At 46.1% G+C, this 144,179-nt stretch overlaps 1 long non-coding RNA gene across 10 annotated transcripts; it reads left to right on the top strand.

Annotated features, from left to right (window-relative positions):
* Positions 1 to 48,769: 48,769 nt before the first annotated feature.
* Positions 48,770 to 119,209, top strand: LOC149857498 (uncharacterized). Of its 10 annotated transcripts, none has more exons than XR_016444267.1 (5): positions 48,879 to 48,903; positions 82,938 to 82,975; positions 100,805 to 100,923; positions 106,878 to 107,105; positions 115,452 to 119,209. It is a non-coding gene; the product is annotated as an uncharacterized LOC149857498 (long non-coding RNA). The 10 variants fall into 10 exon arrangements; XR_016444264.1 differs by having other exon boundaries at positions 106,706 to 107,105; XR_016444269.1 differs by lacking the exons at positions 82,938 to 82,975; positions 100,805 to 100,923 and having other exon boundaries at positions 48,770 to 48,903; positions 115,452 to 116,560; positions 117,065 to 119,206.
* The last annotated feature ends 24,970 nt before the right edge of the window (positions 119,210 to 144,179 follow it).

Raw genomic sequence — 144,179 nt, 5'->3', positions numbered from 1 at the left:
CCATGTAGTATATTCCCAAATAACTACCACTCTAAAGGGGCACTGAACATCCAAGCCACTCCTTGGAAAAAGCAAGAACAGCCTGGGAAAGGGGATGGAAACAATTCTTGGAGGAAGAAGCCAGCAAAGTGATTCTGCCAGCAGGATGCATAAAGGCAGAGAGTGGCAGCAGAGCAGTTTAAGTGCCAGGTTTGTATTATCCTCTTCCTCAAGTCAAGCCATCTATTTGCTCTGTGTTCATGTTGAGCTGCTCAGAGAGGAGGCAGCTGCAGGTATGGCTCTTGTACAATGGCTTTGTGCCTCACCCCAAGCAGCCCTTTATGCTGGAAGGATAAGCCCAGCTAGGCAAGACTGGCATTGCTGTGGCTCCTAAAAAGGTTGCAGTATCAGGAAAGAAAAGGGGGAGGCGGTGGGGAGCCTTAGGCACCAGCATGGGACAGCAGGGTTAAAAATAAGGGGAGGAGGTGGGGACAGGATTAGACGTAGAATGGGAGGAGATTATGTTAGGAGGCAGCAGTTGGGGACAGAGGTAAGTGGGAAGGTTTGGCTGGCAGAAATGGCAGGGTAAGGAAGGTACAGCTCCCTCCTCACTATGGCAGCACTCCAGTCTGAACGGATCCAACCTTCCTTACATGTTAGCAGGAACTAGATAGGGCTGTGTGAAACACCATCATTTCATTTTGACATCCATTTCACCATTTCAAAGGGACAGTGTTTTGTTTCATCATTTCATTTTGAAGCACTGTTCCATTTCATTTTGTCGAAACTGTTTCACTGTTTCAACGCATTTTGACGTGTTTCAATGTTTCACCTATATGCTATAATGGGGAATCATGAAAATGCCTAACACTTTGTCATTTATTGCCTGATTCAGATACAAATTGCAGAGATGGTAGCCCCTTCTGAGGGCATGAAGCCTGCCAAGTTTCAAGGAGATAGGTGCAGAGGTTTTTGGGAAACTGCACCTCTAACTCTTCAAAGCAACACTCATGACAGTTGCCAGCAGCAGCAGCCTGCTGTCATCTGGTGCACAGATCTGGGGGCCTGCACCCCTAGGAGGGATGTGGGGCTGTGCTGGACTCCTCCTTGGGGTGCAGGCCCCAAGATCTGCGCTGGATGACAGAAGGTTGCTGCTGCCACCTGGGACCGGTGCTGGGTGCAGCCCATGCCCAGCACCGGAGAAGACTAATGGTACCGCTGGCCCCAGGCAGCAGTGGAAGCCTCCTGTCATCCGGCATGCAGATCCAGGGGACACCCCCCTGGGAGGAGTCCAGCAGCACTGGGAGGGCAGGTTGAGATCCGGGGGGCTGGCAGAGCTGGTCGGAGCTCAGCCCTGGCTCTCCCCACCTCCCACTGCCAGGTTGCACTCCGAACAGCTCTGCAGTGCAACAGAGCTCAGCTCAGCAGGGGGAGGCAGGCAGAGCCAGGGCTGTGCTTCACCTCCCGCCACTGGGCTGAGCTCCATGGGGCTGTGGGGCTGCCCAGAGTGCAGCCCAGTGGCCAGAGGCAAGGAGAGCCAGGGCTGCGCTCTGACTGGCTCTCCCAACCCCATGGAGCTCAGCCTGGTGGCAGGAGGTGGGCAAAGCCAGGGCTGCACTTTGCTTTCTGCGACCAGGCTGAGCTTCATGGGGTTGAGGAGCCACTCGGAGTGCAGTCCTGGCTGTCCCCTGCCTCCTGCCACTGAGCTGCTTCGGAACTCAAAACGGTAGAAAATGCCCTCATTTTGTTTTGAAGATTTTTGTTTCATTTTGTTTTCACTGTTTCAAGCTCAAAATGCATCAAAACAGCTTTCAAACAAAACACTCAGCGAAATTTTGCACAGCCCTAGAACTAGATACCATGATGGTTTGTGTGTGGTAGAGAGGCAGACAGACAGACTGTTTCAAAATTCTGGAATGCTCTAATATGGGGTTTTGCTTCTCGTTATTCTTTAGATAAGTGTTGAGCCAGACAGATTGGACTAGTGAGGGGTGAATTTCATATTACTCTGAATTTCAGTGCTTAATTCCAGTAATTGCTTTTTGATTCATTAACTAACTTGAAAAATGTTTTGAGGGGGTCAGTGCGAAACAGAATAAATTTGCCTTCCCAACAAAATGAAAAGATAAAGGAGAAAAATTGCTTAAGGTGACCAAAACATTTAATTTATATCTGGGGTCTTTTACTCTAAAATCTAGGTAAATTTTAAAACAAAAAAATCATTTTTAAATGAAAAATCACGATATTTTTGTGGAAAAATATCAAAATAAGACATGTTTTTCAGCTAAATTATTTGCCAGGTTTGGCTTAAATTTTATAACTAGTTGTGGTTGGCTTGAAACCATGCTTGTTGATGAATAAGCAATTTGTCTGAGGAATTTCTCCTTGCTGTAATCCCAGGCCCTTCATATGCAAAGCTTTTATTTGCCTTCTCTGCTCAAAGGTGTTTCTTGTATCTTCAGAGCTGCCCTAGAACTGCATTTTGATGTTCTTTAGGACACTGTTACAGAGATGCATGCCCCTGGCAAGGATAGCCCAGGTCAGTACATTGCATACTTACTTTGCTTGCTGTGTACAAAGGTTGGCTTTCACCTCAAATATGATTTCTCCTAGCACAGACTCCAGTATTCACGTGAAAACCCTGAGAACAGCAGCCCTTGAGCTCTGGCAGGCACCTTTGAGTCCTACGTAGAGATCCCAGTACCAGGGCTGCCTCATTATTGTCAATGAGAGAATGGTAACTTTGCAGTGACCTTGATTCCAATACAGAAGACTTAAAGCCAGCAAAGTATAACAGTACCAGTGAAGGGGTCCCATTGCCAGCTCAGAGGGATGTATGCCAGGTAAAGAAATCAGCATAAAAACCTCAGGGCTACCGCAGTGTACCTAAGCTCACACAAGCAGATGTTTTTAACAGCAACATGAAAAAGGCTGAGTGCTCCAAACAAGAGCTGCTTTACCCAGAACAAATGATCTTTTGCTCTGAACTGACCAGGGCATGTTCCAAGCCAGCCTTTTGGCTAAGGTGAACACTGTGCTCAAAGGCCGGGTTTCCCAGACCAACCAGGCTCATCTCCCAACTCGTTTACTGCAGGAAAGATGCATGTTTAGAAAATGAAAAGTATGATTATCCAGGGGCCCTCCCCTACCATCACTACTTTCCGCCCCTGTAGGATACTGATGCTGCCTGGATAGGAAAGGGGGAGACCTGAGACTACTCAATGAAGAGAGACCTGGATAAAACCATGTCTAGCCAGTGAGTGGGATGATTGGATTTGAACACATTTAGGCCTATCCCAGCTATCAGAATTTCCAGCAGGCATGCCACAGATCACCCAACCTGCCAGACTTTCCAACTAGAGACAACAGCCCACCAGCTGGCAAACAGTTTGTATCTCCCTCTACCTTTTTAAACCAAATCAATTTGATTCCCCTTCTTTCTGATGCCAGTGAGCCCTCCTAGCTCTGCCTCCCCCCAGCATACTATCAATACAGGCTAGTTAACAGAGTAGCATAAACAAGGACACGATGCTTACTGTATTGAACATTAAAATGTAGAGAATGATCAATATCCCATCGATGGGATTATTTTGTTTAGTGAAATCCCTGGCTTGGGGCTTGGTTTTCCCTTTATGTGTTGCAAATACCTTAACTTCCCAAGATGTGCACTGCCTGTCTGTTACCACAGCAGTCAGATATTGTTGGGAATGTAGACCTACCAGTCTACAGAGTGCTGACTGCAAGCTATTGCCTGAGGCCCAGCTGATGGGAGGTATGAAGAGTAGCGCTGTGCAAAATTTCTCCGGCAATTTCAATTCAACACTGTTTCAACCTATTTTGAGATCAAAACAGCAAAATTGAAACAAAACAAAAGCTCTTGAAATAGCTTTGAAACAAAATGAGGCTGGTCGAAACATTTCGAAAGTCTAAATGTTTTGACCATAGGCCGGGAATGGGAAGTCAGTCCAGCTGGGCTGACTTCCCATCCCCAGTGCAAGATCCGGGGAGTCAGGGAAGCAGCCCAGTTGGGTTGCCTCCTGCCCCAGGTGCAATCTAGCATGAGGGTTGGGGAAGCAGCCCAATTGGGCTGCCTCCCACCCCTGGCATGATTTAGAGCTGGGGATGGGAAGTCAGCCCAGCTGGTCTGACTTCCCATGCCCAGCAAAACTTGAAACAGCCTCAAAACAGCCTTTTTGTTTCAATGGAACAGAATGGAACAGCTGTTTTGACTCAAAATGAAATTCGAGATGAAACACTGTTCCACTGAACCATCAAAACTCAAGGCAAAATGGAATGGTGCTATTTTGCACAGCCCTAATGAAGAGGTTTCCTTTTTTACTGTATAAGAACAGGGAAATAACCTTGCAAAAAGGTAAAGTTTTCAAATGTCTGACTTCCATTTAGCCACTTGGGCTCAACTGGGGGCAGGTGTCAGCAAAGAAGATGGCTTTTGTGAGCCAGGCTTTGTGAAGTGTGGGTTCAGCTTTACTCTCCACCTGAGCGTGCTAAGGTGTAGCACTAATAGATTCAGATTTTGGGGATGATGACACTTCTCTTCCTCAACAGAGGGTATCAATGTGTGGATGTGATAGGGCTTATATAAGTATGTAATGAACAGGCATTCTGGTATCCTCTGGTAAAATATCCCAAATTCCCTGATAAAAAATCCCAAATTCTCATTTAAATCTTCCAAATCTACATTTTTCTGTGATTAAAATGAAACACCTCTCTCTCTCTATATATAGGTATCAGTTGAACATAAAGTTTTATTGATATATTTACCATTTTGAAGCAATTTGGAAGCCTACCAGTGCCTCTATCATTATAACAAAATAAATTCTTAATACCTATATATTATAGCATTTGATTATTTTTTTTATCTTGGAAAATCAGAGCTCCCCCTACCCCCTTCATTCACCAGAATGTGGATCCAGTTGCAGCTGTGCCACCCCTCCCACTGCATTGTGGTGCTGAGCAGCCCCGATATGCTGGTGTCCCTGACTCCCAAGCCACAGCCCCACAGCCCTGCTGGTGCCCCTCACTGCTAACCCTCATCCCCTCATCCCCACTGGTGCCTCTCACTCACAATCCACAACCCCGCCACTCCCAATTCTGCTTCTGCCCCTCAATCCTGACCTACTGCTCCTTGCCCCTAGACTCCAGCCCCCTAGTGTGTGGAGCAGGAGGCTGCGTGGGGGGCAGACAGAATGTCTGACCATAGACTATGCCATAGGTGACACTTCAGGGGGGATAGGGGGGCATGTGTCCCCCCAGATTTCTACACTCACAGCAGGCTACGGGGATGCAGCCTGACTGGACTGACACTGGACAGGAGTTGCCTCTGCAGCCTAGCAGGCAGGACCTGGCAAGGGAGGCAGAGTGGGGTGGTGAGACTTGTTGCTGCTGGCACTGCTGCTGCAAGCCCCACCACCATGGTGAGGTGCCTCCTGCCTGCCACCACAGTGCAGGGGCACAAACCACCCCTACTGTGATGGCTGGCAGGAAGCAACTTGTTTTGATGGCCATGGTGGAACAGCTGGCTTGGAGCTTGTGGTGGTGGCGGGAGCAGGAACAAGCCTTGTTGCCCTGCTCTGCCTTCCCACACTGGGTCCCATCTGCTGAAATGTGGGGGTTACATGCCCCTATACCCCCCAACACTTCACGTCTGATGCCCAACCCATCCCCAGGAGTGCATATAGTGGTGTGAAGCTGCCCCCCCCCCCCCCACTGTTCTGGATGAGCCACCTGTGACTCCATACCACTCCCCAGCTGGGCCCTGTGGCTGCACATTCCTACCCCATCCTTGGGTCCCTGGCAATACACGCTGCCCCCCAGCCCCATCTTCTCACAAGTTCTGCTCTCCCTATATTCCATGCATTGGTTATGCCCCCCATACTTACCTGCAGACAGCTGCAGGAGCTGCTTTCCACCATTCATGGGTACACACACATGCACATGGTGCCCTCTGCCTTTGATCGCCCTCCTCCTGCTCCCCTCAGCCCCAAGCAGCCCCTTGCAGACTGGAATTATGCCATTTTTTTCTCCATTAAAGGAGAAAATCTGCATTTTTACACATTTTTTCTGGTACAAACAGAAACCCTGGATCCCTGGTAATGAGAGACAGCCTTTCCTTTTGGGTGGTCAGTGAGGGATGGGTTGTGGAACCCTTGTGATTTTGCAGTCTCAGGACTCCAACTCTTAGTTTCAGGGAAGGCCTCACAACCCTTGCATTTTCCCTGCCCTCAGCTTCTCCATTGCAGCAGTTGCTCAGTGTAGTTTGGGGCTCAGAACACAAAAGCTGCTAGCAATGAAGATATAAACTGAAATAGAGTAAGTGCTAGGGAAAAGACAGCAACAGAAGGCCCTCCCTCTTTGCATAGCTCCTACTAGGGGCAGTCCTGCTCAAGGGCAGACACTTCCAGCCACAGGAAGATGATGCACAAGAAGTTTGTATTGTCCTGCCAGGGGCTGAGCTATGGTTTATTTCTAATGTTTCATCTTTTGCATTCCTTGGGGCTTGGTTGTACCTAGCACAGGTAGAAGCTCTGTCTTAAGGGCTAAATAAGAATGGGCTTTAGCTGGAATGCTCAGTGTTCCTGGAAGTGAATATAGTGCTTTGTACTTGAATTGATCAAGGCAGCTAAGGCCATTTGGAACCCACACAACACACAGGAAGAGATGGATAAGAATCATTCCCTCTGACCATTCTCCCTTTATTATCCAATAGAGCACACAGAGAAGGTTTGTGACTGGATGGAACAGATCAGGCAGAAGGCAGGGAGTATATTGCACCATATAGACTAACTAAATCAGTCCATGCAGTACAGATCTACCTTGCCTTCTGCTTGACTTGAGACTAACACAGCTAACTTCCTCTCTCTGGAACAGGTCAGCAAAATCAGGAATCCTGCCATCTGTTTCCCACACAAGCACCTATGGGGGCCTGGAGCCTTTTCAGAAACATGTCCTGCTTTCCTACTTCTAACCATGACCAGAGAGCATTCATATTATTGCTGCATTCTGCACGGGTGCCCTGAAAACATGGGGCTCAATAAGTTTTGCCATCTCTTATGACAATGTGATATTGTTGTCCAGTGATCAGTCCAGAGGTCTATTCCTAGGATTAGCTGGCAGAATTCTACTTTGCCCAAATGGAAAATGCCTGTCCTCTTCAAAGTGTTGCATCAGTGTCCTAGACCATGAACGAATGTTGCCTTCTGCACATGGAGATGAGCAGGGACCGCCTGCAGTCATTGCTGGCAGTGTCGGGGCAGCAAGCAGCGTGCGGGGACTGCCCCCAGCCACTGGCAGCAGTGTTGGCAGCAGCGAGGGGTGACCGCCCAGAGCTGCCACAGGCACTGCTGGCGGCTGGAGCAGGGAGTGGGGAATGGCGAGCAGCAGGTGGTGACTGGGGACCGCCCACAGCCACTGGCAGCTGCATTAGCAGCAAGCAGGGTGGCAGCAACTGCCCGCAGAAGCGGGTGGCGGCTTTGGCAGCAGCCAATCTCATGGGGGGGCATGTGCCCCCTCTATGCATTTCTTATATTCTAGACAGCTCCCCAAGTTTAAATGTGATGCTTTGTGTAACTGCTCCTTACCTGAGGTGCACATTTTCACTGAAACACCAGAAACCATCTCTCTCTTCACACCAACCTAGCAATCACCATATTGCATGCAAAGCAATGTGGGTCTCCCTTGAAGTCAAAGGTGCACTGCAGTGCCAACTGTATTTATTTTGTCTAAGCCCACAAAAAATAAAAACAAAAAACCACAACAATAAAACCCCCCACCATTATGTCATTTCATACTGGTTTCCATTCCACCCAGGAAAGCAAACAAAGCACAACAGACTCTCCCTGTGCCTAAAGAAGGATGTTTGTACCTGAAAGCTTACAAAGAACAATTTTTCCAACTATTTAGTTGGTCTAATAAAAGATATCACATTTACCCAAAGAACCTTGTCTGCCTATGTCCTTAGACCAACATGACTACAACCAACAACCCTTATGTCACTTCACAAAGATGAGCCACCAATCACACTTGACTCCTGCAACTAAGAGAGTGGCCAACTTTATTAGAAGACAAGCAAAAAATGAACAGTAGCAACAACAAAAGCAAGAATCCCCCCTTCTATGCAGGAGAGAGAGAGACAGATTAGGAAAGTGAGTTTGAACAGGGCTTTACTTTTTACATTAAATCTCAGCAAACTATTGAAATTGTGCCTGAGTGTGTTTATCATTAAGACAATTATTTTAGGCTGACCTACTTTTCTGTCTCTTTAATAACATGGGCCACATCATTAAATTTGTACATGGGCAGCAGAGAATGGGAGCTAATTGGTAGCAGCCTCCTTAAGAAATAAAGCAGCCTAATCGTTTGCCACCTCACGTTCTTTCATTACAGCTGAGGAACTGCAGAAGATGTTCTCTGATTAGTCTGTTGAATTATGAATTAGGCTTCTGGTCCCAGTGCAGCTGTTTTCTCCATGTCATTCCCAGCACTTTATTTCCCCATCTGCTTATAAAACCAGGAGCTTGATCCTGCAATAAACACTTCAAATGCTTTTTTTAGGGGCTAATTAATTGTGTTGCATTTCTTGAACACACATAGCTACCCTGGCTTGCATCAAATTAACAATGCTAATTTCTCCACTGCTCAGTGCCCAAGCAATCCCTCCTACAGCTAAGCTGGAGAATCAAGACAATTGCATGGAACGATTTTTATGTTTCCAGATCCTGCCATTGTGCTAATTTCATTGCTCAATGTAACAAGAGTGTCTGGAGTGTAGTTGTGTTTGCACAACCTGGCTTTCCACAGCTACTTGGATTGATTTGCTCCTGCAGGAGCCAAAATACCTAACTGACATTTGTGATGGGCTAGCACCTAATGTTCAGCTCTAATCTCCGGTTGCTATCATGTGAACTGGAAAATGGGTCTGATTGGCACCTGCAAGCTGAGTAAGCAGCTTCAGGCTAGTGTTGCTAAAAGGGGACACTGATGATTGACTGTGGGACATAAAGGCAGCATAAAGGTAAAAACTGCATGAGAGACTGTTTAAATTAATGAGTCCTTTAAAGGCTACAAACCACTTTGGTCAGTGATAATTAGAAGACAAGCTGTATCTCACTATCCCTGCCAAGCTAATAGTAACGTTACCTCCATATGTTTGTTTGGGTTTATAAAATAGCCTTTTATATGGTATCCTGTGCACTCTGGGGATCCCAAAGCACTTTACACAGCAATGTTTTTTGATGTTGGCTGTATAGCAATTGTTCAGGCAAATGAGCCAACCTTTCTGTGCTCAATTATAGCTCACGCAGAGCAGAGGGCTTTGGAACCTGCTAGTTTTACTGAGACCAGGCTTGGATGTGAGCAGCCTACACAAGGTGGTGGGGGTGATCATGGGTTGAAGACAGTGACTGGTGAGGATGATAAAGGTGATATCAGTCCCTTCATTTGAGGAAGTCCATGCTCCTTTAGTTACTAATGTTTACAGTGAAAGAAGAGATTTAACTCTTTAGTCTGCTGTTGGACAATATTTGTACTGCCATACTATACACACACCATGTAGCTTGTCACCATCGGCATCTTGATAAGCCCGTTTGTTGTATGGGGAACAGTGGGCTTAGGGAGGCCACTAGTTACACAATAATTGATACCTTAGGACAACACAGTAGAAAACAGGGATGAAAGTGACGGTCACAGGTTTATAATGATGTTTCCAAGGAGCAGAGACCACTGCATGCATGTGGATAGGAGGATGCTACTAGAGCTGTGGTGTTTTCAGTTCCATGGCTTGAACCAAATTTAAAAAAAAAACTAAACAAAATAAAAAAGCAAATAAAACATGTTTTGTCAGTTTGATTTCAAACAGAAGGTTTTTGGGTTTTTTTTTTTAAAGGAATAGACCCCTCTCCCACAACTTTCTTTTGGGGTCAACCTGAAACAAACAAACAAGTCTGTGTCCTTTTCAGGTCATGTAACTTGTATTTTCTAACCTCTTCCCCCCCCTGCTTTTTTTTAAAGGTCATTTTGAAGCAAATACTGTTTCATAATTAAAAGTCAAATTGGTTCCTTTCAGCTTCTGGAATTTCCCATGCTTTTTTATGACCAAAAACATTTGCCAAATTCACTTAAAATTTTGCCCAGCTTCAGTAAATGATTTTCTTGTCCAGGACCTTGTTGTAATCCATGTTTTAGTTATTGCAGGATAATATACTTGACATGGGACTGCACCACAGAAGCTTTTGCAGACTGGCTGGTGAAGGTGAACATGGTGGCTTGTGTATTGAACAGTTCTCTTTCTGGGAGCACTTAACCCTGCTGCACTGCTTGCCTACTGGATTCAGTTAGTATTTAAAGGTGTTAAAAGCCTAAAATCCCTAGGATCTGGCTATCTGTTGGGCCATCTCTTTCCCTAGAATGTGCTACCACATTTGCAGTCATCAGAAATCAGGTCATTAGATGTAGTGACCTGAATACAGAGTATTTACTGAAGACACTTGTGTGAAAAGGTTTCTACATAGGCTTATGATGTGGATCCAGAATGACAGAGAGAGAATGGAGATTTTTTGCATCAGGCTGGTTTGCATGATTGTTCCTGTTAGATTTTAAAAAAAAAATATTGCTGTAGGTTTTTGTGTAGCATTTAGTGGCCACCTTTACACACGATGCTGACTGCGCAGTCATTACTGCACAGTCATTTAGTACGTGTATAAACAAGTACTAAATGACTGGACAGTAACCAGAATTACAGGCAGTAACCAGAATTACTGCACAGTTGCACCAGGGAATGGCATTTTTGTGACACTGAATGCATAGTAGCCTGTGACTACTGAGCAGAAGCATTGTGTCACACTTCCTGCCATGAGACACTGTGGTGCAGTAGTTACGGGCTACTGTGCAGTCAGCATCTCATGTAGACATGGCAAATGACAGTCAGAACAAAGAAAGAGCTTGGATGGAGTCATTGCATTAAGAGCTCTTAGATTCTTTTCCCTCCTTTTTAAACTATTTAAATCTCGATCAATCAAGACAAGGGAGAGAGTTGAAACCCCGATCAGCCCAGCAGTCCAGAGGAAGTGTTTCCCCTCCTCTGTTCCCAGCACAAAATACTAATACTGTGAAGACTACTGTCTTGGATTAGTAAATACATCTTTAAACCAAATAACTGAAGGTAACCCCTAGTGAATCACAGGCAATAGAGACTGGACACACCCAGTGCCATGGGCAGGGCTGGTTCAAGTTTGTTCTAGTGTTTGATCCATACTAAAGCTATGGATTGTTAAGTGGTGTTAAAGTTAGAACAAGCTGTGAGCAGTCTCATGTTAAGGGTTAAAACTGTTTCTTGCCTGCACAGCTCTGACTTGCCATTAGAGGGCTGGTGACCAGGATGGGGTGGCTAGTAGCCAGGACACCTGGGCTCTATCCCTGCTCTGGGTGAGGAAAGGGAGCTGGCAGCAGTGCATCCTGGGATGCATGAGGGCTTCAAGTTGCTAGTTTTATTTCCATGGAGCAAAGTAAAGTTACACTAACATGACTTCGGTAGCATGGCTTAGAGTTATCCCTTACCTGAAGTGGCATAACTTTGAAATTCTTAGAGGGCACTTAGAATGAGTTAACAAGCTTGAATGCTTGGACAGTAAAATTTTAATTCCTCTGTATGGTCTAAACATAACGTGTAACTTCAACATGAACTTATAGAAGCTTGCACCTTGTCACTAAGGTTAATTCCTATTTCATTTTATGTGCCCAAATGATGTGCATGTACGTGCACAACATGTATAATTGTAGGTTTGTTGTTTATGCCCAGTATGTGATTCAGCATTACTTCATACAGGCTTACTCAAAAGAGCTCTGCTCCAGCCAGGCAACTACAGGGAAACGGAATCACCCAGGTGAGGGCATAAAGTTATGAAAATTCTGAAATTTTAGTTGGGCATAAAACACAACTGGTGGGTGTTAGATGCCAGAGGAGAAAGAAGACGAAAGGTCTCTCACATTTTAGCCCAATAGCCTAGTTGTTAGGGTACTTGCCTGAGGAGTAGGAGATGCTGTTCCTAGGATCCATGTCCTACTTCACTGAAGAGTTCTCTAAACACCAGGTGACAGGCTCAGCATTACCTTGAACGCTCACTGCCCCTCCTCTTGAAGCTGGACTACTGGAAAGCCAAGAGGAAGAGACATCTAGGGCTGAAGAGCCTACAAGCCAAAGAATGTGTAGGTCACTGAGATGGCTGTTGCCTCAAAATAGAGGGTGCTCTAGGCTCTAGCTCAGGAGTGGGAAATTATTTTGGGTGGAGGGCCACTTAACAAGTTTTGGTGAGCTGTCCAGTGCTGCATGAGTAGTCCCACCCCTTAACAGTTGCCCTGCCCCCTTGTTGCCATCTTGGGACTGGAAGTCCTGCCCCTAACCCCTGACCTTTGCCACCAGAAGTCCCTCCCCTTACCCCCCCCACCCCCAGAAATACTCCTTTTGGGAAAGGGGAGTCTCCATCTTAGAACCAGAAAAAAAATCATACACTAAAATCAAACACCTGCTATAGAATCATAGAATCAATGGACCAGAAGGGACCTGGAAGATCATTAAGTCTGGTGCTTCAGGGAGGTTCATGAGCTCAAACTAGCTCAATGAGGTGCTTCTCCAGCCTCATCTTGAATACCTCCAAAGACGGTGACTGTACCACCTCTGCCGGGAGTGCGTTCCAGGTTCTAGTTACCCTTACAGAGAAGAAATTCTTCCTTATATCCAGTCTAAATCTTCCCTCTGTTAGTTTGTGACCATTGGTTCTCATCTTCCTGAGGGGTGCCTTTCTGAAGAGTTGCTCCCCCAGATCTTGGTGCTCCCCCCGACATACCTGTAGGTGGTTATCAGTCTTCTCTTAGTCAGACTGAACAAGCCTAGTTTCTGAAGTCTCTTCTTATTGGGCCTATCCTCCAGGCCCAATGAGATCATGTGAGTGGCCCATCTCTGCACCCTCTCGAGCTTATCCGCATCCTTCTTGAAGTGTGGTGCCCAAAACTGGACATAGTACTCCAGCTGCAGCCTCACCAACACTGAGTAGAGAAGGAGAAGCACCTCTTTGGATCTGTTGGCAACACATCAGCTGATGCACACCAGAGTTCAGTTTGCCTTGCTGATGACTTCATTGTGCTGTTGGCTCATATTCATCTTTTGGTCGCTTGTGGCCCCCAGGTCCCATTCACATGCTGTGCTAGTCAGTAGGCTACCGCCTATGCTATAGTTATGGTGGAGGTTTTTCTTACCCAGATGAAGGACCTGGTACTTTTCCTTGTTGAACTTCATATGATTTTGATCAGCCCATAGAACCAGTCTGTCTAGGTCATCCTGGATCCTTACGCTATCCTCTGGTGTATCTGCATTTCCCTACAGCTTGTATCATTGGCAAACTTAATCGTAGAGCATTCCACCCCTTCATCCAAGCCATTAATAACTATGTTAAAAAGCACAGGTCCAAGCACTGATCCCTGTGGGACACCACTGGAGACAGCCCTCCAGGATGAGGCCATCCCATCAATTACAACTCTCTGGGACCGCCCTCTAAGCCAGTTACCCATCCACCTCAATGTAGGATGGTCCAGGCCAGTACCCTACACTTTAAATTAGAGTGTTGTATATAGAGGGGAAATGTATAATAACTCAAAAAAATTCTTAGTCTTGTATAGTGTGGGGGGAGGGGTATGTGTAGTGGGGTGTAGGTGTATGGTAGGATGAGGGTATGTGTGGGTGTGTATGGTGGGGTAAGTTTGCATGGGTGTGTGATGATGCATGTGTGTATAGTGGGATGTTCAGTGTGTGTACAGTGTGAGGGTGTGTGGCTTGTGGCTGTGTGTGGGGGGTATAGGGAGTATAGGGTATGTTGGAGGATTGTGTATATGTGGGGGGTTGTGTGGGGTAGGTGTGTGGGGTTTGTGGGGCATGAGGGAGGATGGGGGGGTGTGGGCCTCCCCCTCCCCTCATGGCAGAGTAGCAGCAGGCAGGGCACTCAGGGCTCAGGCACCCGACAGGTTGCAGCTCTGGTCAACACTGCATGTCAGAGGGAGGGGTGCAGCCTCCGCTGGGCTGCCTGTATTGCCGACACTTCCCCACACTCATGTGCAGCCCTTGTACTTGCAAGGCATGAGAGGGAAGTCCCGTGTGCTGGAGCTGGCTGCCTTCCCTGCTGGGGCTGTGTGGCATGGGAAGGAAGCCCCAGCTGCCTTCCCCTTGGGGGTGGGAAAGGCAGCCAGCTCCAGCACCTGAGGCTTCCCTCCCCTGTCCAGTGAGTGCAGAGGCTGCACGTGAGTGGCAGGGAATGCTGGCAATACAGGTGGCCCAGTGGAGGCTGCACTCCTTGCTGCAACGTGCAACACTGGCCAGAGCCACACCCCGCTAGATGCCTACACCCTAAGCACCCTGCCTGCTGCTGCACCATGGGGGATTGCAAGGGGTCCCCACATCCTCCCTCACACCTCACAAACCCCAAACACCCACACCCACTTGCCTGCACCCAGAGTGCCCCTGCTTGTTGCTGCTGCCACCTCATGACAGGGCTGTGCACCATGGAGGGAGTGTGCAGGGGGTCCCAACACCCCCCACCAGCCACATGCTGCCCACCTGAGCTCTGTGCTGCTGCCATCCCCTTGGTTGAAGGCTCTGTGCTGTCACCAGCCCCAGCACCATGCCCCATGCCCCATGCTCCCACCCAGCTACAGCTCTGCCCCTGGCTTTTCCCTAGCTGCTGCCCAGAACCAGAAGGAGACTGGGGAAGCAGAAGCTGTCTGCTGGCTTGGTGAGGCCCTTCTGCCCACAAGGGTGGAAGTGAGGTGCAATTAGGTATGTTTCAGGGTGGGAGGGTGTACACATGGGTGCCTGACTCCCACCCCTGTGGGCGGAACGGTTGGGTGGGGTGAAATTCTTTGCGGGGCGCTGTGGGCTGAATGAAAGTGCTTGGCAAGTGGAAATAGCCCATGGGCTGTACTTTGCCCTCCTCTACTCTAGCTGGGGCCTCATTGCTGCCAATGAGAGAGAAACTCTTTCCAGTGCTGTTCATCTGTGTTATCCAATGAATGCATGGGGCTTCAAGAAGAGGACTCTGGGTAACATCTTGTCTTATGATCTGGTAGTTGGTATGTTTTGCTAGGAAATAAGAAATGCAGGTTCAAACTCCACAGGGAGCTCCCAGAAGTCAGGTCTCCTGCTTTATTGGTGCTGTTAGACTGTTTGACTTAAACATGAGATGGCCTTTCTCCACCATTTTACATTTGGAAAGTATGTATCCAGAGCAGTCCTATTTCACAAGGGAAAACAGAATCTCAGACTGTGTGTAAGTGCCAAAACCAGCAGTTTCATCACTAATACATGCCACTTAAGCATACAAAGTAAAATAGGAGTTAGCCCTTAGAGTCTCTTCCCAATGTGAGGAAGGCTTGGGCTTTCTTTCCTAAAAGATTTTATGTTGGTTAGATTTTGTGCTCTCTATTCATCACTCTGTCTGTTTGTCTGTGTGCCTCTGGTGTATAGAAAAACTCCATCTAGGCAGCAAAAACAACATCCAGGAAAGCAGAGAGTTATTTGTTTGTTTTCTGTATTCACCCGTAGTCTCTTTATAGTTTGATTGTGAACTATTTGCAACAAGGACTGTTCCTTTGTTTGATCCTGGTTGATGACTGGGGCCCCTAGATAGTACTTCGTCAGGAAGAATAAATATTAATATCTGAAATGAACTTTTCACTTGGGATCCTCCCTCCATCTGTACCTGTTAGTGAAGTAGTGTCTGCAGACTGGTTAGACTGCAGCATGTTCCAGCCTATATCACTAGCATCATCAGTAGCAGTGTTGGTCTTGTGCCCATGACTAGTACAGTGGAACAAACATGATGTTTTTCCTGTTTCCTAAAACAGACCATGTTAAAACTTACAGATTAAGACTGGTTTTTGATCCCGAGCCAGGTGCGAACCACTTTAATTACCAACAGCACTGCATAGAGGGGGTTTCATTCACCCAGTCCTGAACTGGTGAGTGTAGGGATCATGGATGACAGACCTTCATATGGCACAAATGGACAGTCCCCACATAACCCATGGCTGGAAAGAGGGTCTCCTGCATCTGTCACTGCCTAGATATTGTGTCTATCAGTAGTCCAAAGCCCCATCCCTATGTGACAGCTGGGGGCAGGTGCTTTCTATAAAGATCAAAATAGGGTTTTGGCCAGCTCCCCAGTTCTTCCTACAAGTGTCACTGCAGTCTTCCCTGCGTTGAACCTCAGCTGACATTTTCATAGTCAGTTGATATCTATTCCAGGCATTATGGAATCCTGAAGTTAGCTGTGAAGAACAAGCTCGTCCGGCTGGCATCAATATATTGCTAATCTTGGAGCCCCTATGACTGTTCAGTCTTTCTCAGAGTCTTCAAGGCAGGGGGAACAGGATTGATCCTGATGGAAATCTGCAGGTTGGAGGCCTTGCGGGAGGGAAGCAGGTGCCAGCTGAGGCTTTCTGGGATGTGTTGGAAAATATAACTGGTTATTTGAAACCAAGGTAATGCCACAGTGCCCACTCCTGCAACGTCTTTTATGCAGGTGAACATTATCTTAATATTATTCATGAAATGTGTATAGGGGTCAAGAATTAAAAAAAAGACTGTGGGAAACAGTATGGAAGTTTTCTGGAAAGTCTTATTTATACCAATGTGATCTGGGTCTGCTGTGGAATTCTGTGACTGTAGGCTGCAAACAGATGTTACCTTTTTGCTTCCATTTTTTTGTCCGTGATGGGGAATCCTTGGGGTATTAGGATCAGGCCAGATCTGGCCTAGGTTCTGCCTTTCGTAGAGGCATGCTGTGGGAAGCCCCATTCCCCCATTTGCAGAGGTTTGGTTTCCCCCATTGACAGAGGCGCACCCAAATCAGGGCTCAGCAGTGTAATACACATGCACTGGGAATCCCCTGTTGCAGGATTGCTAGGGAATGCCTCTGCAAGTGGGGAAATCCAAGTTTCTCCCATTTCGGTTGTCCTGCAGGATGAGGCTTATGAAACCCTTGGAGCGGCATACACAAAACCCTGCGGGACAATAGTGTTTAACTGTGTGGCCCAATGAAGCGGAGCAGCTGTGCCAGGTCTCATTCTGGTGCAGCTGACTCTGCTCCAAGGACAACATCTGTTTATAGCCATGGAGTTTTAAGCCACATGCTGACTGTAAAATTCAATGCAGCTTTCCCTCTGGAGCTACTAGGGCACTTCCAGAACGTGGGGCTATTTCAAAACGGCTTTATGTGCAGAACAACAGAATCCTTCCTTGGTCTAGATGACAGAGGGCATCACCTCATGCTCTGCTATCTCACAACTAAGCTAGAAAATGAAAATATAATTAGGTGAAGGATTTGCATACATAAAGCATTGCTGGACATTTATATGCCACATTCAAGCTGGATGGAGATTACTGTATTATGGATAATGCCATAAGTAGGAGGCGATAGATCCTCAGGTGGTATAACATGGCATGGCTGCACTGGCTGGGCAAGCTGAATCCAGGTATGGGAAGAACACTTATACAATGGCCACTGGAGAGAACCACACTATGGAATGTAGCCCAAACTGGGATGAGGCCAAGTGGCTTTTCCCTGCCACCATGCAGTGTCTCTCTGAATCAAAAATAGCACCATTGTGACAAAATAGTAAAAGCGAGAAGTTATAGGTTTCCTATAATTCCTCTGGAAAAGAGGAAGAATGGATACCTGATACCTGGGGAGTTGTAGTTGCATCCTGACACACTACAACTCATCAGCTGCCCTATCTCACAGCACTCATGCAAAGGAAAGCTCTGGTAACTTAAGTGGAATTATTCCTGATTTATATCAATGCAGGAAAAGCAATATTGGACTCAGTGTCCACAAATCCTTTTGCTATTTCTCAATATATCCTGCTTTTCCTAACCCCATGCTATAGCTCACTCTCCACCTGACAGGCTACAGCCGTCTGGAGCATGAAGCGATGTGACTTGAAGCTGCGATGTGACTTGAAGCTGCCTTTCATCTTAGTATGGAGCAAGAAGGGAGCCAACAAAACTATTACAGATGCATTTGTGATCACATCATTAAGAGGCTGAAATGAAGTTATTCAGCTGTCATCTCACAAGGAATCTACCCTAGGTTTGATGCGATGTTATTCTCCACAGTTGATTGCATGACATCTCACAAACACTTTGTACTGCCAGAAAAGGGAGACTTTCCAGTGATTATTTTATTTATTTAAAATCCTTTACCCTGTAACTCCTTGAGAAGGCATACCTGCTGCATACACTTGGCTTGTTGCTCTGGTATGTCAGAATGTGAACCACCACTCACTGGCTGCCCCATCTCTCTGGCAGATTGGAAGCCAAATATACCTACATTTCTGTGCCATATTCCTGGGACTTCGGATGGAAAACAGCAATCAGTCTTTTTTTAATGAGGTGCATCAAAATTTACCATTGTCTACCCTGCTGTTTTTATGGCTGTATTTGAGATCAGATTGGTTACTAGAAGGATATTTTATCCCCTGCTGGAGTGGTGACTCATCACAGTGGCTCAGATTGGATCTGAGGTCCTGGCTTGGTGGTCTTTTTGTAATATTAACCTTCAAGGGCTTCGTCCCTGCCTGGAATCCTTTCATACTGGAGTCCTTGTAGTCTTGTGCTATAGGATGCCATTGGGTTAAGTGCAATGTTTTAGAAGAGAAGAATCTGTTTCATGGAATACATTTCCTTTTACTTTCACAGTTGTGTTCCTTTGTGGATTCCTGAAATAAATAGATGTTGCCACATGTATTGAAGGCATTAGATATTTATCAAGAGCTGTGATTAAAACTAAGAATGGACAAATAGTAAAACAGATTCACTAATGCTTTCAAAACTAAAAGCACTGAGTTCCATTTGTTGTCCTTTGTGGGGTTATGTTATTCATTGTTTGTGAGTAACTGGTTCTGGATAGCTGCCAGGAGTTCATGAAAATATTCATGAATCCCCAATGTTTTGTGGATTTCAGTAAAAATAACTATTTCTTGAAAAATGTGCATCATGGGTTCATAGATTATAAGGGCTGGAAGGGACCTCACAAGATCATTGGGTCCATCCCCCTGCACTAGGCAGGAAAGACAACTGGGGTCATGTGTCCCCAGCAAGGTGACTGTACAGTCTCCTCTTGAAGATATCTAGGGTAGGTGATTGCTCCACCTCTGGAGGGAGCTTACTCTATAGTCTGGACACTCTAATTGCGAAGAAGTTTTTTCTAGGGTTAAGTCTGAAATGGTCTTCCAGGAGTTTGTGTCCATTACTCCTGGTTTTCCCCAAGGGTGCCCGGTGAACAGTTGTTTGCCGAGTGCTTGATGTACTCCCCTGATGTAGTGGTAAGCTGCTACCAAGTCCCCTCTCAGCCTTCTCTTTTTTAGGCTGAAGAGTCCCAGATCCCTCAGCCTTTCCTCAAATGGCTTGTCTTGCAAGTCTCTGATCATATGCGTGGCTCTTCTCTGGACTCTCTCAAGCTTTACCACGTCTTTGTTGAAGTGTGGCACCTTGAACTGAATGCAGTACTCCAGTTGCGGTCTCACCAGTGCTGAGTAAAGTGGAAGAATCACTTCCTTAGTTTTGCTTGCGATGGATAAATTGATGCATGCAGAGTATGTCCTGCTGGAAACAGCATTGCACTGATGGTTCACATTCATATTATGGTCTATTATTACCCCTAGGTCCCTTTCAGTCGTGGTGCTAGTCAGTTTGGTGCCACTGAGCCTGTAAGCATGTTGGGGATTGTTCATCCCCAGATGGAGCACTTTACATTTCTCAGTGTTGAACTTCATCTGCTTCTGAGCCACCCAACTTGTTAGCCTGTCTAGATCCACCTGTATCTGCAGCCTATCTTCAAGCATGACCATGCTCTCCCATAACTTGGTGTCATCCATGAACTTGGCCAGTGAGCTTTTTACCCCCATATCCAAATAATTGATAAGGATGATGATTTGTATATGTCTAATTTGTTTAATTGATCATGCACATTTCTATGTCAATAGCAGGAGGGTGGTCATTCCCACCATGCCCATTCTGCATCCTATCTAGAATGATTTTCCTTTTGGTGTGGTGAAATACTGAAGCAAAGCAGTCATTCAGGAGTTCAGTTGTCTCCTGTGTGTTGGTAATCAGCTATCCTGAGTTGTTGAGCAGTGGTCCCACACTCCAGTTTGTTTTCCTCCTGTTCTCTACTATAACAGGATGCTGCAGGATCTTCAGCAGCATTTTTAAGCCTATGAAGGTGCCCCAATGTCCTCTGATATCTTTTTCCTCTGGGAACAAACTCCCCTTTGCTCTCCTGCCATGACTTGATGTTCCTTGGTTTTTGAAGAGGAGGCTGCCCCAGGGCTTCCTAGGTGATATCTATTCCCTCACTCACCAGAGGTGAAGCCTTTTGCCTTAGAGGCTAAGTGCATGTTCAACCTCCCCTTAACATGCCTTATACCTTGCAGGTGTTACCTGTACGTCTCTGTTGGGACTTCAGCCTACTTGGCTTCTGCTCCTTTCTCTCTAGCTAGGCCCACCAGCCTAGACCCACTAGATAGGGTCAGGCTCCGAAGCTCTAGCCTCTTAGTATGCTCTGGGCACATGGTCTTATACACTCTTCCCTGACTTTCTTTTGAGACTTCAGCCTATTTAGCCTCATCCCCTTTTATATACAGCTAGGCTATAACAAAATAAAGGCAAAAAGGCAATCTGCCTGCTTACAGTTCCATAGCCCTCTGCATCCCAGCATCTGCTGCTCTCCCTTAAATTGCTGCCACAGCTTCTCTGGGAGTTCCCAGGAGTCTACCCTCTCAGCCGGTTGCCCCCTGGCCAGCTCAGATCAGGGTTTATATAACTCAGGCCTGAGCTTTTTTCTAGTCACCTGACCCACCAGCCAGGCTCTGCTTTCAGTCCTGGCTCTGCCAGCCTTTTGTGCCCTGAAAGTCCTGTTCTTAAAGGAACCATTGTGTTTTCTAGTAACAGGGCTCAGTTTTTCTAAGTGGACTTCTTATTGTACTTGATTTCAGTTGCTAATTAAACTTCAGTCACCACTTCAGCTTTCCTAATCTGCTCCCTACAAGTTGTTGTATAGTCCTCCTTGGGGACTGTCCCAAGCTTCCATTTGTTTGTACGCCTCTTTATTCTTTTTCAAGAGGACCATGATATCCCTATTAAGCCGAGAGGGCTTACCATCCCTTCTGCTAACTTTCCTCTGCATGGGAATGCACTTCTTTTGTGCTTCAAGGATGGTGTCCTTAAGGAATGACCACTCTTCATACACTCCTTTTACCTTTGGTCCCTGGTCCCACAACACTTCCCTTACTGTTGTCCTGAGCTTGTTGAAAGGGTGTTACTCATTATAACTAATGTTAGTGTAGAATGTCTTCAGTGACTATCTAGTTTAATCTGGTCCCTATTCCTTTGATATGTGAGCACCTCACAGTCCTTAATGTCTCTATCTTTACTAATCCTGTTCCTCTTAGGTGCCTTATTCTGCACTGCCAGAAGTATCTTCCCCAGCTCAGGACCTAGAGTTCAGAATCCTGGCCTGAAGGCAGCTGCCTACACTCTTTACATAAAAAAAGAAAAACAAAATGTTACTCTTTTTTTAAAAACAATCACAGGATATAGGGCCTTCCTATTTATACAAACACCTAATAGTCAGAGTATTCACCATGGCTGTGGGAAAACTGGGATGAATTATATCCATTGCCTGATGGGATTCACTTTCACATCTCCCACCTCTATATGAACTGCCCTAACCACTGGGCAAGGGTTGTCCAGCTTCTAAGCCACTAGGGGCCACATACCATGTGGCTGCTCCAGCCCCCACCCTCAGCTCCTTGGCCTCTGGCTCCCATGTGGCACCTAATTGTGTGGGTTCCCTGGGCTGCAAGGCCCCAGTGTTGTGCCATACTGCACTGCCATGCTCCCTGGAATGGGGACAGGAAGTAAAAGCTGGAAGAGGGAGAGGGAGCCCACAGATCCTGATAGCTGCCATGGCTAGAGCAATGTGGAGAGCAGCAGCTGCCAGTTGGATAGCCCTACACTTGGCTATGGAGTAAAGGAGAGTTGTGGAGGTGCACTTTTAATCTGTCCTCTTGAAATTGTTCTACTTTGCCTGATGTATGTGAATATTTACTGGGGGAAGGGGAAAAGAAAGAAGAACAAGCATCAGTAAGCATAAGCATAACTTGAACTTAATTTGGCGGGCACTCACTTGGAGGAATCCTATGTTCCAGTTCCTAGGTTAAGGATCATTTTTTAATTTTTATATGAAATGTTCAGTGAACAAAACACATAACCAAGCCTTAGACTGGGGATTGAAGCCCAGGGCTCCCATTCCCAAGAATTCTCATACCCTAACCTCCAGTGAGCAACAGTCAGGCAGAAAAGCAAAGCAAACCCTGTTTACTGCACACTATATACAGTCTAAACTCTAAATTACTGGATGAAAGGGGCCAATGACTACTGTTCTGGTTGTGTTTAAAAAGAAAGAGAGTGCTACTACTCTATCTTTAATGGAGCCCGGTGCAGGTGTCCCCTAGAAATAGATTCTAACACGAGCCTCTCAGGTGAGATAGGAGGCACACGGGGTTGGTGTATTCTAGCAGCCAATCTAGGGGCTCAGCTGCTCAGTTTGCCAAGACTGAAGTACTTCTAGGCATGCTCAGAATGAGAAATTTAAGTGCTTGAAGAACTTGAACAAAGAATACTAAGCACCTAAAAATATGAAGCACCTCTAAGGCTAGGTAGCAGCTGAGTGAGGACTTTGAGGATCATAAATTTAAGCTAACTTTACTAACACCCCCTAAGTCAGTGAACTCAAACCTTTTTAGCATTTAAAAGCAAACCAAAATCTACTGTGCACTGCTGCTACCACTCACTCCCCACAACCCAGCAGGTAAGTCTGTGGGGAGGTAAGGGGGGCGGGCAGATCGAGCCAGAGGGAGAAAAAATTATTTGGGGACATGCCTCCCCAGCAGGTAAGTCCCAATTGGCCAAGGCCCCACTCAACTTACCCCTGCTCCTGTCTCTGTGGCACTGTCCCACACTGCAGGGACCTTGATCTAGCTTCTGCCCCCTACTTCCCTCACAGACTGACCTGCTGGGCTGGGGAACACGCGTGCATGGACATGGGCACTCAGCCCTCAACCCCGGCCTCGGATCAACTCCAAGAGGCTCTGAGATCTACTGCAAGAGGTTGTGAGATCTACTGGTGGTTCTAGATCCACCGGTTGGTTATCACAGCCCTAAGTGTTAATTTGGTACTTCAGTATTTTTGTTGATATAGGTCTAAATTACCTTTTCAAAGCCACTGGGAGTTTACAGTCAATGGACAACCTACATGCAGATTTGCTGGCTCCTGAGCCAACACCTGAACTACCTGACCATCTCCTTTGCCCTGTACCAAGGAAGTTGTGGCTAATAGAGGCTTATTTCAGTTCATTGGCCTTTAGGTCTTGAGCTTGGCTTGTTCTTGCTGTGTTACTTTGCTGCCATTCTAGGATTGAAAATGGTATAACTAAGAATAAAATCTGACTCTGTACATGTATTGATGACTTCTGGTCTCATGGGATTTTGACAGCTTTGTAGAATTAATAAGCTGCTAAAAACACAAATAGCTTGTAATATTTTGAAAATGGAAACTGTCTGAAAGTTGGCAAGCCACTGATCTTTCCTAAAAGCATTTTGTTGAGTTACAGACGGCATTTCTTGTCAGCCCTCACAGTACTAACTAAAGCTGGTCAATAAAATTTAGAAAAAGCTTGGGGAGATGATAGCTGGAGATTTTATATAGCAGCTTGTGGAACATGTCATTTAGCCATCTGAAATATACAGCAACTCTTCCCTCTGGAGGAACTTCTCAACTGTTCTGGAAGGTAAAGATCTGGGACTGATGCTATGTTGAACAAGAGCACTGTGTCTGTAAGGCTCTTTTAAATTACAGTGGCCTTCCTTCCCCAGCTGCCTCCCTGGACTGACACAGTGCTTGGACCCTATTGACAGAAACATTACAAAAAGGTCAAAACTTGAAAGAAAAGAATAACAAAATCTAGTGTTGAAAGCAAGGTGAATTGATCTCCATTTTGCATAAAGGGAATGGGATTTTCTGTGGGTTCATTCATACAGCTCCTGCCTCAAAGCACTATGTTAGATGCTGGGGCTCAATTTCTATTACCCCTAATAGCCATTTTAATGGCTTACTCAGCAATGCACCTAATTGTGATTCCAATTCCACTTTTTCCTGAACTGAATAACACACAATTTAAATTAGGAAGGTGGCTATGCTGTAGCTGTATGCAGTGGCTGCATGGCCACTGAACAAGTCAGCCTCAAGGGCTATGACTAGCTATAAAGAGGGCATCAGGTGGTCAGGCAGTCACTGCCTAGAAGAAGCATTGAAAGAGGCTCCAGGGGGATTACTTAGAATTAGATTTAGGGCATGCAGGATAGCTATAGGACTGGAGTGATGAGGGGTTACATTAGGAACTAGAACAGACTAGAAGGGTATTTAAGGGGACACAGGGTTTGGCTCATGACAGACCAGGTAGCCAGCCAGGGAGCAGGAATAGGGTACAGTCGGGCAGACAGGAGCCAGAAGCTGTGAGAGAACTCTGAGGAAGTGGGAATAGTAGTAGCATTTATTTGATTATATGCTGAAAATAGCAATTCAAACCACCTTAATTTGAACCTCCTAACATAGATTGAAAGCTGGCCAGTAGCATGTGTATACATCTGCAGTTGACCAGCTGCTGACTGTTTTCTGCTACTGGAGGATCCTCCTTCATGATATGGTGCTGTTTGTTTTGGCAGAGTGCAGTCCTGTGTCAATACACACCTATGAGAGGAGAAACATATCTGTGCCAACATGTGCCCCAACTTCCCAGCTGTGTTCTGATGGAGTACTGTGTCCCACTTTCCTTCCCTGGGACCAACCTCTGGTGGTGCTGGAATGCAGGACAGCCTGATTACAGACAATACTAAGAGCGTGTTTGCCACTTCACCTCGGCCTGTGCGGTCTTCCCCCAGAGCTTTGTGACCCCTCATGCCCTTTCCACTCCATAACACCAGTATGGTAGGCACACAGTGTGGGACTGCTTCTTTCAGGGATGAAGAATGATCCTAGGGTTGTGAGTCCCAGACTGATGGGGACCTGAGAGCACGAAGTGGGAGTGGGGGGAGGAGGGAAACTACCACAGGGCATCAGTGCAGCTGTGGGAGGACAGGGGAGTGTCTCAGACCAGAGAGTGGCTCATGGCAGCTACGTCTAGTTTCCAGGAGTTCTTGGGCAAAGTGTGATCTTTCTAGGAGCAGGTATTGTGCAGGTGTTGCAACCTTTAGCAGGAGAGCAACCATGTCTCTGCCTCTGGAAAGGAGGTGTTCCCTTTCTACTCCCTGAGGTGGTGAACCCCTGTGAACCTCTTGAACAACCTTATGGCATAGACCTGAGGATGGGCATCCACCATAAGGAAAATGTGTCTGATGCCCAATGACGTGAGGATGATCCCCTCCTACATAATTGTTACAGTGAGTAATTTCTGGCAATCACTCTCGCTTGTTCGCTCATCTGCCACACCTTTGATGGGAGAACAAATATAATAAATAACAGATGAAAATAATTGCAGTTCTTATAATCAATCTTTATTAGGTAACTTCTTGTTTCCTCACAGAATGTCTAGCAAGGTGATAACTTCAAAGCTCAAGGTCAGCCAAGTCCAATTTGGTATAGTCTCTATGTCTGGTGAGTGGTTCCCTGCTGGGCTCACCTCACTGATTGATTCTTTCCTTAATTTTTATCAGATTGTACCTTCTGTTACTGGTGTTCCTGTACTCCCCATGTCCCTTGATAAGTCTCACCATTTTCACAATTCAGGTAAGTATCTCTCCAGTGCATGGGCTGCCTTTCACCCCGGCACTGTTATAGAGCTCCTGCGCCTCCGCACAGTGTGTCTCAACCCTCTGGGTTGAATTCACATTCTTCATCCCCTTCTGGGGGGTTGTTTGTTGGGGAAGTGTCCTTTGCAAGGTGTTCCCTTACTTGCTTCTCTGCAGTTTATAATTCTTTGCAGGTATTCAAATGTCCCTTCTCAGGATGCCACTTGATATCATCACCTTCATTCAGCATCTCCTATTCTTGGCAGGTTTGATTTTCCCCTCTTAGTAACAGGGTCCATAGATTCCCTGTCACAATAATGAAGGGGGCAGTGTTCCCCCACCAGTGGCACTGGTCGGCATGGACTGTTGTGCCATGGACCGTGTGGGCTGGGTAGCATCCCAGCAATAGTTTAGCTTAACTTGTAAGCATTGCTGTAATCATGTGGCTTCTGCCCTGTGCTTGGAAGTTCTGAGAATGGCTTGCCTGCTTCAAAGACCTGGTCCAAGTATAAGGATCTCTCCCACATAGGGCAGACAGGTGCCTGGGCATCCTTATGAAGCATGCCCTGCATGGCTAGTGGTGTCCTGGGGTAGCTTTCAACTGCAGCTCCTTGCATACTGAAAAGGGGTACCTGTAAGAGACTGCAGTGTCTAAGGACTGGAAGCCTGCATGTGGGGCAAGACTATCTCCTTTTTAGGGTGTTCCTTTCTCTGCAACTGCTGAGACCAGGTCGGGGCTGAGAGCTGACTGTGCAGTGGTACACAAAGGATCATGCTATCCTCCCCTAGCTACACAGGGGGGAGGATGCATAGTAGATGATTATTTACTCTCCAATACTTATAATGGGGGGGGTGGGGGGATTTGTGTGCCTCCAAGGTAGAGCAGAATCATTCCTACCTGTTAGTTGGCTGACTAGCACTCACACAAACTCTATACTTCATGTGACTAGTGGGTGTAACAGAATTTCTCCCTGGAAGTATGGTGGCTGAATAGATAAACACAGCACATACTGCTTGGACACTATTACGATGAGATGGAATGTTGCCCTGGGAACCTGCATTATCCGTTTTCTTCTTTCCAGTAAACGCTCTAAAATCATTTATATCCACCTGGACCACTTGCCAGAAGCAGAGCAGCTGGGAAAGTTCAGTGTACGACACATGAAGATAACTGCTTCTAATGGCCATCAGTCCAAACCTTGCTATAGGAATGGAGCTTCTGACCTACTGGCAAAGAAACACGGATGGTACCAGCTGATGAATATGCCTTTCCCTGTTTTGTAATGGGCATTAGTACATAGAGCTTTCCAGTTTGTTTACTTCTGCTCATTTTATTTTAGGCTGTTTATTTGAGCTTCTGGTGATAGGACTCATGGAACAGCTAGAGCAGGGAGTTAATGTTGATCAAGATAAGGGGCCAATATATTAGAGTATTGCAGTCTCAGCTGTCATATTCCACTCCATGTGGCCATAGAGTTTTGATGCCAGGATGTAGTCAGATGAGAGAAAAAGGTTGAAGTCTGGGGCTGCACAAAATGTGCTATTTGTTTATAGGAAAATGGTGCCAAACAGTGCTGCATCTGCTTTGAAATTTTTTTCAAAGGTACCATTGCAAGATTTTAAAAACTTTTTTGGGGGGCCCCATGGTTCCCACGGTGTCAGGGCACCAGCATACATTATTTCCACTGTGGTTGCAGCCAGAGGATCCAGTCATGGCCTAGGAACTCACGGTAGTAGGCACTGCACAAACACAAAGCAAAAAAAAAACCAGTCTCTGCCTGGAGAACTTTCAAGGAAGTGCAAGACAAAAAGCAGATACAAAGTTTTTGTAAGGATTTTGTTGAAACTATAAAAACATCTGGAAGTTAATTTGAAGAATGTCACATTGCTCCTTTTTCTAGTTCCTCTGCAGTGCTTTCTCCCTTCTAGGAGAACTTTATGGACCATTAATTGTTATGTTTTCATTTTATTCAGGGTGTCATTCCATGTCAGTGAAGAGCAGGCAGATCTGAGTTATTCTGCTGAACAGCAGCTCTCTTGATATTTAAGGCAAAACTATTACCAATCCATCAGAAGCAAGAGGTTTCCCAGGCACATTCTTACCTCATAATATACAGTTCAGAGCAACAAAAGGGCCAATGAATACCAATAATTCATCAAAAACCCCTAAATAATAATTAGGTAGGGATGATGGAATAAAAATGAGCGAACAAACAGTGTTGGGGAAACTCTCTTTAGAGACTTGGTCCAGAGAGGAAGAGCTTCATGTATGGAAATGATTAAAGCCTCCCTGGTTGATTAGGGTAAGCAAATAACTTATATAGTTAGGTAAAACCAAAAATCCAAGGAAAAATTCTGTTCATATCAAGGCAAAGCAGAAATTCTTTTTTTTTCCACTTTTTCTATTTTGCTAAGAAAAATAAAAACAACTCATTTTTGTTTCATTTTGGGAGATATTTAACATTTTTGTTTTCAAGTGAACACGGCTAACTACATCTCTCTTAATTTAAAAATTTCATTTAAAATCTTTTAAATGACAAAATGAAATATATATTTCCATTTCTGAGATGAAACTTCCTTTAAAAAATTTTAAAATAAAAGGTTTCAATATTTTCAATTTTTCCTCCATTTTATTTCAGCTAAAACATTTGCTGGATATGACATAAGTGTAATCTCCTAAAAGCTCCTCCTTTTCTGCAAATGTATGATATATCAAACATTTGCCTAGCTCTGCCTGTAAGGTATGTGGGTTTTTTTTGACTTAACCCCCCCGACCAAAAAAACCCCAAACAAAAACCAAAAAAACAAACCAACAATAATACCTTGGAGGCAAAGCTGAAAAGTATTAAGATGACTTCAGAACTAAAAGGAACAAAACCAGAAAGGACGTTCTCTATCATTCATACTCTTATTTCAGTATCTACAGAGTCCACCTGTTATAAACCAGAGGTAGGAAATGAGCTCTTCAACATCATATCTGATTAGAAGTGCTGTTTCTTACTCTGGTCTAAGCCTGGCTGCTTAGTGAGTGTTAGCATTGTTATTGCAAAATATCTATGAAGACCTTCTGCTTAAACAAGTAACAAGGGTATGGCATATATCCCAGAGCCTTCTGGGCATATCTACACGTCACCATATGGTGATGTTGCTACAGTATGGGTAGTTGCTGCGCAGTACACACAGTGCATGGTTAGATTTCTTCGCTATCTTGGCAGAGTGGCGCACTATATCAGGGGAGTGTGCCACTATGACGATGTAGCTGGCAATCATGTGCATACCTGTGTAATCAATATGTCCTTGTAGTACACCGTATGGCAACACAGGGTGTCATTACATCGCCGTGGGGTGATATGTAGACATGCCCTCAGTGTACTGAGTATCTTGTGAAGTTTGTGCTCAGTGAGAATAGAACACACATGGGAAACTATGGATATGTCACGGGGAGGAACCGAAGGATAGACCCCGAGGAGCTAGGGGGGAATCCGGGAGTCAGGAACGTGCTGGGGAAGGAGAAAGAAAAAAAAGAAAAAACAGAAAATACCTCACTTGCAGCAGGAGCCGCAGCGAAGCCAGAAATGGTGGCCGGACCCGAGTGGCTCATTAGCTGTGCCTTTATACATCTGTGGCCAGCTGATAAGAGGAGTAGCAGGAGCTGGATGGGGAAGATAAAAAGAGATGCTGACGAGGAAGAGGGGGAGAGGTCTGGAAGGTCACCAGCCAGGAAGTCACTCCCGGAAACCCCGCAGGGGGTAATAGGAGGGAGAACTGCCTCCTGCAGTATAGGAGGACAACGTGAAGTTTTCTGTGGGGAGGACGCCGCCAGCAGCGGCACAAGGAGCAAAGAGGCAGAAGCACCCCACTCAGACTGGGAACACAGACAGGAAGACTAAGAAGAGCAGGAGGAGCGGGACGGCAGGAGTTACCCCCAAAAAGCAGGAAAGGCTCACAGCGGTCAAGATGCCAGACCAGGTGGGGCCATCGTGGGCTCGGATGGGCTCAAGGAGGTGTCCCCGGCAGGTGACGAAGGGCACAAGCAGTGGGTAGGGCTGCGGAAGAGTGTCCCCAGCAGTACAGAGCCACCCAGCAGAAGACGTGGGAAGACGTGGCAAGAGGGACCACCAAGGGTCCAGTGAAGTCACGGCCTGGGCGAAGACTGGAGGAGAGAACATAGTAGCTGGCAGTCCAGCACGGACCCAGTTCAGGGCCAGCTAGGGGCCTTAGGAGCCAGGGCCTGTTGGGGTAGAGCAGGCTGCGGGAGCAGGTGGTAAGGGGGCAGAAGGCCTCCTCTAAGCAGTACATGCATTTTGCTGTTGTTGGTATTTTTTACTTTTGTTTTTCTTTTGGTTTCCCAGTTTTGGAGGGGTTGTGAGGTACTGCATAGATAGCCCGAGCATCGGCTAAACCTAAAGGAGGTGTACAATCTCAAGGGAAGGTAGACGGTGGTGAGACCCTGTAGGGAGAGTGAGGGTTTGGTCCAGCCAACCCGTAACCCGTCTCCACGAGAAGACATGGGGCATCAACAGTTGGGGATTAGGCCGGAGGTCATGAGGCCCCCCTTACCCATCAAGGCAGGGGCAAGGGCGAGATATTGGGGAGGTGGAGCCTCGCAGAAGATCAACATCCAGGGGGGCCTGTAAGTGCAAGAACCCTAGTAGTCGGACCTCCACCACTGAATTAAGATACAAAGTTGTGGCAGGAAAGATTGGGGGAGAGACTATCCAAGGGAGGGACATCTATGCGGTAGGACCCCAGGGACGGATAAACGGACAACCCTAAACATTTGGATCCGGACGGCATGTGACCAGATGTTTGAGGCCAGGTGGGTGCAGGATATTTATAAATAGCCACAATCCATATGGCTTAGCTTGAACCAACCTGTAAGTGTAGTCCTCAGGTGGTCAGTCTCATTTTTCTTCCTCTGTCTTTGTGACATGAAGTTGATTGTTCCTCCAGTTGTTCCTGTAAAGTGACTAGCTGTGCCTACTGGTTGCAAGATCAGTTATTATGTTTGCGTCTGAGATCTTCATGCTGGCAAACAGTACCATCTTCCAATGTAACAATATGATATTTTAAAAAGTCTTGAGTTGAAACTACCCCATTTGTATAACAAAGCATGCCTTGCATCTAACATGGTGGAATTTAACCCAGGACCAAAAATGTATGGTTATCAGTTGTAGTTTTAAAAACTACAGGAAAACTTGAAGTGACTACTTCCCCTATGAAAAGTTCAGAGGACAAGATTCTCCATGAGCAAACATTTTAATTAAGAAAATATCTATCTGCCATAATACTGAAACGTACCCTTCAGATGGTTACCTACCAGCTCTGTTTCTTGGGGAACCCTGGTGCAGTACCTAGCCTGTCTGACTTATGAAGGACTCTCCCTGACCCCACCTCTGCCTGAACCAGAACTGATCAAAAGAAGGACTTACAAAAGGCAATGAAGATGCAGTGGGAGACACACCCAAACCCTTCCAGATAAGGGTTACAGGTTTAAGGTAACTTCCTTAGTCTCATTTGCATCGGAGATGAGACAAGGTGGTGTGGCAGGGCACCAGTGATGCCTGCCACTTTAAGGGCTAGATCAAACACTCATCAGGTGTTTGATTATGATGGCCATTTTAGAACTCTGGCCCCCTACATAAACAAGAGCAGTTGACTGATGGGAACCAGGCAAGCAACATCACCTGGCTGAGCTGCTTCATGGGAATATCTTGCAGGTAGGAGCAGGAGGCTTTGGTCCTGGGTATGACCTAAAACTGCATCCTGTTGGGAGTGGGTGATTTGGTGGGGCTCCCAGTGATGCAGGAACCCCAGGAAAATGCCAGGCCAGTTAACACCATGGTGAAAGGTGGGTAGGGGCGCCTTAGCCCCAACCCTCACCTTCAGGTGGGTTATTTGAACCATCTAATCCAGGAAAGGCCAGATAAGCTTCTTGAAGCACCTGAACCTGCTGGGGTGAGTAACCCCACGGGGCCAGGCATGCTTTGTGAAGCACCTGATCCAGGAATGGTGGACTCTGATCCCTGAGTGCAGGCAGGAGGCTTAGACCTAACCTGAGGAGCCTGACTGCTCATGCTGGGGCCAGGACCCAAACAGGTCAAAAGGGCCAGGGTCCCACCATGAGGGCCAAAGAAATTCAGGGTCCTGACTGGCCTGAGACGGGGTCAGGACCTAAAAGGAAGCTGAAGTTAATGGGCCTACAGCTAATGGGCGAAGGGGACAGTTCAGTTCACTGCCTGAGATGCCATCTGTGAGGCTTGAGCCATGGTGTAGGGTTGGAATGGAGCTGCAGATAGCCCCCCAATATCAGGGTATATAATAGGTAGGCTCCCACCTAATTATTACATCAATATTATTACATCAAGGCATGGCAGGAAAGAGAGGCTGGTGGCTGACCCATGGACAGGGGGCAGGCTGGTGCTTGCACTGGGCATGAAAGTTTGCCTCTGTCACAGGTGGCAACTTCCCAAGTCCCATTTGCATCAGAGATGGGAAAGGGAGGCACCTCCATTAGCATTCAGAATGGAGAACAGCGATTCCAAGGCAATGACCACATTGAATTGTGGGACCAGAGAAACAGGGGAGCACTGCATGATGGAGGATCTGTGCTCCAAATGCTAATCAACTCACATCTGCACACATCCAGCTTAGCATTTATCCGACCAATTCTAGTGATGACTCCTTTATTGTTACTTGGAATACCTTCACCGATCATGCTGGGGGCTCTGCCTCTCTCAAGCACTCTGGACCCTAAGCTGAGCATCTTGTCTACAAGCTCCAACAAACACCTGGGAACCTTGACTGGTTCCAGCTTTGCTGAGTGGTGAGATCCCAACTCTGTTGTGCTCTCTCTTTCTCTTTTTAAACCTCAGACTTGGTTTGATCCCTCTTTCTCTCTTACTCCAGGCAGAGATTTTAGACCTGACTTTTGCTGATCAGACTGGAGCTAGATTTCCCAAAATACTGAATTGAAGCTGTGCAATATTGTAACTGTTTTTTTGTTGTTGTTGTATGGCTATTACTACTAATGTCATTATAAGTTTCATATACTTGGCAATAAAATAACTTTTATGGTCAAGCTGGTTGCCATGCTCTTTCTGAGCCTCATTTACTCTTCAATCTCCTCAACCTCCCCATTTGCTCTGCAGCAATGCTTCTTTTACCTAAGCCAAAGATCTGTGTAAAGCCCCAAAATCCTATGGGGTCTGCTCATCAAGGGAGTTACTACCAGGACAATTGGGAAGTGCTGAGTCCAGGGCATATAAGTGTGTCAGCCTATAAATGCTGAGTTACCCTGCTTGCTCAGACTTGCTCTGTTAACTTGTGTGTCTGCATTGTGTCTGGCTGCATTTTATTGTTGCCCCGCTGAACTAAGCTCTGTGCTGAGTCCAGGGCATATGAGGTGTCTGCTTATAAATGCTGATTGACCCGGCCTGGCTCAGATGTGCTCTGTGCTTGTGCTGAGTCTGTGGCATATAAAGGTGGCAGCCTGGAATTGCTGAGTAACCCTGCCCACTCCGACGTGCCCTGTTAATTTGTGTGTGTGTGTGTGCATGCACGCGTGTGTTCAATTGATTCGGTGGCTTGAGGAACCCAGTCCCATTGAAACTAAACCCTGCAAGGTAGCTCCACTGGGGGTGAGGACTCGCAGCAGAGAGAGATACGCTCCATATAGAAAGACAAGTGACACAAGCAGTACATTGACAGAATTACAGACACCCCAGAAACGTAACCTTAATAAATGAGTATACCCCAACGTGGACTGGCAGATCTGGTAACAAGATGCGTAAGTCCTGTTGTTTCACATTATAAAACAGTCTCTTCAGATTAATTCCTGTCTTATGGCCTTAAAACCTAAACCCCATTCCAGTCATCAGCATGTGTAAAATCTGCTAGGGATTTGTAATTAATGACACGATGTATGGAAGAGCTGAAGTGAGCATCACTCAGGTGATTGATGGGATTAGCCTAGTTGAATTGACAAAAAGTAATTGATGCCTTACAAACAGCTCAGAATCCTATTGAATAAGTAATACTGCACATCCTAGCACCAGGTCCTTCCTCACAATTCCATCTAATCCCCACTACAGTGCTGCTGACTCAGCTTCTCAGGGAACAGTCCTGTGCTGCCCTGTCCAGTGCCCATGATGCTTCCTTTGAAAGCTTCCCTGGCTTTGCCAGTAGCACACGCTGTTTGTCACATAGACACAAACCCTTGTGTATAGTTTTTATGGCCCTAACCATGTTAGATTTCAACAACCTGGATTGCCCTACTGGATCCAATTGGCTTGGGGGTCCAGCAGCACTAGAAACAAGGCTATTCTAGGCTCTCCACCAGCTACACCCTCTTTGCTGCTTCCAACTTGGGGTGAATTCCCTGACTGCTCTGCTGTGTGCCCTTACTTGGGAAGTTGGGAAGTTGTGTTATGGGTCCAGCACTCAGTTTATTTGGGATGAAGAATCACCAGAGATTGAGAAGTCTCATTGAACAGGCCAGAGGAGGGAATCACAGTAACTGGGAAGGAGGGATATTCACAGGCTAGAAAAATGTGTCTAGGAGGTGTGGTGTATCAAATTGTAAAACCAGAATGGATTTATCTGTTACTTTGAGTTTTTGAATTAAGGTCTGTTTCAAAATGAAAGGCATCCAGTGTTGATTTTCTTCACAAAATGCAGTAACGGTTACCAGTTTCTTTTAAATAATGACCAAAGGAAGAGTTGTCCCCTTTTTATATAATAGCCTACTGATTAGTGAGGGAAAATTACTACCATAGGAGATTAAAAGTTACATTTCTCATTTCCCTGGCATGCCCTAAATACCAGGCTATGGACTGTTCTGTAGTTAGGGAATTGGGAGGGGGAAGGTGAGTACTTTCTAGTCATAATGCTGAGGGTATTCCACTGTTCAGAAAAGAATTGACAATTCCTTGGGCCACACAGAGAAAGAATACAAGAGGACTATGAATCTGTTGCCTAATAGTTATGGTAGCCTCCTAGGACACAATAGAGTCCTGCACTCTAGTTTCTGCTCTGAGAACTGTTTATGCATTTATCTAATGGCTAATTTGTGTAAAATTCACAAACAGTTTGGGAAAAGGAGCCCAGGACTACCACACATCAAGTGACTGCTATAAGCACTAGGGAACCAAGTTCTGTTCCCTCTCTCTCCCGGTGAATCTTGAATTATTTTTTGCATTGTGGAACAGCTTCAGCAGGGATGGTAGAGAGTGCCTCCCCACCCATACAGGCCAAAAATAGCTGACAGCTTGCGGTTAGGATACTCTCCAGGGAGCTAGGAAAAGTGGGTCTAAGAACCCTGAGGCAGAAATGGAAATGGATCTGGGTTTCCCACAGCCTAGGTAAGGACACTCAGCCCATATTAATAAAGGATGGTGTTGTTCCTGTCTTCTGTTGTCTTTTAAGACAGGAGTAATTCATAACCTCTTTTTGAAGAAAGAAAGCCAATGCCTCCCTGCAGAAAGCTTTTGGTCTGCAGATCATATTGATGGTACAGCACCTCCCTTTCCCCCACCTCCCCCAGCCCTGAATCAAGCACCGAAGCCAAGGGTATTCAACCCCCAGCCCATGGGCCAAATCCAGACCCTGGCCATGCATGCTGGGTCTGCCATGCAGGACCATGCCTGGGTGATCTTGGTGGATGGGGGCAGTGCAGGGCCCTAAAGAAAAAGTCCTGGCAGGAAGAAGGGGTGGATCCTGGTGCTCAGGGCCTGATCTGGCCTGTGGATGCCCCCCCCCCGCCCAGTTGTCTGGCCTGTGGGACCAGCAGATTGAGCACCATTGACCTAAGCTAGAGAGGGGTGGGATTTGAAACACCATTTCCTATTAGCAAGGCAACTTTGTGCTCTGTGGGCTGACTCTTGGTGGTTTCCACACTATGTGCTGGCTGGTATAGATTGTGCTCTCAGGCATTAATACTCACTGTATACTGAATAGGGAGCTGTGGCATTTTAACACAGGGCTCTGGATTACTCTTGGTCCCCATAGTGTATAAATCCTTTCTGAGATCTGTCCATTACAATCTAAGTATAATGCAAGACGTATGTTCACAGACAGATGTGGGAGCACAAGAAAGCAAATGCACAATTATTTACTGTATTTTTTTTAATCAAAGGCATCAGTTCTCATGCAGACAGACACATATGCTGATAAAATAGGCACAGGCACTGAAACCCCTCTGAGGAAAATCGAATCCAGATCTGAACTATGTGGCTATATCTCCCCTTTTCCATTGCATTGATGAATGAGCTGAGTTTGCAGCCACCTTCAATATAACACAGATATGCAGGTTAATACTTAAAATACCATGCTTCCCTAGCATTTTCCTAACTTCAGAACAACAAAATATAAGATGATGTATAAACTACCTCTCTCATTTGACTTTCTCTATGGTTACTCCTGCAGCATTGCTCTGCGCTTGCTCCTAGTTCCCTTTGCTTTAGAGAGATTCTCTATGTGTTTTGGGAATCCTTCATTGGAGCTAATAGGATTTACTTGTCAGGACGTATCAGCTATAGTTTTTTGTGGAGGGTCCTCGCTTTTGAGTCAAAAGAAATAAGTCATCATCTCTGTGCAGGATCCTAGGTTGCTGTCACAATGAGTTGAATGAAACCCTCAAATCAAAATATTCTTAAGACACTAGGAAAATTTATTTCTGGATTCAAGTTTCCAAATTTGCACCACAGGCTGAAGTATAAAAACAGTTCTTCCTTCAGACAAAGTATCTGACACCTTTTGACAGTGGGAACATTATTTTTCCTTTGCGTTAGATGACTCAAATCCAGCAAAATTGATTCTTTTCTATACTTTCCTAGATGGAAAAAATGCTTGTGGTATGAATGAAGCTATTTCACAAAACAAACTGGGAAAGGAATCAGTGCTTGAAAGCAAGTGTCAGGAATGAACAATTCATGACAGGCTCAATTCCAGTGTCTCTAGTAAAAGCGCTATGCTAGCAACTATAGATTCTAGACCCTATTCCCCCTTGCCTTCTGCTGAACATAGTCACAAACTTATGTAGAATGGGTGAACTCTGATGAAATGGAACTTTACATCTATTTTGATGAAGCTTTTGGCAAAATACTTAATTACCAGCTTAAATTTAAGCAGGAAAGTACTCTCCCTGAGGTGAATTGAAGTATTTGTAAGCTTATAGTTGAATGGAGTTGGTGGAAAATATTCCATGATTGAACCAGTTAGCCTGAAGTCAGTTTAGCAGTAATAAGGCCTCTGCGAAGTGGCTAGTATTTTCTTTGGATTCGGCCAATTCGGGGGACAGTGATTCGATTTGGTGATTCTAATCAGTGTCCCAGATAGATTCAGCTAAATCTGATTCGGAGATTTGGCTGTTGCTGAATCTCTGAATCAGCCAGGCCTATCCCCTGCCCTCTCTCTCAGCCTAGCAATATTAAAAAAAACCCACTTGTTCTGACACTTGTTAAAAAAAAAAGCTCCAGTGCTCACTGGGTGCTGCCAGGTGTGTGGGAAGGCAATCCCAGCTGCCCCCCACTGCCCCATGCTGCATGGGGGGCTCTGCATGAATCCCATGACTTCCCACACTTCCCCACCCTCATGGGTGCCCTGCCCAGGCCCTCTCTGGCCCTTTAAGAAAAACAAAAATAAACCCCAACCCCTTCCCCCCCGAACTCACCACTCCCGCTGGCGAGGGTGGGGTGGAGTTGTGATCCCTGTTGCCCCCTGCTGTCCTGTGCCACGTGTGGGGCTTTGCATGAGCACCTGACGTCTTGAGGCTGATGCAGGAGTGGTGAGTCCTGGGACTTTTCTTGGTTTTTTTTTCTTAAAGGGCTGGAGCTGGCCTGGGTCGGGCACCTGTCGGGGGGTCTGGGGGAGTGCGGGGGGTGTTGGGGGGCTCGTGAAGAGCCCGCCATGCAGCATGGGGCAGTGTGGGGCAGCAGGGATTGCCCCCCCACCCCACCTGGCAGCACCCGGTGAGCACTAAGGCTTTTTTTTAAGTACAGAGCTCAGATGGGTGGGGTAGCCATGGGGGTGCTGGGGGAGTGGGGTGGTGAGGGGGCTGGCAGGGGTCTCCCCATGGTCCTCTGCCCCCTTCCCAAGCCCCCATTCCCAAGTCCCCATTCCCTTAGTACTTACCCTGCTGCAGCCATCAGGGACTACCTGAATCATTAAAGCTCTTCGAATCCTTTCCGAAGATTCGGAGAGCTTTGAATCGATTTGGACTTTTAAATTGGTCCCCTGATTTGATTTGGATTCAGAGATTCGGCTGCCAAATCAGGCCGAATTGAATCACTACCCAAAGCTTTGCACAACCCTAGCAGTAATGCATGCCCAGCTCAGCTGTCACAGTGCCTCACCAAATAAATAAATAAATAAATAAATAAATTCCTCTTATCCCCATTGTCTTCTATGGGCAGACTCCCTGGCTAGATTACAGTTCTGTGTGCATCATGATTTTCCTACTACATGAGTTGTGGACAACTACATACTAACTAAGAGATGCACTTTGGCCAGGGAACCTGGGCTGTAAGGGGAAAAAAAGGACAGGAAGTACCTGAGCACAGCTCCTATTAAAAACTTGGGCAACTTGAGAAGATAGAGCTGAATAGAGCCTCAGGCAGCGGGAGCAGGAGCCAGTGAGGATAAACCAGCAAGGAAGAATTGGCCACTCGATCCACTGGTGCAGAAGCCAGGATAAGGGTAAACTGCTTGGTGTGCAGAGCAGCTGAGAAGCTCCTCTGGGGAAGCTAGTTGGTGGGCCTGATGGGATGACTAAAAGGCACCACTGAGGAGGACTGGTGGTTTTTCTAAGGTCAACAATGTTGAATGTGAAATCAATGAAGCCTGAATAAAGTAGTAATTTATTGAGGGGGCGGGGGGACAAACAAACAAAAAAACGAATCTACCAACGGTCTGGAAGGACCCCATTGCTGCTGGACTTGTGGAGTGTGCTCACCAATAAAAAAGGCATAAATCAGGATCAATTGAACCCCAAAGAAGTTCTGACTTGGGAGGTGGTAATAAGTTTTAGCAACTGGGTGAGTTACTGTTCAAGAGACTTGGCTATACTGAAAAAAAACATAGTATTAGCTCACTTGGTATAGTGAAGACAGAATGTAGGGGAGGTGGAGCTCTGTAAAGAAGATGCACCCCCCATTGAGACAGCTCTGTTTCCCTTTGTTTTTCCAACACTCAGTTTCACCTTTATTTGTTTTTATATCAAGGTGTGGTTGGAAGCACAAGGAAGCAGACAACATCTCTCAGGAAGAGTTATGGGACATGTCACACCTACTGACACTGTCATTACAGGTACTAAGTGTAATTATTGTGCATTCATGAACATGTAGATGCACTCTGCTAGTGAAAAAAACAGGATTAAATCTGATTATAGATAGAGATTTAAACCAAGGATTTCCATAGCTCAGAAGAGATCTCTGACAGACAAGCTGCAGTGTATTCTGAGGTGAGGCCCCCTTACTTTTTCCTGTTTGGAAAGTTTCTTATACTTAGTAAGAAATACCTAAATATCCACTGAGGGAGAGAGTTAGAATGACTCTGTAGGACAGCTCTCCGGCTTTGTATATGTTTATATGTGTTTGCATATGTACAGAGTGGAACAGGATCTGCAGAGAGTTTGACACAGACCCACCCCAGAATATACTATGGACTGAGGGGTAAATTGTGTCTTTTACATGCTGAAGTGGTATTTATGTAGCCATGTACCTGCAACTTTTGGCATTTATGCAAAGTTTAGGATTCTGTTTCTACCTGTGGAAAAAATAGGACTGCCCTGTGCAAGTTTGCTGGAACTCAAGTGGAAGAACGCAGCCTTTTAGACTGTCAAGCTAAATCCTTGACCCTGGGGCATTGGCTTGACCAGCGCAGCCTCTCATCCCAGCCCATCACCTTACTGTTGTTTAGCCAGGTGGGTCAAGGTTCTCCTGAAGCCTTCAGCAGGTTCTAGCTCTCTACCGATTTACTGGCACTGGAATGGCTGCCTGGGCTTGGTTGACCCCCCACTTCCCCTGTAACCCAGAACAGAAAGGGCAACAAGGCTGATCCTGATCTCATACTGCTTTGCTGTTCCTTTGGCACATGCGCTGACTCTGCTCTCTGCCTGACCCCCAGCTTCCTGACCAGGTTTGTCCCTGGATTCTGCTCATTCCTCCAGACCCTGGTCGGCAACTTTATCTTTGGGTGGCCTCAGTCTTGGCCATCTGTGATATAGCATGACAGAGACCAGTAGTCCAGTAGTTAGAGGCATTGTCCCTAGAGCATAAAACCCAGGTTCTAAGCTTCCTTCACTCAGAGAAAGCTTGAATCGGTACTTCTTGGTTCCTAGCAAAAAATTCTGGCTACAGGCTAAGCATTGTCCAGGGGGCTGTTTAGGTGTTTCCCTGGGGCATCCCAGGGCTCTGTCCATTCCAAGGAAGCAACTATTTCACTGAACAACCCTCCTCTGCAAGGGAAGGGCTCCCAAATTTTAGCCTGCCTATTGCTAACAGGCAGACACTATCCCAATGTCAGTCATCCAATGAATATTAAATGTAAGCAACTCATGTTAGTTATGGTTTCTGTGTGACTAAGTCCTTAGGACTTGCCTGGCATTATGCTCATGCCTGGGCAATTCAATTTCCCCTATGAAAACCAGTTACGGGGGCCACTACAGGGTACCAACCTCTAGAGGCCTACTAATGCCTACACACTCTGGTCTCTCCCTTATTCAGTAGCCTCACCCACCATACTTTGATGTTAAGATTAGTAGGGGAGGCTGCACAGAAGGCAAAGCATGCTTTTGAAGAGGCAGGCCCTGTCTGGTCCAAGGCTCCCCTCCCTCCCCTTGCCTCCTAGGGTACATGGGCCTTGTAGACCTTGAGGGTGCTTGACTCACTGTGAGAAGTTGGGGTGCTTCCTTTAGTCAGCCTCCCTTAGTCAGCCGAACCAGGGGGCATAAAGGTGTACCCAATCCCTCTCTCAGCCAATCCACCACACTTGTATAGTAGAGAGCTTTATTGGTTAAAGAGTGTAGGCTTGGGGAAGGGTACAGGGTAGAGAAGTATCACAGAATAACCTTAGAGCAAACAGTGTTAGCTTAGCAGGTGGTTGATACAATTCTACACTACAGTAAGCCGTGTGTCTAGATAAGTTTTAGGTAAGTTACTCACATGTTCATTTGGAGCCCAGATCTTCACAGGGTCTGTGCTTACTCCATGTCCCCCAAGATGGCTCTTCTTCTCCTTCCTCATGAGGGCCCTTTTGTACACCTGTTGTGACCTCATTACTAAGATCCCAGCAGAGGCAGCTGGGAACCGCCCCCCCCACAAAAAACAATTTCATTTCAGTTGGGATCTGATTTTCTGCAGTTTTTTTGATTCAGTGAATAGCTCATAGATGCCTGCATCCCTCTCTCCTGTTTGGGATCCTGGAGTGACTTGCATTCCTTACTAGGTGACCATGTGTTTACAGTGTCCATGCTCATATATGCCAGTGATGCAAATAAGGAGGTGATTTGGCAGAAAGCGCTAATGGGAGCTTAATGGTAGCTCTGATATGTATTTCCATAATTGTTTTATTAATATTATCATAGCATTCTGTGGACAAGGTAATGGGGACCCTTACAAGTGCTGGTAAAATAACTGTGGTTTCTTGATATCACTTCATAATTGCCTCCAGAGGAAAAGATTGCCCCTGAATGTGTGTGCTAATTTCTATGCTGATGTGTTATGCTAAAGAAACCAAACAGAAAAGCAGTGATACATTTTCAAAACAACAGCTAAACTATCAAAAACTGATTACTCAGTGTATGTGAGTAATCAGTTTTTGATGGCTTGGCTGTTTATTTGGATATGTTTGCTGCTATGAAACTAAATATTTTGGCTGGAGGTTCTGGGGATAGAATACACCTGTTGTGTGCCTGGACATTTCAGGTCTGTGCAGACAAGGTGTCCCTTGTGTATTCTAAATATATAGGGAATATCCAACCATCTGTTTCATGCTACTTCACTCCTGACTGTTTCAGTGAGTCTAAGCGGAGCACACCTGTTGCTCTGAGTAGTTTATGGTAGGACACATCTGCCATGCTGCTAACATTTTCTGTATTGCAGCTTTTGCTAGAATGTCAGTGGAGGACAGCAGCACAGCAGGGGTAGTGAAAGGCTTTGTGTAAAGGTTTAAGAGGTTACCCCGTTGAGTAAGTAGGAATGAACAGTTTTGGTTAAGAGAAGCGAACTAATTCATTGCTATGAAAGAAGATTGAAATGGAGCGGGCTGGGTGGAAAGAGGAGGTCTTAAGGAGAATGGGCTTCCTCTATAGGCTTTGCCAGTTTCAGAGACACCTGCTGCCCCTTTGCTGCCTCTTTCTGCTAATCCCATGCCATGATACTAGGCATTTTTAAGTGATTCCCTTGTCACCCTATAGCTAATTTTTGTGGATTCCCTCTCCTCTGGGCTAGGATGCAATCTAGCATCACTTTTGTGTGTAGTATGTGGAAACCAAATTTCTTTGGTTGTGAGTGGGTGTTGATTCTGGTTGGACTGCCCCTGTGTTAAGTGTCTGTGTGTTGAGGGAAGGAGGGGGTGGGAAGAAGGCACTTTGTAGCACTGATCATTAGCATCAAGGCAAGCACTACAGAATGACAGTCAACAGTTTCTTCATTTCAGAGGAGAGGAGGTGGTAGTGAGGATCACTTTTGTTTCCACTCAGCATGAGCTACATGGGACATCTTAACAATGGGAGGTTTCTTCTCCCCCTACCATCTCCTACACTGCTATATGCGGATTAGCAAATGTTTGTCTCCAACTGATTCTTCATTCAGCCTTTCCCTCTCACTGATCAGCACATGTTCTATGCTGAGAGTAGGAACTGCAGAGAAAAATCAAGTTGAGACCACTATCGTTCCCTCCTCCCCAGCCTGGCTCAAGCCTGTCTCTGTAAAGCAGCATAAATCCAGAGTCTCAGGATCAATAGTCTTCATGGATTCATGTGCAGAAGGATGGCCCAGATCTGTCTCTAGCTCAAGGTCAAAAAGCAACTGCACTACTGCACAAGAAGAATTACAGAACCCAGGTGCCTGGGCATCAATGATGTCAGGGGAGCAGGACTGGCATTTTCTGAAACATACTTAGGAGCACAGCCTGCGTAGGTACAGCAGGCAGCACTTGCCTCAGGATGGAAGTGTGTTGGCTAGCAAGCACAATGTTGCTGCATTCTCATCTGCAAACTGGAATTGAAGGGGGAGTCCTGACAGAGTATTGGCTGCTGGAGTACTTCCACCCAAGGCATGTTGAGGAAGAGCTCCCCCTCCCCAATTTCATCTCTCATCACATGGATGAGTTCTAGAGCTGGAATGGCAGCCTAAGGCTTCTGGCTGATATCTCACTGGGGACAACACTGCAGTTTGTCAGTCAATCAGGCTGCCACACACATGCTCTGTCCTCTCTGCTGCACTCCAGCTTGGTGTTGTGTGTATTGATTAGGTACTTTTGAATTCTGAGCAGATCCCAGCCTGTGCTGCAACCTCATGCTTGAACTTGGGCTAATTGCTCTGTGAGTGTCCTTGCTGTCCAAGCTGTTCCGTGAGGAGCTGAGAAAAAATCTATCATGTGCCAATAGCAGGGAAAGCCAGCAGCAAGGTCTAAGGAAGACATAAACCAACCCAGTTAACATGTTCTGGTTCATGTTGGCTTCTTTGATGTCCTCCAGCCTCAGCCCTGCATGACAATTCCTGGGCTTTAACCAAAATGAAACGTCTCACTCAGAAACTTTCATTTCTACCCAGGAGAACTTTTACAATCTTTTATCTAGTGCCTGATGAAGGGTGTTTGTGCCTGAAAGCTTGCAATTAAAGAATTTTTTTTTTTGCAAAAATCTTGTTGGTCTAATAAAAGATATCACCTCTACCATGAGCCCTGATTGCTTTTTCCTCTAGACAAATACAGCTACAACCTGGATACCTCACTCATGAAACAGCATCCAAGAAAAACTGTCAGCAAATAATAAAAATATCAAGGAGCAAGCTCAGACATGTGTTGGCAATGTAAGCTCAGTTCAACATGTTACGTGCAGGGCAAATGTCTGTAGGCTCTTGTAGGGTATTAAAACTGTCCATCTTCGCAATGGATGCTCTGGGCTTCTATCTCAATGGGTCTCTGGGGGCTTCCGTCTTTTTCCATTTTCATTTTACAGCTGCCTGAGGTAGATGCGCAGGTGATAAATCCTGCCTGTGTTATTGCAGCACCAGCAAGGCGAAAATTACCATGTGGCTCAGGTGTCTCAGACTGGTGAAATGACACCAAATTGGAAGGGAATGGTGATGTATTGGAGGCAGAAGACAGGAACGCTTGCCTCTTATTGCACTTTGTCCCTGGTTACTCAAGGTTTTAGTTAATGATATATCATCCCCCAAATTGGATTTTAAAGGTAATCTGCACAAGGAACAATCTACCCCTGGATGGCTGCAGGGGAGTGAATAACATGAGACTGCTGTTCCTACCAGCAAAGCTACTCACTAGGGTAAGACAACAGTTACAGGGGAAAGCAGGGTGATACACCTTGGGTCTTATCCAAGGAGCTTGCACCTAGGTTCTTGGTACTCCTTGTGCACAGAGAAGTGAATATGATTAATCACAGACTTCTGTGGATGTTGATGCAATGATGACAACCTTTCTTACACCCCAGGGCTATACTCTTGCCTCAACATTCTGGTGTGCAGCACCATATGAGCTCCTCTACACCAAAGTTTGTGGATATGAAGGTCACTCTTTTGTTTCTTGGTCTTCTCTTTGATGAGTTCTGGGGGAAGCTATAAAGGAAGAACCCCTTAAGGGTATAGCTCCTTGTGACAGGCCCTCCCCCTGCCACCTAAGCCTATTCACCTGCTATGACTTTGTTGTTCCCAGTACCTCTGCTGTGTTGCTCAGTGGTTCCTACCTGGGCTCAGGAATGCCCACAGGATCTACTGGGCTGCACTCTCCCACCCCCACCTGACCTTTGATTCTCCAGGGGGTCCTACCACTGTGACAGTGGATGAGCCCATCAACATGCCAAGATGTCCATGGATGTTGAGAGGCTTGGTGTTGCCCCAAGGCCCCAGTCCTCTGCCCCAAGGCCCCTGTCCTCTGCAGGCTAATGGTTTCCTTTGGCTTGCTCCAGGTCGCTCACTCCTAGGATGTAAAGCCAGCTAGCTCCTAGCTGGCTGTAGGAGCTGCACCCAGTTTCCCCCCAGCTGCCTCTTGGTTGAGGCATGCATGTGCTCCTTCCCTGGGCTCACTGGCCAGTGGGGGAAGGATTGGGTTGCTTCTGGGGGTAGGCAGCATGCCCCATTCTGTCTCCAGCAACCAGATGTGTCCTACTCTTCTGGCCTCTTGGCCAGTTTTAAGCACTTGGCCTTCGGGCCTCATGCCAATGGGGAGTGAGCTGTCTGTCCACAGAGTGCCAGCTGCACTGATTGCAGGCTGGCCACCTGAGCTGCAGCCCCGAAGTATCCCAGGCAGGGGCCTATTATACTCCTGAAGAAGATGAACCATTCAGAGACCAGCAAGACCTGCAGAAGCTGGTAGCAGAGGGGAGGTTCAGGGCATCTCTGGAAGCCCTTTTCTTCCTGTGGATCTTTCAAGCATGGAGGAAAAGAAGTGACAACTTCTTCCCTGGTGCTGGTGGATAAGATAAGCCCTGGTCCCAATACATGGGTGACTAGTGTTTGGTGGGTTTTCCTTTACACTGGGCGGTTTATAGAGTCTGGATCTGTTCCTAAGACTTCAGCCCAGTGGCCAGGAATAAGTGAATAAAGCTGTGGAGGTTTAGAAAGCCATAGCCACAGCCATGTCACCCTAAAAGCAAATCCTAGAGCAACAGGGCCCATCTATGGCAGAAAGGAAGACTCATTTTGGCTGGGCAATGTGTTGGGATGGGAGGAGGTTATTATGGTGGAGGGCTTGATTATGAAATCAATGGGTATGTGGAGGAGGTATGACTATTCTAAGGTGGAGAAGTCCGTTTGTGGGAATGGTGCATTTATATTTGAGTGAATACTAAAAAGAGGCACAGATGAATGTGTTGGGTTTTTTTCTAATACCTAACAGAAAGCTTCCAGGTTGCAATGTAAGGCCATGATTTCTTGTGTTGTCCCCTGTGAATAAAGATAACAAATTATCAGCATCTTCTTTATAGTTGTGAAAGACCAACTGGGAGGGTGGCCTCAAGGGCCTTGCCTGCAGGTTAGTCCAGCACTTCCCCAGTCCCCTTATGAACTTCTCCCTCTTTATAGTAGCCTTCCATGTTTTGATTGGGAAAAAAGACCCAGGGGAGGTTGCCTGGTGTCTAAAAAGGGGAGTCCAGTGCTACAGTCCACTGACCGGACTAAATATCTGGTGCTCCCTCTACCTTTCTTGCTCTTCATAGTTCATAGTTTCATAGTAGCTAGGGTCAGGATGGACCTAAACAGATCATTTAGCTTGACCCCCTTCCACAGGCAGGAATGAATGCTGGGTTCACAAGACCCCAGACAGGTGATCATCCAACCTCCTGAATTTGCCCAAGGTAGGGGCGAGGACCACTTCCCTGGGAAGTTGGTTCCAGATTTTGGCCACCCTAACTGTAAAATATTGCCTTCTGATCTCTAACTTAAACATATTTTCCATCAGCTTATTACCATTGTTCCTCATCACCCCAGATGGTGCTGGGGAGAACCTATTTGCTGTTGATCTCCCCTGATGAGTTTGTAGGCAGCCACCAGGTCCCCCCTCAGCCTCCTCTTGCTGAGGCTGAGCAGGTTCAGATCCCTCAGTCTTTCCTCGTAGGGCCTGTCCTGCTGCCCTCTCACCAAGCGGGGGGCCCTCCTCTGAACCCTCTCCAGGCTGGCCACATCTCTCTTGAAGTGCGGCGCCCAGTACTGGACACCGTACTCCAACTGCGGCCTGACCAAAGTCTCATAGAGGGGGAGTATCACCTCTCTGGACTGGCTTGAGGTGCATCTTTGGATGCATGACAAGGTATGGCTGACCTTGCTGGCTGTGGTCTGGCATTTGCGGCTCATGTTCATCTTGGAGTCAATAATGACTCCAAGATCCCTTTCTGCCTCTGTGCTTTCAAGAGGGGAACTCCCCAGCCTGTATGTATGCTGTGGATTCCTTCTCCCAAGGTGCAGCACCCTGCATTTGTCTACGTCGAACTCCATCCTATTCTCATCTGCCCACTGTTGTAGTCTGTGTAAATCTAGTTGAAGCCTCTCTCTCCCTTCAAGTGTGTCCACCTCGCCGCACATCTTAGTGTCATCAGCAAACTTGGACAGCGTGCTTTCCACTCCTTGTCCAAGTCTCTGATGAAGATGTTAAACAGTGCGGGCCCGAGGACCAAGCCTTGGGGTTCTAATTGTAGTCCTACAGGCCCTGGACACTTTAAGAGCAAGAATCATGACCTCTAGCTGCCTCCATAACCACACCCATGCTTCACAGATTTTTTCTGAGTCTCTGTTTCCTGGGTCTCCTGACTGTCCTCATTTCTGTCCTCGGGTCCTTGATCCTGTCCTCGGCTTCAGCCACGTCTCCTAAGGACTTCATTCTGCAGCCTCATCTTTCCTGTATCTGGGCTTCAGCCCCTTTGGTCAGGTCTCAGCCCTCAGGCTTCAGCCCCTCTGCCCTCTGTCTCTTTTGTCACAGGAATATCCCAGAAAATGACCCCCTCCACACCCCTCAAAACATAAAAATAAAAAAATCACAGCATGCAGAGCATCCTGCTATGAGGCTTCCTGACCATCCCTCACAGCTGATGCCAGTCCTCAGGTGGTTAGAAACAAATCACTAACGCAAACAGAACCCCACTGGGTACATAAATAGTCTTCAAGAGAAATCTCAAGCCCCCTGAGTGAACATGAGCAGGCCGCAGTTAAATCTTCATGAAGAATCTTGAGTGCATTCACTCTTAGCAGGCAGAAGCTCCTCTGTTCGACTGAAGTTCCTCATACTTTGCCAGAGCATTTCATTTTCCACTACAGTCAAGGACAGAGAGCCCCTCTCCCCTGCAGGTATGTCTGTACACAGGCCAGCTCCTCCTGTTTCCAGTCATCTGACCTGGCTTTCTGCTAACAGGGCCCAGGTGCTGCTAAATCCCCAATCAGCAACCTGGCATTTTGCTACCTGCAGTGTGAGCTTTGCAGCCTATTTAACTACGCTGCTTGTATCTGCTGTTGCAACAGGGCTTTCTGGAAGCAGCATTTGCCCTGTGGGTTAAGTCCTTCTCAGCTCTCTGCATTTTAGTAACAGGGCTAGGGATCCCTTATATATAACCCCCCCCCATATACTATAACAACCCTATATGTATTTCAAGGCTGTTATGAAATCCCCCCTCAGTCATCTCTTCTCCAAATGAAATAAAGCCAGTCCTTCCAAACTTTCCTCATGTGTCATATTTTCTAGACTTCTAATGTTTCTTATTGCTTTGCTCTGGACTCCTTCCAATTTGTCCATGTCTTATATGAAGTGTGGTGCCCAGAACTGGATACAGTACTCCAGGTAATGCCTCACTGGTGCTGAATACAGAGGAAATCATTACCTATGATTTTCACCTTACACTCTTTCGTAAGTGTAGTGCTTTGTGCTTGTCCTTTTTTGTGAGGAATGAATTAAAATGGTATTAAACACTAATTTTTCCACATAATTCATTATAGCTTTCCTTCCCCACTCAGTAATGGATTTACCTGTTCCTGGGCATTCCTTTCTTCTAGTGTATTTATTAACTTTTTTATTTTATTTTTGCCTTTTACGCCTTTGTAATCATGAGGGACCTGGTTTTCCATTCACCACAAGAAACATGGTAAAACATGGATTTTCTCATTTTAAAGCAGAAAATGCAGATTTTTATTTTTTAAGGGAAAAAATGCAGGAAACAGTGGGTTTCCCTCTCCAGGCTGGCAGAGATCCAGGGGCTGGGAGGAATGTGAGGAGGGAGAAAAGGGAGGGGACACCACATACCACACCATATACAGCAGCCAGGCAGCACAGAAAGCAACTCCCACAGCTCTCCGCAGGTAAATGTTGGGGTGGGGGGCATTAAGGCCCCCAAAGTGAAGGAGGGAGAGAGTTGGTTGGGCAGGGCTAGGGCTGGGGGTGCTGCCCTGCTGGGGTGGTGCATGGGGCCTGGGGCTTGGAGCCCAGGGCCGAGGCAGGAAAGTGCAGCTGCAGGGCCAGGCGTGAAGTGGGATGGGGCTTCAGGCAGCTCCACCAGGAGGTGTCAGGGGAGCTGGTTCCCCGCCACTGTGTGCACTTCTGGCTGGGGCATGGGTGGCACATGCCCCCCAGATTTGTGTGGGGTCAGGGTGGATGTGGGCTGCCCACTGCAGGCTCTTGCTGCCTGCCCCCCAGGGGCGTCCATGGCCCAGCAGGTGGCACCTGTAATGGAAGGGCAGAATGGGGCAGGGTGGGGAGGCTTGGTGCTGCCACCAGGATCCTGGCATTACCATGGCAAGGTGCCCCCTGCCCACCTAGCAGCAGGGGCAAGACAACTCTGTGCTGTCACCCCTGCTGCTGCCAGGTGGGCAGGGTGTGCTTCCCATGGCACCAGAGGGCTCCCAATAGCAGCACCAAGCCTCCCTACCTCACTCTGCCCTTTTGCATTAACTGCGGTGGTGTGTTGTTGCACGGGCCTGATACACTGTGGGATGGTATAATGGGGCAGGCCGTTTGTGCACTGTGGGTGGAATTCTATTTCTCCTTGCTCGGCTAAGTGGCAGTTTTTCAGTCACGTAAGTGAAAAGCCACTCAGTGCCCTAACGATTCAGCTATTGGAGCTATATAATGCAAGAGTGCCTGCCTTCTATGTGTCCATGCTTATACACAGTCTACACATTCAGGCTTCTAAGTCCAAAGTATAAAACAAGGGTAAAAAATGGCTAGAAACAGGCCAATTAGATGCGCACCAGAGGAAAAAAATATTCTACCCTGTATATGATGTATATAAGTATGAGATGGTTCAGAAGCCTTGCTCATTAGCTCTGATTCTGGTCCTTTTGTGTTATTCTGACGTGTTGATACAGGGGCATTATGCAATATCTGTTTTGCTGTTTTAGGGGCTTTGTGTACCAGCTCTGACTGTTTTTGGTAGAGGGGCTTGTGCTTACCTGATGCATACTGATGCAGAAACCTGGGATCTGAATGTGTATTGGGAGAGGTGTGTGTGTATATGGGGGGGGGGCTGGTGCAGTAACTGGGATTGTGCATTTTGGGGCAGGGGGCTTGTGCTCTAGTTGCAGTGCATGTTAGGGTATGAACTTTTTGCATTAGCTGTGATGAGTATTGGTTAGGACTTGTAAACTTGCTGCAATTATGTGTTGAGCCAGAGACCTTGTGCGCTAAACAGGTGTTCCATGACACTGCAGGGGCCTTGTGCAGTGGTAATGAGAATGAAGTTTTGCAGGGACCTTGACTCTAAGTCAGGAATTGTCCACTTCTCACCAGGTCAGCACGTCCCTTTGAAGCATCAGCAACCTTGGTCAAGAAGATCAGAGACAGCATTCACTAGCCAGTTGCTACTGGTCCTTATCTGGAATGGTTGGGATGAGTGTCCTAATATTGAGATCATTACAGGATAAAACTGGGATACACCTGCTGGAAATGCCAATATCCAAAAAGTTCTCCAGCCCCATTCTTTCCTACCCTACCATGAATCCATTATCTGCTTACCAAATCAACTTCCAGCATCACATCCAGTTCCCCACTCCTTATCATTGTTGAGAACTCCACCCAGGCTGCACAACCCACCCCCTTCCCATGTCTGGAGTGTGCAGCACAGTAATATACTGTTGTCAGCTGGCAAGTACCTGTGGAAGGTAATGTAATCCCTTGGCTGGCATGCAGTGGTGAGAGATAGGGTGGTGCCTGCTGATTTACTGACTTCTGTGGAGCTGTGCTCACTCACAGACCTGGGAGTCTGGCTCTTGATTATTTAACTCCCTAACCTTGCTTCCTAACTATTCTTTGACCTTCCTGCCCCTCCTTCCTTCCTTATTTTAATTCAGTCAGCTTCTGATCACTGTCACAAAGAGCTATGTAGATGCATACATGAAAACACACCTCTGGACAGTTTGGAGGCTTATCTAGACCAAATCCATCCTTTTCACCAATCACAGGGACCTTGTGACCGAGGAGGAAAGGCCCATAAAATGCCGACCTTATTGCTGGGTGCACAGGGACATTCATTTTTCTGTAGCTGCATTGTCATCTTGAGAAACAGTCAGTAAGAAGCGACGGCATGATGGAGTGCAGGTGTTGCTGGTCAAAGATGCAATCCTTTTCCTCCTGACTGGAAGCCTGGCCTTGCTCTGGGAAATAAGCTGTGTGAAGAGAAAGAGGATTGCATTCTGCATAGCTTTGTTGACATTCTGGGTGCATGGCTGCCTTGCAAGCCAAATCACAGAAAGCAAGAGAACATTTCCTCACTGGGAGCAGAGACAGCCCTAGAATCCCACTTGCATCTAAGGTCTCATCTGGCCTTTTCCAGTTGCAGTATCTGAATAATTATTTTGTCCATACATCCCCACATGGCACAGTGGGTACATGGCTTTAACACCTCTGCAGGGATTCTGAGATCCCTGTTTGAGAAAAGAGTTCTGCCCACTCTCTCCCCCTTTGCATAGGCAGCTTGCCAAAAAAATGCCATGTGCTCACTTTCTCAGGACCTCAGTCTAAAAAGTGCTCCTGACAATGGCACTGGGCACAACTAGTATTGGTCTAATAGGGGTAACATGGTATGTTTTCAACCTGAGGCATGTGTGGAGTAGGAACAAGTGAAGGGAGCTTGCTTCTTGGTGACAGCCTCAGGCTCACCATAGGGATAGCACAGAAATACCTATGAATAGAAAGGCCAAGTTCAACTCCTTCTTTAGGTAGGTAAGGGATGCATATGTATATCAAGTGCTGCCTAATTATTAGGATAAAGCAGGGGTTTTCAACCTTTTTAAATAAGGGTACCACCAGGGGAGGAGGGGGCAGGTGGTAACAAGCGGCTGGATGTGGAGCAGGGGGATGGCAAGCCGCAGAGCAGCGGCAGCGCAGCATCTGTGTAGCCCTGCTCTTGCCCCACCCCGGCCCTGCTCCTGTGAGGCAGTGGTGCAGGGTGGTGGCACTCTGTCCCCACCCACCCGCATGCACCCCCTGGGACCTTTCAAAGTACCCCCCGGGGATAAAACGTGAGAGGACTAATGTTTTGAGGAGTTACTTAGCATATTCATAGGTGTAATAGGATTGCTACAAAATAAGTGGCTGGAGTGAATCCCTTCTGAACATGTTTAGAAGGATAGGGTGAGTTGTATTGGGGTGGCTAGGATCTAGAATCCATGTGAGTAGTTGTAAATCCACTTTACATGCCTATCTATAGCCACATAAATGTCTCAAGGGGAAGTTGAATTTGGGCTAGAGACACCAAGGCCAAGTCCCTTGAAAAATGTAGGCACCTAACTCCTATTGATTTCAGTTGGACTTTAAGGATCCAAGCTTATGTGGCTTGCCTGAGGTCACAAAGGCAGCCTGTGGAGGAACTGGAAGTTAATCTCACTCTACAAGCATCTGGTTGCTTGTCACTTCAGTCAGAGATATGACTGGGGTGACATTAGGGCAGTGCAAGCTGGGCAGTTGTGTTACAGTGTATCATGGTTAAGTTTTAATGTTGTTGTCTAGTAAAGACTAGAGACCCAAAACAGAATCTTTATGCAGCCTCTGAAAGGTGAACCCACTGCTAGGTCTGCAGCATATCTGAATGGACTCATGCTCACTTTAGTTTGATACTTTTAGGTAACGATAGTCATGAAGCTGGTCCTGGATGCTTATCTGGGCAATCAGTCTGTGCCAAAGTTTGTGCAACTGGGTCTTCACTGCAACTATCATCTGAGATAGACAGATTAAAACTAGTTTAGAAGTAATTACTGTGTTACAAACACACTCTCTTTGCACTGCTGACATACCCTTAAGCACTAGACCAGGTAAGGCCAGCCAGTCCAGTGCAGTGTCACTGACCTGGGCAAGCAAGAGACATTTCAAGGGTGATCTCCTTTTCCCCCTTCTCTTGTCGTGAATTAATTTACAATTGTGGGCTAGTTTGGGAAGTGGCTTCCTATGTAAGCCATGAAGCATAATAGCTGACAATTCTGAAATGTTTTTGTCCCAGTAAATGTTACTTCTTGTGATGCTCTTATTCACTATTTATCTTATTATCCCTCAAAAAAATATTATTCCACAAATATTACCCTCTGATCCCCAAAAGTACCACCCCCTCATAAGCAGAGTTCAGGAGAGTGGAAAGTTAATTCACAAAGCATGGAGCAGAAGTGGTGGGAGGGGGGATGGGACAAGACACTGGAATGCTGTAGGACTGTTCTATCTTTGTGGAGCAGACTGAAGTTACCCTAACAGAATTTGGATAGCACAATCCAGCATTAACCCCCACCTTAAATGGTGTAATTTTGAGATGCTCAGAGGGCACTGAGCAAGAGTTAATAAGCTTTAATGTGTGAATGCTCACATTTTAAGTGCCCTTAGCATGGTCTAAGTATAACATGTAACTTCATCCACTGAACCATAGAAAAGTAGGACAAATACAAGCATTCAATTCACCATTTGTTAGAGAATTTATTATTTTAAACACCTGAAGTCTCTCTAGGTCTCTAGTTAATAAAATTCTGTGGACCCGTCATTCACTCCTAAAAGTGCACTTGGAAGAAGGAGGATTAAAGGGAAGCTTAGTACTTCTGGGCCCCTAGGCTGCTGTGACGGGATACAGGTTAGTAATGCCTTTTAAGACAGGTTGCTTCACAAGTCCTGGAATTCACATATTTTACAGAAGAAAGCTGTAGGGGAGATGTGAAAGAAAATGTGTTTCAGTTCAGGTTGGAAGTGAAACTTATCCTCAATGTGTAATAAATGTAGCAGCTTATCTGCTTACCTTCCAACTAATTTTCCTAATAGTCTTTGTATCTGTCTAACTGGAATAAATTTCATTTTCACATCAGGATACTACTTATGCTTAATTATGTTCAAGCTTATAAAAGGATAGCTCTCTCCCAGCTATGGTGCTCGCCCTGGTCCCTGCCCAATACTTTTCTGAGAGAGATTAAGCTGCTAGAAAAAACACAATCTGCATTTGTCCCTTGAGCCTCTAATTACTTGCCTCCCTAATATAGCACCTCAGAAATGTGAACAGTCCTGACAGTGCATATCTCTGATATGGACATACAAGTCAAATGCTTTCAGTCTTCCCTGAAATTGAAGTGCTTATAATTTGATGAGCAGGTATCCCAGCATGCCTCCTGGCTTCTTGGCTATACATTTCCTACAGAACTTTGTTTGACCTCCAAGCTTTTGCTTAATACTTCCTGCCATGGCAGGGCTGGTCAGTTTCCCTTCAGAAAGGATGGTCAGTTTCATGTGAATCGCATTCTAACCAGAAGCAAAGAATGGTTACCTATCATTTCCTTGTCCTCCAGTCTCATGGAGCCTCCCTGTGAGATACAGGTTCTACAGTCCTGCTCACGGCAGAGACCCTTGGCTATGCTCACTCTGTTCTTTCAGTACATCTGACTGGAATTGATTTGAAGCTGTGTGACCCTGGTGATTGCCAGGCACCTCCTCAAACTGTCCTATGTGCTACACCCATTCTAGGACTACATGCCAGAGAAGGAAGAAATAAGGGACTCCACAGAGGATTGCTTTCTGCGGGACCAGCTGAAACCTTCACAGTGCTGCTTATGAGCCTGGGAGACAATTACCAACTGGTTGGAGCAGGTAGTCCTCAAAGCCTCAAGTGGCAGCAGAACATTAGGATGAGCAGGGTCATCTTGACATCTATGCTTAGCTGCCCTATTGCCTTAGAAGCCACCAACATGAGGGTACCTGTGAGCCTGGAGAGCTGAGTGACAATTGCCATCTGGAAGGTGGTAACCCCCAATAACTTCTGGTATGCTGCCATCTGCTCCTGTATGGACAGGTACACAGTTTGATCAGCTGTCCAGGAGGTGTGCTGTGTCAGCCAAAAGATCCAGGCACTGTACTTCTTCCACCTTACCAACCCATAGGAGGACATGACCAGATTTGCCTGAATAGGCTTTCTGAAGACAACTGAGGCCATTCAGGGCACTCACAGTTCCATCCAATGACTGGTGATAAATACATTGCAAAGAGCACTTCTTCATCTAGCTGTAGGGTATTCTAGGCCACTGGGGATGGTTCATTCAGTGAAACTGGGTTGCTTAGGAAAGTCCATGATCATAGGGCATTCAGAAATTCTAATCTGGTGCCCTTGATGGCATGGACAGCATAAGCTCATGGTGCTCCAGCATAGAGCTGGAAAGGGTGGCCATCCTCTCTTTGCTGCTCAGAGCTCTGGCCTACCTGTTGATTTCATAGTTTATTAAGTCCTTTACCAGACACTTAGATCCCAGGAAGACATTTTTTCAACTAGTGGCTGAGTGTAACAGGGAGCTTAGGGCCCTGTTCCTTTAAGGGAAAAACTTGTAGCATATAAGAGTCCAGGCAGCTGAATAGAGGTTAGCTGCAAAGAAGTAGGCAGAAGGAAGCACAAGTACATAGGCAGAGAGCTGCACATTAAAGAAAAGGGGAACACTTACAGCCAGTTAAGGGAATGCTACCCAGAGTAAGATGGTTCCAAGATAGCAGGTAATTAGATGCCCAAGGCTAGGAGTGCCTATTGCTGGGGTAGCTATGCTGCACTAGAATAATAGGGCAGAGCCTAGCCAGGAACCAAAGATGCAGCTGGAGTAGTAACTGTAAGCTCCCATGGACCCTGATGAGAAATGCCTTCAGGTGGCAGAGTGAGTCACCTGACCGGAAAGGGACAGGGTGTGGGGAAGAATATAAACCCAAGGCCTTAGACATGGAGGCAATTTGAATTTGTGCAGAGGAAGGAGCTCCAGAGCAGGTAAAGCTGTAGAGCAGGAAAGATACAGATGATGGATATTTGGGTTTTCCTGGGCCTGGCAAATAGAACAGCCAAATGCTGTTGTCTCTAAAGGAAAATATGACTCAGGGTAAAGAGAAATTATATTAGTCAGCTAAAGAACTTTTGGGTTAAAATACCACAAGGAATTTATGTTATAGCCAAGAGGGCTTATTGTTTTGATAACGTTATTACTGGCAGTTTGAGCTGGAACTATTATGGGGTGAGAGGATATTCCAGTAATGCCTGAAGGGTGTATGTTTCTTGTGAGATTTCTCAGAGGCCGGGGGCCTGAGACCCAGAAGCAGCTTGGGTTAAACAGGCTGGTAGCTGAGAGCAAGTTTCGAAGCCTAACCCAGACTGGAAGCAGACAGGTCAGTGGCCCCTGTGCCCAGAGCAGGGTGAGAGCCAGGGCCAGGGGCCCACAACCCAAGTGGGCAAAGAGCCCAAGAGTGATGACAAATAGGGCCAGAGGATGAGACTAGGGCCAGGGGCTCGCAGCCTAGGAAGGCAAAAGCAGGCCAGTTGGTCCGCAGCTCTAGAAGAGCGAGACTAGGGATGAGGGCCCAAAATCCCAAAGTAGGTGAGATGGGAGCTGGAGCCTAGAAGCCAGATCCAACACAGTGAACCAGGGCCAGAGACCCAGCAAGAAGGGTCAGAGCATGAAAAGGCTGAGGCCCAGCTATATTTTTTTTATTTAGCATACATGGTTTCAGCATATTTTTTCATCCATCTTAAGGTAATGTCATCACCAGTGTGAAGAGCTTGAAGGCCACCAGGTAGCATTGTAAATGGACATGAGTCAACAATGGGGGACACTGTGAACTTGTATGCAAGGACATTTGTTGTTATTTTGAAGGATCCATTTGTATAGGTTTGAGGCACACTGATGCTTTCCAGTTAAAACATATTTAAGAAGTGCCCAATGTGGAAGAAATCAAACTTTGCGTTGTGGTTGAATCAGAACTGGCAGAGCCAGCTTTTCTTAATTTAAGGCTATACTGTGATCACAGGGAGAATTCCATCACCCACTTGTCTGTTTCAAAGGATTTCTCAGACTCTCTAAGTTTACAAGCGTATTTATACTAAAGACAGAGAAAGAGATAAAAAATACACCTTGGAGAAACAAAACAATAGTAAATTACACAGAAATTTAGGAAGTTTACTTAAACAAACTATCTATGCACAGGGCAAGATATCAAGATAACCTAAGGATAACCCAAGGTGTGCAGGATTCCTTATCTCAGAACATTTAACTGAATTAAGCAGTATCAGCACTTCTGGTCTTTGTCTCTTTTTCTAGTCAAGTAAGCTAATTACTTCTACATTCCCTAATTTTTTTTTAACAAGTTAGAGATTTATAGCCATTAGAAAACTAAGCACCATTTATTTTAAATTCTACCTCACACTTACTGACTCCTACTGCAACACGAGATCTATTACAGGTCCAACAGAACTTTCCAGGGGTGGCATAAGCTAATTGTACATAGTCAGACTGGTTGCAACTTACATTCTGCCAAGTTTCATTTCTATGAAAATCTGAATAGTAAGGGGCTAGCATCTGAGTTGCATTTAAGGGTACTGGTATCAAGGGTATTCCTCCAGTAGAATAGGTAGGAACATGACTACATATCCAACAATGAGAGACATTTAAATCTATTCCAATTTGATTAACTAAAGACAAGAACACATTTTCATGAAGTGATGTTCTTTGTCGGTGCAGAAGTGTAGTTTGGTTTACAGAGTTTTAAAACTGAGTCAAGTTCATATAAGCTGGCCCAAAAAGAAATACTGAGAACTATCCAAATCATGACTAACCAACTCCACCTCGGGAACCAGAAACTAGGTAGAGGCCTTTTTCCTGTCCTGAAGGGCATAGTGGTGTCGTTGTGGCACATCCTCTTCGCTCTGTAGTGGCAAATCCTCTTCACCGGTAGGCACTTGGCTCACTACTGGTCTTGAGCTCTCCTGCTGGCAGGCGCTAGGCTCACTACCAGTCTGTGGAGGCTGATTACAAGATTGATATGGAGGAGACTCTAGGTCTAATGGGGCTGATGTTTTCTTACTATGTGAAGCATGGATCCATGTCTGGAGTCCTTGACACTTTATTGCAGTGTTGGTGGTCAGGAGTACCTGGAATGGGCCTTTCCAGTGAGGTTCCAGCAGTGACTTTCGTTGATGGACTTTTACATGGACCCAATCTCCAGGCAGGATAGAATGGGACGGCTCACCTGGTTCTTTGGGGAGAGCTGCCTGTACCTGTGAATGAAAAGCCTTAACACACTTCATCAGTGCTTTACAATAGTCTAGAATAGTATCATCAAGTGAATGTATATTGCAAAAGTGGGAAGCAACAGGTGGCGAGGCGGGGAGCCTCATGGGTCTTCCCATTCGAATTTCATGTGGGCTAAGCCCAGTCTTTCGGTTGGCAGTAGATCTCATACTCATAAGGGCTATGGGAAGTGCATCTGGCCATTTAGGTGAGTCTCAGCACAAATTTTGGCCAGTTTATTTTTCAGAATGCCATTTTGGCGTCCTACTTGGCCCGAGGCCTGCAGATGGTATGGGCAATGAAAGTTCTGTTGGATCTGCAGGACTTTGCAGACTTCTTTCATTATCTGTCCAGTAAAATGAGTTCCTCTATCAGAGTTTAGGGATAAAGGAATACCAAACCTTGGAATAAAATCTTTGAGCAACGTTTTGCTTACAGTTATGGTGTCAGCTTTTGCACATGGGTAGGCTTCTACCCATCCAGCAAACATACATACAATAACAAGAACATATTCATAAGAATAATATTTCTGCATTTGAATAAAATCTAATTGTAAATTTACAAACGGTCCCCAAGGTGGGGGATGTGCTGCCTTCTTTGTTTTTACAGGCTTTCCCACATTATGGGCTTGGCAAATAGGACAGGGGTGGCAGTACTGTTGAGCGACAGATGGAAAAGTTGGAGCAAACCAATCAAGCTTAACAGCTTCTATCATCCCCACTTTGCTCACATGTGCCACGCCATGGTATATGCGAGCAAGATGAGGAAGAAGGACCACTGGGGCAACCAGGCAGCCGTCCGGGGAGCGCCACAAATGGTCAGGGTGTAACAAACACACAGCCAGTCTCCGTGTATATTTCTCTGGTTCTGGAGCCTGATCTTGGAGGAGGGCAATGTCGTGAAGATTTGCCAATGGAGACTGGTCAGTTGGAATAAACAAAAACACAGGCGTAGCCTGAGGAGTGGAAATAGCAGCAGCTTTGGCAGTGGAATCTGCCAGAGCATTCCCACGTGTCACATCATCATAAGGTTTCTGGTGAGCTTGGCATTTAATAATAGCAACAGCAGAAGGTAATTGTAAAGCATTCAACAAGTCATTTACGTATGGACCATTACTAATCTTGGCACCTCCCGAAGTGAGGAAGCCCCTTTGTTTCCAAAGTTGACCATAATCGTGTACAATACCAAAAGCATAGTGAGAATTAGTATAAATATTAACAGAGGCACCAGAGGCTAGGGTGCAAGCCCTGGTGAGGGCCACAAGCTTGGCATCTTGAGCTGAATACATATTAGGTAAGTGATGGCTTTCTATAACATCATATTGGGAACATACTGCATACCCTGCAACAAGGGAACCTTTTGAGTTTCTTTGACACGATCCATCAACATAGAATACTAGATCTGGGTTTTGCAAGGGGATGTCCTTTAGATCAGTGCGGGGCATTGTTAGGTGCACAGTAACAAAAATGCAATCATGGGGTTCACCATCTGCAGGGGTAGGTAACAGAGAAGCAGGGTTTAAAACGGGGCACCTAGTTAGGGTGATATTTCCAGCAGAGAGAAGCAAGATTTCATACTTAGTTAATCTAGCATTTGAAAGGTGTTGGGTTTTTGTTTTTAGTAAAAGGGCTGCTACAGCATGTGGGACAGCAACAGTAAGGGGAGAACCTAACACAAGGGTGGAGGAAAGTTCAACAGTGACAGTGGCTGCAGCTACAGCATGGAGACATGGGGGAAATGCAACTGCAACAGGGTCAGGAGCAGAGCTATAATAAGCAATGGGACGGTGCTTGTCTCCATGTGTCTGAGTAAGTACTGGAAGTGCAAATCTGTCCTTTTCATGACAAAAAAGAATAAAAGGTTTAGTATAATTGGGAAGACCTAAGGCAGGAGCTTGCGACAGAGCTTGTTTAATAGAGGCAAAAGCGGCTTCGATTTCTGAAGTCCAGGGTAAAGGCTCAGGGTATTGACAAGAGTCAGATTTTGCAATGGCTTGACTATAGAGGCATAGCCAAGTATCCACTGGCTGCAGTAGCCAGCCATGCCTAGGAAGGTACGCATTTGGGACACAGTAGCTGGTCTAGGGATTTTAAGAATAGCTTCTATTCTGGAAGAGGAAAGCAGTTGTTCTCCTGCAGAAATCTCATGACCTAAATAGTGGACACGAGGAAGACACAGTTGTAGCTTTCTTTTGACGCCTTATGGCCTTTTAGGGCAAGAGAGGTAAGGAGAGTTAAGGAATCAGTTTTACAGGCTTCAAGGGAGGTAGATGCCAAGGGCAAATCATCAACATATTGCATAAGCATAGAATTTTCTTTAAATATTATGTCATCTAGATCTTTTTTCAGAATTTGAGAAAAAAGAGAAGGGGATTCAGTATAACCCTGGGGCAATCATGTCCAGGTATACTGAAGTCCTTGATAGGTAAATGCAAAGAGAAACTGGCTATCAGGGTGTATTGGAATAGAAAAAAATGCAGAACACAAGTCAACAACAGTAAAATAACAAGCTTTAGGGGGAATACAGGCCAAGATAGTAGCTGGATTTGGTACAACAGGAAAAATAGGTAAAACTGCAGAATTTACCGCACGGAGGTCTTGTACAAAGTGATAGGTATTCTTTCCAGGTTTTTTTACAGGAAGAATAGGGGTATTACAAGGTCTCTTAGTTGGGACAATGATACCTTGCTTTTAAAGGGCAGTTATAACAGGGCGTATCCCTTCTTCAGCTTCTGGATGTAAAGGGTATTGAGCAACTTTGGGTAAAGGCTTAGCTGTGTTTAATCTAATTTTTACAGGCTGGGCAGTATGGATTTGTCCCACTTCATTAGCATGCTGGGACCAGAGAAATGGAGGGACAGCTTTTATGATTTCTTCTTGCAACACAGAAAGATCAGGGAAGTCAGGTTCAGGAGGTGAGCTAGCTAAAGCAGCAAGTACTGCTATCTCGTTATCACAAGGGATATCTAAATAAACACCATTAGGACAACAATAGATAGTACAGTGGAGTTTACAAAGCAAATCTCTGCCTAACAAATTAACAGGAGAACAAGGACTAAGGAGAAAGGCATGTTGATCAGAAACAGGACCAAGAGAAACATGTAATGGTTGAGAAACAGGATGAGGAACTATTTTATTTGAAATTCCCACAGGATTTACAACAGCAGAGGAGAGGAGAGTTGTGGAAAATTCTTCAGTTTAAAGAGTAGAGCAGCTTGCACCCGTGTCTACTAAACATTTTGTAGAGATGCCATTTATCACACAGGAAACAAAGGGATCATCTTGATTAAGTGGGAGAAGCAGGGCTGTGATAATGTTACTATTTGTCAGGCTGGCTTAACAGGAGGCTCCCTGATTTGGGACAGAGAATTGAGTGAGAGGAGGTAGTGGAGGGTTAAACGTCATCCCTGGCTGGCCAGGCCAGTGAGGACATTGAGCCCTCCAGTGTCCTGGTTGGCCGCAATAATGACAACTGCCATTATTTTGGGACTGAAATCTCCTTGTCCCATCCCACGACCACATCCCCTGCCTCTGAACTGTCCTCGATGGAAACCTCGGCTTCTGCCCCTGTCTAAAGTCTGTAATTGCAATGACATTAACTTAGTTTCCGTGGATTCCTTTTTCTTTTCCTGGCAGGTTGTACAATGATTTGCAATGGTGACTAGTTCTGCAAGTGGCTTAGTCTGCCAACCTACAGCAATTGTGAACAACTGTTCCTGGACTTTAGAAAGAAGTCCGTGGACAAAAGCGGAAGCAACTGCATTTTCAATACCAGAATGTCTTTCAAATACTAGTTTCAAGCAGTCCATGTAGTCTGCTGGGGATTCTCCTTTATTTTGTTTACAGTTATGTATTTTGGCCCAGTCAGTTTTCCTGGGGCAAATTTTAAGCACAGGCTCAAGGAGGTGTCTTCAGGCATCTGCTAAGTGATCTCCAATTCCAGGGTCTTGAGTAGGCCAAGTAGCCTGTGCGATGAGGTGGTTGCAGACCTCAGAGGGCAGAACACTTCCCATTAATTGGTTCAAATCTGTCCATGTTGGATCATAACAATGGATTACAGTTTCCAATTCATCTTTAAATTTCTGGGGCTCCTCTCTGATGTTGGGAAATTGTTTAACAAGGTTTAGGAGATCTCCTGGGGTCCAGGGGACAGGGACTGTCATTGTAGTTTCCCCATTTGGACCTTGCCCTGGAAGTTGGCATAAAGGCATAAGCTGAGCCTTCTTAGATTTTAAAGACCATACTGGGTACCAGACCTTAAACAAGAGAAGGGAGTTGAGATTTCAGGAGACAGATGCCATGTCTTTGATGGATGTGGGCATGCCCCGGGGGCAGGTGACGGTTGTTGAGTGATAGTTTCCTGATGAGGTGGGTTAATCCTGCCGGAAGAGTCTATTTGGTTACTTTGGACTTCTTCAGGTTCAGATTGTGCCTGGAACTGATATGGGGGTGGCACATTAAGAAAATCAGTTATATCTTCTGCAGAGTCATTCTCAGTTATTTGTGGATAAAGTTGTTTTGGTGCTGATGGTACTATTGATGGGGGTCCCCCTTTTGGTGCACCTCTCTGCTCTAATTCTTTTATCTGCGATTTCAGTTTCTCTTGGGAGTCCTTAAGACTCCGAACTTGAGATTCTTGACGTCTTTTGAAAGCTTCTTCATACCAATCAAAAAATGTGTCCCACTGAGTCTGTGGTATATTACTACCTCTTAACTCAAGGTCTCTGCGGAGATGAACAATTTTATTTAAATCAAATGTTCCCTCCAGGGGAAACTGCCGGCTAAAATCATCTCTGGTATACCAATTCCATTTGTCTAGAAACTTACAACTTTTATGGCCATAGTGTGTGTACATGTACAATGCTGGAGTCCCTTTTGGTGGAGCCGGTATGTCTTTAGACACTCTGCTCCCCATATCTTTAAACTCAATTCACACATGTCTGTCATATAGGAATGGCTTATTCGCAGTGTCCGGTCAGGTTGTGAGATTTGCTAGTGGCATAGAGATGCTGTGGCTAATGTGCAAAGACAAGACTCCACTGCAATAACAGCACACAATGCAGTTACTCATGGTTAGACACGGCTTATTTATGAGGGTGGGGAAAGGGTAAATCTGTCCACTGGGTCACAAGGTTCCAGTTGGGCCCCCCTTGCATTCAAAACTGCCCTTCCGGACAGCCTTGGGGCGGCTGAACCCAACCTTAGTGTCAGACCTGGTCAGTGGCTCATATTTCTCAATTCATACTCTCAATTCACACAAGGGAGTTTCTGCATTGAGGCACGAGGTTCAAGAGCATTTCTTTAGTCTCAGCCTTGGTCAACGCTTATTGTGGAAAATGCTCACACTCTAAGAGTTTCCACCTTGCACCCTTGCTTTTGAAGAGCACACAGAACAAATCTGGTGTCTTCGGGGTGACTGCACAAGGTTTCTACTTCTGGTCTCAGAGAGACCTCACAGTTCTTTACAGAACTTAACTCAATTCACACAGGGAAATACTTTCATTGACAACAGCAACACAGAGTCTTGACTCTTAACCTTGACTCTTAACCTTGACTCTTAACCTTGACTCTTAACCTTGACTCTTTGTACTCACAGTTAATACTTACACAGTGGGTCTGACAGTTCTGGCAGCAAAAGTTCAGATAGAGTGAGCCTCAAGTAGTGGATCAGGAAGACACAGAGACAGCCTCTCACTGAAAAGCCCCAGTAGAGATTTCAAAAGGTCTCTTACCTTGGTTTGGCACCAGGGCGTCAGTAAAGAGATGTCTGTGTCCCAACTGATCACTCCGGGCGTCTATCTGAGTCACGGCACCAAATTGTGGAAGAAATCAAACTTCGCGTTGTGGTTGAATCAGAACTGACAGAGCCAGCTTTTCTTTATTTAAGGCTATACTGTGATCACAGGGAGAATTCCATACAGCAAGGGGAATCACCCACTTGTCTATTTCAAAGGATTTCTCAGACTCTCTAAGTTTACAAGCATATTTATACTAAAGACAGAGAAAGAGATAAAAAATACACCTTGGAGAAACAAAACAATAGTAAATTACACAGAAATTTAGGAAGTTTACTTAAACAAACTATCTATGCACAGGGCAAGATATCAAGATAACCCAAGGTGTGCGGGATTCCTTATCTCAGAACATTTAACTGAATTAAGCAGTATCAGCACTTCTGGTCTTTGTCTGTTGTTCTAGTCAAGTAAGCCAATTACTTCTACACCAATAACAGCATGTTCAGGTAAATCCTAGTTGACTGACTGTAGGGTTAGAGATGTGGTGACTGATTGGTGCTTGTGCTGACCGTACTTTGTGCCATGAAGTAAGGAAAAGTCTAAGAATTTTGAAAGGGTGGACCATATCATGCTTCTTGAAGGAAGCTGATTTATTGGTGGGTGGAATATGTCCCAGTGTACTCGTAGCATAGAGCTATCATGTGGTCTGGCTAGTAAGTTTACTTCTGTATTTGTGCAGTGAAGATGAAAGGGAGCAATGTTACTGAAGACAACCATGGAAGTGGAGTGAAGTGCATGCAGTTAGGTGTCCACCAGTTGGAGCCCCAGCAAAGGGAAGTGACTAAATAGTAACATCTGTGAAACATAGGCACAGCTGTAGGGGTGGTTGGAGGCCATGAATAGTCTACAAGGCAGCAGGTGCCCTGGGGGACACAGAGGCCAAGAGGGTCCCTCTAGTGAGAAGGCTGGATCAGAACTACCGGGGTCTGAGAGGGATCTGTTGGCGGGAAGGTGGGACAGGGCTCTAGGGCAGCTTCCTGTTCCAAAACTAACAAAGGACATTGGGCATGGCAGGAAGGAGTGAAAGGAGGAATCCTAGAGCCAGAGCAGAACAGGAACTCTGTAGCTACTAGGTGCGTCACGGTTGCTTATACAGCGGTGGTCCTGTTACACTGAGCAACTGCTAAATGATAACTGAGTGATTCTCTCTGCACCTCAAGGCATGCTGGAGTGCACTGCTGGTGATAGTGGACTCTAGCAAATGGCACCTGCTCTGCATGATCATTTTGGCCTGTGTCCTGCACAACATCTATAAGTCCAGGGGTAAGGCCTTTTTGGAAGCTTGGGAAGTAGTGGCCCAGAGGTTTGGCCGTTGATGCCAGTCCCCAGAGACCAAGACTTCTGAGCATCATGTCAGGGTATTCTCCTGCAGCATGCCCTGGTGAACTAGTTCCAGCAATGTTGGGCTATAGGACATGAGGCAAAATTGGAATTCCCTGATCAGCCACAGTGCTGGTTTCCCTACCTGCCTCTGGGCATGCCGCTCACCTGTCTTTCCTGCCATGCCTAGTTGTAATTAATTAAGGCAGGAGGCTGCCCATTTCTTGCCCTGATGCCAGGGGGCACTATCTGTGGCTCTGTTCCTCCTCTACACCACAGCCCAAACCACCCAAGCCTTGCAGATGGCATCCAGATGACACAATTCTCCTGGCCTATAGCTGGACCAAGCTTAGGCCTCATTATCAGGCCTCAGACATGCACACATTCACACCACCCTCCTCTCACTAGGGCCTCTCACACTCCACCCCCTCTCACAGGGTGTCTTTCATGCATTGACAACTTGTACTGCCTTGCTTGCTCTTGGAGCAGGCCCCTTAGGCCATAGGCTGTAGCTAGCTCATACCTTGGGTAGCAGACATACCGTCTTTTGGGCCTCTCCTGTGACCCTCACCAGAGTAGTGGCCAGCCAATTACCTGACCAGGTCTAAGCTTGCCTTGGCCCCTTCTAGGGCAACTCTATACAGACTCACAGATACTGGTCTCCCAGCCTCCTGGTTTTCCCTTTACTGGGGCTTCTCATCTCCGCCCCCTCAGTGAGGCCACTCCTCTCTGGGGCCACCCCTCACTGAGGCATTTTTAACCCACACCACGACTAGTGCTTCAGGGTCTCAAGGGGACTCTCACTCCTCCTCTGGAGCAGCAGGCCATTGTGCTTGAGTACAGGTCTTACTTTCAACCCACACTTAGCCTCCCAGTGGTGGAAGACTTACCAGGGTTAGGACTCATCCCTGTCTCTCTGACTGAGTCCCCTTACTTGGCCTCTGGCCCAAACTACAGCATCAGGTGTCTGCAGACATACCTTGGCCTACTCCCCTGTCATAGGGTTCCTACCATCTCTGCCCCCTCACTGGGGTTATGGGGCTTCTCTCCCCGGTGGACTCAAGTGGCCATAGCCGTATCTGGCCCCAGCTACCTCTCCTCAGGGTTTTGCACCCCACAGGGCTCATTCAGCTGCAACCATGTTTGGCCCCACTCTCACTCCTTGGGGTCTTGCACCCCACAGGGCTCAGGTGGCCACACCTGTGCCTGGCCAAAACTACCTCTGATGATAAATGACCCACCTGAAGGTGAGGGCTGGGGTTAAGACACCCCTCCCCACCTTTCACCAGGGTGGTAACTGGCCTAGCATTTCCTGGAGGCTCCCGCACTACTAGGAGCCCCACCAGACCATCCACTCCTGGCAGGGTGCAGTTTTAGGCCATGCCCAGCACTAGGAGGCTCCAAGCCATCACCTATAGCTCCTGCCCTTACCCCAAGGATGTTGAATGCAGCCAGGCAATGTTACTGCCTGGCCTGCCAGCAGTGAACTGCTCTGTATATATAGGCAGCCAGAGATCTAAAATGGCCACTGCAGTCAAGCACCTGCTGGCTCCGCTCTTAAAGTGGCAGGCACCAACAATGCTCTGCCTCACACCTTCCCCCTTAAAATAGTTCCTGGGGGAATTTTCCCCCTGCTGCTCCTGCAAAGCAGGCTCCCCTTTGAAGGCCCTCGAGTGGCAAGCACCCCCAAAAGCACTCTGCCACAGGACAAAAGACCACAATTGCTCAATGCCTGGTCAATACAATGGCCAATTCACTTGTTTGTTTTTTAAACTAAATTAACATTTTAAATATTCAAATGAAGGACATTGTTCTTTGAAAAAAAGGGCTTTGTAAACTGGGGGTAGAGTTGCTATTTGAACTAAAGGAAGAGGAGGTGGCAGATATTCCCTTAAAGTGGCCCACAAGGAGCCTAGCCTTGCCAATATGGGTTTAATCAGTCCACAAATAGGGGCAGAGGCAGGGGTCTGGGGCACTATGCTATCCTGTTGAATGGAGAGGTTAAGGGAGCTGAAATCCCATACCTACCCAGTTTGAGGGAGGAGGGTGAGTGATGCTTCCCTAGTATGATGATGCCCAATATTCACGAGTGGGGTCTGTGTCCAGATCTCTGGGTATTTCTTACAGGTGGCTGAGCCCTGGACAATGAGAGGATGAGGGCAGGACGGTGGGGAGTAACTGGATTGATAAGCATGTGAGACAATTGCAGGATGATGTAATGGAATGATGAAGGGACAGCCAGTTGTGGAGATGGTGGGATGGATGGCTAATATGCTAGCTGGATGGTTGGCTGGTCATAGTTCATAGTTTCATAGTGGCTAAGGAAGGACCTAAACAGATCATCTAGCCTGACCCCCTCCCACAGGTGGAAATGAATGCTAGGTTCACAAGACCCCAGACGGGTGATCATCCAACCTCTTCTTGAATTTGCCCAAGGTAGAGGCGAGAACCATTTCCCTGCAAAGTTGGTTGCAGATTTTGGCCACCCTAACTGTAAAATATTGTCTTCTGATCTCTAACCTGAACCTATTCTCCATCAGCTTATTACCATTGATCTCTATCACCCCACGTGGTGCTGGGGAGAAAAAGGCTCTATTTGTTGTTGATCTCCCCTGATGCCTTTATAGGCAGCCACCAGGTCCCCCCTCAGCCTCTTCTTGCTGAGGCTGAACAGGTTCAGGTCCCTTAGTCTCTCCTCGTAGGGCCTGTCCTGCTGCCCTCTGACCAAAGATGGGTTTATCCAACTTTAGGAGTTGAGGCTTTCAGAAAACTACCAAACAAGCTTGTGATAAAATCATAAGTTGTATCCTTCATGTTCCATTTAAGTCACTATTCAATATGCCTTGTTATAAGGGTCTTGTTAAAAGGTAATTTTGGGTGGCTCCTGGAACTCTCAACATGTGAACTGTCCACACATTAACACCTAAAACTAGTTTTAAGCACTCATTATATAGCAGCTCAGTTATATATATCACTCCAGGGTAGGATTATCTCTGATCCATGTTACATTAAGGTATGGCCACTGTAGGCTACACCTTGGTATGAATACCCCACCTGTCCCCTCCACCACTGGCACAGATCAGGCCCACTGTCATGCCACCACCCTCTCTGCTCAATGCCCCTCTGCTGACTTGTGGCTGCCCATGCTGTCTGCATTGGGGGAGCAGGCAGGGAAGGGTTAACTAGCCTGCCTGGCCACTGCTGCTTCTGCAATTCAGGTGTGGTCAGCCCTCAGAAAACCAGCAGCAGTGCTGGCCAGGCAGGCAGGTTAACCCCTCTGTGCCCGCTTCCCTGGCACAGATGGTGCAGGCAGCCACAAGGGGGTGGGGGGGAAGGATGGGAGGGATCTGTGGGGGGGGAAAGGGGAAACCCAAAGGGGCAGGGGAAAAGACCAGAAAGGGAGGGAGGAGATTCTGATCTTTCAGTCCTCCAGGCCTCCTTTGGCCTGAATGTGACTTCTCCAAACTTGAGACATCACTGACACTGATCAATATTTGTGTGCTCACAGTGTTAGGTATAAAAAGGTCCTAAACCAGTGATTCTCAAACTTTTTTTTTCCCCATGGATTACTTGAAATTTGCTGAGGGTCTCAGCAGACCACTTAAACTTGTTTTTGTTCTACAAATCAAAGCACACAACTGACATTTTAATATAGTAGTCTTACCTTACAAGTACAGATGTTCTTGATTGTTCTGCAACCTTTCTGTGGACCACCTGAATGGAGCTCGCTGACCAGTGGTGGTCCGCAGATCACAGTTTGAGAACCTCTGCCCTAAACAATACCACATATCTCATTCTAAAGGATCCCCAGTTCTTTAAGGTAACTTTATGAACTGGGAGACGTAAACCAAAGAACAGGAGATCATTTTATAATAAAAATAAGTTGTATTAATTCTGTGGGCATCCTCTAATCTACAGCCTGGGTTCCACTCACTTTTGATACCACAATGACATGCTACTCCCAGGTGACTATAAAGATTTTTCTCCCTGATGCGTTTCATTCAGCAATGACGGAGCTATCTTTCACCATTAGTCTGCAGAATCAATACTCCACTGTGATAAATAGAGATGTTTAGATACACAGTGAGGCACTCAAATGTGATGCTAAGGGAGGGGAGGGAAGCTTATAGAAAGCATGATGTAGCTGCCTAGATGTTAACTTCTTTCTCAAAACTTCTGTTTCAGGCCATTGAGAGACTCCACCAGACAGTACTGTGTAGGTTACATTTGTTTCACACTTTGCAGACATTTTATCTAATCCAGAGGGCTATATCTGTTATATTATTAGCATAGATTCTGTTGCATAATTTTTATATACCCTAGTAGTGACCAGGGAACTGAAACGCCGATCTGCCCCAATACCATTCTAGTCACCACTAAAATGCAGCCACCTTTGAAATGCAGACAAATAGACCTATACCACTCATAACATACCATAGGAAGGGAATTAAGATTAACTTCCCCAGTTGAGGCTGCAAGGGAATGCAGGGTGAGTAGAATGTATTGCCTGGAATGAGATTTGAGCAGCAGTCTGGGGCTAGCAACCTAATTCTTTGTGAAAAACATGACTACAGGTAGTCACCAGCTTTGTGCGATGACGCCTCCAAAAACAAAACAGTTCTGATCAGATCTCTGTCATTACTGGAAATAGCAGAGAAGGCATTGATTGCAGCACTCCAATTCACCTGCAAAACACAAACCAGAATAGCAAATAAAGAAGCTCTCTTGGCAATCACAAAGGCTGTTCAGAGGCACATATTCATGTGTCACGAGTCTACCTAACACAGAGATCTTGTAGCCAAACACCACTCCCTTTTAGTGACTGCCTATCACTTTGCACCAATGAGAATCAGCAGGGAATGATGTAGGTGTCTTGGTCATGGGTGTGCTCCTCTGGAAGTCCTTCCTAAGTTCAATGTGCCAAGCAGTAGCAGGGAATACTATGCTGCAGGAAGTGCAATGAGTGACTCAGTATAGGGTACATTCTCCTGGCAGTCAGTGCAAAGCTCGGTGTTCTGCTCCAGGGCCTTGTTACACATTAATTTTAGGTAGTTCCAGGAGCTTTTAACTCCTGGATTATCCACACATTAACACCTGAAGTCTACTGCCCAGGCAGGGAGGGTGAGATTCTGGCACCAAGCCAACTTCCCTTCTCACCCCTGGGGGGTGTTACCTTTTCACCCCCATGGTGAAACCCTGTGCAAACTGTGTGCACAGCATATGCCAGCTAGCTGGGTCATAGTGCATGGATGGGTTCAGGAGTCGGGTTTAGGAGGGAGGGTAAATAAGTCCTTTTCCACAGAGCTGTCATCCAGTCAGGTATCACCCGTTTTGTATTTGTGTTTTTGATTATTCCTCCTGAGGTGTGGCACATTGCATTTCTCTGTACTGAACTTCATCCTGGTGACTCTAGCCCAACTTTCCAAACTGTTGAGATCCATCTGAATTGCACTCACATCCTCTGTATTCCCAGTCCTTCCCAATTTCATGTCATCTGCAAACTTCATCAAGAAGATTTCTATGCCAGCATCCAGATTGTAAATAAACATGTTGGACAGCACCAGGTGGGGTACAGACCCCTGTGGGACTACTCAAAACCTCCTGCCATTTTGACATGGACCCATTAATAATTACCCTTTGCTTGTGGCTATTGAGCCAGCTATCTATCCACCTTATAGTAGTTTTATTTAGCCCATGTTTCTCCAATTTGTTTATGAGAAGGTCATGTGGGACCTTGTCAAAAGCCTTGCTGAAGTCTAAATACACTATATCCATAGTATTGCCATCATCCTCCCAAGTAGTCACTTTGTCAAGGAAGGAGATCAGGTTTGTTTGACATGATCTGTTTTTCATAAATTCATTCTGGCTGCTTGTGACCAGCTTTCCCTCCTCCAGATGTTTACAAGTAGCCTTCCATAGGATCTGCTCCAGTAATTTCCCAGATATGGTGGTGAGGCTAATTGGTGTGTAGTTCCCTGGATCCTCCTTGTATTTTTTAAAGAGGGACATTACATTGGTCCTTTACCAGCCCTCTGGTACCTGGCCCATCTCCCACAACTTCATGAATATTATTGCCAAGAGCCCTGAGATCTTCTTTGCCATTTTCTTCAGGACACTGAGATGAAGCTCAGCCTGCCCTGCTCACTTGAATTAGCTTCATGGTTTCATAGATATTGGGGTGGGAAAGGACCTTACAAGATCATCAAGTCCAGTTCTCCCTGCACTTGGGCAGGAAAGACAATTGGGGTCAGATGACCCCAGCAAGGTGGGCGTCAAGAGTTCAGACCCAACAAAAGCTCTCTATCCCTTTTGTTATCTGCTCCATCAGCTTGCCCCTTTCCTTATCCAGATAATCCTTATTAAGTGTTTGGCTGCTGCTTCTTTTTTTTTTTGTGAAGACTGAGGCAAAATAGCTGTTGAGTAGTTCCATCTTCTTTGAATCTTTAGCCTTCCCTCATCGCTCCCATGGCCCAGCCTCCTCAGGAAGCATAACCAGCACCCACCATACCCCAATCCCAAATTATTAAAGCAAGTGACCTTCTTTCATTTACTTTGTCTTTATTTATTTTTTATTTTTTTAAGTTTTACTTTATACTTCAGTGGCTGGACTTCTTCCCTTCCGCTACCCTTTCCCCACCCCCATTTCTTGTCCACCCCCCATTTCATTACTTATTCCTATCCCAGCTTCATGTTCCTTTCCCCTCAACCCACCTATCACACATCATCATCTCGAGCGAGGATAGAAGCCTGTCTTGGGTCATCAGCTCTCTAGTGGCAACTCACAGCTACACCTCTTGGTCAAGCCCCTGCTTGCCAGCCCTCTAGTGGCAAGTCACAGCTGTGCCACCACTGTGCAAGTGGGGGACAGTCTAAGAAGTTTTTTACCTTAAGATGTGACAACTTCAAACTTGAGCTACACCAATGCTGATCAACATTTGAACAGCTCAGTGTAACATGTAACAAGGCCCAAAGAAGGGAGCAGGACAGGGGCTCAGTACAACACACTCACCTCTCACAATCTTTGTTGACCCTAACGTACTAGTACATTTTCATTGGGTGTCGTGCGTCAAGGGATAGGGCAGGGTCCCAGCGAAGGGTGTTTGGCTAGCATCTGTGCTTGTTCCCTTCAGTGCAGGAACAGCATGCTCCTGGTGGAGACAGGGGCAGAATGGAGAGACAGGGAGAGCTCTGTGTATAGCCATTCAGAGCTGGCTTAATGAAAGAAGGGCTTGCACCATGGCAGGGCATGCTAGAATATGGGGTCTCATCCAAAGCCCATCAAACTCATTGAGAGAGCAGGAGAGAGGGTTGCTTAGTTCTAGTAAGATGGAGCCATGAAGGGAAGCTGTTTTGGTATTTTTGGAGTTTGGGGATATGTTCTACAGAGGAGAGGAAGTGTAATGACTTCCTGTTTTTCAGATAACCTTGGCACACGTAATAACAGGGGAGTTATACATGTGATAGAGGCTGAGTCTGCTATGCGGAAAATGGGCACAGTGGAACACCAAGAAAAGCATCACCTCAGGAGGAGATGAGGCAAAGGGAAAGAGTGAGGCCTCTGAAGGACAGTCACTGGCTGCTTTTGCAGAGGCAAATGTTCCTTTAAAGGTGTTCAGCTGAAATTTGGGCATCCCATGCTTGAAGTTTGCTTCTGGATTACTAGAGAAAAGGATGCTCAGGACATGGTTGGTTTAAATAGGGAATCTTCCTGCTAAATTAGCAGCAAGCCCTCAGGGACTTGTGAGCATGTACCACATGGAGACTACTGGCCTTAAGTTCTCAGGGCTTCCCAGGTTCTGCTAGAGTACTAGAGCTTCAGTGGAACTGGATAAAAGAGTTGTTCAGCATTTTTGTGGACCACAGATATCATAATGCAGTACAGCACAAAAAGTCATGTTTTGATCAAACCTCATAGTATTATTGTGACAGCAGCCAGAATCAGGGTTTATTATGCTGCGTGCAGCACAGAAATATAGTGGGCATGTCTACATGTTCATTAATGCGCCATAATTATGGTACATTAAGTTTAGTACCCGTAATAACAGGTACTAACTTAATGTGCTGTAATCAGTGCTACTGCACACACTTTTGTGTGATGTTAATGCACAGCAGACTAATTCTACTATGCATTAGCATGGTTTTTGCCTGCTGCACTAACACACAGTAGAATTAGTCTATTGCACATTTAGTGTCTAGTTTAGAGACACATTTAGATACACCCACTAAGAGACAGTAACTGCCTCAAAGGTCACACAGCCTAAATACAGAAGATGCCAAATGGTGGATGACAAAGGCAAGGAGCTCTTAGGGTGATATCTTTTATTGACCCAACAGCTTATATGAGCTAGAGTTAGATAAGCTTTTGAATGCAAGACATTCTTCACCAGCTGACTGGATGAAGAATGTCTTGCATTTGAAAGTTTGTCTCACTCCATCCCAACTATGCAGTTGGACAAATAGAAGATATCACCCTAAGAAATCCTTGCCTCTCACATAATTCCTGGACCAGCATGACTACAACGTCACTCTAACATTAACACAGAAGGCACAGGAAGGCTTTTTGCTATTATTTATGTATAGGATTCTTGCTGGAATTGAAGCTCATTAAGACAAGAATTTCAATTTTATTCTGACTGTACAGCACCCAGCACAACTAGATGCTAACATCAACCTTTTGCTTAGTAGAGCAGATATGCACAGCTTTCAATACCTGCCCCTCAGTACTCAGTGTGTGATCACTTCAGACTGGCCATAATGCGTTTTTAACACAGAATGATTTCAGTGTGTGCTTAGTAAAACAGCACATATGCTACAAGGTTGCAGACACACAAACACTTGGAGTCCTTTCAAAAGGGAAGTGTGGAAAGGGCAGCAGTTAGTACGTTTCAGTTACACGTACCAATGTGCTGAGAATGATTCAAATGCAGCAAACCTGCTTCAGCTTTAACCCAAATGAAGCAGTACTAAACCTGGAGTAGTTTTGTTGCATTTGAATAGCTCTCAGCTCATTCACGCATGACAACTGGAACTTACCGGCTGCTGCTCTTTTCAAAGGGCTCTAAGCTTTCCTGTGTCCACACCTGCTGATACTGACTGACGCTTCTAATGAACTCCTGTCACTGTTCCAGCTATCTTTCTAGCCTATCACTCAAGACCTGACTGCTACATCAGGAGCAAAGAAAAGAGGGAGAAGCCAGCTTAATTATCACAAAGCAATGTCAGGAATCTCTTCAAAATCCTCTAGCTCTTTTGAGGTGATCAGTAAACAACATCCTATTACAGGCATCAGAGTGCAGAGCCAGACAAGCTGGCCAAGGCGCTAGCAGAAAATAACTTCCATTTTATGAAATTTTGTGACCCAATAAAACCAGAGATTCAGGGCCTGAAAATTACACTGGCCTGACATTGAGGACTTACTGCATTCAGTACTGGGTTACTGTCAAAATAGCAGTCTGAGGCTATGAAAGGACTCAGGAAAGTTTTATGGGTCTGTATCTCATGATTCACCAGTGCCAGACATGAATGCTGTGTCCCAAAGGAAATCTTAGAAAGCCGTTCTCCACACTCTTCCTTTTCCCAATTAGTCCTGCCAAATCAAGAGGCAACTGACTGTAAAATCATTTATCTTCAGAGTTTACTATTTGCATGGTATTACCTAAAAATCCCAGTAGGGATTATGTCCTCACTGTAGGTGCTATACACACCTGTAATAAACGGATGGCCCCTGCCCCAAAGATCTTACAAACAATTGCATGATAAGAAGCTACAGATGGATATAGCAATAAGCCAAGGGGAATATCAAGTTTATAGTAGGATGATTACACTTGATGTAATAAGCAGCTGTCATACCATATAAGGTGCCTAGCCAGTGTCAAGCTATTTCTCAAAATCATAGCAAAGACACATTTTAAAGAGGGATTTGATAGCTTTGCAGTGTCTTATGGGGGTAGCAGTGGAGCAAGGGTGGGCTATATTCAATTATCAGCAATAAAGGTTGGCTTCAATAGTAGATTAAGAAGCAATGGCAATCTTGTCACATATGAGAGATAACGGGGATCTAAGGCATGCCTGAGCTTAGAAGGAAAGGTAAAACCTCAAACCCTTTACTTACAATCTTGCTTCCTTTCATGATGTACAAGTGGACATTTCAGCCTGATTTAGGAGCTGATATTGTTGAATTCAAAGAAGCAACCCCATTGGATTTTTCTTTATTATATAACATTTGAATTACATAAGGCCTCAAACCACCAGTTGAAGTTAATGGGATCTGTGGATGCTCAAGACCTCTGAAAATCAGATTAATGAAACATCATATTGAACTTCCCCAAAATAAGGCATCCAAAATTACTAGACTTAGTAGTTATTCTACAAAATTTATGCCTCAGGTGACATATTGGAGATCTGTTAGACAGACTGTGGCAGGACTAGGAACCCAGAGCCTAATCTACTAATGAAATCAAATATATCCAACAAATGTGCTAGCATTTCTTTTTCTATTTGGGCATAGTTGTGTTAGTCTAAAACTCACCTAAGCCTCTCACCGTGGTCTTTTCTGGTATTTCCCCACATCTAAATATCATCTATAGAGAATGTACATCAACTTCCAGAGCTTCTAAAGGTTCTATCACTTTTTGTATTTCTGGAACTGAACAGATTACTAAAGGAAGTCAGGTAAATATGTACCTGCCACATGGTGTCTTGAAAGTACAATGCCTATAACTTTTGTCATCCAGCTGCACTTGCCAAAGTGCACTCTAGGCATCTAAAAGAGTGAAACTGTAGCCTTTGCTAAGTTACTAGTGATTTCTTCCAGTGTAGGCAATTGAAAATGTTCCCTCTTTATTGTTTTGTTTATGCTTTGTTCCAGCCTCTATAAGCATGTTCTTATTTCACCTCTCCCAGGTTTGTCTGTGATCACTATAGAATTGACTCACTCTATAGTTCTTGCACTTCTGTTATAATATTGCAGCTCTTTCTTCACTGTTTTTCTGTTAATGCCAGAGACTTTTATGAGACGTGTGATTTAGAGGTAGTAATCATTATTTTTTAGCTTTATTGTTTTATTACCTGACAAGCACTCTAGGCTTTCATATACATCTTTGTATTTTGTAAATATATCACAGTTACCTTTTGTTTTTTTCTTTACCATATTGACTTTTTCATGAAATTCAGTGAAATTCAAGCTTATCACAGCTGGCATGCTCACAGTTTGTGAGTCAAATTCTACCACCTGAAATTCTAGTAATCCTATGTTAATAACTGAATACCATATTTTACTGTATACAGCACACTCCTATTGTAACAAAGACCAACTACAGCTACCACTACCCCTGCCCCTAGGAAGGGATGGGGTGACTATACCCACAGGCAGGTTGCAGGGTGCCTGAGGGCAAAGTGGCAGCAGGTAGAAACTGCTTGGGTGAACTGAGCCAGGGGCTAGAAAAGGGCAGGCTGTTAATGGCAGATTTAACAGCACTTGGGCCCTGGGAGTGGGAGACAGGATCATATGACCAGAAGGTAGCTGGGCTTGGGGCATGTAAGACCAGCCTACGGCCATGAAGAGGGCAGTCTGGCTCTGAGTGCTGCAGCATACAGAGCTCCTAGTAGAGTTGGCTGCAGCTTGGAGTCAAGCCAGCCAAGAAGAGCTACCTGGTGAACTAGAGGGATTTGCATTTGTATCAGGGCTAGTTAGGATGGGATTTTTTGTTTGATTTTGATTGGATGACCAGGTTGTGGCTACAGGGGAGAAGGAGGCCACGGCTGGGGTGCTTGGACACTCACTATGGACAGGAGCTAGACCAAAGCTGAAGGAGGCTGAGGCTGGTCAAGTGAAATGCATCCCAGGAGGGTTTGTAGTCTACTTGGGACCAAAGTGCAGGAGCTGAGGTCTCAGGCAGTAAACAAGGGCTGAGAGCTTGGCCAAAGAAAAAAAAATGAGCTAAGGCTGGGATAGATGAAGCTCTGACAAATGCTTGCAGGCCTGTGGGGTGTTTCCCTAAAGGGGAAGCACTGTAAGGGGAACATAGACCCCCCCAGGTGTGAGCTGAACCTAGCAGTAAGGAGAGATGGCAGGTGGGTTGGACCTGGTGCTGGGATGGCAGATACACGAGGCTTGTTATACCCATATATAGCTTGCACCTTATTTTTTAAGGGCATCCTGAAAAAAGTCCTCCTTTATGGCAGTGACTTTCAACTTTGTTTCATTTGTGGACTCCTACAATTTTGAATGGAGGTGTGGACTCCTTTGAGTTGTAAGTGTGAGTTTTCACACTGATCACAGTTATCTTCATGGGCCTCTTACACATAGTCTGTGGACCCCAACAGATGTGTGGACCACAGATTGCAAACCACTGCTTTATGGTATGGGAGTAGCAGCAGCTAGGGAGCCAAACCTGCTGCCAGCCCTACATGCCAAACATGGCCCACAGACCAACTCTGAGGCTGCACACTGGTTCTGGGGCCACCTGACAGGTCACCCCTGTGCATGAGGTCTTTGCCAAGTCTGACCCTAAAAACTGGGTCACGGGCTAGGTGCTGGGTCTGGGACTGCATGCTGGGCTTGGCCATGGACTGACCCTATATGCTGGCCCAGTCCAGCTTGTGAAGCAACATCATCTGGCTGGGGGTCTCCCCTCCCCCCAGTCTGAAAACTTGGCAGTGGGGAAATAGTGGCAGTATTAATTGCTGTAGTTAGCAGAATCCTGGCAGTTAACACTATTGCCAGATTTCTGGACCTGTAGCGATACTTAACTTCCTGCATATAATGTACACCCCAATTTCCACCATGTGGTTTTGTGGGGGGTAGAGAGAAAGGAAGGTGCAGTTATATGAAGAAAATATGGTACTTGAACAGCAAAGAGGTTTAGTCCTTAAAATCTGAAATCATTTTAGAGACTTCACATTGACCTGTTCCTGTATCAATTTAAAACCCAAAATTTTGTGATCATGTTCCACTTCTCTCTATAAGACTCAGTACTGAACACATCTAGTGATTGCTTATCTGCTTCTTTTCAGAGTTGAGGTCTGTTTCCTTTAGACCTTACTTTGTCTTTCTCAGATGAGGTATTTAGCAGAAATCATGGATTTTGGGGACTCTGACACACACACTGAAGCCTTGAACTTTTGATTTCTGGGCTGTTAACCCTGTGCATTATGGCCATGCCACCCCAGCCATTGTTACCATGCTGGATTTTTCAGAATGATTGCATGCTATTTCTGTAATATTCTTACTACTGTAAAGGGCAGTTTGTTTATATGGCTATGGCCACAATAATCAATCTTTAATTGCACCTAACTCCTCTTTTTTTATATCATTTTTTTTGTCTTGGGTTTCTGTTGGCAGCCGAACACCTTGAATTCCCTGATATATTTATTCTGTGCACACAGTCCACAGTACATCTGGCATAGGCTGAGGTGGGAGTGGGGTTGCCTTGGTTGGACATGGTTCTCTTCTTTGCACTTGAGCACATTTAATACACTGCTACTTGTCCTTGCAGTGGCAGGACATTGTCAGCTCCCATGTCATACTTAATCTGCAGCAAGTTAGGGTGTTTTGATACGTTTGGGCAATATACCTAGTTGTTGTGTGAGAGGGCTGTTTGCACAGTTTTAAGAATAGGTTAGCCATACATTTGCATAAGATCTTTTGGATAAAGATTATCCTGCCCTGAGCAGGGGGTAGGATTAGGTGACCTCCTGCAATCCCTTCCATTCATACTTTTCTAGGATTCTATGGCTGTGACTATCAACCTGGATGCTGTGGCACTCTGGGGTGAACCAGATGGTGGACTATGTGGCAGATCACAAGTGGTGAAACCTGGCTATTACAGATGAACTTGTGCCGTACATAAACTAACAATAGATTAAACTACCCAAATGTAGTGAGGGAAAAGGAAGAAAATGACAAGGTTCACGGGGAAGGAAAAGAAAAGAAAAGAAAGATGTTAGGAGCTGGCCTACCCTCATAAAAGTTGGAGCAAGCGCTCTGAATTGGTAATATTTGATGTTGCTGACTCCTCACTTTGTCCTGGCTGTATTAAGGAAATGATATAATAATCCAATCCAAATGCAGTTTTGAAAATGTCAGGACTAGTTGACACAAATCTGTGAGATGAGATGCAACAGGGGAGATCCTAGAGGGAAAGCAATCAGAGATAGGAGAAAAACAGAACTCTTTACATCGGCATGCTCTTCTAGGAAATCTAACAGAAAAAAATTGCCTATTCCCTATCTCCCACCCCTTTGCCTTAGTATAACAACATATCTACTACCAGATGGGTTGGGAGCAAAATGAGGGACTCATTACGACAATCCCATATACCAAATTTCCCTCAGCATCAAGGAAGTTCACAAATTCATAGGAGAAAGGCCTACAGATGCTATTCAACTCTGGTCAAAGGTGAATGACTTTCAGCTGTAGAGGCAATAATCCATGAGATTGTTATGCAGTTTATTAATAGTAATACTGTAATTCAAGCCTACCAACCTGGAGTAGCCCAGCACTATTGCAATGTTAGGGATACAAATTTTGAGTCACGTGTCCATTGTTCTTGTGGCTATTATGAAGACAGACTAGTTATGGCAAATGAGGTCTATGGCCACAAGGAACCCATTACATGGACTCCTTAATGCTTTCTTTCTAACAATTTTTTTCTTATTTTCAACACAAAAAATCCTTTATTTTTAAGGTTTTTTGTCAAGTCTCTCACTTCTCTTTTTCATCAAGAACACACACCATCCACAGGCAAAGACAAAATAATATTCATACCATATTTGTATCATATTATCTTCTTAACAGAAGGCAGACATGACTTAGTGTCTTTCTTTGCTCTTTTATGCCAACTACATGTCAGGCATGGTGGCAGTGTTGATTCAGGCTTCGCTCTGTGATGATCTACTGACAGTGTCTCTTGAGCCAATTTCTAGCTCAGCTTCTTTTGAACCTGCCCTTTCTATGTCCTGGTAAATTGCCCTAATCATGAGGCTTTGGAACAGCCATAGTTAACATCTAATATGTCCCAGAAGAGGTCCTTACCCATCAAGCTCTGGGGCAGATATAGCCGAGAGCACATTCTGTCCCCCTTCTATTAAAGCAGGCTCACTAGGCAGCCAAGAGTAAAAAGATTCATTGAGCCAGAAGTAAAGTAAATGAAAGGGGAACTGACTGTGGTGTAATGGACAGCGCACTCTAGGAGCCATGAGTTTTGGCCCTTGGTCTCAGTGCTTCCTTCACATTAGTTATTACATAAAATTACTCAGGACTGAGCTTAGGGAAAATGGTGCCCTGGGCAAGCTTGTATTTTTGGTGCCTTTTCTTTGAGTTTAAGTATGTAGTTGTATTACTGGCAGTTTCAGAAATAAAGCTCTGGGGGTAGCTCCTGGGCTGGATCAGAAGACTAGCTGCCCTGCAGGCAAACATGGCTGCTGCTGTGCAGGAGCAAGGTGGGCGGACTGGAGCAGGTACCACGCCGGCAGGATGTCCCCGGCCTGGCTTCTCCTGAGCAGCAGCTGGAGGTGGGGGGGCTGGGGAAGGGGATGGGCTGGGCTGGGCACTGCTCCTCCTGGCTGAGGCAGGGATTGGCCATTTTAGGGTAGGGGGAAAGGACTGCTGTGAGTGTGCGCTGCTCACATGTGTGTACATGTGTGGCGCCTCCCAATCATGGCACCCTGGAAAGTTACCTATGTTGCCCACCCATAAGGCTGGCCTTGAAATGACTTTTTATATCTCCTGGATGGAAAATTATATAAGTGCTTATATTAGAATATTGGAGAGCAGGGGACTCTATTGTTGGAAATCAGCAACTGCAAACTTACATGCTTTGATGACAATAGGCACAGAGATGGAAATGACTTCAAAACAGTTACTATGGAAGGAAAAAATGTGGGCCATCGTAGAAGAAACAAATAGAAATTAATAAATACTGTGTGAGGAAACAGAGGCACAGAGTTTTGTATCCATATAGGTTGTGTACAGACATTTGGGGAGGTTAGATCAAGTTTAAAATAGCCACAAGATCTAAAGTAAGTCAGGATGGTGGGGACGGAAGTCAGGGTTGGGAGGATCAGGGGAGCAAGCAGGCTCTTGGGGGTTCAGTAGATCTGCTGGGGGATTGGGGTTGCAGGCAGAGTCTGAGGGGGAGATCAGGGGAATTAGGGGGGTAGGCAGAGTCCATGGTGCGGATCAGGGGGCTTTCTTCCCCACCCCTGGGACCAGGAGCTATTTTTACCTTCCACACACCCCACCCACTCCCAGAAGAACAACCCCCCTCCCCCCACCCTACCCTAACTTACTTCCTTGGCTTCTGGCATCAGTGAATGCTGATAAAACTGGCAGTGGGAGTGGCTTGTGGGATACAGGGTTTGGTAGCCTAGCGTGGGAGAGGGCTGGCTGTTCATGGGGTGAGGGGAAGGGTTATCTGTCTAGGACTGGGGCAAGGGTGGGTGCTAAAAATAACCTGGTGCAAGGGAGGAGGTAGGCAAAGTGCAGCCATGGGGATACGGCCAGTGGCAGGTCTTTCCCAGACTGAGGCTGTGCTGGGACCTGTACAGATGGTCAGTTAGATGAGTCTCACTGGATCTGAGCTAAGTTTGACTACCTCAGATGTCCACTTAGGCCACAGACAGACGTGACAATTTTCACCTGATCTGGCCACAGAAAGCAGTTTATAGGTGTAACCAAACACAAGTGCATGGCTGCAGACAGCTTAAAAAATAGCCAGTCAGGTGAAAATCTGACCCTGTGTTCCATGAGGTATCAGAATAAGATGTTTCAAAATGTAGTGTTTCATAACTTCTGTCTGTGCTGCCTCCCAGCCTGTCACTGTTTTCAGAATGGGATGGGGAAAAGGGAACAGAGGGAGTTCAGTCTTGGGGGTTTTCAGCCCCTCCTGGAGGGTGGGGCAGGTATATTAGAGTTTGCCCCCGAGGTGCAGGGGGCTAGGAGGAGGGCTCCAATTTATCCTTCAGTACTTGTTGGGGAGCCCCAAGAATGAGCTCCCTCCGCTGCCTTTTCCCATCCCGTTGTGAAAACAGCGAGCACTGTCAGAGAGCCCAGGCCATTGCTACAGGCTCCCAGCTCCAGGCTCCCAGTCTACAGCTAGATTCCCCTCCCTGCTGGAACCAATAGTGAACTTCTCTTTGGTCGGGGGTAGCGTAACTCAGAATGCTTTGCAGAAATCATTCTGAGTTACAGCTGGGAGCGGCACTTCTGTCTGCACTCTTAGATCAGGTTGGCCAGTTTTAGACTGATCTAACTGTCCTGATCTTTTGTACGGTTCACACTTTGATCCACCTAAATAGTGTAAAGTCTGCACCTGGTCGAACTAAGTTAAATTGGGTGGCCATTTTTAATACTCTCTAACCTCCTCAAATATCTGTATGCAGCCATAAAGAGTAAAATGATTTGCCCAAGTGCACAAACTGGGATAGGAGCAGAGACATATAAAAAAAAATCTGTCCTTTGCCCCCTCAGAAAGTAAGCAAGCACCAGGAATTACAGAGGCCCTCCAGTGGAATATGAGCACATGGGAGCCCACAGAGCCTGCGTGGTTCCCACCCTGTGGAGGCAGAAGTTCTGCTGACTGTTCCCTACCTCTCCAACAGAATACAAGCTAATGACAGCATCTCCTTAAGGCTTGACACAAATGATAGGAGGGATTTAAGAGTCCAGCCTGCAGGGCGGTGGGTAATTGCACAGATTCTTTCTAGCGTGCTAATATATTTCTTTGTTCTCCAGTAACATTCTCTGCAGTTTGTGACTATGGCCTGCTGGTTGTGAGTAATTTATGTATTTATTATGCCCTCTAGCAGTGCTGCTTTACTAAAACTGTCCCTTTTTTATGTTGCTTTTCTATCCCACTGGGAGCCAATCTCATATATCTTTAAAGAGGGCAGAATTATTTCATATTTCTTAAATAGGAGTTTAAGTGGAATAATGCAGGTGGCAGAGAGCTTGCAAACACAATAATGCTTATGATATTAAATAACAAAATACCTTTCTCAGGAAGTCATTCGGGGAGTGATTTTTTTCTTAGGCTTCCCACAGAAAGCATTAGCCTCTAAAGGATTTTTTTTTTATTTCCAAGCAATTCACAACACATTTTTCCTATATAATTTTGCTCAGCACTAAAGAGAAAGCTATTATCAAGTGGCTGCTGTGTATACAGATTGCTTTAGTCAACATTAAACTTGTTGCAAAAAGATAACAGCATTCACAGTATATTGCTGGGCACTAATAGGCTACTGAAGGGAGAAGGTGAGTTCCCAAATGCTAACCCAAGTGAATCTGGAGAGGCGAAGCGGGGGCAAGGGACACTTTATCCAAGTTATAGTCATGGGAGCACTTACCTATTTAAGGCTTATCAGGCTGAAACCTCTCATTCTCCTGAAGTTCAAGGTAATTCCCCTTTCTGCAACTTTTGTAACAAAAGCTCCCAGCTTGAGCACTGTCAGGTAGGCTGTAGAAAATTTATAGGGATATCACAGGAGGAATTCTTAATAATATGTAGCTCCTATACTGACTTCCAAGGCCATGTCCAGATGAAAGCAGACATTTGGTTCCCTGGGGACAAGTAACAGTGGTGCACCTTGCGCTGCAGCTACTTGTCTCTGGGGAATGCCCACGCCATGCAGACTTTGGTGCATGGCAAGGTACTCTGGGGGTGGTAGGGGAGGATGGGGTCAGCACTGTGCTGGCCTCAGCAGCCTTATCTTGGATCTTGGGGGCCTTCTGGGGCTGGAGTCATGGCGATCCAGCTGCTTGAAGCCTAGACAGCAGCTACAGCATGGCTCTGGATGGCCCAGCTCTGCTTTTCAGCGGTGTGCACTGCCCATGTGCTCCATTTTTTTTTTCTGCAGGTTTTTTTGATCTCTGGATATTCAGAGGTAAAAAAAAAAAAAAAAAAAAAAAACAAGAAAGAAAAAACTAGAGCAGCACATGCATGGGCAGTGTGCCCTGGCAGTGTGGAGAACACCTGATTCTGTGCTATGTGACGTTGCAAATGTGTTTGCGGTTTCACATACCACATGGTTGCACTCATCTGGATTCACCCCAAGTGTTTTATAGAGGAGCTCAGTATCATTGGCCTCCATTTTACAAATAAAGAGACTGAGGCACAGTGAGTAGAAGTAGGTCACTCAAGTTCATCTAATAGGATGCCAGCACAGTCGGAAACAGAAGTCATATCTTCTGAAACCTATTCCAGTGCTTTGTTTGCAGCTACAGGACTCCTAAGAGGCACCATGCCTGGATGTAGCACAACTAATTTCCCTAATTCTGCTCTTCAGTTCATAAAAACAGCACTGCCGTGACCTCACCCTCACTGTGTCATCTGTTTCATGTGTTCCAAAACCATGAATGACACTGTCCTAAAAATCACATGAAAAAATGTTATCTAGACAGGTTCTTTCATTTTCCTTTGGTTTATATAATGTTCTCAAGTTCTTCTTAGCCAACAGAGAAAACTAATTTTTTTTAGAGTTGATTTTTCTCACATTATCACAGGGCTCCAGGAGCTGGGGCTTTAAACTAAACATAACATATTACAAGTCTTTCTGTAAAGGTTGTGGTAGTTGGCAATGCTGTGTTTTCCCATGTTCTAACTGGTCAGATGAATAGAAATAAAATATATTTAACTTTATGCACCCAAACTGTATTTGCACATAGCTTGTGATCCACTTTCACATGCAGTGTGGACATGCAAACATCTGCATGGCTACTAAACATGCTCAGTAGGCTGTGTTATGGTGGGAGGTAAACAGCCCCAATAGTTTCATAGTAGGTAGGGTCAGAAGGGACCTGATCAGATCATCAAGTCCGACCCCCTGCCCTGGCAGGAAAGAGTACTGGGGTCAAACGACCCTGGCTATGTGATTATCTAGCCTCTTTTTGAAGATCCTCAGGGTAGAAGTGAGCACCACTTCCCTTGGAAGTTGGTTCCAGATGCTAGCTGCCCTGCCTGTGAAGTAGTGCCTCCTGATATCTAGCCTGAATCTACTCTTAGTCAACTTATGGCTGTTGTTCCTCATTATTCCCAGTGCTGTTTGGGAGAACAGGGACTCCCCCATTGCCTGCTGGTCCCCCTTGGCCAGTTTATAGATGGCTACCAGATCCCCTCTCAGCCTTCTCTTGTGGAGGCTGAACAGGTTCAGGTCCCATAGCCTCTCCTTGTAGGGCCTACTCTGCTGCCCCCTGATCATGTGAGTGGCCCTCCTCTGGACCCTCTCGATTCTGTCCACATCCCTCTTGAAGTACAACACCCAGAACAGGATGCAGTACTCCAACTGCAGCCTGACCACTGTCGCACAGAGGGGGAGGAACACCTCCTTGGACCTGCTCATGATGCATCTGTGGATGCATGACAAGGTGCGGTTAGTAGGGCCGTGCAAGGCTTTGGACAGAGCTTAGGATCCAGAGAAGCTTCGGACGCTTTGGGTTCTGAAGCAGCACATCCGGGTCGAAGTGCTGCCTTGTTTGGCTTCCCAAAGTGTTTGCTCCTCAAGGGAGCAATCCTCAGTGCAGAAGCTAAGTCTATTCCATCTCGGAGGAAAGGCAGCAAGAGGCCACAGCAGCCCCCCAGGCTCTCCAGGGACCTAGCAGACCTCCAGAGGCTAAAAAGAAAGGCCTACAAAGGATGGAGGATGGGATTCACCTCCAAGGAGGATTATTCTGCATTGGTCCGGTCCTGCAGGGAGCAAACCAGGAAAGCCAAGGCTGCAACTGAACTCCAACTAGTTTTGAGCATCAAGGATAATAAAAAGTCCTTTTTCAGATATGTGGGGAGCTGGGAAAAGCAAGGGCAACATTGGACCCCTGTTGAACCAGATGGGGCAACTGACAAATGACACCCAGAAAAAAGTCAACCTATTAAATGGGTACTTTGCGTCGGTCTTTCATCAGTCCCATGGGACAGGGTGGTCTGGGTGAGAGAGATCCCCTGCCCTTCATCAATGCTGACCTTGTAAAGGAACATCTTGAGAAGCTGGATACCTTCAAGTCAGCCAGCTTTGACAATCTACCCCCCAGGGTACTCAAGGAGCTGGTGAGCATCATAGCCCAGCCTCTGGCACAGATCTTTGAAAACACCTGGCACTCTGGTGTAGTGCTCAAAGACTGGAAGAAAGTCAATGTGGTGCCTATCTTCAAGAAAGGGAGGAAAGTGGATCTGACTAACTACAGGCCCATCAACCTGACTTCTATTCTGGGCAAGATCTTAGAAAAGTTTATTAAAGAGACCATCCTTAATGGACTGGCCGACGCCAACATTCTAAGGGATAGCCAGCACGGGTTTGTTGCGGGTAGGTCTTGTTTGACCAATCTCATTTCCTTCTATGACCAGGTGACCTATCACCTGGACAAGGGAGAAGAGATTGATGACATATATTTTGACTTCAAAAAAGCCTTCGATCTGGTATCCCATGATCACCTCTTGGCAAAACTGGCCAACTGTGGCCTTGGGTCCACCACAATCTGCTGGCTGGGAAATTGGCTCCATGGTCAGACCCAGAGGGTAGTAATTGATGGAAGTCACTCATCATGGTGTCCTGTGACCAGTGGGGTCCCCCAAGGCTCTGTCCTTGGACCCATATTGTTCAACATCTTCATTAATGATGTGGACATTGGAGTCAGGAGCGGACTGGCCAAGTTCGCTGATGATACCAAACTTTGGGGCAAAGCATCCATGCCAGAAGACAGGAGGGCAATCCAGGCTGACCTAAACAGGCTCAGCAAATGGGCATACAGGAACCTGATGGTTTTTAAGAGACTTGGGGGTCATCATTAACCACAAGATGAACATGAGCCTTCAATGCGATGCTGCAGCTAATAAAGCAACCAAAACGCTGGCTTGCTTCCATAGATGCTTCTCAAGCAAATCCCAGGTTGTCCTTCTCCCCCAGTACTCAGCCTTGGTGAGGCTGGAGCTGGAGTATTGCGTCCAGTTTTGGGCTCCACAATTCAAAAAGGATGCGGAGAAGCTTGAGAGAGTCCAGAGAAGAGCCACGCACATGATCAGAGGTCAGGAAAACAGATCTTACGATGACAGGCTGAGAGCCATGGGGCTCTTTAGCCTGGAAAAGTGTAGGCTCAGGGGTGATCTGATGGCCACCTATAAGTTTATCAGGGGTGACCACCAGGATCTGGGGGAACATTTGTTCACCAGAGCGCCCCAAGGGACGACGAGGTCGAACGGTCATAAACTAATGCGAGACCATTTCAGACTGGACATAAGGAAGAATTTCTTTACTGTCTGAGCCCCCAAGGTCTGGAATAGCCTGCCATCGGAGGTGGTTCAAGCACCTACATTGAACACCTTCAAGAGCAAATTGGATGCTTATCTTGCTGGGATCCTATGACCCCAGCTGACTTCTTGCCCTTTGGGTGGGGGACTGGACTTGATGATCTTCTGAGGTCCCTTCCAGCCCTAATGTCTATGAAATCTGTGAAATCTATGAAGAGCTTCGGAGACACCTCAGAGATCCGGCCATAGGGCATAATGGGGAAACAATAAAATATCTATAACTTTGTTGTTTTTTGTCCGATTTAGATGAAATGTTCAGGATTGGTAGACCCTGCAGAGGGCATAAGGAATGCCAAGTTTCAAGAAAATCAGTGCAGGGGTTTGGGGGTAACTGCCCCTCAAGCTGAGGATGAGCAAAACTGGTGCCACGGGTGCTGTGGGACTGACTGTGTCTGTCTTGGGGTGGGGAGGGGAGACACTGCTGCAGGCCTGGCTGCTAAGCTGCTGTGTTACCACTTACCAATCAATCAATCACTATTCACTCAGGGACCAGGGACTCAGGGACCAGCTTAATACACAGGACTTAGCTACTACATAACGACTTAATGAGCATCAATTAGTACCTACAAAAACTAGGCTAAGGAGAGTAAAGAATCAATACAGACAATTAACTACCCCAGGAGTTTTGGCAGCTAGGGGTGCAGGGCCCCAGATTCCCCTGCACCCATCTCCTCCACAGCTGGCAGGCATCACAGCAGGGGCCACCATCCCTGCAGCTGTCACTCAGCTGCGCCTTAACACACGCAATGTCACCCATGGCACAAATTTTGCTTGTCCACAGCTTGAGGTGCAGTTTCCCCCAAACTCCTGCACCTATCTTCTTGAAACTTGGCAGGATTTGTGGCCTCAGTAAGAGCTACCACCCCTGCAGTTTTAACTCTCCTGTGGTGTGACATACAGCCGTGACAGGCGTTTGGTTTTCAAGAATTTGGGGTACAGTTCCCCCCAAAACTCTGTACTGATCTTCTTGAAACACAGTAGGTTTCACGATCTCATCAGAGGCTACCATCCCTACAAGTTTCATCCAAATTGGACAAATAACAACAAAGTTATAGATATTTAATTGATTCCCCATTATACCCTATGGCTGGATCTCCAAGGCGGCTCCAAAGCTTTGGCCGGATCAAGGCAGAAACCCAGTCTGGAGATCTGGATCGGATTGCGGCCATCTGAAGTGTCCAGATCTGAAGCCGGATCAAATCGCTGCCAACTCACACAGGCCTAGCTGTTAGCCGTCCTGAGCACGTCCCCACATTGGCGGCCCATGTTCATTTTGGAATCAATAATGACACCAAGATCCTTTTCTGCCTCTGTGCTGACTAGAAATGACCAGCTGATGTTAGACTGCAGGAGAATTAGCAGAGTCTTCTGTGTTTTAGCCCAATAGCCTATGTGACTAGGGTACTCCTCTACGGAACATGCTTTCCTAGGTATGTGCATGCAGCACTGGGTATGTCTACATGAGACACTATCTGAGAAGTAGCCTAATAACACTGCATAATAAATAACATGCCAGGTAAAAACCTGGCAGTACTGCACAGTAGCATGAGTTACTGTGCATTGATTTAATATTTGGTAATCCAAGTACTAAACTTAATGTGCAGTAACTACGAAGCACTAATGAATGTGTAGATGCACCCATTGTATCCTTGCTTGGCTAGAGTGCAGCCTACTGAGCATGCTCAGTAGCTGTCTAGAAGTGTGTGTGTTCACACTGTGTGTGAAATAGGATCATATACTTGCACGTAAGCGCAGAAAGAAACTTACCGTATATGACTGGGAAAGTGCCATTGGAGTGTGTAAAGCAAAATAGGATCTAGTGCAGAGAATTCTTCAGCTTGTTCGAAGACAGCATGGATTATACCCCAACTGGTTTTAAGCTGCCTGTTCGTAGGTGAAAACCTTGCCCTCCTCAGCTGCACAGTTTATACAAGGACTTTCTGGAAATTGGCTTATGGCCAGAATAGCAGATAAGATTTACAGAAATCTTTAATTTGCCTATAGCAACATTGCAGGCTATTCAGATGATCACATGAAGGTGCTGCCTGCTGGCTTGGTAGTAAGCCTAGCACTGACAACCCCAAGCCTTCATAAATCATGTATAAGGACTCAAAAATCATTAGATTAGAGATGTTCATGCATTTGCATGATTCCAGGTTCTGGACCTCCATAAATTATGATAACATAAGAAAATTTGTCAATGGTCTAATTCTGCTCTAGGCTAATAGAGGGCACAATATTTGACCTTAGATACAACTGTCTTCAAGTTAGCTGGGAGCACAAGTGAGGCATTGCCACTGAGACTAAAAACATGACTTGGTTTAATCCAGGATTGATTGTCTCTAATATCCTGGGTTTTGACTTATATCAAAATAGGGCAGGACAATCATTTACATGCTCAACTTCAATGGCAATTAACTCATAGTAGCTTTGTCATCTGTTTTTAGCCTGAAGTATACTTTATAGGACTGTCAAACAATGAAAAAAATGTGATTGTGATTAGTAGCAAAATTAAAAAAATAGTCACAATTAATCTCAATTTTAATCGCGCAGCTAAAAACTCAGATGTATACACAGAAAAATGCAAAATTATGCAGGTACTTCTATGTTTGGGGCTGGGTGTGGTGTGTGTGTGTGAATTTGTGAAAGTGTGGGAAGGGGGTGTGGGGGAGGGGGGTCTGGAGCCCAGGAAATGGGGTTACCTGCAGGGGGGGTTGGCATGAGTGGGATGATCTGGCATGATCTGAGCAGGATCTCTGTGGAGCTCCCCTGGGGCTGGGGCACAACCTCACTCAAGCAATGGGGTTGATTTAACTCACCCTTGCCCCAGAAACAGTAGCTGTAGGCATCCTAGGCTGGGGGAAGCTGCTCCAGCCCTGGTCTAGGCCTGAACTTCCCTGCTTGCTTGTTCAGCAGGTTCCAGGTGATCCCAACCTGCCCTGGGCCCAAGGATGCCAGGCAGCTCTGCCGCGGCCCAGCACCACCTTTCCCAAACCCCCAGCACTGCCATCCCAGTTATTCAGGGCCCTGGATGGGGGTTGTGGGTGGGTGTGTTTCCCCATCTTCCTGCTGCAGCTGCCCAGAGCTCACATCCCATTGGGATCCACACAGAGCAGCTGTAGTAGGGCTGCCTGGTACCCTCCAGCCTCACAGCTTGGGCTCAAGGAGGCTTGGGACCACCTGGGAGCTCTAGCACAAGCCACCTCTGGGGCTGCAGGTCCCCATGCATCCCTGGTCTGGGCCCCAGGCAGTGACAGTCCCATCCCCTGCTCCCCCATGGAAGCAGCTACTGCTGGTGTGTGGGGGCAGGATTCCCTTAGAACCACCTCCCGCAGCCCCTAGTCTACACCATGCCACATGCCCAACCACAGACCAGCGCTGACAGAGCCTAAGCCTCACCTAGCACCGCTGCCAAGCTAGACAGAGCTGCTGCTCTCCTCCACATGCTGCCTGGGCTCCCAGTGGCTCCAGCAGCTCCGTGCAGGTCCTGGTGGGAGCCCAGGCAGCGCGGAGTGGAGAGCCACTGGCCAATTTGGCAGTGACAGTGCTGGGCATGGCTTGGGCTCCATTAGTGCTGGGCTGGGGCTGGGCATGTGGAGCAGCATGGGCTGGGGACTGCAGGAGGTGGCTCCATGGGAATTCTGCCCCGCCCCCCCGGCAGTGGCATCCTCTGTGGGGGCAGAGAGTGCAGGGCTGCCGTTGCCACTGCTCCCCGGAAGCCTGGACCAGGGATGCATGGGGACTCATGGGCCTGGACGCAGCTCATGCTAGAGCTCCCAGGGGGTCCTATCCTGCCCTGAGCCTGAGCCGTGGGGCCCTAGGGTGCCAGGCAGCCCTACTGTGAGTCAGCACTGCCTTCGCTGAACCCACATGCACAATTAATGTGTTAAAAAAATTAATGCGTTGATTGGTTCGTGTGTTAATTGTGCATATTAATGGCAATTCATTGACAGCCCTAATACGTTCCATTTGACGTCATGCTGCATGTCGCTTTTTCCTGCTTCAGTTTTCACAACAGTTCTGCTTCTGACTTCCTACTATTCTTTCTTTAAACAAGCAATAGCTATTTTCAGCTACAACCCTCTCCATACCCATCCCCCATGTCTTCCAAGATGTCTAGGTAGCAGCCTAGAGAGAGACACTATACTTGATGCACTAGTGTAACTGAGGAGGGGTGGGCTGGGGTGTGACCAGAGCACTAGCCCCAGTCTTTCGGAGGGAGCACAAAAATGGCTGCAGCCAGTGGCCTGTTGTGCTGATGCCATTGACAGAACAACAGCCATGCACCAAAGCTGCTCAAGTCAGGGCTCTGTTATATCTCTGCTTACTGCACCAGCACTGGCAGAGAGGTGGTGGTCAGTACGATGCTGAAGCCCCAGCACAGATCCATAGGGGAAGAAGAAGTGGTTTGCAAACAGACTCTGGTTTGCATTTCTCAAATGGTCTATCACCATATCCCCCTCTTCCCACTTCCTTCTGACACAGAAATGGGGGTTGCTCACAGAGCTTCCTCTTTCAGGAGTATGACAAGTAGGACAGGGAAGGTGAAAGAAGAGGGGAAAGAGCATGCATGTGGTAGTCTCATGGCAGGAAATCAGATGAGCGATGTAAAAAAGTGTGGAAGTTTGCTCAAAAGGTTGGAAGAATTTCTCAGGAGTGAATGAAGGAAGAAGAAAAAGGAGAACAAAGAACATAGTGAGGAATGGATCCAGCTGAGTGGGTACAGGGGCACTTCAGCACACATTGTTTTCCTCTGCAGTGTCCTGACCAAAGCTGTTGGGATCATTGCCTTTGCTCAGCACTCCAGAGTCATCATCCCTGCCTTCCCAGGGCAGGTGGTTTAGCAAAGCCATTACAATTAAAAGTACAACCAGCCAAGTACTAGGAGCAAAGAAGTACTCCTCCCTCCTGTGTCCTCTCATAGGGGTTGCTGTTCCTTTGTGCACCTACTGACACCCAGTGAGCTCAGGAGAACTGATCTCTAACTCTGAGAGCTGCCAGAATATGTGGGGCATGTTTCCAGATCATGTCTCTGTAGTAGCTTTCCCAGGCAGAGTTAACAAATGATGGTAAGTAACCTGTAGCCCTCCAGAGGTATCTTCTGTAAGGGGCTGCCAGGCAAAGATAATGGTTTCCTGAAGGTGGCACCATTTCTCATCTATGCAAAATGTACTAGGTTCAGATGGCATTGCAGGAGACTGGGAGAAGGGTCAAAATTATCTCCTCCAAAATCCCTGAAATACCATGGTTTGACAGCAGATGAGATGAGATGAGAACTATTGTCCCCTGAAATAAAGGCTGGCAGGAATTTGAGAAAAGCTGGCTGAGAGAAGTATGAAGTTGGGGGCGCTGCATTTGTTGTTAGCAGGTGCATGGGGCTTTCCAAGAGCAAGAAGGTGTGCCCAGGGGCTAACACATTGATTGCATATCTCAATAGCCATATGAGGAATATGCAGGTCCCTATACTGTGGCTGACCACTGTTATCCTTTACTTAATTAGAGTGTATGGATTTGCTTGCTGCTGAAGTAGTCAAGATAACAACAGAGAACAGAGCAGTGAACAGGGAAAAGCAAACAGGGCAGATTGCAAGCAGTTCCCAAGTCAGTTTGCAGGTCAGTTTGCTGTGTCCATCTTTGCAAGGGAGCTGGTAAGGTAAAATACTTTTTTATATGTAATTAAGACTGATTAACCTACATTGTTTTATTTTAAGCAGCTAAAACTCAGCAGCTAGACCAATACTTAAGCCCCTTGTTTAACTGGAGTCCAGAGTGAGGGGGGAATTAACTGGGGAGAGCAATTGCTTGGAAAGTCTCTCATATTTCCTCAATGTAAGTTGAGAAGCTTGCTGAGAAGAAAGAGGTTTGAAGGGAAAAAGGAATCCTTCAGGAGCAAGGAACAGCAAACAGGCCAGCTACAGAGGAGCTTGCTAGGGAAGATCTGCTTGGAAAGAGAGGCAAGAAGTGAGAGGCAGCAGATAAGAAGACCCAGAGACATGGCTGAAAGACATCGTAATTTCAGAGCCACTGCCACGTCCAGCTGTTCTTCTGCTTCTGCCTGTGCAGTGTCTGTGCAGGCAGGACTACACGCTGTGGACGCTTTCACCCAGGTTCTGGTTTCATGCTGTGCAGATTGCAGCTTGCAAGTTCCTTCCAGTGTCGGCCAGGTGGGGGAGCGCCTGCAATGTGAGTGGTGCCTTCTAGTGGGGTGTCTCAGGGAGTAAGCAAGAGAACTACAGGAGAAAGTAGAAAGGCTCTGAAGTATCCTCTGCCATGAGGACTTCATCAATTCTATGCTGAAGGAAACCTCTAGGACTGTGGAGGAAGGCCTGCCAGAGGCAGTGCTAATAAAGGAAGAGGGCATAGACTCCTAGGTGGGTGGAAGTTAGAAGCTTGTGACTCTGGCAACAAGTAGTCAACATCCCCACCCGCAGCAGTTTACCTGGAGGACAGATATGGCGTGCCGGTAACAGAAGAGGAGGAACGTGTTCCATTGGTAGAGGAGGCCAGGCCAGGAATCCCCAAGGTGGGAAGGATCAAGACCACTGCAGCAAAGAGGAAGCAATGCGGAGGACAGAGGGATCAATCTGCCAGCCTGACCTGTTGTCCTGGGAGAACTTCTGCTTGCTGCGGGACCAGAGGCCATAGGCAAAAGGTGTGCACCAAGAGTGATTGTTCCTTAAGGACACAATCCTTAAAGCACAAAGGAAGTCCATTCCCATGCAGAGAAAAGGTAACAGAAGGTCTGGGAAGCCCTCTTGGCTAAACAGGGAAATTATGGTCCTCTTAAGGAAGAAGAAAGAGGCTTATAAACAATGGAAGCTCAGGGCAGGTCCCAAGGAAGACTATTCCATGATGGCCCACATTTGCAGGAAACAGATAAGAAAGGCTAAAGTGGTGACCAAACTTAAATTAGTGATGGGAATCAAGGACAACAAGAAGTCCTTCTTTTTAGGTACATAGGGAACAGGAGAAAAAGAAATGGGAGTGTGGGGCTATTGCTCAATAGCACAGGAGAGCTGGTTACTGGCACCCAGGAGAAAGCTGAACTCTTGAATAACTACTTTGCCTTGGTCTTTCACCGAACCAAGGGGAAAATAGTGCCAGACAGAGTACAGGATAAACACAGTAGGAATAATCAATTTCCTACTATTGCCATAGAATTGATGTAGGACCAATTAAAAAAAATTAGGCATATATAAGTCAGCGGGACCGGATGATCTTCATCTGAGAGTGCTGAATGAGCTGGCCAATGTCATTGCAGAACCCCTGGCATAATTCTTCCACAACTTGCGGTGCTCTGGAGAAGTCCCTGAGGACTGGAAGAGGGCCAATGTTGTGCCCATCCACAAGAAGGGCAGGAGGGAGGACCCAGGTAACTATAGGCCAATCAGCCTAACTTCCATCCTAGGGAAAATCCTTGAAAAGTTCATCAAGGAGTCTATCTGTGATAAGCTTGCAGAAGGTAAGATTCTGAATGACAGCCAGCATGGCTTTGTCGCAGGAAGGTTTTGCCTTACCAACCTCATCTCCTTCTATGACAAGGGAACTCACCACCTGGACAAGAGAGAGCAGGTTGACATTGTATAACTAGACTTCCAAAAGGCTTTTGATCTAGTATCCCATGATATCCTCATGAGAAAATTGGAGGATTGTGGGCTTAACTCTGAGACAATCAGGTGGGTGAGAAACTGGCTTCAGGACAGGACCCAGAGCATCGTAGTGAACAGATCTGTATCATCCTGGCATGAAGTGGGCAGCAGTGTCCCGTGGGGGTCGGTGCTTGGTCCAGTACTTTTCAACATCTTTATTAATGATTTGGATGTGGAGGTGAAGAGCTCACTGGCCAAGTTCGCGGATGACACCAGGTTATGGGGAAGAGTGGTCACGCTTTAAGATAGGCTACAGATACAGGCAGACCTAGACAGGCTAGCAAGTTGTGTGGATTGGAATTTGATGAAGTTCAATGTCAAGTAATGTAAGGGATGAGCAACCCGCAACACTCCTAAAGGCGTGGCAGCACCAAACTGATTAGCACCATGAATAAAAAGGACCTGGGGGTAATAGTAGACCACAGTGTGAATATGAGCTGGCAGTGTAATGCCGTAGGCAGCAGGGCAAACAATACGCTGGCATGCATCAATCGATGCATCTCCAGCAAATCCTAGCAGGTGATTCTTCCACTCTACTCAGCACTGGTGAGATCAGAGCTGGAGTACTGTGTCCAGTTCTGGGCACCACACTTTAACAAGGACATGGACTAGCTTGAGAGAGTCCAAAGAAGAGCCAGCTTTATGATCAGAGTCTTACACAGCAAGCCATATGAGGAAAGGCTGAGGGATCTGGGACTCTCCAGCCAGAAGAAAAGGCTGAGAGGGGACCTGGTAGCAGCTTAAGCTACACTAGGGGAGTACATTGAGGGCTCACTGAGCAACCGTTCACCAGGGCACCCAAGGGGAAAACCAGGAGTAATGGCCACAAACTCCTGGAAGACTGATTCAGGCTTAACATTAGGAAAAAATTCTTCACAGTCAGGATGTCCAGACTGTGGAATAAGCTCCCTCCAGAGGTGGTGCAATCACCTACCCTGGAAATCTTCAAGAGGAGATTAGATAGTCACCTTGCTGGGGTCACCTGACCCCGAATTATCTTTCTTGCTTCGTGCAGGGGGCTGGACTCAATGATCTTCTGAGGTCCCTTCCAGCCTTACAATCTATGAATCTATGTCATGGAAGGATTACCAAGATACATCCAACCCTCTGACTGCTACCCCATTCTGCTCATCCATGTAGACACCAGTGATACTGCCAGGGATGACCCTGAACAGAACAGTGACTACAGGGCTATGCATGCAAGGGTAAAGGGGATTGGGGCTTATGTGGTGTTGTCCTTAATACTTCCTATCAAGGGGAAGGGCCCAGACAGGATTGGACAGATCCTGAAGATCAATGCATGGCTGCATAGGTGGTGTCACCAGCAGGGATTCAGCTTCTTTGACCATGGGATGTTGTTCCAAGGAGAAGGATTGCTAGAAAGAGATGGGAGCCACCTGATAAAGAGGGGGAAGAGCATCTTTCCAGACAGGCTCGCTAACCTAGTGAGGAGGACTTCAGGTTGACCAGGAGATGGAGACTGAAACCCTGAGGTAAGTGGGGAAGTAGGTGACCTGGAGGAAGCACAAGCAGGAGCGGGGGCAACAGGAGAGGCTGCCTCATTGTGTCTGAGAAAATAGGGCAATCAGCTAGTTACTTCTGGAAGCCTGGGAAACAAGCAGGAAGAACTGGAAATCCTCACAGTCAAGGAATTATGATGTGATTGAAATAACAGAGACTTGGTGGGATATCTCACATGACTGGAGCACTGTTGAGGAAAGCAGGCAGGGGAGAAGAGGAGGAGGAGTTGTGCTTTATGTAAAGGAGCTGTATGATTGCTCAGAGCTCCAGTATGAAACTGGAGACAGGCCTGTTGAAAGTCTCTGCATTGAGGTCCAAGGGGAGAGCAACAAGGAGATGTTGTGGCAGGTATCTTCAGGTGGATGGGGTTTTATTCAAACAGGTAGCAGGAGTTTCCTAATCACAGGCCCTGCTTCAGTCTCCCTGATATATACTGGGAGGGCAATACAGCAGTGCACAGGCAATCCAGGAAGTTTTTGAGTGTTGGGAACAAGTGTTGGAAAAGGCAACTAGAGGCTTTGCTTTTCTTGACCTGTTGTTCACAAACAGGGAAGAAATGGTAGGAGATGTAGAAGTGGATGGCAACTTGGGCAGCAGCAACTACAAGGTGATTGAGTTCAGGATCCTGACAAAAGAAAGAAAGGAGAACAGCAGAGTATGGACCTTGGATTTCAGAAAAGCAAATTTTGACTTCTTCAGGAAATGGATGAGCAGAATCCCCGGGGAAGCTGCTGGGGGGGGGGGGGGGGAAGAGAGAGAAAGGAGTCCAGGAGAGCTGGCTGTATTTTAAAGAAACCTTACTGAAGGTGCAGAAACAAACCATCCTGATGTGGAAGGTGACCAGCTTGCCTCAGCAGAGAACTCTTTGGTGAGCTTAAACCAAAAATAAAGCTAACAAGAAGTAGAAGCTTGGACTGATGACTAGGGAAGAGTATTAAAATATTGCTTAGGCATGCAGGGATGAAATCAGGAAAGCCAAAGTCCAATTGGAGTCGCAGCTAGCAAGGGATGTGAAGGGTAACAAAAAGTGTTTCTACAAGTATGTCAGCAACAAGATACCAACATCAGGGAAAGTGTGGGTCCTTTACTGAATGGGGGAGGCACCCTAGTCACAGATCATGAGGAAAAGGTGGAAGTACTTAATACCTTTTCGTACCTTGGTCTTCACAGGCAATCTTAGCTATCAGACTACTGCACCTGGCAACACAGTTTGGGGAAGAGATTAATAGTCCTCACTAATGAAAGAACAGGATAGGGACTACTTAGAAAAGCTACATGTGCACATGGGGCCAGATGCAGTGCATCTGAGGGTGCTGAGAGAGGTGGCTGATGTGATTGCAGAGCTACTGGTCATTATCTGTAAGAACTTGTGGTGATCAGGGGATGTCCTGCACAACTGGATAAGGGCAAATATAGTGCACATCTTTAAGAAAAGGAAGGAGGAGAATCCAGGAAACTATAGACCAAGCAGCCTCACCTCAGTCCCCAGAAAAATTATTGAGCAGGACCTCAAGGAATCCATTTCTAAGTGCTTTGAGAAGAAAGTCATCAAGAACAGTCAGCATGCATTCACCAAGAGCAAGTTATGCCTGACCAAGCTGATTGCCTTCTGTGATGAGATGACTAGTCCTGTGGATGTGGGGAAAGTAGTGGACATGATATACCTTGACTTTAGCAAGGCTTTTAATACAGTCTCCCACAGCATTCTTGCAAGCAAGCTAAGGAAATATGGGTTAGATGGATGGACTGTAAGATGGATAAAAGAAAACTGGCTGGATCACTGGGCTTAATGGGTAGTGAACAATGGTTCAATGTCTAGTTGGCAGCTGGTATCAAGTAGACTGCCCCAGCGGTTGGTTCTGTGGCTAGTATTGTTCAGTACCTTCATTAATGATCTGGAAGATGGGATGGAGTGCATCCTTAGCAAGTTCACAAATGACACCAAGCTGGGGTATAGTAGTAGATATGCTGGAGGGTAGGCCTAGGATTCAGAGTGACTTAGACAACTTGAAGGATTGGGTCGAAAGAAACCTTATGAGATCAACAGGAACAAGTACAAAGTCCTGCACTTAGCATGGAAAAATCCCATGCACATCTACAGGCTAGGGATCAACCGGCTAAGCAGCAGCTCTGCAGAAAAGGATGTGGGGGTTACAGTGGACAGTAAGTTGAATATGAGTCAACAGTGTGCTCTTGTTGCCAAGAAGGCTAACAGCATACTGAGCTACATTAGTAGGAGTATTGCCAGCAGGTCGAGAGAAGTAATTATTCTACTGTATTGTGCACTGGTGAGGCCACAGGTGGAGTACTGTGTCCAGTTTTGGACCCCCACTACTGAAAGGATGTGGACAAAGTGGAGAGAATCCAGCGGAGGGCACTGAAAATGGTCAAGGGGCTGGGGCACGTGACTTATGAGGAGAGACTGAGGGAGCTGGTTTTATTTAGTCTGTAGTTTCATAGTTTCTAGGGTCAGAAGGGACCTGAGCAGATCATCTAGTCCGACCCCCTGCCATGGCAGGAAAGAATACTGGGGTCAAACGACCCCAGCAAGGTGTTCATCCAACCTCCTCTTAAACACCCCCAGGGTAGGAGCCTGCACCACTTCTCTTGGAAGCTGGTTCCGGACCCTAGCCGCCCTGACTGTGAAGTAGCGCCTCCTGATATCTAACCTAAACCTACCCTCTGCCAGCTTGTGACCGTTATTCCTGGTCACTCCTGGCGGTGCTCGGGGGAACAGTGACTCCCCCAATGCCTGCTGATCCCCCCTGACTAGTTTATAACAGGTCACAAGATCCCCCCTCAGCCTTCTCTTTTGGAGGCTGAACAGGTTCAGGTCCCGCAGCCTGTCCTCATAGGGCCTGCCCTGTTGTCCCCTGATCATACGAGTGGCCCTGCTCTGGACCCTCTCCATGCTGTCGACATCCCTTTTGAAGTGTGGCGCCCAGAACTGGACGCAGTACTCCAGCTGCGGCCTGACCAGTGCCGCATAGAGGGGGAGAATCATCTCTTTGGATTTCTCAGTATGAGAAACAACATGAAAACTGAATGAAAATTAGGGGCACTGTAGCCCTGGCTCATTAAATGGCGTACAGGGTTGAAAGTCAGCGGGGGCTGCATGCTCCTGGGCAGGCCCTTCCCCTCTGAGACTCTGCTTTCCCTCTCTAGATTGCATGTCTCTGGGGAAATGACTGTCCCTTACTATGAATGCCTGTTCCCTGCTTAGATCAGTGATTCTCATCCAAGGTGCCACAGCATCCTGAACTGCTGTGAGATCCTTTTAAGGGTGATGTAGAGTGCTGTACAATATTAGCACTGTTAGGTGTCCAAACATATCCACAGAGTTCACAAGACAAACCCATACATTTCAAATAGGAATCTATAGTGTCATTAACATTGTGACCTGTTGTGGTCTTTCTGCATTCTTTGCAACAAAAATTTCTCTACTGTTTTTCTGTAGTCAAAAAAAGTGAAAACCAGCAGCTGGTGTTGGACACCTTGAGTTTAGTGAACAGTGGCATGAATCTAAAAAGATTGAGGACCAATGGCCTCAACTCTGATCTCATCTGGGGCCTCCTGGTTCTGGTATACTGTAAATAAAAGCATCCTTATTTTCAGGGAAGAAAACTTTTTTTAAGCCTTATTTTTGCCAGTGACATCTTTTGTCAAAATTCTTGAGCAGGATGAAGCCTTTGAAGGGTGTGCTGATGACGCAGCCTGCTGATGAGTCTGAGCATTGTTCAGTGATAGACACAAATCCTCTGGTTTAGGGAATGGCAAAGCTGATGCTGTACCAATTTGATTCCCAGAAGGTGCTTTCACAGTTTCAGAATCCAATAACATTTGATCTGCTTTATTGGATTTACTTGCCTTGTAGTCATTTCACCATTCATAATTACAAGAGAAGGTGCCTGACCAAGTACTTTTTTGGTTGCACCTTTCCCCCTCTTCCTTCCACTGCACTGTTTGATACCAGGGCAGGAGACTAACCCTCATTGCATTGTTCTAGCTTTACCTTACTGAAATCCATGATGTTTAAATATCATGAACCTGTGACTTAAGCATTCTGCACTCTCTTGATTTTACATCCTTTTGCCTCACTGCCTTTTTTTTTCCTTATTATTACTTGGTTTTTGCAGCTTGAAGAGAAAACCCTTGTTCCAGGATAGCATCTCGGAAACAGTTGTGTCAGCTAACAGGAACACAGCTTTTTGAGCTCCCATGGGCTCAAGCTTAGCTCCTGTGCAATCGGATTGAGGTAATTAACCCAACAGCTACTAGACGAAATACAATAGGGAACAAAGCACATGTTTAACACACACACAGAGCACTTTCTTGCAGCCCAGCATAGCACTGGAATTCTGTATGCTCAAATGGTGTTACAGATACAATTACTACTTCCTCCTACGATCAAATTCTATTTAGCCCAATAGAAAGGTTTACCCAGAAAGCAAGCACAAAGCAGGTTTGGCTTTTCTGTGTATTTGAAAACACCTGAGTTTTCAAACATGGGGGAGGAGGGGAAGATTTTTCTTAGGCACTGAAATGATTATTAAAATTCAGTAAGTATTCTAGTCTTAGTTTCTGAGTGCAGCCTTCCCCTGCAGCCCTCAAATCTGGCAGAAAACACTGCCTGAGCCAGCCCCCTGTGCTGCTGTCATGACACAGTGCAGCAAACAGTGCCGTTTCTTTTTAAGAAGAAACAAAATCAGACGTTACTCAAGTGGAATAAGAAGAAAGCACCAGGGGAGAAATTATGTTTGTAGGCTCCTGAGAGAATCGTAATTCTTACATAATGCTGTCCCCAGTTTTGTATAAGGGCAAGGTTGCCAGTTTTCACTACATTTAATTTTGACCTATTGTGATGGAGGCAGACTCTTGTGCTGCTCTGATAATGTAAAGGAGCTGGAAATTAGTAAGACCTCCCTGGTAACCACAGAGCCAGCAGAGCAGTTCCTACTCCAAACCCCTTGTAGCCCCAGTGAAGAAGATATGTAGAGAGCAGGGCTGGACCATGCTGCACTCAGGCATTCCCCAGAAGGAAGATGCCCCCAGAATGAGCACAGCCAACCACACTTAAGTAGAGCAGCTTCTACACTAATCTACAACCCTGGGGGAAGCAGAGCCATGACCTGAGGAGCATGACCTACAAGCAGCCTGGTCTCTACTGTACCCATTTACCACAATGCACCCAAATGAAAATATGTGCAGCAAAAATTGAGCCCATACCATTAGGGAGTGCTCCCAGCAGTTGTGTGTCAGGCAATGGTCTTGGTCTGCACTTCTCCAGCTGACCATTTAGGGCACACACAGGTGATTCCATGTGGACCTAGTCACCCCCCACCCCCTTCCTGCCACCACAGCAGCCATCCAGGGTCAACTGACACCTCCCATATAAACGTCTGACCTGAACAGGAAGCATCTGGGCAATAGGGCTCAACCTTTATTCAGAGTGCCTTGCTATACTTCGTGACCTCTCCCTCTGTTTGCTCCTGCACCTGCTTTCTGTTAGACCCTTTTGGCTACCTGACCCAGCTCACCCTCTGACTCTTCTTTGTCTGACTCTTCAGCTCCCTGAATCAGCTTTTTTGCAGACTGAGTTCTCAGACTAACCCCCTGGCTTCCTAACCTGTACTAGGCTTCCTAACCTAGGCCTGCACTTGGATTATGTTTGCTCTGCCCAAACCTGGATCTGGCTGCCCATGACGCTGCATGACATTGTTCTTCCCAGTCCTCCCATTGCAATGTCCCTTCATCTCCACAGTCGATTCATATTTTTTATGATGCTGTCTTCAGCAACTAGAATATACTTCCCTCAAGCATTTCTTTGCCCTGCTTGATAAAAACCTTTTTGTCTTGCTCATTATGAGCTTCCATCTTCTGGGACTCTACACTTGATGGCTATGTCCAGAGGTATATGGACATTTGGTTTGCTGGGGAAAACTAGAAGCATTGCACCTTGTGCCGCCGCTAGTTGTCCCTGGGGAATGCCTGTGACACATGCTGACATGCATGCTCTAGTGCATGGCAAGTTACCCCAGGTGAGGTTGTGGGGGGGGAAGCACAGGGGTCCTGGCGACTTCCTAGGGCTGCAACAGTGGCTATTCTGCCACTCGGAGCCTGACCACCAGAGGAGTGCGATTCTGGCTGGCCAGGCTCTGGCTTTGGGTGGTATATGCTGCCACCACAAGCACCACTTTGCTTTTTTCCCTGCAGGTTGTTTTGATCCCTGGATATCCAAAAAAACCCTCCACACTGCTCCCTTGCAGCCTGAAGAACAACTGGATATACAGTATGTGATGTGGCAGACGTTTCTGCCGCACCACATACCACATGGCCGCATTCATCTGGATGCAGCCAATAATACCTTAATTTCTTTATTCAAGAAGCAAAGATTTCTTAGGGCGATACATTTTTTGTACCAAGTATGTAGCTGGGATAGAGTTAGTGCCCTAAGAAAACCTTACCTTTTCCATAACTTCTGGACTGTCACAGGTACATCACTCTTATTTTCTTTAGTCTTAATTAGGTCTCAGGTCTGCATCCCTGAATGTGTGTACAGGGTACATGCCTAGGCCCTTAGATGCCAAGGCCCTATCTACACACAGAAATGACATTGGCAGAAACAAAGGTGCAATTTATAGATTTTATAGATTTCATAGACATTTGGGCTGGAAGGGACCTCGGAAGATCATTGAGTCCAGCCCCCCACCCAAAGGGCAGGAAGTCGGCTGGGGTCATAGGATCTCAGCAAGATAAGCATCCGATTTGCTCTTGAAGGTGTTCAGAGTAGGTGCTTGAACCACGTCCGATGGCAGGCTGTTCCAGACCTTGGGGGCTTGGACAGTAAAGAAATTCTTCCTTATGTCCAGCCTGAAATGGTCTCGCAGGAGTTTATGACCGTTCAACCACGACATCCCTTGGGGCGCTCTGGTGAACAAACATTTCCCCAGATCCTTGTGGTCACCCCTGATAAACTTATAGGTGGCCATCAGATCGCCCCTGAGCCTGAGCTTTTCCAGGCTAAAGAGCCCCATGGCTCTCAGCCTGTCGTCGTAAGGTCTGATCATGCGTGTGGCTACACCAACCTCAGCGAGGACACTCCGGCTCAAAGTCCCACCTCCTGTCCTTCTTGTGCAGCTGAGCCACTGCCTGCTGCATTTAATTGTCATTGGATAAAACAAATGGAGAGCAGTGAAAACTTTCTGACCAATGGGTCAAATGGGAGCAAGGGGCCACATTACTTCACCTGTCCCCCTCCCTTCCAGAGATGCAGCCAACTCCTGAGCCACCAAACCATAGCATATTTGTCTCTTCATGGTTCCTCATATATCTCTTTCTTGGCTGACCAGGGCTCAGCCTCAAAAATACATCTGAAAAAAATAGATAAGACCTGGCCTACAGCAAGGTAGTTACACTGTTCTGGGAAGTCAAAGAGGTTCAGATTTCAGTGTCCTCTAAAGGAAGGAGACCTAGAACCTGGGTCTATTGTAATGATATTTAACATATTTATATTAAATAATTGTAATTGTGGTAAATAATTAATTGTTTCCCCTGTGGTTCAGACTCTGCTCTGCACTGAGACAGACACCCTGTATCTCCAGACAAGGTGCCTTGAGCTTAGTCATCTCTCTGGGGTGTGTCTGAGGGGATTAAAGGGCATTTGCCTCCCTAACACCATCCCACCCCCAGATCCATATACTTATCTCAATTCCAGGCTTTATTGGCCCAGGGAAGGGGTAAAGTAATCGCGTAGCTGTTTAAAATGCATTGATTCCCTTTTTCCTTCTGGCTGGATGGAAAACGGAATGACAGGAGACAGGAGTGATCACACCTGGGCTATTAAATAATGAAATTATAATACACACACAAGGTTAATTCATTTTAAAATGATCATTTGGTGTTAAGCAGACATGTTGGCCTGCTAGTTTAATTTGCACTCCTGCTCCCTCATCCATCACCCTATGAAATAAACACACTCCAAAGGCCATCAACAACCTGGCTTCCATGTTATGTGCTAATACCCAGACAAATGACACTTCTGCACTATAGAGCTGCAAGACTCAGAAGTGTCCACAAGCCACTGTGCAGCACTGGACACCATCTAGGCTAATCACAGTGATGAAAGAACACATATTGTAACATTCCTTTGTTATTCATAACTAAGTCCCCCTGTGTCTCATCCCTTCCTAATGACTTCTTGATGATGATGTAGTCATTAAAGATGGTTACTCACTCAGGGGCTCCTGTCCATAAATTAGGAGAGAGAAGCATTAAAAGGAGAGGTTCAGGGCCCTTGCAGAGCCATCAACATTTGCATGATTGCTAATTAATCCAGGGTGTGATTAACTACAGGAGTGAACAAACGTGGATGCTCTTTTTAAAGGAGCCAAGGGAACCTTGCTATGGACAGGTCTAATGCATCATAGGCCCAGCAACATTTTATGCACTCAGTGCTGAATAGCAGTCCCCAAGGCAATGACTTTTGCTGATCATATGTGGTGATCCATATAAAGGAGATTCATAACTAAGTCTGCTGGTAAAAAAGAGAGTCTTGGGCTCTTTTTGGCTGTCTGAAGGCCAGCTTCTGCTTCCTAGAGTTACCATAGGGTGCCTCTGTCACTCCAGCCCTGTCTAAACACCTCAACTACAGGATGCCAACTTTTAATTTATGAAGTGATGGAAAAAATATTGTTTGACTTTGGGGTAAGGAAGAAGGACAAAGCCTAAGGAGATACCCAAGTCCTGGCTGTATGAGGTAGAGTCCTGATACATTATTCACATTTTGGGTCCTCTAGTTAGTTGTTTGTAGTCATAAATACAAGCAATAGGATTTGGAGCCTAGCAGGAGAGCATAGTATTTTTAGTGAATGCCAGGCATTCCTGGGATGCAGCAGATCTTACAATATAGAAATGATCAATGGCCAGTACAGCCATTCCCAAGGCAACTTAGCAGAGCAGCAAATGGCATTGAGAAGGCCTTGCTAGCTGTCTGTAGTCACACTCTGCTAGATCTCTGTGCCAACAGGACTGATTTTGCTGAACATCAGTGTACAGTCATCTCTTCCTTGGTGTCCTGATCATAGATAGCTCTTCTAAATATGACTCTGCAGTCTGTAAGCGTATTCCCACTTCTGCTGGGGTAAAGGGAAAAACTCTTATGGACGCCACTGAGAGCTGGCTGTAGCCCCAGAATGTTCCTCCTCCCTGTGCTCATGCATGTCCTTGCTGTGTCTTGCCTGGGTTTTATCATGCCTGAATAGCTGTTCCTCTGAAAGTCTCAGTAAGGCAATGGGTTAATGAACTACATGCCTGTTTATGAATTCTCCTGTAAACCCCATATCCCAGAGGGGTCTTGCTTCCTGAGCTCAGTTATGGTTCTTTTTATTTCCTCATCTGTAATATTTATGTCTAACCTGTGCCACCTGGACAACATATGTGCATGAATCAATAGAAGAAAAACTGATGAAAAACTCTGGGGTCCTTCTGGGATACCTAGGTATATGCCAGAGTGAAGTTTATTAGACAGCCATTGATTTTCTTGGGGATTCCCCTTGGGGCAGGTATGGTTTCACCAGTTTCAGAGAGAATTAATAGTCTTTTTTTTTGTGCTCTGTGGGCTATGAATTTGTTCTGCTAATGGTTTCCTCTCCCTGCCCTGATAGATTCCTAATATCTTTGCCTTGCTTTCAATAAGGCAAATGCCACTTCAGTGGACTCTATTCAATCCTTGCATGTTGTCAGTAAGAGTGAACTACCATTTATCAGACAGAAGGCACTTCTAGGAGAGCAGCTCTTATCCATACTAAAGTATTAGATAAACTTTGCTACTTCCCATTTGGTTATAAATGGTCTGAACAGCTGAAGAACTTCAGTAGTGTGATGACTGGTCTGATCCTGAGTGGCAGGGCTATCCAGGTCCCAGGTTACAAGAATAGTTAGGCACCATTCCCTTTTGTAGTTGTCCCATATTTTCTAGCAGGGCTGTCTTTTCCTTTGACATAAGCAGTATTAGTTAACTGTAGTTCATTCAATTACAGGCCACCCCCGCTTAGCGCTCTTAACTGGTTCTGGATGCTGGGTAATCCTCCCCCAGGGAAGGGTCGCAAGTGTCATGGTGAGACCGAACGAACAGGCTGGGTCTAGTGGCGGTGGAGTTCTGAGCAACACGGAAGCTGAGTTCTTTTAACAGAATGGATTTATTTGACTTAGGCTTGGAAGAGCGCAGGTGCGGAGTCTTCAGTTACAGTATTAACTCACAACAGGGGAACCTGTTGTCCCACGGGGTTCACCAACGGGACAAGCCTGTCGGATAAGTCCCAGGGATGGTCAACAGTTTATAACGGAGGAACAACTGACAACACAGAACCGTAACTCGCTGGTGTCCGCTGAGAGCTGAATGGTCGGGTGGTCGAGATGGATGCCGAGGTCCAGAACCAGGTAAGTAGTCGAAATGGTAGTCAGAGTCCAAGGGGTGATCCGAGGTCGTAGTTAGAGATCGATGCCAGGTAGGTCGTAAGTCGATAGATCAATATAATGTAACACGAGGTGAAGGAGAAGACCGAAAAGCCTAAGGGCCTAACTGGAAGACAGTCCCTGAACAGACCAGGCTCTGTCTCCAGTTCCGCGGGTCTCTCTCTGAGGGAGGGGTCGTCAGACCTTTTATAGTAACTCTCATGGCCAATTAGGTTGCTAGGAAGACCGAATTTCTAGAAAGATTACCTCATATCTCTCATATGCTGGGCATGCGCAGCAACAAGCTCTCTGTTACAACTGAGCCTGCGCTTCTCTGAAAGTAGGTCACACTTGACTGACAGGCCTTCAGGTCATGAAAAGGGCGCCTGCAAGGCCCGTCGCCATGGCGCATGCTTCTATCTCCACTCCTGTGTTGGCAGCACACATGCTTTTTCTAAGACACTGGAAAAACCAAGTGCCAAGTGCAACAATGTTAAGTGAAACCAATTTTCCCATAGGAAGGAATGTAAATAGAGATAATTTGTTTCTGAAGCTCCACACTCGTATTATAAAATCACTGAAATCCCACACTAGTACTATAAAATCAATGAATTCAGACATCTAAATGTATGTAAATACTTTATTTAACACTTTAAACTTTGAAATAATGTATACATTTACAAAATAAGGTAATGAACTGTATGCACAGATGCACTTTCACTTTCACTTTCTGCTCTTTTGGCTTCCTTCAGCACACAGAATCAGAGCTGTCAGGGTTAGTCTCAGTTTCAGGGGATTTTGAATTCCTTGGCTGAGGATTTTTTGAGGGCTGGCTGCAGGGGTTGAAGCAGGAGTTGTGCGCTTCCTGAAGAAGGAATCCATTAATAGCTGCACTTTGGGCATCTTCTTTTTATCATAAAACAGACTGTAACAATTGACTTAATTGTTAACTCCTCTTGCAACTGCAGAACTGTGCTACATGTCAGGGTCATTCTCAACAAAGTAGGAAAAAATATATTGCCTTGCAAATATTATAGCCCTTCCAAAATTAATTTAGGGTCAGAGCACCCTTGTCTTCTGTAGCCCTGGCTGCCTGGGCAAATATTTTCCATATATAATAAGCCTTAAAGGCAGCAATGACACCCTGGTCCATCAGCTGTATGATGGAGGTGGTATCTGGGGGCAGGAAAACAACTTTTACATTATCACTGAGGTCATCAAGTGTGGTAGAATGCCCTGATTCATTGTCTAAAATGAGAAGTGTCTTGTAGGGCACGTAGTTCTCAGCACAATATTTCTCAACTGCAGGACAAAAATAATCCCTGAACCAACTCTGAAAGACTGACATTGTCACCCAGGCCTTCTTGTTAGACTTCCAAATGACTGGCAGAGTACTTTTAAGATACCCCTTGAGAGCCCTGGGGTTTTCTGAGTGGTATACAAGCAATGGTTTCAATTTAAAATCCCCTGCAGCATTACCATCAAGCAATAAAGTAAGTCGATCTTTGGACACCTTGAAACCTGGCACTGACTTCTCCTCCCTGGAAATGTAGGTCCTAGAAGACATCCTCTTCCAGAAGAGGCTTGTCTTATCAGAGCTGAAGACTTGTTGAGGCATATAACCCCCCTCCTCAATAATTTCAACAAGCTTATTTCTATAACTGGATGCTGCTTGGGTGTCAGCACTAACAGCCTCCCCCTGAATAGAAACATTATGAAAGTTGCTGTGCCTTTTAAATCTTTCAAACCACCCCTTACTTGCATAAAAAGGCTCAGAAGCAGACCCCGGAGGCAATTTTTTCTGTAAATCATCATACAGACTCTTAGCCTTCGTCTGAATAAGCAGCATACTCAAGGGCATACGATATTGAGTTGCATCCTCAATCCACACACTTAACAGCCTCTCCATTTCTAACATAATCAGAGCTTTACTTCTACTGAGTTTAAAAGCATTCCAAGGAGTTACAATTCTACCACATTCTTGTATTTTGTCTTTATTTTTCAGTATAGTTCTAACAGTTGACCCAGCCAAATCCAACACTCTACAGACCTCATTCTGGCATTTCCCCTGCTTCAATTCGCTTCAGCACATCCAATTTAAGCTCCAGCATTATGCTTTTGTACTGTTTTTCCTCAGCACTTGCACTATCGGTCAGTTGCATGTTTCTGACTCATGGTGCAACACAAAAAACTGAGCAAGGTGGTGACACAAGCACAAAAGAACATGAAAGAGCACAGAGCACGAAAATTTTTAATGAAGCAAGATGGCGATGAGGCTATGTGCTGCCGACGCTCCCTGCCCAATACCCATAAGCGTTATCGCAAAACCTGTGAGCTCTAAGTGAAACTGGGTATCAAAGTGAAATGAGCACTATAGTGAAACAGCTCTAAGCAAAACAGCGTTCAGCGGGGGTTGCCTTTAATCTCCAACAGGGAAGTTTGAGGGAAGATGTGAGATCCCTTCACACTGCCTTTCAAGAAATAAAAAAAATTTGAGAAAATGCCCCATGGTCTGTCAATTGCAAGTAAACAGTTCTGTTCTTCTTCAGTGGTCCTGGACAGCTGGATCCTGATGGCTGCTTGTAAAACACCCAGCTCACCTGTGACATTCTGAAGTAAAAAGTGTATGAGGCTTTACAGCCCTTCTGGAGGCAGCACAAGGGTGAAATCTCTTTTGGAGCTACCAGGAACACTGAGGCAGAATGGCCAGCTTGCTATTTCTTTAGTTATCCATGGGGGCAGGAGACATGTATGCATCCTTCAGTATTCAGTCAACTTTTCAGGCCATAGTGAAAAAGGAGTTCGTTCCTGGACTCACTTTTTTTCAGCTGCTTCTGGGCTGGATGATGATGACAAATATAGTCCTGGCCCTTGGAAGCTGTCCCTCAATATCCAGCACTTGTGATAGGAAGCAGAGCAGCAAGACCTGGGGTGTTTGTTCACTACAGGGACAGTTGATTGTCGTTAATTTACCACTCCTGAACATTTTAACCTGGGTTATGGCAGTGTGGCACATTTGTGTTTGCATGACATGCGCTTTTGAGAGAATTAAGTCCTGTGTCATTCCCTGCAGGTTCCAGCAGGGGCAGCCAGATGCCAAACTACACCCCCACCCCCCACTAACGTCTTTCCTAATGAATTGCAGCGGGAGACTCATGTAAACCACCTCCACAGTCCCTGCCCCCTGCCACCGGGGGGAGTCTCCTGCTTAGTACCCTGCACCTCCCACCTGGGCACGGTCACCCCCAAACCCTGCCATTTGCACCCACCAAGGCTCGGGCTGGTCTCCCAGTACATGACCCAATGGTGATCCTGACAACGACCCATGTGACTCCTCCCCTCCCATTCCTTTCCCATCACCCAATATTACAAAGATAAGGGTTTTCTTTTACTATATAACTGATAAGGTATCAGAAATGTACAGGGTTGAGAATAGTGGGTGGGTAAGTGGGTGTAGCTGTGGTAGGAAGCCACCTTTGTTTCTCTCCAAAATCTCTGCCCTGTGACAATTTGATTAGGATGGGCCCAGCAGAGGAGACGCACCTATACCCTACCTCTTTAGGTAACCTGAGATGGCTACATTCCTGAGGGAGGGGGGAAACCTGCTCCCTCTGCCTATGTGACTGGTATCACCTACCTGGGTGAGAGGCATCTACCTGGTGGGCTAGAGTCTGCCCAGCAACTAGTGATGTATTTCAAATTGGTTGGCTGACAGCCAACAGGTGCTGGCTTCCACTTGACCAGGTGAATGAGGTCACAGGGGCTATATAAGTTAAGACTGCCCAGGAGGAGGGGGCAGCAGCCATGTGGGGGACTCAGACTTAGAGAGGAGCTTTACCATCTGAAACTGGCTCTCCCCCCATAACTCATGAGCTAGGAATGGCCTGCCTCCAGAGGGAATCTCCAACAGCCTCTGGATGATGCTTGTGAGTAAGCTACTTGAGATCTGATTAGATATATAGCTGGCAGTAACTCAGATGCATGATGGAAAGGCTACCTCAGCCAGACTGTTTTGCTCTATGGGATTTCTATGAGATTGCTCTATCTTGTACCCTATTTTCACCCTACCCCCTGTAATCAATAAAATTCTCCTTTGTGATGGGTGTAAGAGACTTATTAAGGGGTGGGTCTAAATTTTCTCTAAGAGGCCCTTTAGGTCTGTGGACTAAGGGAGACTTTCCTTTTTGGTTTCCAATTTGAGGAAGTGCCCCAAGTGCCTGTACTGGGTCAAGTACCCATAGGACTATTAGGCCTGTGTTTCCCCAAGGACACAGGGCCGTGAGAATCCCTTCTCGGAGTGATGGCAGCTTACGTTACCCCGAGGCTGGCAAGTGTGCTCCAGGAAGGGGGTCAGCAGGACGCGAGGCACTCCTAGGGAGGCACTTGGAGCCTGGAAGGTGGTTGAGTGTAGTGAGGTTGGTGCCTCAATGGAGGAGTGCTCCTTACTGGCCCGCCACAGTTGCTGCCCTGGTTGATTGGTGATTGCAGTTGATGGTGGTGGTGGGTGGGTGGTGGTGAGCTCTTGCTTTTCAGGCTTTTTTTATGACTTTTTGGACTACATTTCCCAACATTCCCAAGCCAACAAGTCTTGAAACAGTTTCCTTGGGGACGCATCCATGGTTTCCATGGGGATGTTCCCCTTCCATGCACAGGTTCCACTGTGAATTTATTGTGTAGTGTGACTTATGGCTTTTTGAGGGGTGTTGTGAAATGTTTTTGAAATTATTTGAAATGTTGGGATGCTGCTGGGCTTCCTTGTGGTGGATTATGCACCTCTCCCCCTGCCCCCGATTAAACTTGGTTCCTAATCGCTCCCCCCACCCCCCAGCTGGTCAAGAGAAGTATAGTTAACCCATTCACCCAAAGGGGTTGGGGGGATGATTCAGGCTGGCTAGGTGCTGGTACCCCCCGCCCTACTCCTGAACGACTGCCAGCCTCGAAGCAACAAACCCCTAGTCCAGTCCACATCCCCCTGTAGCCCTGAGGGGTCAGGCCAATGTTCAGGATCTCAATATTGTGCTGTTAGACAGGAGGGTGTGGTGTACAATTGCACATATACAAACACACGAATCAGTTAGGTGCATTCATACACATACGACCAGCTCAGGCACATACATGTTCAAACCAGCCTAGGCACATGCATACCTATTACCAATTCAAGCACATACATTATATACCCCAGAAGTTAGACTCAGATTATATATAGAAATATATACACACACACACACCACTCACACTAGCAACTCAGATACATGCACGTTCAAAATAGCTAGTCTAGGTTCATGCATACCTATCACCAGTTTAAGCACATGCATGCTACACACATCAAATTTAGAAAGAATCATTTACCAGTTACCCACACCTGCACATCCAATACACATACATGGTTTACTAACTTATATACCACACACACACACACACACACAGAATGTTATCAATATATGTGTATTCACTATTTTACATACATACCACCCACCTACACATACACACAGATGAGTTCCTAAGTTGGGTGTTGTGATGTGTATGTATGTATGTGCTTGGTGTACTTGGGGAAGGGTTAAGGTAAGAAAGTAGAAGTGTAGGGAGTTAAAGTTACCAGGACCGGAATTAGAACCAGAAGACTACAGGGGCCTGGGCTGAAGAACTGAGGCTTGGGAGTTACTTTAGGTTAATTGGTCTTATTTTATTAAAAGAATGCCCAAAGCCTGTTGAACAGGATGGTGATGGCACAGAGTCTGGGACTAGAACCAGAGCTACAGGGGAACTGAAAAGGTAGATGGGGAGAGGGAAAATGGGAATAAGGGAAAGTGTGGGTGTTAAAGAGGGGCTCTGGGTGTGGGGAGCCAGAGCGTGGCTCCAGGGCAGCTAGAGAAGTTTCAGGGAGCAGCAGTAGGTGCTGGAAGCTGGAGAAAGGCTCCAGCTGCTGGAGAAAACTGCAGGACACCTAAGAGGAGCTGGGAAGCTGTAGTGGGGGGGAGGATTACAGAAGGTGCGGGGGAAGCCTGAAAACAGAGAGACGGACAGCAGAAAATCACAGGAAAAGCAGCAGGCAGTAGGGCAGCAGGAAAGCAGAGAAAGACAGCGGGAAGTCACTGCAGGGAAAAGGCAGTAGGAGCAGGGGAGGCTGAGAGGTGGCAGAAAAGGGGAGATGGAAATGGGAGGAGATCGGGAAACTAGCAGAGAGGGTGTGGACTGGAGCTCAGAGAGAGAGAGAAAATGAGGCTGGAATTTAAGATAGGGAAGGGACTGGAATTCAGTAAAATATGACCCATCTCGGGGCTCCAAATGACAGTGGTTTTATTGAACGGGGAGATGGTGACACAATGTCAAATTGGTTCCCTTGCACCCACACACACACACGCATGCATACACAATGGCAGCAGGGGTTAAAGAGGCTTGGTGTAGGGGCTGAAGTCCACTGGAGTCCAAGAGGAGAGAGAGAGAGAAAGACAGAAAGAGAGAGAGAGTCCAAATTGTAGGAGGAGGTATGCAGGTAATATATACCTATCCAGGCTGGAAAGGGAGACCTTGTCCAGTAGGTGTTGTCCAGAGGGGGATCGCCAGCAGGGCCTCTGGGTGGACAGATGGTGTGGCATGGTGCTGGTCTACATGGAGAGAGCATCCCACTATGTCTATCTTCACTGCCCTTTTTATAGGGGAAGGCCTTGTGTGACCCTCGTGACAGGAGTCATGTCCAGGCAAGGGTCAGCCCCTGGCAAACTGAGCATGTGTGCTCCATGCAGGGATGTGCAGTTTCAGGTGTCTGTAATGGTGAGAGTTGCTGGTTCTGCAGGGTCTTTTGACTTTCAAATGCTGGTCTTGTCTCTGTTCCTGGGTGAGGTCCGTGGTTCCTGGATGGATCAATGCAAGGTGATGGCCCAGTCGTTGCAGGCCATTCAGTAGAGGCTGCTACCATTGTATTTCAATCATTCCCAATCATGCTCATTCATTCCGGAACCAACTTACATGGGAGGGATACGTGACCCATACAGTTGTGACACAGGGGATGCCCTGGCATAGGACACAAGATGGAGATTTGACATATAAAATGCAAACTTGACGTGACTTTGGTTCACTTACAAACACAGGCCTAAACCATACAATGTCTATATGAAACAATAAAAATCAATACAAAAATGATAATAATACAATATACAACAGTAAAAATCAATACAAACCTAATAATAATACAATATAAAACAGTGGATATCCAAAACCAAATACTTGCTACCAAAATAAAAATGTTTAAAGCTTATCCTACATCTTAGCTTACTTTTACTTATCTATAGGGAATAGAGAGGGAGAGAACAAGTCAGAAATGGTTGGGGAAAGGGAGTGAATGCAATATTAAAAACAAAAACAAAAACGGGGGGGTTTGCTACACCCCCATCCCCTACCCTGCCCATCGTCTCCTCCACCCCGCATCTGCTACACCTCACACCCCTACACGTAGACACAGATGTAAATTGTAAAAGAATTTACTGTAATCTAACCAAAAGAAAGAACAAAGCTCTGCTAGTAGTTGTCAGCAGTATGTGCTGCCAGGCAATCATGCACAAGGTCCACTCAACCAGCTTCTCCTTAAGGATATCTCCTCAGTCCCTGTGCTGCTGCCTGGCCATGTCTCTGTTGTCTGGCTACTGCCGTCATGCTTCTTCAGCCCACATGTTCCAGAAAACCTCTCCGGGGGTCTCACAGATGTTGTGCAGCATGCAGGCTGCCATTACAAAGTCCTTTATATTTGCTGGGTCCATCTTGAGCTGGCATGTAAGCACCCTCCATCGTCCTTTCAGTCAGCCAAACGCACATTAGATGGCCATTCAGCAACTGCTCAGACTGTTGTTAAAAACCACCTTCTGCTGGCCCATGAAGCTCCCTCCATAAGGCTTCATGAGCCAGTGCTTTAGAGGCTAGGCAGAGTCTGCTAACATAACTGGGGGAATGGCAACATCATGGATCACTGTCTCCTCCACACCGGGTGCATAGTGTCCTTTCTCAATGAGGCCAGGGAGACGAGAGTTTCTGAACACATGCGCATCATTTGTGCTTCTGGCTCACCCGGTAAAAATGTTCATGAACCAGCCCTGGTGGCTCACCACAACTTGCAGGATCATGGATTTCAGCTGGTATGGTGGTGGCAACTGTGGATGTGGTTCCGAATCAGACACTGGTAAGTTTTGGGTAGTACAAATGGAGTCCCACTCTTGCGGTGTCTGTTTCCATGCCTACAGACATTTTCTCCATTACAGGGTGGGGGCTGGTGGTAGTTTCCTCCTCATAGGGGAAAGCAGTGTCATGAAACCAGGAAGACTTTTTTCATTTGTTTACCAGCTACCACAACTGATGGCGGCCAGGAATGGACCCCAGCTCGCACTGCATCAGAGTGCTGCAGGGATACGTGCTGCAGGCAGCGATGCTCCTGAGAAAGCTTACTGGAGGTTTTGGCAGAGAATTCATGAGTCAGAACGCCACGTGCAGACGCTTGGTAGGATGAACGCTGGGAGTCCCTGTGTTCCAATGATGCCATCATGTAGGAAGTGCAAGACAACATGTGGTGTTTGGTCGACATGGCCGTGGAGTCCTGTGGTGAATTCCAGATATAACAGGACTTTTTAAGTGATGCCATGCAGAGATGGGAGAAGCACCTCTTTAAAAAATGGGTACCACCTCAGCAATGGAAAAGTAGGTCTGCTTGGCTTGCCTGTGTCCAGGAGGTACCTGGGAGCATTGCAGCTGAGCCTGTTCCCCTTAATGCAGTGGGGTCAGAGGAGGGCTGCATGACTGCCAGCAGGGCCAGGTGGCCACCACTGTGGTTCAGGGAGCCAGGGCTGGTTCAGGGTGATGGTGGGGTGAAGGCAAAGAAGCCCAAGTAACCGACTGTTTATAATATTGTGTTGTGTACAATAAAGCCTCATGGTATCCTGGCTTTCTGCATCTTTAAAGGCCTGGCAAAATCCACTTTCATACTGCTGGGTGGGGAAGAGGGATTTTGTTCATTCTTTGGGTCCATTTTTTCCCCTCATTTTTCTGCCTGCTTCTTTTTCTGGACACTTGTTGCACAGGGTGTCGGGGGGAGGGGCTGGCAATCTCTCTTGCACAGGTGCACAGGGCGGGGAGGGCTCCCTCGGGGGCAGAAGGGGGGAGCTTGCCCCACTCAGGACTATAAATTGGGGGAGCAGTGTCCAGGGTGCACGTTCGCCTATATCAATGAGAGAGGGTTGACACAGATGAGAAGTGGCATCACACCAGAGGCAGAAGGACTCAGCCCAGTGACAGTACTTGCCCCTGTGGGGGGCAGCAATGCAAATCCAGGGTTCAAGAATACCTCAGGTTGATCAAGTGGAGTGCAGCGAAGCTTCAAGCTCTAGATAACCACAGCTTTGCGAGGTGTGACTTGAAAGAGGACATGGCGATCTGCTCCATGGCACCTTTACACATGGGTAAGTGACACCTGACACTTGTCAGTGCTGTGAGGGTGGCAGTCACTTATAGGGGAGTGCAAATCATAGCGATCACCCTGGGCACAGCAGTTTGGGGGGCATCATGGCACCTGGGGGAGCAGCAGGGCGCTCTCTAGGTCATTGGGGTTGGGGTGGACTACCCCCCCACCACACTACTAAGCCAGAGGCTCTTCACTCACGAATCAGGATGGCTGCCCAGGGCACTGCACTTCGGCCCTGTGGAGCCTGGGGGAGTGGCAGAGGCTTCCCTAGGTTGTTGTTGGGCTTGGGGTGGGATCTTCTCCTTCCTCCCACCCCCTGCCACACTCCTAAGCTGGAGGCTTTTCACTCATAAATTGGGGCGACTTCCCAGGGCCTCATGCTTTCAGGGAGCAGAGTGGCTGCGGCAACTCCACAGCGCTGCCTCCAGCCTCACATCCGGATGCTCACTGCCATCCTTTTTTTTTCAAAAAAAATTCCGATGCTCTTTCTATCTTCCCTCAGATTTATAGATCCCCATCAATTGCTAGCCACAGGCTGATCCCAATGGGTGTGACAAGAGGCAGAGGAGAAGAGGAAAACAAGAGGAAGAGCCTGATGACACTTCCTTCAGTATTCTCTCAACAACCATAGTATTATATATATAATAGTATGCATTATACTTATAGTTGACTTTTATCATATAGACATATATATATATATATACACATACATATATATATATATATATAGCCAATATATGATAATGACTTATATAGACTTATAACAGTTTGATTCCTTATGATAGCATCTCCTTATGATAGCATGTATTGTGATTAAAAAAATACAGTTGGCTTAAATCCTTGGGCCGTTAGAGGAAGATGCTTTGGAGTTAGCAGTCATTTCCTGTGAATTGGCTGAAATGACTGCCCCTTGGAACTGCATATGCATGCATGCGCGCGCGCGCACACACACACACACACACACTCTCTCTCTCTCTCTCCCCTAACTGTTAGGGAATGCTCTGGGTGCTCTGCTTTCCCCACGGTGGAGGCTTGGTCAGCAACTACGGGCTGGCTGGCAACATATATAGCAGACATGTTCCTCAGGTACCTTGTGGCCTCCTCCTGGTTAGTGGCTATTTCTCTGCTAATGAGCAAGCCCTTCAACCCCTCCCTAGGTTCCTCTATTCCCGTGGCTGCATCTTATGGCTGGGGGAAAATTTTCTCTGCTGGTCCCTCTACCCCCATTACTGCCCTTCCCCTTCCTGGTTACTGGCCATGTCCCAGCAAATTCTGGCTGGAGGAAGATTCCCTCCCTGTCTCCCTGTTGCACCCTTGGGTCTTATCACCACCCTCCCTTAAACATTGTAATTTTCAAATCGGTGCTGGCACAAATATTGCTGAGGCTTCTTTTCTGTCTCCTTGAGTTTCTTCGCAGATTTGTGGAGGCCTTCTTCATAGGCTTTGGCCCAAACATCAGTATGAGTCTGGTAAGAATTGCACAAGTTGTGCAGACCCATCCTGTATCAGTAGAAATATCTATACTAAATTTAAAAAAAAAAATTCCCTCCCCAGGCCCCTGTTGCCCCATGGCTAGGGCCCTGTTGATTGCCCTCCTCCTGGTTGCTAGCCATGTTTGCTAATGAGCAAGGCTTCCTTAGAATTCCCTCCCGAGGTCCTGGGGCCTTATCGCCCTTCTCACTCATGTGCTGGTGGGGAACATTCCCTCCCGAGGTCCCTGTTGCCCCATGCCTGCCTGGCTGGGGCCTTATCACCCGTCTCACCTGTCTTCTGGCAGGGAACATTCCCTCCATATATCCCTAGGTGAGACATGGACAGTAACTAGGAAGAGGGACTCCCTCCCCAAGTTTTGTGGCCAACTGAAATTTGAAAATTACCATATGTAACGAAATTACAGTTCCCTCCATATCCTGGTGGCTGGGCCCACCTGGCTTCTGGCTATGGAAACATTTCCCTCCCTCTATCCCTAAGTCAACACACACACACACGCACACACACACACAAATATAACAACAGTCGCTTGATAGAAGTAATACTGAGGGGAATATCAAGGGATATTGAGGGGAACGTTTGAGCTGTGAACATTTCAGCACATTATTATCTTAGCACAGTGTACAGTGTATGTTTCTCATCCAAACTCCATTTGCTTGCAATGGCTGTAATGTCTTTATTTAGAAAAAATTGCATATCGGCATGTTAAATATTGAATATGCAATACCTATACCTAATCGTTTTTATCATAATTATTATTATTATTCACCACTTGACTACCAATAGCATTGTTTATTAAAACAAAAATGTCCATACTGTTTGTGATTTCCCAATCAAAATAGATTGCATTTCAAGTTATTGTGAAAAAATAAAAAACAGAAAGAAAAAATGCTGATTTTTACTTGTTCCTGCTTGACTTCAGGGCCACTGGGCCTGTCTGCATAGTTCAGGCAGGAGGAGGTGGGGGTTAACGGGATGACTATAAAGGTGCTGCAGGATTTTGGAATGGGGGTAAAGAAATTATTTCACCTCCCATAACAGGACACTCTGCAACTCTTCCAGTAATAACATCCCTCCAAAAACTCCACACCCCCTAAACCACACGGACAGATTTAATGTAACTTACTTATTGGTTTAGTATGGAAAAGAAAAAAAAAAGGGTAAATAAAAATGTAACCATAGGATTGTTAAAAGAATGATTCGTGTGACCTTCTGTCTTTTGTGAAACTATCTTGCATACATGCAAAGGATCCCCACCCATGATGAGAAGGGTGGGTGCGGTCATCACCTCTCCCAACCGACCCCACCCATCCCTGTAATACAATCTGCCTATGAAAAAAGACATGCCACACAACTGACACAATTTCAAATTTTTGAAATTTAAAAAGGAGGTGCAAGTAAAATATTGTAAAAGAATAAAGTCCTTGTTTAACAAAAAGAAGTTGCTTCTAATGGGTGGGTGCTCATTCATACTTTCCTTTTCAATACTGAAAATTTTCAATTTTAGATCTCCAAAGCATTCTGCAGGGAGGGGAACAAAAAAGAAGAACCAACAAAAGTCAAAACACCACCCACAGGACACCCCCCCCAGGTCATTGGGACATGTATTACCTATATATCACAAGGGACGCTGCATATCCTGGGGTTGGGTCTGGCAGGCAGCATCCACTTGGGCTATTCATTGTGGTTCTGGAATGGAAATGTCAATTATAAAAAATAGGAAGGTTTTAAATATTGAAATGTTAAGAGGTACCACACCCCAGGTAGTTGCAAGCTTCCTGTTATGGTGATGCTGATGTGATGCTGCTGGTGATGCCAGCTGTGCTCCATACTGAACACCATGGTGGGTGCAGTGGGCAGGAAGCATGGGTGGATGGAACATGGGTGCAGGAGAGGAGGGGGAGTGCATACACTGGTAGGGACAAAACTGCCAGGGGGTTGTAAATAATAACAGAACAATGCTCCTCCATTTACATTATTGAGTGCCCCACACCTTGCCCTGGCAAACAGTGGGAGTAGGGGGATGGAGGGATAGATGGGGAGGAAAAAAAACCTGTTTTGGAGATGCAGCAAGAGATATTCCAGGTTCTGGGAGGACAAGCCACTCCCGGCAACCAAGCCTACTGACGGGTCCATGACTGCCAAAGTATTGCAGCTTGACACTTTCTTTTTATAGTCTTTTTGCTGCTGGTGGAGGGAGGGTTTCCTCCAAAAAATGCTGGTTCAACAGAATTGCTGTACATTGGGATGGGGTGGGGGGAGATAACACAAGACTGGACAAGCATTTGACTTCCATTCAAGTCCACCTTGAAACTCTTTCGAGTAATGCCATGATTCCACAAACGTTATTTCTGCACCACCAGTAATATAATGTTCTCAACCAATGCACTGAATACCCTGATGGAAAATACAACAGAGGGACCAAATAACAACCATGCAACAGAATGAATGCACACCAGAAATCTATCAAAGACAGGAATACCCAATTATCTGTGGGGGCACATTTCTCACAAGAAAACCACTCTCTCTCCAATCTCTCAGTTCTAATCCTCAAAAAGAACTTACAAAACACTTCTCAGAGATGAGCCTATTAACTTCACTTCATCAACCTCCTGGATACAAAAAATCATGGACTAATCATAGACATTGGATTTATGACACATTATAACCTGCTGGACATTTGACTCCCCAGGTACCTCTCCACTACTCAGCTGCTACATTCATCCCCATTTTCTCTCTTGCCCCCAACCCAGCCTTTCTCTCACCCACTGACTCCTCAATTTACATCTTCACTGACTGCCTGTCAGTGAAGGCATACCAACTGCAGAGGCTTCCTAAGCCTGACAAGGGAGTTTTAAAACTGAAAGCTTGCTATTTTTTTCCCAACTATTTAACTTGGTCAAATAAAAGATATCAGATTCACCCAAAGAACCGTGTCTGCCTATGATTTCATAAAGGCCCCCAAGCACAGCATCCCCATGCTGACTAAGGTGGGCGTGGTCATCAGTTCTCCCAGCTCTCCCAACCCACCCTACCTACCCCACCCACCCCGATGGCCATGCATGCCAATCAGCCTATGAAAGAAAACATGCTACCACACAGGTTTAGACAAAGTAAATTACAAAACTTTATTCCAAAAAAGGCAGCACTTTTCTCTTTTTATCAAAAATGGGTAAGTAAACAATTATTTAAATAATAAATAAAAATAAATCGTGGAAAAAATTACATAAATAGGAAAATAGAAAAAATAGTATTAAAAAACAATATTTAAAAAATGGGATTTCCCTTCCCAGCACCTATACAGATAGCTTGCAGCACACTTTCTATATACAATAAATAAACACTATTTTCTATATAATTTTATACATGTCTATACACTATACACTATCTATATGCTGTGGTGGGTACAGCAGGTGGGGGTACACAGCACAGAGTGGGGGGGGGAGAGGAACACATACACTACAGGTGGTGGCAGGGGAAAGTGCAAAATGACCAAGGGGTAATATATTACTTGCACAGCACATGGGGATTGCTCTGCCTTTTCTCTTTACAGCCGTCTATTATAATATTCTGACCCCCCGATGCTGCATGGTGCTCTGACTGCCTGTGGTCAGCTGTGGAGTAGGAGGGATGGAGTTAGGGGGAAAAAAACCACATACAATAAAATACAATAAAATCACAGGGGCACTTACTGGCTAAAGGCTTGAACTACAGAAATAGCACAGCACTACCTGGTGCCAACAGAAAGTAATTACAGGTCTTTGAGTTACTGACTGTTTGCATGACACAAATCTATAGATTGGAGTGAGGTAAGCAAAGTCAACACAAAATAAAACATGTCTGAGCAGTGTTAGTTTAATGTGCTTGTGGCAACTCTAGTGGACGTGGTGAGTACCATACCATCCCCCTTTATTGGAGCACCCCCTCAACTCACCTGCCATGCCTTGTTACTGGGTGAAAGGAGGGGTTCAGTGGTGTTCTACTTCTTGGGTGACCCAGTGATAGAGGTACTCACATTCGTGCCGCAGTGTTCCTCTGGGCTCCGCCTCCCCAGCACCCCGTCCACTTGCCAACCACTTGGGTGTTGCTCCTGTTGTTCTGCTGTCCCCTGTAAGCCCCTTTACTAAGGGGTCAGGCGTCAGCTTTGGCACCAGTCAGTTGCCTGGATGGTAGGGCAACTGGAGTTCTCAGACCCTGCTGCTAGAGGGCTTGGGTCCCATTGTCTCATGTCTCTCTCTCTCTCCCAGAGAGAGAGAGAGATGCTCCTATGTACTCTGAAATTCAGGGAGCCAGGGATCGGTCTTCCCCAGCCTAATGCAGGGACACTGCTCCCCTGCCCCAAGTGTAGGCACAGTGTCTGCCGCGATGATCTTGCAAGCCTCAGGAGTCACTGCCTGCCTGGCATGCTCCAAGCTGGCTCTCTCCCTTTCTCTTCCCCCTGCCAGCTTCTGGCGGGGTTTTTAAATTTCCCGTGGCTGCATCCTCAACCGCCACAATCAGCTCGGAGCTCCCCCACCTCGGGAGCAGCTGATTAAAAAGCTGGTGTAATGCTGGCTCATGTGGCTGGCTCAAGCTCTGGTTCTGGCTTCAGCTGCAGTCTAAAAGGTAAGTTTCCTGGGGCATGGGGGGCCTGTTTGTTTCCCATGGGGGCTCTTGGGGTTTCCCCCAGCCCCTTGGTGCCTGTGGGGTCTTCTCGCTGCCACAATGCTGAAAAGACTTTTAGAGTAGCAGGAAATCCCAATCATGCAAACACAAATGCAGTTGCATCAGCATTAATGGGAAATCTTGTGTTGTCTACAAATACCCCTAGACACTTAACTCTCCTCTACTGGTACTTACGCAGAACATCCACAGTCTGAAAATTAGAGCTGATCAGAAACTTTTCAGCAAAACATGTTCACTGGAATTTGATGATCTGTAAGATTTAAAAAGTTTAGTATAGATTGTGGCAGGAAGCCACTTTCGTTTCTCCCCAGAATCTCTGCTCTGTGACAATTTGATTAGGATGGGCCCAGCAGAGGAGACACACCTTTACCCTATCTCTTTAGGTAACCTGAGATGGACACATTCCTGAGGGAGGGGGGAAACCTGCTCCCTCTGCCTGTGTGACTGGTATCACTTACCTGGGTGAGGGGCATCTACCTGGTGGGCTAGAATCTGCCCAGCAACAAGTGATGCATTTCAAATTGGTTGGCCAACAGCCAACAGGTGCTGGCCTCCATTGGACCAGGTGAACAAGGTCACAGGGCTATATAAGTTAAGACTGCCCAGGAGAAGGGGGCAGCAGCCATGCGGGGGACTCAGACTTAGAGAGGAGCTTTACCATCTGAAACTGGCTCTCTCCCCATAACTCATGAGCTAGGAATGGTCTGCCTCCAGAGGGAATCTCCAACAGCCTCTAGATGATGCTTGTGAATAAGCTACTTGAGATCTGATTAGATATATAGCTGGCAGTAACTCAGATGCATGATGAAAAGGCTACCTCAGCCAGACTGTTTTGCTCTTTGGGATTTCTATGATATAGCTCTAACTTGTACCCTATTTTTACCCTACCCCCTGTAATCAATAAAGTTCTCCTTTGTGACTGGTGTAGGAGACTTATTGAGGGGTGGGTCTAAATTATGCCTAAGAGGCCCCTTGGGTCTGTGGACTAAGGGAGACTATTTTTGGCCCCCAACTTGGGGAAGTGCCCCCAAGTGCTTGTACTGGGTTGAGTACCCATTGGACTATTAGGCCTGTGTTTCCCCAAGCACACAGAGCTTAAGAGGGTCCCCCTCGGGGTGGTGGAAGCTTACATTACCCCCAGACTCTGTGGTGGGGCTCGAAAGGGGGTCTGCCAGAACTTAGGCGCCCCTGTGGAGTCTGGTAGGTGGGCGGGCGTAGTGAGGTGGGAGGCTTAATGCAGGAGCTCCCCCTACTGGCCTGCCACAGAGATAATTTGATTTTAATGAAATCCAACCCAAACTCATGCTGCCAGAACAGGAGCTTGGTGCATGAGAAGCCAACATGATGGGATGATGGAGAGGTGTGTTCTTGAAAGCCCCAGCTCACAACTTTGTAGGTCCATCACATCTGGCAGTGCTTCTGGAGTTTTCTGCTTAGGGGCTGTTCCAGAGCCAGAATTCTCAGCTGAACTGAGCAGAGAGTGGTTGTTCCATTTCATGGAGAACTCTGTAATCTTTGATTTTCATTCTGGATAGGAATGAAACAAAAGTTATCTTAAAATTCTCTGCAAAACAAAATTGTTCTCTGCAGCTGTATCATGCATCAAGTCTATTTACTCTAACTGTAAAGTCAATAGAAATACCCTCATGAGTTAAGGGACACTGTGTGAGTCAGGGCTTTCTGGATCAAGTGCCAAACCTGTTACATCCTAAATTACCTTCACAATAAGCAGAAGCCACTCTGCATATGCGATTCCAGTGTCTCTGCATTATTGGCCTAAATTAAACTATATCTGCAGAGAAGCTCTGTGCTCCTATTATCCTTTAATTTGAAAAATGTTGCTTTGTAAGTACAACTGGATCAATACAATGTTTCTCCTTGGAAATTCCAAGTAACTCTAGGGACAGTAACAGGGTGTCATTGGCAGAGCAGTATCTAGTTAAAGCTTCAGATAGATGAGTTTGAGCCTTGTTCCCCTTGTTGGCCTTGTTGTAAATTGATCAATCTGGTCATTTGACTGGGGTAGTCAAAGCCAACCAGGTATGATGCTACTGGCTACTGAAAACTGGTGTGCTGGTACAATGGGCTTGTAAGTGCAGGTACACTTCTGGCATATGGTGATGGATAAGAGGTGAATAGATGGATGTTCTAGAAACAGTCTAGAACTGTTATTTCAGTTTCCTAAATGTATCTTTCTGGACAGGCACAGTTTTTATTCCTTGCTTCACTAAAGTCTTCATGAATCAACAATTAGCATCAGGTCTCTTTCGAAGTCTGCACTGCACTTTGTCATAGTATTAAAGATACTAGCAATAAAGGATTTATGATTAAACACAGACTTTCTCTCTGGGAAAAGCATTCACATTTACTAACAGAGATCAGTTGAAATTGAACCTTTGATGCCTATTTGGCTTCATCTTGGATTGGAAGAAATTAATTGCATGAGAAAGGAAAGCTGAAAAAAAAGCTAAACTTGTGGCTGATAATAAATTTACTGTATTTGAAGCTGCTTAGTGCTCATTCTACTTCCCTCAATCATCTTTATTTTCAGTCAGTACATTTTAACCTTGCAGTATTAACTCAGGTGGAATTTACAAAGACACTTATGGGGTTCAGGTCTGCAACTTCCATGGACTTCCCATAGGAATTGTAAGCCTAAAACACAAAGTAGGTTTTGAAAATGTCCTGCCTAATTCCTTGGAAATTCCAGTCTAATAATCTAAACATGAAAGCTAAGCAAAGGATTTTGTGCATGATATCTTTTATTGGACCAACTGCATATTTCAGAGTAGGATAGAGGGTGTTGTGATAAGTTAATTGGTGTTAGTGTTCTAGATGCTGCTGTCTTGGTTCTCTGGCTTTGAGGTGGCTCTTGTTCTGATATTGTTGCCTTGAAAATGGTATTTAAAGGACTTTTTTGGGGAATTGGCTTATAGGTATAGATATATGCATTATAAGGGTTTAAGATGGGCAGCAGGGGTTAACTGATTTCTAAGAGCCTGGGTCTTACACTCAAAGTGTCTCACAGCCCTGGAAGCAGACAGGCTAATACGACAAGGCCAATGGACTACCTGAAAATTTAGGGGGGCATGCCATAAAACAAGATCACAGCCTTCAAGGCAGACAGGTTGTCTAACACAACAAAGGCACAAAGCCTGGGAACCAAGGAAGTATGTACCATACTGCCCAAAACATGAGATATGTGACATGAGCCCTAGGATTGCTAGATATATAAAATTGTTTGTATTGTTTCTTTTTTGTTATCACTGTGTATCAATACATTTGCCTATTATTGAGTGAAAAGATCATGGTCAGTCTGAGGGTGCATCCCCTGCCCCAAACAAGGTATTTGGATCCTAAATCCAGAGCCAACAATATCTGAGTCCATTTCTTCTTAGTGGATTATAGGATCACAGGAAAGTAGGGCTGGGAGGGACCTCACAAGGTCTCTAGGTTAATATTTCTTAGTTTAGTAGCCTAAGTAGGTATGCCCTGTGTAAGTTGATCCCTTTTGGAGTAACTTAGGTGAAGCAGATGGTTTTCATTTTGTCTGATGTTCTGCTTAGCTGTGTTTCATCTTTGGAATTTTGCGTGTTGGCCATAAGGGTGCAGATGATGATTTTCCTGGGGATGATGATATGATTCTTATGGCCTTGGTAGACTTTATGCTTCAAGCCAAACAAATGTTAATGTGTTTAGTGTTGTTCTGCTTAGTAGAGCAGCCACACAATGGCTGTGGACAGCCCTCAGATGCTGAGTGTGCAGTTGTTACCGTGCAGTCAGTTAGTACTTGTTTATACATGACACTTGCCGCAGCTGCCCCATCCTTATTTATACAAGTAGTAAATGACTGTGCAGTAACTGGAGCTATTATGCAGTAGTGCTGCCAAATGGCTTTTTTGGAATGCCCGAGACTACTGTGCAGTAGCGCTACATCATGCTTGCTGCCACATGATGCTACTGCACAGCAGTCATGGGCTACTCCATAGTCAGCATCTCATGTAGACATGGCCAGTAAGGCAAAAAACTGGCTCTATCTTTCACCTGCACAGCTCTGACTTGCCATTAGAGGCTTGGTGAGCAAGGGTAGGACTAGGAGCAGGACTGGCTAACTGCTCCTGCTGGACAGAATAAGGGAGCTCCAGGGATGTGGCAAGCACAGTGGGTAGGGGAGAAAATTCCTGTTACTTCCCTCCACTCATGAACATCATGTGCCTCCCAAGGCTGGGGGGGGGCATGGTGACTGCCTGGAGGTGGTGGCAGCAGTGGCAGCAGCTGGTGCATAGCAGTGGCGAGTGGAGAGCTTCCACAGGTGGCCACGGTGGTGTCAGCAGTGGGGGGGGAGGGGGGAGTGAGCACTGACCGGTGATCAGCAACCGCCCGCCCATGCTGCTGGCAGTGTCAGCGGGGGCAGGGGGATAGGAAGCAGTGACCACCCGCAGGTGCTGCTGGCAGTGGCAGCAGCAGCCAATCTCAGGGGGTACATGTGCACCCACTACATGTCATCAGTGATTCTATCCATGCATGGAGCCAGGGACTCTGCCTGGCTGGAGCAGAGCCCTGTTCTCCTGGAGAGCAGTAAGCTGGGTGGGCAGGGAATCCCCTTCACTCTCATCCACACATGCAGGGAGCCAGGGACACCCTGCCCAGCCACAGGCATCCTGGATCTCCTGGCCAGCAGCAAGCAGGGGGTAGGGAAGGGTGGGGGAGAGAGGGAATTCCTCCTGTGCCTGCTACTTCACAGTAGACTGTTGCTGGGAAGGGCATCCCTGACTTGGGCTTGTGTGGCGAAGGATGAGGCAGGATAAGGCAAGTGCCACAGCCCTGGAGCTTGTTTGCTTTGCCTGGCGGGAGCGGCAAAGCAGAGGTAACATGCCCGGCCTGAAACTCTGCTTGGAAACTGCATCCTGGGATACTGGAGGACTTCAACTTGTACAGAATAGCGGTATGAAATGGCCATATGGTAATGGAACAGGAACAAAATTAGGAGGATTGGAGGTAATCCTGCCCTGGATTGGTGTAACTCTAAACTGAATAATGAATGTTTTAAGGCACTTAAAAGGTGGTAACATGCAGCCAGTCCAGAGGGTAAGAGCTCCAGAAGCCACCTAAACTTACCATGTAACAAGGCCCTTACACAAGTTTAGGAAGAAGATGTTGCTGTGTAGTTCAGTTTCCTTTTTTGTTGTTGTGGATTTTCCATTGTAAGCAAAAATTTTTGATATCCTCTATGTTTTGATAGTGTTGGAGTGATGTTGTAGCTGTGATAGTTCAGGAAATATGCAAGAGGCAAGATGTGCAATTGGTCCAATAAAAGATCATCCACAAAAATCATTGCCTCTTGCATATTTCCTGGACCGTCATGGCTGCATCACTGCAAAACCTTCAAAGCAAAGTGAAGACACTTCTTCACTTGGAGTGGTTTTCAGGAACAGTCTCAGCTCAAAAAAAATTGTATGTGCAAATTGTTCTCCAGTGATGAAACTATGACTTATAACATTAGGAGCAGCAAAAGGGGAGAGAGTTGGCATGACATATATACAGGTTTCACTCCAAGCCTCAGTAAATGTAAAGTTTGGTGTGGTGTGGCTGTAGAGGGGGCAAAGGGAGGGTTCCTTCATCTCTGATATAGTTCCTATAACTGGAAGGGCACCACCAGGTGCTTCGCTCCATGGGCAGAGCCAAGTTCTCCATCATATAGAGAACACCTGTGGCTTTCTGAATATACCCTCTGCTTCCACATATTATGCTCATATGCTGAGAATCAAATACCAAATTTTCTCTGCCTAATACTGCCCATTGTCATTTACTAAGGTGCTGACAGTGCTGAAAACACATAGGACTATATGAAAATAATTTTTGAATAAGTCTATACACAGCCATGAGTGCTTTATCAATTTGTACTTGGCATCCTTTCCCTTTGGACTTGGGCTTGCTATGCTCATCAACATGGATCCAGGTTTTCTGTTTGCTGAAGAAAAACACAGCAAAATGCAGATTTTCTCCTTTAAAGAAGAAAAACCTGGGAAACTATGGGTTTTCCCTTGAAGGTTGGCAGAGTTCCAGCCTGCAAGGGGCTGCTTGGTGCTGGGGGGAATGGAGCACAGGGGCACCACATGCATATGGTAGTCAGGCAGCATGGTGGAGAACAGCTTCCTCCAGGTAAGTCTATGGGGCCATGGGAGGTGGGGGCGGGGGAAGGAGAGAGGGGCGTAGGCATTGCATGAGTGGGCAGAGGGGGCACAGGCAATGCATCAGGGGGTGAGGAGAATGGCGGGGGAGGCATGAGCTCCACCCCTGATTTTTGCATCCAGTGGGGCACGGGTCTGTAGCCTGGCCAGACCAGCTCTGGGTAGAAGCCACTTCCATGGCTCAGCAGGGAGGACCTGGTGTGAGAGGGAGCACTGTGCTGCCATGGCCAAGGTGAAGCACCCCTGCCCTCCCAGCAGCAGCATGGAGCACAATACCATGCTTCAGCTGCTGCTGTACTTCACCTTGGTGGCTATGGTGACATGGTGCTGCCTCCCAAGCCAGGCTCTGCTTGCTGGGCTGTGGAGACTGCTCCTGCCAGCAGCTGCTCTGGCCAGGCTGCATCCCTGAACCCTGTACCCCACGGTGGGCACAGAAATCTGGGGAGAGCACATGCTCCCCCACCACCCCAATGTATCACCTGTGTTCCCCCACCCCATGGTGTATTGCCTACGCCCACACCCCCTCCTCCTCACACACCCACCCCATTCCCCACAAACTGTGGGGCTGGGGCAGAGGGCAGGGGAAGCAGGTTAGGAGTGAGGGGTACCACTAGGGCTAGGGGGGCAGAGGACTGTGCATTGGGATTTTTAAACAGAGAAAACCAGGATTCCTGGTCCCCATGCAACTGCATTAGACTGTTTTCAGAGATCCACCAGGGAAATGAAGCTTGTGCAAGACTTGCTAGAAATAGTACTGGCAGCTCCCAGGATGTGGGGTAATCTGCACCTGCCCCCCTGCATTTGATTTCACTGTGATCCCAAACACTGGAGATACTTTGGCTGCCTCTCCATCTCCCTCCCATTTAAACAAGAAGGAGCTGCTCTTGGGCATTTCCAGGGGGTTCTTGAGTAGACTTGGTTAAAAATATCATCTATTTTCTTTTTTTTTCAGCGCATAATTGGGTTTTCAACAACATTCAATTTTTCATGGGAAGTGTTGGCTTTCAGCAGAAAAACTAAATGACTGAAAATATTTTCCTGCAAACCAGAAAATTTCAGTTTTCATCTCAAATATTTTGATATTGAAGTATTCATTAAAAACTGAAATTTACTATGGAACTGTAGATGAAATTTAATTGAAATTTAGATAAAGATATGTTTTTGTTTTAGATTTGCTTGCAGGGAAAGAAGGAATTATTAAGCCAGTTCTGCCTTTGAATTTACTTCTTTCCAGGACCTGCCCAGATCTGACAACCTGGGTACACTGCAAAGTCCCCTTTCTCTAGTTGTGTCAGTAAGGAGTGATCAGAGGCTTCCTAGGTGTACATGAGGACAGCTGAACAATATGTAATTGTTGGTTGTGGCTGCACAAAGCAGTTCTGATATGCCCTATAGGAACAATGTTGTCTGCTAAAGTTCCAGAGCAGGTTCTTGTTACATATCACATGGGATCAAAGAAATAAATAAAATACAATATCCTTTCCCCTGGGAACCCTGGGACATACTGAGAGTAATTACTGTTTGACTGCCTGAGCAGCCCCTTCACAGTTCCCAGGAGGCAGCATGAAAGCAGCAGTTTACAGTGCATGCCTATATGCTCTCTCCCTGCTTGCTGCATTTATTGGTTTTGATGATTGTTTTGATAACTCATGTTTTTATGGCTTCTTCCTTCACTTACAGATTCATAGATGTTAGGGTCAGAAGGGGCTCCATTAGGTCATCGAGTCCAACCACCTACCTTGGGCAGGAAAGAGGTGCTTGTCCAGTCTCCTCTTGAACTACCCTGGGGTAAGGGAGAGCACCATCTCCCTTGGAAGCCCGTTCCAGATTCTGGCAACCCTTACTGCAAAGAAGGTCTTTCTAATGTCCAACCTAAATCTGCTTTCTGTCAATTTGTGGCCATTGTTCCTAGTTACTCCAGGGGGTGCCCTAGTAAATAGAGCATCTCATATTTCCTGCTGCCCTCCCCTGATGAATTTATAGGCAGCCACAAGATCCCCTCTCAGCCTTCTCTTGCAAAGGCTGAAGGGATCTAGGTCTCTCAGTCTTTCATAGGGCCTTCCCTGCAGGCCTCTGACCATATGAGTGGCCTCCTCTGAACCTTATCAAGATTCTCTACATCCCTCTTGAAGTGCGGCGCCTGAAACTGGACAACGTACTCCAGCTGCAGCCTTACGGAGGGGGAGCATCACCTCCTGGACCTGTTCGTCATGCATCTGCTAATGCATGATAAAGTGCAGTTAGCTTTGTTGATCACTTCATCACATTGATGACTCATGTTCATCTTGGAGTCAGCTCCAAGATCCCTTTCTGCTGCTGTGCTGCTGAGAAGGTCTTCCCCCAGCCTGTAAGTGTGTTGGCAGTTCTTTTTGCCCAGGTGCAGTACTTTGTACTTGTCTTTGTTGAACTGCATCCTATTTTGTTTTGCCCGTTTTTCCAACCTGTCCAGATTCGCCTGGATCTGTTCCCTACTCTCTGGTATGTTAACTTTGCCCCATAAATTGATATCATTTGCAAACTTGGACAGGATGTTCTCCACACCCTCATCCAAGTCACTGATGAAGACATTGAATAGCACTGGTCCAAGGACTGAGCGTTGCAGGACTCTGCTGCCCACATCTTTCCAGGTAGATATCGACCCGTCCACCACCACGCTCTGGGTGAGACTCCTAAGCCAAATTGCCACCCACCTGATCATGTAATCATCTGCCTCACAGCCTGTCAGTTTATTTATGAGAACAAAATGAGATACCATATTGAAGGCCTTCTTAAAGTCTAGGTAGATGACATCTACCTCTACTCCTGCATCTAAGCATTTTGTGACCTGGTCATAAAAAAAACACAAGGTTAGACAGGCAGGATCTACCTGCAAAGAATCCGTGCTGATTTCCTTTCAGCATTATTTCCCCCACTAGGCTCTCACAAGTGTGATCCTTAATGATTTTTTCCATAGTTTTCCCAAGGATAGAGGTGAGATTAACTGGCCTATAGTTTCCCAGTTTCCCCCTCCTCCCCACTTCCTGTTTTGTTACTGATTTCATGCTAGAAGTGAAATGAAGGGGAACCTAACCTTAGTGCCTCAACCTTCCCATATAACAACTGAGTTCCAGGGAGTAACTGACTCAGTAGGTGGCAGAAGGCAGGAAAGGACAAGATAAACCCATCCATAACTAGGCATTATTCATTCTTAATCCATCCAAAGCACACAGGGAGCACGTCTATACATGCACTTTATTGCACAGTAGCCTATTCTACTGAGCATTAATGTCACGTCAAAAACAGTGCTAATATCCTAATGTGCAATAGAATTACTCTACTGCACATTAAGCATCACTAAAAAGGCTTTGCTAATGTGCCTTTATATAGTATGTTTTATAAGAGGTACTAAACAATGCACAGTAGCAAAGGCGCATTAATGAATTTGTAGCTGTATCCAGGGAAAGCAACAAGAGACCCAAACAGAAATTAAGCATATTTTACAAGATGCTTATATACGTCAGCTAACAAATGCAGGAAAGAAAGACCAATACATAGCTTTTGATTATTGTTGTATAACAAATCTTCCACATCTACCCACTACTGAACTTTATCTTTCCTTTTCCATCTGATCTTCCTCAAGCTGTGTCCCTATACCCACATTACCGACATCAGTAACAGAACTAACTGGGAAATGCCAGTGTACTTCCCTGAGTGAGTTTTTTAGCTGAGCTGCTACTGAGGCAACACAGAATTACACCCTCATTTGCTGTGACTTGTGTCTGGGACTGGCAAAAAGAGGGGGTGGGAGGGTGGGGCTGCCCCTATGGAAAATTTCAATCACTTACTAAAACACCCCCAAACTTGAAAATCACTTTTTGTCTCATAAAACTGCCAAAAAAACCCCCAAACCAAACCCTAAAAATGTGGAGCATTTTCGTTTTCGCATAAATTCAAAATGTGTAAGGAAACACTGACACTCTTTAAGCTGTCCCTTTTACCCTCCCAGTACTGGCACTGCAGGCTGTTGTGAGTACAATAATGTATAAGGGCTTTCAACGCAATAAGAAAAGAATCTATGATGCACATATATGAAGCTATGAACATTATTATGCTTCTTTATGGACTCAGGTAGCAAAATAATAGCAAACGCAAAACCCCAAATACAGGCCCATGTCTCCATCCCAAGCAAAAGAAACATGTAAAAATTTTCTGGAATTAGGATAACCTGAATGGAGCCAAGGGTGGAAAACTGTCCTGGACAGAAGTGTCTGTGAGAGAGACAGTTCAGGTTTAGAAACTGGGCAAAGCACATAGAACCTGGCAGAGCAGTAAGCTTTGCTACATTGTGAATAAAGCATTGGAGCGTGCCCTTAGGAGAAGCCTGGAGAGAGTGCTTTTGGTTCAGGTGAAGCTGAAAGAATTCTGTGGCTATGAGCAGAAAAACTGTTTCTGCTATTTTGATTCCTCCTGTGTATAAGAAAGCAGGGCTTTGAATATGCTCTTAAATAAAAAGGATGTGTTTGAAGATATAGATTCCATCATCAGTTTCTCCTAAAAAGAATAACCTGCAAGCTCTTCAATTTTATCTTGCTATTTGGATCAAAATTGGTAACATTATCACGTCCAGTGTGTTTCAGATCTCATAACACATTTTGGTTTGGGTCTATGAAAGCTCACACTGAGTTTCAGCAGCTGCCTGTTACTATGCTGCAGAGACAATGCCAGGAACCAGCAGGCTCTTCATGAAGATTTCAGAAAGAAGGAATGTTTAATAGGTTTCTTTAGAGCGTAAATACTTCTTCTCTGTACGACCATAGTCACAAACCAAGGACCTATATCCTTTTTGCTGTGGGAAACTCTTGTTAATCTTAAGTAGTACTTTAATTCATTTTGTGGAATTCAGCTCCTGATCTAAGTGGAAATCTCATCATACCCTTACCTACGGGATCACAGGGGCATCTCCATAATCAGGCTGCCTATGTCTTAACTTACTTTTATTTCCTTCCTTTCTTTTTTTTTGTGGCATGTGAAGGAATGGGTAGCTTAGAGCTTATCTGAAAGAAACAAGTGGTGCATGAAATGACTGAATGTATCTGATTCCATTTACTCCCCTTCAATTCAGAAATGAAAACCTGTTTTTTTATTTAACCCCAACTTGTATCTTCCCGTTCTTTCTGGAGAAACTCAGTATAATCCAGCCCTATCTTCAAGGGTGGTAGAAAGGTTATGCTGAAAAATGGGCATTACCTATAGAACTGCTGGTTTTTGCACAGCATAAGTTAAAAGACTAGATGGGAACTTCCTTTTTGGCATCTTGGGCTATGTCAGTATGGAAGTCTTCAGTATGACAGATGCTAGCACCACAGCACAGAAGACCTGTGTACGTCTTGCCTCTCTGTGCAGCTCTGCTACAGTGTCTGTCATATCAGACTGCAAAGTTCACTCTGGAAAGGTGCCAGATATTCCGTGGATAGGAGGGTGACTTTGGCTTCAGAAATGTGACTAAAGCTGAGGACCCTGAGCTGGTTTGAATGACTGCAAGCTGAGCCTTTAGAGACTTTACAGCTCACCTCATTAGTAGGGCCCCCTCTACACATGCAGGTAAAGGCACAATAGGATCTAATGCACGATTCACATGGGCGCATGGGTTGAAGTGTGATTGTGGGATCACATATTAGATCCCATTGTGCCTTATTGCTTGTGCAAAGGGAGCTTGATCTTGGGCTACCCTGGTACCATCAAGAAGCAAGTTCCTGCAGATGGGAGCCCCCTCAGCTGAGGGCACTCCCAGCCACTGCGGCACCCCCACCACCCCAGGGCTGGGGGATTGCTGCTGTGGCGATCTCCCCCTCCTTCCTCCGGAGTTTCATATACCTTGGGGTGGAGAGATTGCCACATGGGTGATCCTGCTACAGGTGCAAATTAAAGCTCAACAGCAATCAGCTCTAAAGTTAGCACACATTTTCAAGGTCTAACTTTATAGCCGGCTGGAGCTTTATATTGTGTGGTAGGTACTTTGTACATGTAGCTGGTCTCAAGGCAATTGCACAATTAACCAGTTAATTGTGTGATACCTGTAGTGTGTAGAGGGGAGGACAGAAAACAGTTAACAGGTCTAGCTGCAACAGTAATGAGATCAAATGAAACAGAACAATAGGCCTGTCAGAAACATCCTACAAGAAGGCCTTAAGATAAATAATGCAAATATGGTATAATGTAGCTTTAGTTTAATCACATTTAGTTTAATCACACGGTTGATGTAACTGCTGTTGCTGTACTATATAACACATATATTTTTAAGTTTCTGAGGTAAGTTGTGTAAACAAAAGCGCCTTTATCAGAGATGCTCAAGAACTAAGCAACCGTCCAAAACAGTGAAGAAAGGAGACAAGAAATCCTCCCCTCCCAAACTATATAAATCATAGAATCATAGAAAAGTAGGCCTGGAGGGGACCTCTAGAGGTAATCTAGTGCTACCCCCTGCTGAAGGCAGGAATATCTCTATCTAAAGTATCGTATACAAGTTTTTGTGTAACCTGTTCTTAAAATTACACAAACAACTGCTGCACAATTACCAGGCACGCTGCCCAAAAACACCAAGAACACTTTAATCTGTTACAGGTAAAGCATGAGGGCAAGGACACTACAAAGACATGAAGGGGTTGTTAATATACAGTCAAGAGATCTGAGGAAGAGGACCATGCTCCCTGCAAAACTCCCCACAGTCTGTGCAATCTGACTGTGGGGAAATTTCTTCCTGGTCCCAAATGTGGCACTAGGGTTTCCCTGAAAGGCGGCACCTCTGGGATTTTTAGTACCAGCAGAAGCACTGGTACAACCCAGTCAAAATGCCTAGAAGACACAAGGCTTCTGAGGAATGTAACCCAACTTCTGCCCAGCACCTGTAGCATCCCATCCCCATGTGGCAAAACCAGAAGTATAGGAAAACCAAACTCTGTTCATTCTGCTCTAGAACCCACGGTCCAGAAACGTACCTCCACATGTCACACACCAGAACTAGAGAGCCTGTCATTTTCACAAGGACATAAATTCCAGCTAATTCACCTTTTAGCACCAAAGAGGAACTGGTTCAGTCCAGTTCCCAAAGTCTCAGTAAGACAAAGGAAAAAGGATTTCCAATCTGTGCGTCAACTTCCTCCTCCATCCTGAGTCTCCTTAGGGGGCATAGATGAAAATCTATATTGTGTTGTTGTGGGTAATAAAATGGACATATGGATAAAAGTTTATTCTCATGTTTTGGGGGCACAAACACTAGACGGCTAGGCTGCAGACCAGTTTCTTTTATAAGTATCCAACTTACCAGTACAGGTTTCCCTGCTTTATGCTATACGTGTGTTCCTGGAAAATGGCGCATAACTCAAATTCACATAAAGGGAACCCACTTTACAATGTAACAAATAGGGATCCGTTCAAAGACCTTGACTGTACTGGCCCCCAGTACACACCACCCCATTTCTACCACTTTTACAAGACAAGACAGGTTTGGTACTCACTAACAGCAGACAGTACACACAAGCACAGGGAGGTGGTGAATGTTTAGGTGGTATGGAGGGGGTGGTGATGGACCAGGGAAAGGGGTAGGAGATAAACTAGTGAGATGCTTAGAAGCCATAATGGGGATGGCAATTATAGAAACACATCACGACAACTAGCGAGGAGCACAGATCCACACAGGAGACTATATTTTGGTGCACGTCACTCCCACAATGCACTGCACAAAGCAGCTGATTGTGGGCTTCCACCACACCGATTGCATAAAAGTGAATTTATGTCGCATATGACAACATTTTGGTATAAAAAGGCTCATCGCCTAAGAGTAAATTTGCACATACAGAACGTGCATAAAGCGAGGGAAACCAGTACACCTAAAATCTGGGTAGAAGCCAACTGCTGCAAGAGCAGAATTGTTATTCCTCTTGGGAGAGGCAGATTAAGGCAAGGTTTACATTACAGACTTCTGTTAGCAAAATGTAGGTGTGCCCCTATGCAGCTTCCCTGAAGTGGCAGAAGCCCATTATTCTGTGAGCAGGGCAACATCAGCGCTCCACACAAAAGGAGCCTTCTGCTGTTACTTGGCAGACAACAGAAGATGCACATAAATTTGCCTGTGACTTCTGCTGTCTGTCACAGTCCCTTCAACAGCTGGTGCCTTTCCAAGGGCTTCTCCATGTTATCCTGGCACAGCTGAGGAAGTGGATCCTTACTATGGTCTGATAGAAGTCACCCAGCACTGCCAGAAGCTATGTTAATGTAGTCATGCTGTGGCAGGGGTGACGCTGCCTCAACAGACACAGGCCTCAGGTCAGCAGGATAGTAAGAATGATAATGGAATAATTTGCATTGATATTGTGCCTTTCATGTGGGGATATCAAAGCACTTACAAACATTTTGGAATTAATCTGGGGATTTTAGCTGAAGGCAAACAAGAAATACATCTTTCCATCCATTTTAGTCCCATCCTGCCTGCCTGCCTCCGCAGAGACCTTCATGAACAGCTGTTGTACTGGATATTTGTGAGCTCTGAGAATGGAATTACAGAGCCCATTATAATGGGCTGAGGGTCAGGGTCAGGATTGTGTCTCCTTTTCTGCAGTGCAAATTGTCCTGCCCTCCCCTTTCATCAATGGAGTTTTCTTGCTGATCACATTGACTGACACTAGTTATCAACACAGTTGTTTCCTGCTTTCTGCACAATCCCTGGGACCAGTGGTGTCATTGTTGACCAGTGTTTACACTTCGGCTTTTTAAATATTACTTCCACCCTGCCCCAAATTACCTAAAGACCCTGGTACCAGCAGGCACTTCTTGGTCCATCTGGCACAAGTCTTCTGCAGCGGCAAGAGACCTCAGGAACACAGAGGATCTCTTGTGACGGGGGAGTTCACCTTCCCTAGTTAACCTCACTCCCTAGCTAACTCATCCTGGGGGCTCATCGCCCTCCCACCATCAATCATGATGATCACCAACAGATTGACTCTTAAGGACTCCTTGTTTTTAGCTCCTGCTCCAAAGCCTTTTGATGTTTTATACTGAATGACTCTTATATGCCAAGTGTATAGCTTTCACTCTTGTAAATCTTAAGGAATGTAATTAATTGTAAGATATCATATTATGCTGGAATGCACTTTTTGAAAAGGTGACAGGACCTTGCTCAGTGAAGTAGCATCAATGCTAGTAGTGAGAGAGAGACTGGTCTACAAGTGACAGGGGATTTAAAAATAAGTACATCAGCAATAATTAGCATGCCCACTTCCTGTACCTGTGTTAGATGGATATGTGGTGAGATGTGTCACAGAAGAATTGTGAATTCAGTAGAGATGGAAAGAGTAGGTGAGTATCCCACAAGGCACAGTGAACTAGTGGTAGAGGGCTGGAGAATGCTGGAGACTGTATGTGTGTGGGCTTTATTTTTCTACAAGAAATGTCAGAGACCTTCATGACTACATTCTACCAAGCTATATTTTCATCACGACTAACAGAGGCACGTATCCTTTCCAGTTAACAATTCTGAGTCATGTCTTTCAGCAGTAGAACTATTACAATGAGGACTGCCACCAGGCTTGCCGTAACACACAGTGTGAATGGAATTCTATTTCTCTTTATGCATCTAAATGGCATCTTTCTAGCCAAATAAGTGGCATTTTTGGCACTCACATGCAGATAGCGATTCTACTTCCCCTGCAGTGTGAACATGTGAGTGCATACATGTAGTCTGCATGTACAATAACTGTGGTCTGGCTGGGCATGTACATAGCTATGTACTCATGCCCATTCTGGTCATCCAGCTCCATCCAAATCACAAAAATGTAACCAGTGAAAAACCCCATGACTAACAAGTGTCAGTTTGCAGAAAAGGACCATCTCCATGTTTTAACCTTAATAGCTGAGGGGTTAGAGCACTCACCCAGGAAGCAGGAGACCAGGGTCCTATCCTTCCCTTTCTCAGAAGGGATTTGAGCCTATAGCTGTTTGAGCTTGACATACAGACCTTTAACCACCACTATTCCATCACTCTGGCCCTCCTTTTGAACCTAGCACCCTGGATGACTAAGAGGGAGATATGCTGCATCAAGAGGCAAAGAGAAGATTGAAGGTTGTGTGGCTTACTGAATTGGCTGCTGCTCTACAATAAACTAGGCCCAGAGGTTAATTGTAGGCCTCTGCTTCCCTTGGGGCAGAAGTTTCCCCTTTGTTTTACCCTCCACCCATTTTTTATCCAATGACTAGTAAACGCAAGGGGCAGTGGTTCTGCCTTGAAATCTGCATTAGAAAGGGAAGTGTATAATGCTTGATCTGTAGTGTGATGGTTAGGGTACTAGCTGGGAAAGTCTGGGAGGCAGTGGGCCTAGGTTGGGGGTGGGACTAGCTCAGGGAGGTTAGAGCTCCAGTCTTCTGCTTGTCTGGATCAGCTCCCTGATCACTCAGCTACTGGGAATAATTGGGGGGGCGGGTCCTCCCCCCTCTGCCCCCCACCCCATGTCATTTTTCCAGGACTTCTACCGAGGTATGCTTACCAGTAGCTAGAGGTATAACAATCAGTTTCTACACCTTGGCTGGCAGAAGTGGCTGGAGTAGTGGCAGTAGCAGCCACTATTCTGGCACCCCCTCAAAAATCAGCACCCAGGGATGGTGCTCTGGTTGCCCAACTCTAGTTATACTACCGCATATAGCTGCATACCTACCTGGCCAATTCATAGCCCACTGCACATGCTCTATCTACATACAGCCACCACATAAAACATGGGCTGAAAACAGCCAAGTAAATGACTAGAAAACTGCCATTTGAGCATGCAAGGGGAAACAGGACTGGGCCCCATGAACATATTGTCACAGGTTCCCCAGAGAAGCACTCACCCTGGAGCAGCTTTACACAGTCTGTGGAGTACCCTGGAACCCAGCTCAAGAGTAGCTCCTAGGGAGGGTCGGCCCCTGGCTCCTTGGATTCCAAGACTCTGACCACCTGGCTATCCATGGGTCCCTCAGAAAGCGAACTTATAGAGCTCCTTGAGAGGGCCTTTTTCTTTCCAAAGGGATGGAGTGCAACTGAAGTTGCATGCAGCAAAATAGGCAGTTTTTCTTAAACAAAAACAACATATGCTAGTCATCAGGAAGACACCAAGCAGAGTCTTTGGTCCCCAGCTGTTCAAGGCTCACATGTTCCTCTTATTCTGCTTATCTCTCTCTTCTCCCGTTGTTTCTAGGAGTTTCCTTTTTCACAACAGTGTCTGCAGAAGTGCCTCCTTAGCATGAGAAATGGCAGCAAGTCTTCAGGTGCTGAGGTCTAAATCCAGTGATGCTATGCAAATTGGGCGGTTCCCTTGATGGGCCATTCCCCACTAGCGGAGCATTCAGGCAGATCCTCACAGATCTTCTTCAAAATACAATTAACCAGTTATTTCCCATGTACAAGCTAGTCTGGAAAATGGAGGCATGCAAAATATTACAAACAACACCGCGGTCTGTGGGAGGATTGTTATATAGATGCCAGTGTTCTCATCAATGCTAACACCACCAGCATGGAAGTGTTGATTATTCAACATCAGCTGTGGTGGACAGGGCATTGTGTGCTCATGACTGCTGCTATATTATCAACTCAGCCAAGGACGAGGACACACAGGGGCCAGAGGAAACACTTCAAGAATACCCTCAAAGCAAACATTAAGAAGTGCGGCATTGATACTGCAAACTGGGAAAAACTAGAGGGAGAAAGGGCTACATAGTGACGTCTTGTGACAGAGGGTCCATCTTACTTTGAAGAAAACCATCTCACCCTGGAGGCAGAAAAATGACAGAAATGGAAAGAAAGGCAACAAGACCAAGACATCTGTGGTCCAAATCTCCCTTTAACTACCACCTGTGGTGTTTTCCAGAGAGTCTATGGCTCTGGGATTGGCCTTCTCAGCCATCAACAGACACATATACAACCCTTTACTTGACCCGATGGAGTGACCATCCTTGACCAGGAGGAATTGCCAACAATGACTATGATTAAACTGAGTTAGATGCCTTGGCTATGCATCTTGGATCATAATCACTTCTGAGTATCTGTGGTAGGCCGAGTTTAGATGAAGAGGGAGATATTGGGGGTGCATAATTTACATGTCTTAGCAGAATGCAGGATGTTGCGTGGGGTGAAGTAGACTTGCCTTTAGTAACTTAGATGCCTCAAAACTGTGTAGGTGGCACTTAGATGGCTTAGTTGTGAGAGAAGTTCTAGCTTTAAGCTTTTATTTCAGCATATGTATACAAGCCCACACCTAAAACTGGGTACATAGGCAATAGGCAGTATTTATTTTTATAACAAATGCTAAGTACAAGTTGGCGCAATGTCCATAACCATAGCCCACTCAATGCATCAAACAAAGATATTCCAGAATCACAACTTCTTCTGTTGTGTGCCTCAGCACATCCCACCTTCACTCCTGTTCAACCCAAACCTTATTATGATAGAGTAGAAGCTCTGCTGTAATTAGGGCTGAGACCCACTTACTATGGAAAAGTGTTCCAGATCCAGAAGATGACTCAGATAATCTGGACATTTGCTGCAGAGATTAGAATAAATTATCCAAATTTGGGATCCTTTGAACAACAGGATCTAGAGATTTGAATTCCCATAATATCAGGTTTACAAAATCACTTTGGCCAAATCCATGTGGTCTTGGAAGTGCTAACGCAGTGACTAGAAATCAATTACCAGTTTAGAGAATGAAAGAAAATGAACCCCCACCTCAACAAAAAAAGCCTTCTGTTACCAAAATGCCTTAATGTAATTCAGACATACAAAGACCATTATACAGCAGAGTCCAGCATCAGAGAGTACTAGATAAATGTTTAACCTTTGGCACTCTGCCATAAGACAAAAATGACATGAATGCTTTTCTAAGATTCAGAAAAGAACAAGACATGAATGTGATATACATATACATCTAAGAGTCTCACAAAAGGGTGAGAGAAGCTTACAGGAGAATAGAAGGGATACACGTTCTTTGGCTTCAGGCTGTAAATGAAGCACTCATTGCATGGACTTAGAAATAACTGCCTCCTTAATTGTTCTTTCCTTAATTGTCCTTTTTGTACTTTCTTCTCCAGCCTCTGGCATGCTTCTCCTGTTCCATGGTTATACTTTCCAGAACCAAAGCAGGTGGACCTCCTCCTTCCCCCACCCCAGGACACAATCTTGAACTCATAGAATTAAATCCTAGTTCACTTTCTGTGCCTAAATGCATGTACCCAGCGGTGTAACTGCAGGTTTTGGCACTCGCATGCAATTCAGGATTCTATTTTACCACATAATGAAATAGAATTACTCCCTGCACATACCTGTCGGGAGTACAGCCAGTCCTCAACTTACAACGCTTTGAGTTACAACGTTTCACACATTTATAAATTGACACCGTGTTTCAACTTTATGATATCAGTTTCGATTTTACAATGCTTGTTCCGATGCGATGCCACACCAGCGAACAAGTTCACTGCATTGCTCATCTCTCTGGAGAACATCCTTCCAAACGTCCCTGGACACTTTCTTTAAGAAAGCAGACAGGACTCCAGAAAAACCTGCAGCCAAGACTCCTGAGAAGTCTCCAGCCAAGAACCTTTCAAAAAGTCCAACCAAGAGCCTTTCAAAAAGTCCAGCAAAGTCACCTCAAAGAAGTCCTCCCAAATCAATATGGTTGCTATTTACAATATAAATACATTAATGTAGCTATATTACTCATCTATAATTGATTGAGTACAAAATTCTGGGGGATTTCTGGTGAAAATAGGGTATCGGGCCTTGGTCCAGGAACAAATCCCCCATTTGTCTCCTTTATCACTTTCTAAAACAAGGGGCATCTCACCTAGTGCCTGAAAAGGGGTTTCCTTCAGGGGCTCCTGGCCAGAGGCCTGAGTGAGGGATCTACTTTTAGGCTCCTTTTCTTTCAGAGAGTTCAGTAGGAGATCTATTTGGAAACATCTCAGGTAATGTCCAAGCATCAGTCTCTTCTTGGAATGGCTGAGGACTCACAGGACTAGTGGTCATCACTTTCCTCTGGATAAGGGCTGGGAGGGGTTCTTCAGCTCGCCCTTGCTCGTGCTCTTAAAGGGATTCCTGAGCTGCTCCATCCCATTGGTTACCAGGGGTGCCATTCTATTAGCTGGTGGAGCCATGAAGGTGACTTATGAAGCTACATCAGCATTTCCCAGACTCAGAAAATAACATCTATCTGGCAATTAAGAGGAACAACTTCAGGATCTACTAAAGTGTCTTGTACCAGAGCGATACAGAGGACAGTAATAAGGATCTACCTCCTTCCTCTAACCCTATTTGGAAATATGGACAGGTCCCTAGACCCATTCAACAGTGGCAACCACTTTCCCTAGCCTTAAACCTGAGATAGGGACTCTTCTTCGGCTCTCTCTGTCAATGGGAGTCCTCTAGCAATGGGAGGGACCTGCTTCCAGATGTGCTTCCAGCCCCACCCAGGAATCAGGAGTTGCCAATGCCCTCACCCTAAATCCCCATCAGGCAACAGGGACCTGTCACACTTCTAATCCCAATCTTCCATGATCCAGCAACAGGGACACACCCATCATGGACCTGACACTGGGAAACTGTCCACCTCATTTGTCTTCCCTGGGCAGAGAGACAACTTTTAAGAAAAGAGGAATCTTAAAGCATGTCTCCTGTGAATGCCCTGCTCAGGCTTAAGAGGGGCGAACAGCTGCTGGAGATGAACCTGATTAGTGAGAGGGAATCTTGCACCACACATACCATGAAGTGCCTACTGGTACCAGGGTCTTTAGGGAATTTGGGGCAGAGTGGAAGGAACATTTAAAAAGCCAAAGTTTAAACACTGGTCAGCAGTGACAGCACTGGTCCCAGGGATTGTGCAGAAAGCAAGGAACAACTGTGCTGATAACTACTGTCAGTCAGTGATCAGCAGGGAAACTTCAATTTGCACTGAGGAAAAAGAGACACAGGCTTGACCCTCAGCTCAGTATAATGGTCTCTATAATTGCATACTCCAAGCTCACAAATATCCAGTGCAACTGTTAATTCAGGAGGGCAGGTTAGGACTGAAATCAAAGGAAAGATATTTTTCTTGTTTGCCTTCAGCTAAAATCCCCAGATTAATTCCAAAATGTTTGTAAAGTGCTTTGATATCCCCACATGAAAGGCACAATATCAATGCAAATTATTCCATTATTATTATTACTATCCTGCTGGCCTGAGGCCTGTGTCTGTTGAGGCAGCGTCACCCCTGCCACAGCATGACTACATTAACA

This window comes from Crocodylus siamensis, chromosome 9 (genome assembly GCF_052110815.1).
Source record: "Crocodylus siamensis isolate JL-2025a chromosome 9, ASM5211081v1, whole genome shotgun sequence".
NCBI lineage: Eukaryota > Metazoa > Chordata > Crocodylia > Crocodylidae > Crocodylus > Crocodylus siamensis.
Note: the sequence above shows the minus strand (reverse complement) of the source record. Positions and strands in the feature narration are given on the sequence as shown.